This window comes from Pagrus major, chromosome 21 (assembly GCF_040436345.1).
Source record: "Pagrus major chromosome 21, Pma_NU_1.0".
Lineage (NCBI taxonomy): Eukaryota > Metazoa > Chordata > Actinopteri > Spariformes > Sparidae > Pagrus > Pagrus major.
In genome coordinates this window covers 10417102-10536719 of record NC_133235.1, presented here as the reverse complement: position 1 = coordinate 10536719, position 119618 = coordinate 10417102, and the positions used below count along the sequence as shown (strand labels likewise).

The 119618-nt window shown below is 41.0% G+C and overlaps 5 protein-coding genes across 7 annotated transcripts; all 5 read right to left on the bottom strand.

Annotated features, from left to right (window-relative positions):
• Positions 1-801: 801 nt before the first annotated feature.
• Positions 802-6270, bottom strand: LOC141016213 (3-keto-steroid reductase/17-beta-hydroxysteroid dehydrogenase 7-like). The gene is made up of 9 exons (XM_073490455.1): positions 6163-6270; positions 4671-4874; positions 4444-4536; positions 4182-4296; positions 3394-3588; positions 3035-3139; positions 2891-2947; positions 2684-2782; positions 802-2532 (listed from the first exon to the last, which is right to left on the bottom strand). The coding sequence occupies exons 1-9, from the start codon at positions 6195-6197 to the stop codon at positions 2416-2418; spliced, it is 1020 nt and encodes a 339-aa protein (XP_073346556.1). The 5' UTR covers positions 6198-6270; the 3' UTR covers positions 802-2415.
• A 2025-nt stretch (positions 6271-8295) lies between these two features.
• On the bottom strand, positions 8296-19872 carry ddr2b (discoidin domain receptor tyrosine kinase 2b). The gene is made up of 16 exons (XM_073491624.1): positions 19837-19872; positions 18565-18675; positions 16955-17181; positions 15806-15953; positions 15487-15589; positions 15131-15314; positions 13582-13822; positions 13428-13493; positions 12759-12895; positions 10649-10862; positions 10334-10557; positions 9925-10046; positions 9605-9823; positions 9257-9491; positions 8688-8837; positions 8296-8589 (listed from the first exon to the last, which is right to left on the bottom strand). The coding sequence occupies exons 2-16, from the start codon at positions 18671-18673 to the stop codon at positions 8455-8457; spliced, it is 2514 nt and encodes an 837-aa protein (XP_073347725.1). The 5' UTR covers positions 18674-18675; positions 19837-19872; the 3' UTR covers positions 8296-8454.
• A 7107-nt stretch (positions 19873-26979) lies between these two features.
• On the bottom strand, positions 26980-43335 carry LOC141017310 (carboxyl-terminal PDZ ligand of neuronal nitric oxide synthase protein-like). Its single transcript, XM_073491978.1, has 10 exons — positions 43137-43335; positions 41959-42030; positions 39669-39761; positions 39518-39576; positions 39314-39422; positions 35351-35480; positions 34673-34800; positions 30319-30480; positions 27952-28120; positions 26980-27482 (listed from the first exon to the last, which is right to left on the bottom strand). Exons 1-10 carry the CDS (start codon positions 43239-43241, stop codon positions 26980-26982), a joined length of 1530 nt encoding a protein of 509 aa, XP_073348079.1. The 5' UTR covers positions 43242-43335.
• A 13469-nt stretch (positions 43336-56804) lies between these two features.
• rgs5b (regulator of G protein signaling 5b) lies at positions 56805-58362 on the bottom strand. The gene is made up of 5 exons (XM_073491479.1): positions 58257-58362; positions 58055-58144; positions 57886-57950; positions 57618-57781; positions 56805-57499 (listed from the first exon to the last, which is right to left on the bottom strand). The coding sequence occupies exons 1-5, from the start codon at positions 58298-58300 to the stop codon at positions 57323-57325; spliced, it is 540 nt and encodes a 179-aa protein (XP_073347580.1). The 5' UTR covers positions 58301-58362; the 3' UTR covers positions 56805-57322.
• Positions 58363-97561: 39199 nt separating this feature from the next.
• LOC141016859 (BMP/retinoic acid-inducible neural-specific protein 3-like) lies at positions 97562-118012 on the bottom strand. Of its 3 annotated transcripts, XM_073491423.1 has the most exons (8): positions 117643-118012; positions 117228-117522; positions 111888-112090; positions 108682-108899; positions 104453-104558; positions 102336-102572; positions 100041-100263; positions 97562-98884 (listed from the first exon to the last, which is right to left on the bottom strand). In XM_073491423.1, exons 2-8 carry the CDS (start codon positions 117488-117490, stop codon positions 97753-97755), a joined length of 2382 nt encoding a protein of 793 aa, XP_073347524.1. In that variant the 5' UTR covers positions 117491-117522; positions 117643-118012; the 3' UTR covers positions 97562-97752. The 3 variants fall into 3 exon arrangements, with proteins under 3 accessions (XP_073347524.1, XP_073347526.1, XP_073347525.1); XM_073491425.1 differs by lacking the exons at positions 117228-117522; positions 117643-118012 and adding an exon at positions 116716-116924; XM_073491424.1 differs by lacking the exons at positions 117228-117522; positions 117643-118012 and adding an exon at positions 116763-116924.
• Positions 118013-119618: the final 1606 nt, after the last annotated feature.

The window sequence follows — 119618 nt, the reverse complement described above, 5'->3', positions numbered from 1 at the left end:
ACAGGACCTGTCAGCTCCTTTTATGTGACTCATGAATCAAACCAGTTGCCAGGATGAATGGTTGGCATTTCACGGCTTACACTCGAACTTGTACATGTTACACATATCACATCAACATTTCTACTATACATGATGTATCACTTTTACATTACACTTACATGAAAGAAGAAATATTGACTAACAAATGAGAATGAGTGCTTCAGTTGAATCTGGCTGCTGCTGATTCTGGTGCGATATTATGACAAAACTTTAACCAAGGACCTGATCTGAACAGTAACCTATAATAAGGCTGAGAAACAGCCTTCAGCCTGTGCAGGAAAACAGTTATTGTTCATTGGATCATAGATGTGGTCATCATACTGTATACTACAACATCCACATACATAACATTACATATCCACACCGTAATTATCTACTCTGACCACGTACGATCTCCCCATTATATTGCCTTGAATGTCATATGTTGAAGAAAGTTTTTTCATCTGAGTTTTTCAACACAAAGTGACGCCCTCGGCTGTGGCAGCGTCAAGGTGGGACACTTCTCTGTCGCCTCACATTCTCAGCTAATCCTGTCAATCTGCACTGTAAGCGAAAGTACACAGATTGAGGTGGCTCTCAGTGATTCATTGGGAGGTGAATAGATTTGTCAGCTGATATATTTTGTGAATGTGTCTATTTTATTTTTTTGTATTTGATGCTGGGAGCCACATTTACTGTAGCCTCCTCTTTGGATTATTATGAATATGTTGTAGGTCTTTATGACACTGACAGACTTGATTTCAGAAAGAAAGACAGAAAAGGTTTCAGGCAAGGCAAGTTTATTTGTATAGCACAATTCAGACACAAGGCAACTCAAAGTGCTTTACAGGGGCATAAAAATGACATTATAAGAAATTAAAAATTGCATTTAAAATACATTAAAAACAAGTAGGAAGACATCAAGAAACAAAACATTAAAACAAGTCAAGAAATAGGAAAGTAGGCTAAAACAGAAGAGGTTTAAAAGAGACAAGACTAGAAAATTAAAGTCACAATGCAGTTCAAAGCCTTGAAATTGCTTCAGTGAAAAGCAGCAGCAAACAGAAAGGTCTTCAGCCTTGATTTAAGAGGTGAGAGTTGGAGCGAACCTGAAGTTTTCAGGGAGTTTGTTACAGATATGTGGTGCATAATAACTGAATGCTGCTTCTCCATGTTTTGACTCTAGGGACTGAAAGCAGACCTGCACCTGACGACCTCAGAGGTCTGGATGGTTCATAACGTAGCAGCAGATCAGAAATGTATTTTGGAAACCATTCAGTGCTTTATAAACCAACAGGGTAGTTACTAAACTAACAAAGACACTTCTAACAAAAGCGTATGTCCTTCATATTTAGCTACAGAAGAGACGCTACAGTTCAGAAGTTTGGAATCAGCTGCCACAAAACCTTGAGTTGGTACAGTTGGTTGAGAGGACTGCTTTGTATTTTTGAGTGGCCTTTCATGCTTTTGGGTTGTAGAAAGTCCTCTTAACAAACGGATGTTATTTTGTACGAAGGCTTTGAAAATAAGTAATCTAATGTTCAACAAAAACCTGTGCAATGGTTCAAACAAGAGTGATAACCGAAAGGGAACAAAGATGACTTCCCACCGCGGCTGTCCAGGCTGCATAATAGGATATATAGTTAAAATAATACATTTTACCTAGAGTCAGTCCATGACGTCAAAGACCGGTAAAACAAGATGACTTCAGAATAAAGGCAGATTGTACCTGAAGCTCAGCCTGCACCCATCAGTTTGTGTAACAATAAATAATCAATTATTTATTTGTATAATATTTTGTACAAATATTTTTCCTCATCTAACATTATGCAGAGGAAAAAGGCAAACAGCTTACAGATCAGTGTGGCTACAGTGCACGCTTTTGTTGCCTTGAAGGAGTTCAAATTTGAATTTCAGGAGGATATCAATAAAACAAAGGCCGTGCAGAAGAGACTGTCAGAGGAGGAAGTTGTTTGACACAATGCTGCTTCTTAAGTCACCTGTCTGCATCGATGAAATAGTTTGGCATAGTGCCTATTGGCAAGAGAGGCAACGGATGGTAGTGTTGGTGTTCAGTCGATGGCCTCAGGAAAGTTTGTAAGGCAAGAAGCAACATGATACAGCTATCAGAGGAAGACACACAGGCAGGCAATGGTTTACATTACAACAAGAAGGCAGCGACACATGAGACTCCCGCTGGTCATTGATCTCACATGACTTTGTTGATGCAGCATTACGGTTTCAAAAAGGATTTGAAAAAATAACAGGTGGTTATTCAATATTGAAATATGAAAAAGACATCAAGTCATGATATTTTTAACTGATTCTGAAGTCTCAATTTATTACTGATGTCAAAGACCTTGCATTAAAAAAGACTCTATACTCTTCTACTCCATCTCACTGTCCATTATCCTCCTTGTCAGCAGTCCTCTCACTCGGTTTCCTTCTGACTTCTTTCTCAAGTTCAACAAGTTTTGTGTAGAGGACTTCAGACATTTCTTCATCGATGTCCATCTGAAATGAAAACAACAAACACGCAGAAAATCTGAATTAATTTGATTTAATTGAGTATAAATCATCTTCAGAAGCAGATCAATGATCCCAGTCTCTCTGATCAATCTTTTAATTTCTACTATTCAGAAATAGTGGTCCTCTGGTTGCTCACCTGTCTAGGCTGAGTGTAGTTTCTTCCAAGTCCTGATGTTAAACTGTGATACTTTGCTCTCGGATCCAGAGACTCTGGCTCTTGAAGAAACAGCCAGTGCTATGAAAAACCAGAGCAGGACTTCATGATTAGACTGCATTCAATGTAGAGACGCTAATCCTTGAGGTATTTTCATAAGAACTGCAACAGAAGAGGTGGAAAACATACCAGTGCCTCTGCTCCGTTGTACGGTGTAAGTGTGAACGTGTTGGTGAAGATCCTGATCTGAAAACATATCACAATAACATGATACAGTTCATACACAACTCCAGTAATATTTAAGACAGAGGAGTTAAAACAATGTTCACTCACCAGCCACATGAAGGGCATGATGAGAGTCCAGAAGAAGGAGGGGAGGATACCGTAGGTCAGATTAGTCATCACCAGTCCTGGACATATTACAGAGGAGAACAACCCCTGTCACAAAGAGAGGAGAACACTTATTTAACGCAACAGATGAATGTCTTCTTAAAGGATACGTGTGGAAAGTGTGGTTTTCTATCAATCAAGATTATGAGCAAGATTATACTTTTTTTGTTTTTCAACATTTTAACTGACAAAATGTAATGAAAAGGAACATGTAGACCACATTTATGTGAGGGGACATCGACACAAGCAAGCAATAGTCACAGTGCTGTCCTGGTGATCTGCAGACTGTGTGACGGACAAACCTGGCTGTTCTTGTGTCTGTTGAGTGCCAGGCTGAGCATGTCTGATGCGTACTTGGAGGAACTGTAGGGCTCCGTCCCATTTTTGTGCTGCATGTCTTCCATGCTGAAGGCAGAGCGTTGGGCGTTACTCGAGGAGGTCCACACTACCCTGGACGTGTGACCTGCCTCACACAGCAGAGGCTCCAGCTCCCTTATCTGGACCACAGAGATAAAGAGAGGACTGTCAAAGGAAAAACACGTACATCACTGAAACAAATGGACATGACATCTTTTAAAACAAAAAAAGAAATATATTCATGTGTAACGTTTGCAGAGTTAACAAGAAAGCCCACATAGTTATGGATATTTTGTAGAAAGCGTTGATAAAAAAGTTACTGTTTACTGTATTTGTAAAATTTGACATGTTTACCATCAATAATATGTTGTGTTCTTTCATTAATTTAGTGTAAATGGTGAAACAGTTGAAACAGTGTGATCAAAAGGCTGCCATGTGTTAGGAGGAAAGATGCAAAGACAGGCCGGAACAGCAATGCCTCGACAAATAGACATTCTTTTACAAGGAACAAATTGTATTAAATATAATGCTGAATTTACAAGTAGGCACAAATGATTTAGAATTTGCCATTACCATTTTGTGAACTTTGCTAAGTTTCTCCTCACGCAATAACTCTTAAAATCTTGCAATTTGTAAGGGAGTCTGGTGATATTGTGGTTACTACTTTGAAGGTTAGTTTGAAGCAGATGTTTGGGAACACACTGTCTGTGTGTTTCCTGTATGTGTGTTGTACCAGGAGAAAATGGCCAAAGAGGTTGGTGGCAAAAACTTCCTGTAGACCGTCTGAGTTGACGAGGTCCTGCTGAGTTAAGAGGCCCTCTGCTGTGGCAAACATGTTGATGACATTGCTGCAGTGAGAGGGTACGCTATTACACAACAGCATGGACAACAGACAAGCTGCTCTTGTACACAGCCATCTAGCTTTGAGCCAATGTTAAAATACAAATCAAAAGAAACAAAGAATAAAAAGTCAAGAGGTGGCGTTGGATTTTTACCTGGAGAACAAACCCTTAAAAAAGGCTTTGACATTCACTTGTGGATTGGGCATAATTCCTGCATTTAGATACAGAAAGTCAATTCTGTTGTACCTGTGGCAAAACAAACATGCATTTAAGATTAATCAACCTCAATTCCATATTTACAGTTAATATTTAAGAGAAAAAGAAGCTGTAAAGCAGCGTGTCCACAGTGTCAGGACGTCACAGTATGGCAGTATCAGTACCTGGCCTTGACCTCCTGAGCAGCAGTGAGCACCGACTCCACAGAGCCCACATCCAGGTGCAGCAAGTCGACATGGGCGTCGGTGTGAGAGGCCAGGAGAGCGGAGCGGGCGGCCTCGGCCCGCTGCATGTTTCTGCAGGCCAGACACAGCCGGAGCTGGCAGTCCTCCGTCAGCAGCCTTTCACACAGGGCCAGGCCAATGCCGCTGTATTAAGTGACAGATGGCAGACAAACACAAGCATGTAAATAAACTTCCCTCAGGAACTGTGTGATGATCTCACAGAGTAAATCAGACATCAGTAAACACAGAGAAGAAATGATGCCGGCAGATTGGTAACATAATCCTTATACTACCATACTATTTAGTGTGCCAGAAAAACGTATCTCCCACTTGGCGAAGTTGCAGTTTTATATTAATTCAAACAAATCCAGCAGGAGTTTGCAAGCAAAAGACATGTTTGTGTTAGTATCTGGTTGAGGTAAATATTTTGAAATATATACCTACAAAAAGGGGAGCACTCCAGAAAAAGTTTGGGAGCAACTGGCATAAAGAATAGAAGCACGGAGAAACAGTGAGCCCTGCTATCTCAAACCTATGAAAAAAACCCAAACAGACAGCTCTAAAATTCACCAATTGACATGTTTGTTTAAAGCAACATTATGTAGAAATTGGCATTTTGTGTAATTTGGCGCCCCCCACAGTTTCTGAGTGCAACACCACTTTTGTAAATACAAATCCCAGCTCTGTGACAATTTGTCAGACGTAATGTATGTAACTACAGACAAAACTCATTGCGTCTTCACAATGTTATGTGTTGAAAACTTGTATGTTGAAGTGAACATGTATGTAATGCTGTGATCCCACCCTCTCACTGAAGGTACATAGTGCAGAAACAAAGGATAAACACCATTCACACTATTACAAGACACTGAACCATCACAATGATTCTGAAGCGGTTATTTCAAGGTAAAAAAGTTACATCATGTTACTTTAATCTGCACACAAATTGAAATGTGAAAATGACAAGTTGTAGTTTTAGGAAGAGGTCTGTGCTGTTGCTAGATCTTCAGTTCTGTCTGGTGGACAAACATGTAATGACATCTACATGGCACTTAACAAAGTAACTAAAATCTTTTACTTAGGCTATAAACCTATAAATTAAAACACACTGTTGTCTTAGCCAAAAGCTAATAATATCACTCAGGCATTACCATTCAAATGTTGTTGTTTTTTCAGTATAAATATGTTGATTGTGACTTTTTAATGTTATTTTCTGATTGTGAAATGTCTGACACAACCAAGACCATAATGCATGAAAGTAAATCTGACTGGTTAACATTATTACAGGTTGGAGACATTACAGTCAGTAGCTACAGAAGTTAACACACTCACTCACATGTTCAGTGTTTTAGCAGCTAAGTTAGCAAGAAGTGTCACTTTGTATCACCGTGACAAACACTGTGTATTCAGTTTCTTTACAGTTTGGACCAACCTGTTGGCGCCGGTCACTATCACGACTCTCTCCATGTCCGAGCGGAGCTAGCAGCGGCTCTGTGTCAAAACAGGACCGGGAGAAAAGTTACACACCACCGCTGGATTTTATATTGACCGGGGACGTTCAACCCATCGTCCGACTGAGGCTGGGGGACAGCAGCCTATATGAAAGAGCGGATACGTGGTGTGATTGGATGTCAACAAACAGCAAGCCAATCAGCTCAGCCCACTACGGGGAGCGAAGAGGAACAAAACGGTAGAAGAGCGCAACGATTGAAACTACGTCTGTACAAGACTGCAGTGTCTGTACAGTTCACACATTTGTATTTATATCTTTAAACTGAAAAATATACTTTATCTCTAATTGTTATTGTATCCATTTGTATACATACGCACATTTCTAAGAACAACCACTCTTCTTCTGTTTGTGTATGACATTGTGGTTTTTATTTCACACTTATTTTGGCAATGTACCTTTTTTTTTTGTCATTTAGAATAGATAGAATAGAATAGATATACTTTATTGATCCCAAGCTGGGAAATTAAGGTGTAGCAGCAGCATTACACACAGAGATGAATGACAGCACAGTGAAATAAAGAGAAACAACCTAGACATATTAACATAGCAGTATAAAAAATGTAAAATAAAAAGAACAACCTAGACATATTAACATAACAATATAAAATGTAATATAAAAAATGTATATATACAGAAAATATGTATAAAAATGTATAAATGAGCAGTGTTGGTGTATACACAGCAGTATTAATGGTAGTGCAACATAAAGTATAAGGTGCAGTGAACAGATGAGGTGCAGAACAGTGTAAAAACATATAAAGTGCGTAGAGACTGTATGTTATGACCAGAGTTTTAGCTGTTATTGTACAGTGTGATGGCATGTGGCAGGAAAGATTTCCTGTATCTGTCCCTTCGACAGTGGAGCTGAAGCAGCCTGTGAGAGAAGGTACTCCGCTGTCTGTCTACTGTGTGATGGAGAGGGTGCTGATCATTGTCCATGATGGATAAAAGTTTCTTCAGCGTTCTCCTCTCCACCACTGTCTCAAAAGAGTCCAACCTGAGACCGAGTACGGAGCCAGCCTTCTTGATGATTTTATCAAGTCTGTTTGTGTCGCTGGCTCTGATGCTGCTGCCCCAACACACAGCAGCAAAGAAAATTGCTCCGGCAACAACAGACTGGTAGAAGATCTCCAACATCTTGCTGCACGAGTTGAAGGATCTCAGCTTCCTCAGGAAATAGAGTCTGCTCATCCCCTTCTTGTACACAGCCTCGGTATTAGATTTCCAGTCCAGTCTGTCGTCAATCACCACTCCCAGGTACTTGTAGTCATCCACCTCTTCCACCACCTCCCCCCTGATCCTTAGTGGCTGTGAAGGCATCTTCTTCCTCCTGAAGTCAATCACCATCTCTCTGGTCTTGTTGACATTCAGCCTCAGGTGATTCTGTTCGGACCACTCAACAAAGTAAACCACTCAACAAAGTAAAAGCAAATTTTCTTTTTCACTTGTTTTGGAAATGTCCATTTTTAATTTTTTCTTTGATGCTGTTGTTGTTTCTCACTTCTTTCGGCAATGTAAACATTGTGACAACAAATCGTCGCTGATGAAATTTTGACTGTGTGTGTGTGATGTTTGGGTCTGCGAAGAACGACAAGGAAAGTATGACAATAAGTAGGCCAAGCGAACATTAACGTTTCTTTATTTACAGGGATCTTTGGTTTGACAGCTATTAAAAAGGCAACTATTCAACAATATACAGTTAATTCATTTCTGCGAAAGGACATTAACATGATTGTAAAACATGTCAGTGAACTACTGCAGAGTAATAAAAACAATCTGATCCAACCAACAATCATCATGATGTTGGCAGGCAAACGTATAAACATTCATAAAACACAACTGTATTGACATTCTCTCATAAATGTGCACTATAATTCAATGTTTGCATAGAAAAGAAATGAAAGAAATATTCACAATTGTGTTTCAAAAGCTGGGATAACCATGGAGCACTCTATAAATAAACATAGAAAAGAAAAAAAGACATTAATAAATACACAGAGGTGTCAATAGTGCTAATTTGCATGATATCTACAATATAAGGCTCTGTTCAAGTGCATACCTTCTCCTCGTCTCTTATTATTTACAGCACCATTGTGGCATGCAAGCAAAAAAAACCAAAACAAAATAAGATGAATAAAAAAAATCAAAATGAATCCAGACGGAAGGGAGCAAATGTGACAGTGCATGGCAGAGAGAAATTTGTTCCATCTGCTACGCCAGGCTCTCCATCAGCTGGGTGTGTATGTCATGAAAGCTCGGCCTCTGCTTGGCGTTTCTCCTCCAGCAGCTCAGCATGAGATCATTGTAGACTCTATCAGGACAACAGGGAGGCTTCGGCAAATACACCTGGGAGCACAAGACAGAGTATCGGATTTTCAGATGAAAACATGAAAGCGCTGTGAGATAAAGATGCAGAGAAATGTCCAAACGTGTGTGACGCCTACCTGCTTGGCCTGGTCCCTGAAGAACTCGCCTGTGTTTTCAATGACCTGCTCGTCAGACAGCTGGGAGTAGGGCTGCTTCTTACACAGAGTCAGAATCTCCCACAGAGTCACGCCGAAGGCCCACACGTCACTAGCCATGGTGAACTTTCCCTGAGAGAACAGACAACTTAATTCATATGCAATCTAGCTTGGACTTAATATGGATGATGGCTTGTACACTTTTGTTTATATCATAGCTGCAATATTATTAGCAATATCATCACGCGGACCTTTTGTTCTTTTCATATTTCTGAATCCTTTGAGTGAAATGTGATTAAAATTAAGATCTACTTTAATTTCTCCCTCAGTAGGAATGCACTGTAAGGATTTTTTTCAGCCGATACCGATAACCGGTAATTACCTGCCTCTCCTGGCATTTTTGTGTTAAAACTCTCAGAACTCTTGAAGAACATGTATTGCAAATTAAAATCATGTAGCCTGAAACTTTAAAACATTTTTTTTAAGATGTAAAACCACAGCTGGGCTAACAGGATAAATCCCATATGTCTGCAGCTCTGCACGGCACTCACCAGCAGGATGCTCTCCCAGGACATCCAGCGGATGGGCAGGACGGCCCGGCCCTGGATCCTGTAGTAGTCTCCTCTGTACAGGTTCCGACTCATGCCGAAATCAGCGATCTTTATGGTGTGGTTCTTACCCACCAGGCAGTTGCGGGTTGCCAGATCCCGATGGACAAAGTTGAGAGAGGACAGGTACTTCATACCAGATGCAATCTGCACTGCCATGCCAATGAGTTTACTGTAGCTGCAGAGCAGAGAAGACCATGAAGACAGAGAATAAATACATTACAGTGCACTAGACAACAACTGTGTGTAGTTGGCTTTTTTGTCATTGCGTAGGTGAAGATATGAGCCTACCTGACCATGCTCTTCCCCTCTTTTTCCTCCTCTTCTGCCTTGTCTTCATCAGCAGCCTCTTTCAGTCTGAGATTGCAGAGGAACTGGTTCAGGTCTCCATTTTCCATGTACTCAGTGATCATACACAGAGGGTCTGTGTCCACACACACCGCCAGCAGACGGACAATGTTGGGGTCCCTCAGACGAGACATGATCCGGATCTCCTTCAGGAAGTCGTTCCTGCAGCACAGCGGGGACAAACGGTTGAAATCTACCGCCTGACTGAGTGACTAAATGAATAACAACAGGCAGCTGGAGGATGATGTACCAACTGCTTTTACCTTGCATTCTTGTTGGCATCTTCCCGCAGTGTTTTCACAGCAACGAGCAGAGGTGACTCATTGTTTCCCTCTATGGACTCATCCAAAAAGTCCTGCATGCCCTCGGCCTCACACAAGTGCACCTATTTGTAAAAAAAAAGTACTTTTTCAGTCCTTTTCAGTCCTCTACTTGGCACCACTTGAAACCATCTGTTTGGCTGTTTAATACCACTAAGTGTTGCCTATTTGTCAGCATGTGTGGTATAGTCGCCACATTTCACCACACAGCAATATCTATCATTCAATTTTCAAAATGAGAGCTATAACGATGCATCAACATCACTCAGCGAGAGAGAGAACAGCCCAATCAATCTAATATATTTTGAAAGATCACTGCCAAAAAACATAAGAGCTACTAAACTGAGTATACCTCTCCAAACTGGCCCTCTCCCAGTTTCTCCTTGAAAGTGAGCTTGTGTCTGGGGAACTCTCTCATGGAAGAGTCGGTGCCAGCGAACAGATTCATGCTGACAGCTGTGATGGAGTAGGTGCTGCTGTCCGAGGACTCCTGGAGGCTGATGATGTCTGCCTCAGCATAGTGGGGGGCCCCGTCTGAACCACTGGTCGCAAGGGCTCGACAGGAGGTGCTTGGTCCTGATGTGGAAACACACAAATACACACACTACAGCAGCTGCCTCTGTAACCAACCTCCCACAAGCATTCATGACATCCTGGTTTATCTCACCAAGGTGTTCGGTAGACTGAGCAAACTCAGGTAGTTTCCTGATAAGGCGTGAAGGCTCCTGGTAGTCGGCACAGAGGGGGAAGATTCTCTCGTAGGTGGAGTTAGAGGTGGAGCCACCCTCCTCGCTGGACAGAGAGGAGTGGTGAGAGGAGAAGGCCCGGGTCTGGACCGCGAGGCGGGCTGTGAGTTCATCGTCCAGTATCCGACGGGACGCCTGAGAGGGTGAGCAGGGTTGTTATAGGTCAACAGTGTTGGATGTCAGATTTGTCGACCAGAAAGATAGCATATATGGAAAATGATTAGAGCCACTGAAATTTTTTTGGGGGGGTTCTGACTTCTTTTTTTTCACAATTCTGACTTCTTTCTCTGATTTCTCAGAGAAAAAAAAAACAGAATTAAATTGTAAATAAAAAGTAAATTGTTTTTTTTCTACAGTGGCTCTAATCCTCCTCTGTAGACACTAGCAGTGATTGTGATTGAGGAAAAGGAGACGTCCTCACATTGAAATTTGCAACCTCCCAAAAATGTTTTATTCACGCAGCTTATTAAATTTCAAGGCAGCTCCCTGGTGAGCATAGAGAAGGCTATAAATAGGCTATAGATGAGACAATGAAAGCTGCACCTACAATTAGGAAATCACATGATACAAAATAACACAGATTATCCACAAACAATTCACATAGAAAATGCATAATGTTCAACAGGGTTTTATGACAAATCCCTCATAAAGGTGAGTGATGCATAAATCATTTATAAATGTTTCATGTTTCTCTTTCCAGATCACCAACCCTAAGAGACATTTTAAAATACTAATACACCATTGGCAGCTGATGGCATTGCCCACCTACTTGAAATGGACCACCCTGGGAACACAGTCTGTTTCTGGGTTCACAGTTCAATGGTCAATATGTAATAATGCAAGCTGTACTTCCTTTATGCTACACACAAAACAAAAACCGGGGAAGTGTGTGAATTGAAGGATGAATGGAAAAGTCTCACAGCCTGAAAAAAAGAGCTGCTCCGCAGTCTGATGGTCCGGCAGCAGATACTTCTGTATCTTTTGTCAGATGGCAGCAGGGTGAACCGCTTGAGGCTGGGGGTGGGTGTCGCTGATGCTCTGTAAGTGGGGACTAGTGATGGGCGTTTTTTTGTCACCCGGGCCGTTCACAAACCATGCCAGTTTGTAATGTTTACATATTTCAGCTCATAAAGCCCATCTTATAAATTCAATAAGCTCATAGTCATTTCATTTACCCCCTCTTTGAGGATGTGTCTCCCCTGGTGCCATAACACCACCCAGACACTGATTTGTTTAATCTCAAGGACAATCTCTACACTACAAAGCATATTGCCAAATAATAACGAAAGCTTGCATCACATGTGACTTGCATGGGCTGCAGTCCTTTCTTTAGTTACTTCCGCAACGGAGGTTATGTTTTTATCTCTGTGTGTTTGTTGGTTGGTTGGTTTATCAGCAGGATTGCACAAAAACTACTTATCAGATTTCCACGGATGGAGGATGGGTCCCAGCCCAGAATCGACTTTACTTCATGTGCTGATAAAGGGATCCGGGAATGTTTTTCTCTCTTTCTTTAGCTTTACAAGATAGGGCATTTTTCAACACGTTTGTGAATTTCTCAGGGAATAATGCATGGATCTTGATGAAAAAAATGAGGTGTATCTATGAGTGAGTACAATTTGATCTGGATCCTAGATCTGGTGAGCTTAAAATATAGTTATGCAGTGATGAGTGGTTTCAAATTTAAAGGATAAAGGGCTAGATGTAAGGTTTGGTTGAATTAATGGGACTGTTGGGCCCTGACGGAGTGCCTGGTTTATTTCTTCATTTTTTAAAATTGTTGTGGTGCTTGTAAAAATCAGTATGCAGACAACCTCTACTCCTCCTCTGTATGCAGTGTTTTGTCCTGCACCTTTACCCAACTTGGCCTGGATTTGCACACTATCCACCTTCTATGAGAATAATTGAGAGTGAACCACTGATGACAAGAATAGCAAGAATATTGTATGGTGTTTTAAATTGTTATAAACAATTATTACCAAAAAGTACACAAGATCAATACAAACAAATTGAGGGAAACACTCTTCTCACCTTCTCCAGCATCTTTTGCCAGACCTGCCTCCACAGGATGATGACTATGATCGCCAATAGGATGGCGATGATGGCCACCAAGCAGCCAATCAGGATCCTGGTATTGCTGTCATCCACTTTGTGAGTGGGATCATCACCTAACCAACCAGATGAGAGTTGAGAGTCGAGGCGGATTCAATTTGATCCATCACACTTCAATTTCTTATCACAGTATGCCTTAATGACAGTCCCCCTCCATGTTTCATTACAACTACAGTGGGAGCCTGACAGTTATTTTAATGGTCAGTCATTTCTGCTGCTGTCAGCAGGGGGCACTGTTGAACCAGAAAACATTTCAGTTAAACCACCTTTTAAACAAGCAATTACCTTCAGTTTTAGATTGAGATAAGTCTTCATACATTACAGTAAGCTGCAAGACAACAATTAAAGCTGGAGAAAAATAATAAATGAAGGAACCTCTGAATTTATGATAGTTTTTTGATTGGTTGACTAAGGATTATACTCAGCCTGCGTGTTGTTTACCACCACAACACTTCCCAGCAGCCATATATCAAATCAGCCTCCACTCCCTCTTGCCAGCATGTTTCTCCTCTGCCAGGCTGTTTTACTAAAATTAAAAACCACTGCTAAAAGAAAAAAAAAAAATGAATAAGAGGTTTAACTACTGACCAGGCAGTGTGTTAGTGGGGTGTCCATGTTTGCGAGGAGTCAGAGATGTATTGTACACTGCTGAGCCTGTGAGAGAAAGACAAGGGAAGACAAAGCTGAAGGACATCAGACAACATTTACACTGTGAAAGTTTCTTATCTGATCCCATCTCTACCTGACTGGAAGGCCACCTCACTGAACAGCATCCAAACGTCGCTGAAGTGGAAACGGCATTTGATGGCGCTGGCTGTGCGGTCCCCAAGGGGCACAGTGATGAAGCGGGCGCCTTGGTTCTGGCGGTCGACGGTGGGCCTGAAGATCACAGGGTCAGCCTCCCAGTCTGATCCTGACCGGAAGTAACAGCTGGCCTGTCTGAACATCCTCGCCCCTCGGCTGAACATGTTGTTACAGTGAACCTGTGGAGGTGGAGGCGGCAGACGTGTGAGTCACGTCATTCATCAAGTCTTTAACAAGATCCAAGACATTTTTACACGAGCCGAGTCTGTAGTTAAAGGATAAGTTCATACAAAAATGAAAAAGTCAAATGAAGTTTCGTAATCCACAAAACATTTCTGGAGCTTCACAACAAAATAGCATTGCAGCGTTATCCTTAGCAACTGAAGTAGATGGGGACTTTTAACATTTTAATACGTTAAAAAACAGCTGAAAAGAAAACATAAAATGGTATCCACAAAACTAGTCTGGCACGATCCAAATCTCCAGAGGCTCTGAGATCCCAAATTGATTTGAAAAGACGTTATTTACACAGTTTTAAAGCTGAAATCTTGACTGTTGCTGCGAAGCTAAAAGCTTAAGCGTGCACCCTGTCTGAAGTGGGTGCACAAGCTCAACCATGCATTGAGGGTGTAAAAAACGTCAAATCTGTAGACCTGGATTACACTAGATGAGCTGTATGGAGCCATTTTATGTTTTGTTTGCCGCTTGTTTTTTGCGTTTCAAAACAAGTCCCCATCTATTTCAGTTGTTTAGGAGAATGCTGCAAAGCTGTTTGGTTGTGAAGCTCCAGAAATGTTTTGTGGACTTCAAAACATCATCAGACTTTCCATCAGCCTGGGCGTTAGTAGATAATGACTGAATTTAATTTGGGTGAACTTGTCCTTTAAGGCAAGTCAGGTCCCCCCACCAGGATACTGCAGTCTTACCTGCAGGATCTGGTCTTTATAAATAGAAAATACCTTTATAAATGATTATTTATTTCTTAATTAGCTCTCCATCACTTTAAACTGTGAAATACAACTCTGAGAAGTGGGATATGTAACTAAAGGCAAGTATGATCTTACGAATAGTCAGTTATCTTGCTAATGTCTACATGGAATATGCATTCCTGTGACCAAAGTGCTCCAATCAGTCACAATCAAAGGGGCAGATGAAGAAGGTGCAGTTATGACTAATCTGTCCTGCTTTGTTGTGGCTGAAAAACATCCCCTATCATCTCTGATCCCTGGCCACAGCACTTACCCATGACAAATCGGCTAATTATACAGAAAATATAATTTTCACACTGTAAGGCTATTTTGCATCATTACATAAAATTTATGTCCCAATAAAATTTGCAGCAGCTATTGAAAATGGGAGCTTGCCCGGCATGGCGCAGCACAGCTCACTTACACAACACAAGAGTAAGTGTTGGCTCAGCAGTTTTTTAAATATTCCACTTTTTCATTATTAAGCTGTTAGGCGAACTTCCCCCATAGACTGCTTACCTTCATGGAGGTGAAGTTTCGAACGTGGTCAAACTCAAAGATCATCTCCACGTAACCTTTGGGGAAGCTCTTGTTGCTCCAGCCCACGTAGTCGTAGCCTGGCCACATGCTGTATGTGTGGCTGTGGAGGAAGTCATCCAGACCCCAGGTGCCATCTGTCAGCTGGCCGAGGCCCTTTGTCAGTCTAGCGGAGGGAAGAATGATGACAGGAAACACAAGCGGTTAAACTTTAATTCATTGAGGAGTGCAGAGAAAATGACTACCCTCGTGGGAGGCAAATAAAATAACTATGATTAAAATAAGCCCTAATTGTGGCCTCCATCTTTCTGTTCGAGAAGTAGCAGTAAAATCCAGACCTTTCAGCTGATGCTCCATCATACACAGAGTCATTAAAGTAGACATCCAGGCCTCTGTAGATCATTTGGTGCCCATCTGGAATGCTGTAAGACACCAGGCCATCTGCAGGGGGCAGGTCAAAGGTCAAAGAATAGGACCGATTTACTCACTGCATGCTTACAGGATATTAAAACCTTCTCAGCATGCCAGAAAAAGTCTTCATAAAAGTGGACCCAAAAAGAAATAAATGCAAAAAAAAAAAAAAAAAGATAAACCAGATGACGCTAGTGCAACTACATAATCACACCACACTGTGCCTAATGGAAAATAATGACTAACCCAGCCATTCACAGCCGTAGAGCTCCACTCTCATACACACGATCATGGAGTGGTCCGTCACAGGCATGAAGCGGACAAAACGAGCAATGATGGGAGGCTCCAGATCCTTCAGCACCACATCATACGCATTCCTGTTCCCCTCGATGACCTGGCGGAGGACACACAGATGACACAAACGAGAGTGACTGAGTGAAACGTGTCAGGAAAAAGCAAACCACGTAAAAAAACTGTAGTGGGTACTGCTGCTAGTTTCTTATTTGACCACATTGCTAATGAACTCTGCTGCCATCTGCAACATAAAGATGTTACCTTTTGGTAAAAGTGTTCGAATCAGATCCTATTTTTAGCAGTAGTAGCATTACTGTAACCTAAAAATACTCTTACAAGAAAAGCTGCTGCATTTAAAAGGTTATAAGTCGCCTATTAATGGCAAAATAGATTTAAAGTCTTACAAGTGAAAGTACTCATATGTCAGAACATTACCCTGTGAGTGGGCAACTGGGGCTAGTTATAACTATTTTATGTCCTATTGGGCAGTTTAATCCACAACTTTGTATCAAATTTCATGAGCACATCATGTGTCTTACATATCATTTTAAAAAGTACAGCTGGGGAGGGTATCCAGATTGGATCTGGCTGAGAACCCGAGGACACGTTGTGGTATGGACTTATCGATCACAAGGTAGCCACGCCCTAAAGCGTACCCTGCTTTCTCATCTATTTTACTCTGAAAATACCAGAACTTACTTACATGCTGCATTGAAGAAGACTTTACATGAGTGACTGAGACCATACACTCATTAGGAAACAGTTTATTGAAGTGATGAATCAGGTGAGTAATAGGGTAATTTTTTCATAAGCTTACATGCAATCTGACTTCTTTTTGAAACCAGTCGAAAGAATGCAGGTTTAAGGGACTTCTGCAGTGGCTTCAATCTTCAGACCTGGAAGCTTTGTCCATGGTTAAGATGTTAGATGAGCCTATGAGCAGTTGACCTGACTGTAGTATTCAATAATGTCTAAACAAAGTGAACCTAGTTTCTAAGGCCCACCTGTCATTGCTCCCCGTCCAATTAAGATGCATGATAATGTGAATCATATGTCTGGAATGAGACACAGTGACACATTGTATTATCTCAACATGCTCACCTGCCTTCCCTTCCTATCATGCCAGCCCACCCAGTTGCTGCCGTCACGGCTGTACTTGATCCTGTATCGCTGGGCAAACTCATTGCCCATGCCGTCTGCATGGCGACCTTGGGTGCCCACCAGTGTGATGAAGTGCAGCGAGCGCAGGTCCACCTGGAGGTACTCTTTGAGGCCGTCCGGCTCTGACATGATGTCAGGACACCAGGCCCCGTCACCGTCTCCGTTGTCTAAGTCAAGTCTGAAGACGAGAATGAAATAAAAGAGGAGACAGGAGGCGAAGATTTCAGAGGAGGCGAGTGGCATGAAAATGAAGAGGAAAAAGGCAAAGAAATATGAGATATGAATAAAGAAAATTGAAAGGTGGTTAATGTATCTACTATGTGTTATCTTCTCTGTGCTAACAAATTCATTTTTGCCAGAGAATGTCTTTGACTACTCTATATTAATGTTGGACATAATGTAAAATGGCACTATCATCATTCATGCGACCAGTTCATGAAACTTTCACATAGGCTGAGCTTTAAACCTCTTCAGCAGGGGCTCAGTTATCATGAAACCTGAACAGCTACAGTTTCATGATAACTTGGCAAACTGATAAAAAAATCCAGAACAGCTGCCAAATAAGGGAATTAAAACAATTTCAAATATTCAGAAGTGATATGTATTGACAACATTAAATATTAGTTTGGAATATAAAGAAGAATTTGGCATGAATAGGAATGGCCACCAGGGTCGGAAAAAGAGATGCACTTAAAAGAAAACTTTACAGATTATCAGTAAAGGAGCTAACTAGAGCTGGGCAATATATCTGTATTACATCGTTATTGTGATATGAGACTATATATTATCTTGGCATAAGTGTTGTCTTGTCCTTTTCCTGGTTTTCAAAGGTGGCATTACAATTAAAGGTGCAATATGTCAGATTTGGCCAGCTGTTGAAGTCATACTCAAAACAAATAAGGGGTAGCATATCACCATAGTAACAGCTAACTGCTACTAAGTGCAGCTGCCATTAGCTAGTTAGCGAGGTTAGCGTTGCATCTAGTGGTCTGCCTGGTTAGCTAGTTAGCATGCTATCTTCTGTCGATATCTCTTCAACACAATAGTCTACATAGATGTCATGATGTAAAAACTGTTATTTCTTCACATTGTGTTGATCATTTTCGTTCATTTTTAACTAAAATTCTTACATATTGTAATTTTCTATTTTTTCCTTTACACACTTCCCCATTATCTCCACATTACTATGATTATTTATCAAAGATCTAATGTACCAAAAGTCATCCCTACAATACTGTCACAATATTGATATCAAAGTATTTGGTGAAAATATTGACATATCTGATTTTCTCACCCAGTCCCTTTTATTTATGAAGTGCTTTTGAGGAGATTTCAAAATATCAAGATATATATTGTGTATCATGATAGGCTAAATTGCTAAATGCTAAATTATTTGTAAGGCCATATTGCCCAGCCCTAAAGGAGACAATAACATATCGGAACTTAAGTTAAGTATACACTCTACATGCTGTCTAATAATTGACTGTACTGATGACATGTTTTAAATAAAGAAAGCAAAAGAAATGAAGCTGAGATATAAGAAAATAAACCAACATGCCTGCCAAATCTTGCAGCAGTTGACTCAGACCACTGACTGGAGGCAGAGATGTCCTCGTCCTGAATCTGCCCACCGGTCATACCGAGAGGATATCGACACATCTCTACAAACACATGAAGCATCACTGATACACATGCCGTCCCCAATATAAATATGTTTTCATGTACGTGGATATGAGTGAGAGACCTTTATGCTTTCACGCGCCATGTGAGATTTTGTCCTTTCTGTGTATTTGCAGGATGTGAGGAGGAGTGGAGTGTGAAGTGGTCAAGCCTCGTCCCATCCCCCCCAAGTTCCCTTCCTGCAGCCCTGCAAGGCCTCCAAAGCCAAACAGAGGCATCACTGTGTAGGTGCCAGTCTAAGCAAAATGAGACAGGAGTGGCCTCGGAGGTGCCTGCTCGTCATTTTTTCATCCATTTTTAATAAGTTGCACACGTGAGAGACATTTTTTGAGCTTTAAAACATCTGCTGGGGATTAAATGTTATGTTGTACGGCCACAAATATAAGTCAGACAACAGCAGATGCTACATTATAGTGTTAAAATGATACACCAACCATACTGTACATCTGTTCACAGCATCTAGCAGAGTGTCTTTGTTTATTCTGAAGATCTCTACCTGGTAATTAAGAGACATCCGTGTTTTATTCACCTTCCCACACCGAACGCAGTGACATGTGCTTTTAGAGAGCTGCAGAACAAATAACCCTTTTACTGTGAAAATATTCAAATTGGGGAAAAGTCAAATGGGTGCATGTGTGTGTGTGACAGAGAAGGTGTGTGTTACCTATAACTGCGCCTACAAATTTTCTTACTTTTTTTTTTTTTTTCCACGAATGCCCCCTGCTTGTGAAAGGTCTACCTGTTCTGAGGATATTTGCTGTCTGACCATCGGGTAAACCACATACACACACCCTCACACACAAACGCACACACCCGCTCACACACATTACATTCTTGCGTTGTAAGCCCACCCACCTTAAATTGCTTTCCTTCTCCATCTTGTCAACATGCCCGTCCCTCAGGAATATGAAGAAGTTATTTTAAGCTTACATACATTATATGTACATCTACTGGCTCATACTTCACACACTATAAACTAAACGTACATACAATTAAACTCGTTATATCAATGATTCTCTGACTGGCACGTGCATTGAGCCAATGACCAATGTGTCAAGAGTCTTTGAACCAGATATTCAACCCCCACTTGCTTTGAGAATGAAGGACGTGGTTGTAAAGGATAAATATCTATAGTTTTATACCTGGGTTGACTTGAGATCTGACAGTGGCAGCCAGCAGGATAAAGAAGACATGGTGTGAGATCTGTCGAGCCTTCATCTCTTCTTTGCACACCTAAAAGTTCAGGGAGGTTGTAGATCAGTGGATGAGATTAATAGTACAATACAGTAAATGTACATTTTTGATGATTAGAAGGTTTTTAAAGTCACATACACAAACAGTCTGTGTATTGAAAAGCAGGGTGAATAAGAAGAGAAGGAGAGGAAATCATCTTAAATCAAGAGTAAAATGGATTTAGAAAAAAGAAATATAAAAAAAGTAAAGTAAAAAAATGTAAGCATGAGTATGTGATATATGTAATGAACAAACAAACAAAGCCTAAACAAACTGAATAAACAAACTGACCTTAAAGGACAACACAGTTTCATACTGTTTCACTTTGTTTATATGTGGCGGACCCTGCCACCTTTCTAGCTTCAAACAGTGTTCTGGGACCTTATTTTCCTTTGAGAACAGCTTGTTTATTCAGTTATGGAAAAAAATAAATATTAATGAGTTTGTATTATTACCTCATTAATATTGTAAATATTAAAAATCTGAGTTTGATCTACTCCAAAAAAAAACTACATAGTGCCCCTTAAATAAACGTTAAATACAATACAATGGTTTATAAACCATTTATTAAGCCATTTACAAAGTATTATAAACATCATTTGCAACTTTACAATAAACAATTGCTTCATGAATGGTTTATAAAGTATTTCATTGTTTGTTAACAGCGAAATAATTATTAACTAAAGTTTAACTAACTATATTTTTACCATGTATTGTTGATGGTTACTGTTACCTACAGTTACATGTCGGGATGTTTCAAACTGTCCTATAGAGCTAAACATCCATTAGGCACTGGTCAGATCCACTGTGGTGAACGCACACACAGTCCTCCTTGTAACCCCTCACAGTCCCTGCATTTTATTTACCTTGTAAAAGCCCTGTGAAGCTCTCAGTGACTTATAGCTCTGGCACACTGTGGTACACAAGAACTCAGACCACTGTACAGAAGCTTCACGTGGTGGGTTCACCAGAGATGTGAGGAGACAATGTTGTTCTGTGTCAGTGCGATGTGTATGAAATGAAGTCTTTTTTTGCATTTCAACGTTTTATGCTTTTCATATATGGAATGAAATGAAAGAAAATGAACACTGCACACTGGATCTATAGGACTCATGCCTGTAATGCATCTCCTAGTATCTCTGGAGAGCTAACGTGATGATCACTGACTACCTTCCAAGTAGAACAACTTTTTTCTTTTTTCTGTACGAGTTACTGATTAAAATAATGCAAATAAAATGCAAATAAAGCTTTAATCCCTTACCGTTCTTCACCTTAATATCAGCAGATTGATCTAAGATTATTTCCTGTCTGAGGTCAAACTCTATACTGAGCAGAGCTGACACACACTTCCTTCAAAGTCAACGTGGACACTGGGGTTAATAGCCACATGTAAGAAAAATATGGATTTGACTTACTTTTACAAGTTCCTCTCTCCTTATTATGAACCCATCTGTTTCAGGGAATATTCCACATCTACTGTGAGTTGATGCATTCAGCACTGCGAGTCGCTGACCTCCTCCTCGCAAGGACTTTTTGGGAATGGAAAAGAGAGAGAGAGAGGGGGAGAGAGAGAGGGAGAGGAAAGAGAGAGGAAAGAGAGAGGAAACGAAGGCTGATGTAACAGTCTCTCCGGCTGGAGGAAAGAAACAGAGAAAATAACACGCTTTGGGATTTTTTTGAGGGGAGGCCAAAATCCCAGAATTCCACCTGATCCACAAATGGTTTCAATTATGGCCCACAGAGGCAGCTGTGAGCAGCAGTAGCTGGCAGCTTCCGCCAAGCGAGAGCTACTGACAAAAACAGACTGGAGAACCTGCTAATTACTGAAGGAGACACAAAGTTTCAGAAAGAAAAAAAAACTATCGCTGCATACAAACAAGATGAGTCACAGCTGGGGTTACAAGTAAAATGGACCCAGCAACTACTGCAGAAAAGAAGCCGAAGATTGTTTTGATTACCATATATGAATATGTGAATCACAGTGGTTTGGTAGCTTGGAAAAGAAGCATGTGTGTGGTCAATTATGCACCAATGTGTCCCCTTCTCTTTTTCATTTAAGATTTACAACTCTCCTCTAGACACTTAGAGATCATGGTAATGTTGTCAATACCATGCCTTCACACTGTTCACACTCCTTGGTGCCTCCATGTTCAAATAAATGCCGCAAAAGTGCCATCTTGGATGTCCCTATGTAGATGAAAGATGAACAAGTGCCCTCTAAAGTGCCCTTCCAGCGTGCTGGTTGCCCACTGCTTACAGCTGGTGCCCTTTTTTATTTTTTCTGGCCCCTGCCCCTCAATTATCCTGATTCTGCCACTGTGCCTTGTTTTACTTTTAAGTACCCACCCAAAACTGTCTGAACAACTGACTAAACACTGAAAAAGTTTTATTTTCTTGTCACAGTCATTTAAGAAATGCTGCTGCAGCAACACAAGTAGCCACGAGAGGCTTCCTCCAGGATGTTATGTGTGAAAACAAGGCTGATGTAAATGTAATGGCACCAGGAAAGAAACAGAACAGTATATATATACAGTATATATATGTCCAATGCCACACATGTCTTTTCTAACATACTGGCATCTATTGTTCTTGAAATCACAATACTTTGAGGGGGTTTTCAGTACATCTGACCCCTGACTGCTAGCTGTTAAAAATAACCACTCATGTTTTCATGATGTAACTATTTTCACATCTTGTAAAACTGCTAAAGATCATTTAAAGCACTAGCTTGCCGTTTTGGGATATATGCTTATTTGGTTTCTTGCAGAGAGTTAGACGAGAACATCAATATCTTGTCTGTATGCAAAGATGGAGCTAGCGTTAGTCAGTTAGCGGCTAGCTTAGTGTAGCACAAAGACTGGAAACAGCCAGGAAGCTGTTTCCTCTGTGACTGCTACTTACAGTAGTCTTTATGCTTCATGCAGCATAAAAACTGTTAACTCACTTAGTCTCGGTGCAAAGCTGAGCTAACCTTCTGCTGGACGTAGCTTCATATTTGGTGTGTATGAATGGTAGCAAGCTAAGCTAACTACTGTAATTGCTGTCTACAACTAAACTGTGTTTATACCCCAAAAATAAGAGTGGCATCGATCTTCTAATCTAACTCTCTGCCATCATGACATATAACTGTCACTATTCAAGTTGGCCATGATGGAGTAGCAGAGTTATTCTTCAGGAAATGAGTGAGAGAGTGACTAAAAGATTCATGAGCTCACATGAATACTGCCGTTGACCTCAAGTTCTCAGACATACAAGACACATAGAGACAGAAACTGGTGGTTTCCAGACTTACTCACATCTGTAGGAGAGCATGAATACCATCCAGACAGGCTGTTAGCTTAAGTTTGATGACTACCATACAGTATAATGATGCTTTAAGACAGGAAGTGGATATATGTGTTAGCAAGTGTCATTGTTTTTGCAGGTATTTGGTCATGGACAGGAATACTGGAGTGTAAGGAAAAGTCATAGGGTTCAGACGGACTCTCAACACAACTGGTCCAATCAGATGGTCACCCACCATTGAGTCTGGGTCTGCTCCGAGGTTTATGCCTGTTAAAATGCAGTTTTTCATCGCAACTGTTGCCAATTGCTTGCTAATGGGGGAACGTTGGGTCTAAATTATTCTAAGAGTGTGGTCTACCTGACCTGCTCCAAGTGTCATGAGATCATTTTTGTGTTCATTCTGTCTTGTCTGGGAACTGCGAATAACTACACAAGAACTTGTACCGCTTAATTCCTTAATTTTTGATATTTTACTAAATAAGTGAAAATATTGACCAGCTGGTGAAGCGACGAGACAAGCCAGGGGATTACCAAAGTCATTAGGATTTATCACCATGAAATTTCATTCTTCATTCCAATAGTTGTTCAAATGTTTCAGTTGGGACTGAAGAGGTGGTCCGACTGACACTGCCATCCCCAGAGCCACAGTGCTAGTCTGGCTAAAAAGACCAAACCAAGGAATAAACTTTACACTGAATACGCAATATGGTAAACCATTTTACCTGCAGAATATAAGGGGGAGTGAGCAGTGTGACACATCTTTCATTATAATAAAACAAATAAAAGCAGAGGCCACGTCCTGGAGGCCACCCACTATCTGTGTCAGCAGCAGCTGCACTAGCAGAGCTGCAGGGTGTCGTGGCTGGACGTGGGTGGGTAATGGCTGATATTCTTTATATTCTCCAGCTTATATGCAGCGTTACATCAAGCTGCCGCTGTCTGTGCACAGAGCCAGCTTAATGGAAGATGACCCTGTTTAATGACCACAGCTGGTGTCTCTCAGACAATAAGAGAGAGCCATCACCCTCACAAAAGACCTTCCGCATGCCCACATCCCATTTTCTCATCCAATTATAATTACTAACGAGGAAAACATTTTGAAAAGGTCAGCCCGGGAACTGGGGCTGCTTATCATTATGTCAGAGACATTCAGTTTTAAATCACCCATGGATTCATTGAGGCAATTAGTAACTCACACTGAACATATCATGATGTCAGAAGGCATTTGAGAAAGGGTATGTCATTCCACAAGGAATAAAACTGGTTTAAGTGCACTTTAATTTTTAGTACACTTCATGAGAACAGATGTTACCTTGGAGACAAATGGCAGAGAACGACAGAGAAATATGGCCACATGCATACAGCAGACAGATTATGAGTGCAAGAGACTGGGAAAGAGGTGGAGGAAGGTGAGTGAGGAAGAGGAAGGATGAGAGAGGAAAGCCAGGACGAGATTCATTGATTTTGGAAAGAGCTCAAAGACACATCCCCCAATTCAGTGATTCAAAGAGCTGGCTCACAGTCAACGAGGTGGAGCTGGTGCGACAGCTGGCCACAAGAATATGAAGTGAGTCCAGAAGTCTCCTCCATCTTTCTCTGAATTGGTACTTCAGGACCTTCCAAACAATTCATCTGAAGGTTGGAGCAACAGTGACGCAGCAGTTTATGGCTGCCGCAGTACGGCACGAACAAATAATACTTGGAGGACAAGGTGGTGGCCACATTTTTAAACAGACGAGATTGTAGCAGCACCTGCACACAGTGAGATGTTTCCACAGCATCCACCACCTTATAAGAAAAGTGCTGACCATGCTGTGTATTTTATGCAGTGCATATAAGTGAATTAAACTATATACAATGTATTGGAAAGAGAAAATCACTATGAGAGACACATGCTCATTTTCAAACCCATGTGTAATTACAGATGAAGTGTCATAACAAGCACAGTAAGGGTTCAATTTTCACACTCCCAAAAAATGTGTTAGCATATCCAGACAGACTTGTAAAGGGGTTTCCTTTGTTCACAGATCTTCATTAGAAAAAAGCAAAGAATGACCATGACCATGCCAGATGTGTCACAAATCCATAAACACAGACACAGCCACAGTGTAACAAGCCCAGCGAGTGACGACGGCACCAAAGTCAGGGAACCAAACATGTGTAAGGTATAACAATCATCAAAGTGACACGCACACAGTATGTAACACACAGACAGAGCCTGAAACACCACAGTGTTGATACTATCTGACAGTCCAATGTTTGAATAGAGCTGCCCTGTCACCACTTCAGATTTAGAAGAAGTTATTGAAAGAGTTTTTTTTGGCTTTGGAGCTGAGAAACGAAGAAATACCAAAGATATACTTTAGTTTTCTGAACGGCAGTAAATAATATCAAGTGTATGTCTATCAAGGTGTCCTTGCCTTGATGTGTTAATGATGATTATGTTAATTTTGTCTGATGTTTTATTTTTTACGACCAACAACCTGCAAAACTGACAACATTCGCCTCAGCCTCCGTAGAACTGCACGTGTTTAGTGCTAATTAGCAGATATTAGCATGTTAACACACTACACTACTATAACATGGTGCTCATGGTAAACATCATATTCATGTTAGCATGCTGACGTTAGCACTGAGCGCAGTCTCACAGAGCCGCTGGCATGACTGATTTAATAATAACACATAAGTTAATAATATTGTATTATTTGGTGAGTATTTATCATTGAACATTCATACAATAGTAGATATGTGATAAATGATACTGACTGATTGAATTTTCATCCAATCAAGTTTGTTTCAATGAAATCAGTCTCTGTATCAGTCTCTGTCTCTGCAAAAACTGTATGCAAGGGACGAGATTTTGGTATCGTGAGTGTTCTGGTTTCTGTTTGTAGTCCATTTGTAGTCCGAGTAGTATGGATCAATCATGTCTGAGCAAGCTTTGGCTACATGCAGGTAAACAGTCCGTGTGATGAGCAAAACAGGCGGCCAAAATGCTAACTCGGAACCCACAGGCTATCGTTTGTTTATGATATCTTTCAGATATCTGTTTAAAGCGATTATGCAAAATAATGTCTGGCGTCCATTCTTGCGTTTAAAGCTGCTGGTTGGACCGTAAGCAATGACAGGCGCACGGCAGAGGAAGTCCTGGCATTCGGCTGCATGGTAGCCAGCCAAACTTTGGCTGTTGCCTACAGAAGCTAAATCATCTCAGCTGGTAGCTAAAAGGTTCCGAGACTGTGAAATGATTAATGTCATACGACAGTTAACCTAAACATCAGGATCAAACTTATTAATTCAGTGATACCTTCTGCATGGCTGTGACATATGCATACAAGTGGGACATTATTTCAGTGCACAGCAGAGTTATTATAGTTCGGAATTTCTCATGAGTTTTAATTTTTATTTCGTTTTTCAATTTTGTTTAGTTTCCGTTAGTTTCCAGCGTGGGTTTGTTTGTTTCAGTTTTTATTGTTTAAGTGTCAGTTTAATTTCTGCTGCCAACTGTAGCTGGAGGTGGACAATTCTTACATATCGCACCTTTAACTATAAAGACTTTAGTGCACAGAAAGTAGCAAATCAAAACTTGAAGAGAACATTTAAAACTTTACTCAGAACCGTGGTGAATGAGCGCTCTGTCCAGTACCAGACACATAAAATTGCAGTTTACTGATACCACAATACATGATTTCTGTTTAATAAAGTCCTTCAGATTCTAAACTTTATTCATAAGTGCAATGTTGCCTTGTACAGCTTTAAGAGCCCCACTACACAGCCATCTCGTCCCCTAAGCAGTCCGGCAGATTCTCAGCATTCAGCACGTTGAAGAGCCGAGCGGCGCTGTCGGCCCCCGCTCCCTCCCCCTGACCCCAGCTGTCCCGGTCATCGCTCTCATCTGTGTTTGATTCGTACTCCGATCCGATCCCCGACTCCCTAAACCGGAGCAGCTCCAGGGCTCCCAGGACCGAGCTTTCATCTGGGGCTCCTTCGCTGGGAGTCTCCCCTGTGTCCTGGCTGTCTGGCCCCCGGGAGAAGCGGAAGCACTCGAGACGAACTCCACTGCCGCCGAGCCCCAGAGTGCCGCCGTCGGTGCCCATGGTGCCTGGAGAGCAGGGTCCGGGGAGGGTGGAGACCCAGGCGCCATCACTGATCTGCTGCAGGGACTGAGATGCTAATGCGCCCGTAGATGAGGAGGAGGTGAGGGTGTCACCGGGCGTGCTGGGGGGCTTGGCTCGGAAAGTGATCTCTAGAAGACTGTCCTGGGAGCCCACTGAAGACGGACACAGAATATCAAAAGTCGGTGTGACATAAAACAAATTTGTAGCTATCACATGTAAACAGAGATATAAGACATGAGAAGAGAGGTTTGAGCAGAACAGATGAGATTATATGGAGTTGGGTGATGTCTGCGCTGACAGGATTTGATAATTCATGACTATACGGCAGCATAATGCCACTGGCTAAAAGCAGGGAGGGGAGAGCAGAGAGCAGAGCTGAATCCTCTGAGAGGGCTGCCACGGGATAATTAATTGCGTGCCAGAATTGGATGAGAAAAGAAGGCATTACGACAGGAAGGAGGCATGGAAAGAAAGAGATGAAAGGGAACGAGATGAGAGAGAAAAGGGTCTTATGACAGAAATTAGATGAGGAGAAAACACGGAAACAGAGGAAGATCCGAGGCAGCCAAACCAAATTAAACACATACTGTAAATTATAAAGAAAGAAAGATAATTACTCACTAGATGTTAACTGGCCAGCAGCTTTGAGCTCAAGCTCCTGGATCTGTTTGACCAGCAGAGAAATGTGTTGCAGCAGGTCGGTGTTCTGCTGCAGCAGCCTCTGCACTCGGGCCTGAGCGTCGGCCCGCGCACACACCTCCACCGACAGCTGCTCCTGGAGCACATGGACCTGAATACACCAACACACGTACTTCATGAAGAACACACAGACCAGTCGCATACATGAGATGAAAAAAAAAGAAAGAAAAAAAAAAGCTTCCCTTGGGTGGGAATCCTTTTTAAAATGCTGCTTTATTCATTCTCATTAGACAGTCATTTATTAAAACCCACTCTGCCATTAAGAGGAAATCTGTTAATTAAATTCATCATGACTCTTAGGGTTGGAGTTGGTTCTAAGTCCAAATTGTCAGTCTTTAGCCAGTAATGACACATCATTACGAATCAACGTCTGTCAATGAGAGTGGCCAAAATAAACTAGAAGCTCTAAAACTCAAAGAGGGTTCGCTTCAGATCTTCAAAGGCCTTGAAACCACGGCCCAGGCATATTTAATTTAATGTGAAACTTTTCTAAACTTCGTGTAGAAGTTGAGAGGAATGAAAGAGGTGGAAATTTAATAACCTCAAATATCTCACCACATCCTATTTTATACACCACTGACTGAAAATGGAAACAGCGCATCATTCTAATCATCGTTCTCCAGGAGAAACCAAACTGTGATTCATGGAGCTTCGACTCATTTGCCGGATTTTTGTTACATGGTGTTCATAAAGTTTTGTGCCAAACAACATTAACTTTTCCATCATTTATTGTGCATTTCCTTTGGCTGTCAAACAAACATGATAACTTTTTATTTAATCTTGTTTAGGAGTATTATGTTTTCATGACAATGTCGGATGGTTGGTCGTTTGTTGTTGCACCTCTTAGGTCCAGATTGAAATACCTCAGCGACTAAAGGATGGATTACAATGTGATTTTGTACAGAGATTCATTGTTTCTAGTGGATAAATTTCATTACTATGGTGATTACCTGACTGTTTCTCTTGTTCCACCAGCAGGATAACATTTGTGGTATTTAGTGTGTCAACAACTACATTATTAGATGGACTGCCATTAAATTTGGTACAAAATCATGTCAGAACTAAAGACGATCCTGTCGGGCCTCAGCTCGTCTTTGCTAATAAGCAAATATTAGCACACTTACATGCTCAATTAAAGATGCAATATATAAGAACAGGCATCCTGTCCTGAATTCATACTCAAAACAAACTGTGGGCAGCATACAACCAGAATAACCACTAACTGTAGCTACCATTAGCTAGTTAGCTTGGTTAGCAGTGCATCTAGCAGTCCAGACTGGGAGGTTGGATTACAAGGGGGTGTGTTGGTGTTTTCACTGCTAGCACAGATGTTTTGACCGGTGTGGACTGTTGCTAGCTGGTTAGCATACTAACAATAGATATCGCTGCTACACAAAACACAGGCATCATAATGTCAACATTTGTCATTTCTTCACATTCTGTTGATCATTTTAGTTCATTTTTTATGTTTTTCATTAGAACTCTTTCATTTAAGATGGTTAAGCATTATACCTGCTTTACATACGCTTGTTCACATTGTCATTGTGTGCTTTTTGGCATGCTGAAGTTGGCATTTAGATCAAACCACCACTGTCTAAATACTGTGGGTGTCTTAAACACAGCTGCACAGAGCCAGCAACAAGCCTTAAGGTGCTTTCAGACAGCCTCCATTGTCTTTAAGGTAAATAAAGTGACAGCTCTCGTGAATGTGCTGCTGCTGTCAGAGTTTATGATGGTTAAACTTTTTCAACTTGCCACGGCGGCTCGCTGTGTGACCATGGCAACCACAAAAACTAGAGCGAGGGAAACAATAGGAGCTGATTTTACTGGAATCTGAGTACTTCTTCTCTTCATCAGCAGAGAACGGATGGATCAATAAAGAGAAACAGTCCGCGAGCAACATCAGCTTCAAAGTCGGATTATCTGGTCTGGGAGCATTTTGTCTATTTTAAGCTGTGATGAGATTGTACTAGGTGGACAGCAGCAGCCTGTGACATGCAGACTGGTAGCACCTTTAGTAATGTTGGTATATATGTTCTTTATTTGTGGTCTATTTCGGATGTGTTTTTTGTGTTGTAGTCTTTCATAAAAGGCTTCACACTTGAATTCAGCAGACTGAGTAGACCAATGCTGCCATTAGATCTTACACCAACAAGGAAGGAAGGAAGGACGGAAGGAAGGAAGGAAGGAAGAAAGAAAGAAAGAAAGAAAGAAAGAAAGAAAGAAAGAAAGAAAGAAAGAAAGAAAGAAGTCATAGAAGTGGTTCCAAAAAGCAGTTGCCATCAGTACCTGTGCTGAAGCTGCGAGGGCCTGTTGTTCCTGCTGCTGCAGTTGTTTCTGGAGGAGCTGGACCTGGTGCTCCTCAGAGCAGAGAGCCTCTGCTGCTGACCCACCTAACACCGAAGCTCCAAGGATTGGGGAGCTCAGCAGGAGAGACGGGTCATCGGACACCTACAGCAGAGATGACAGTAAACTGGGCTCCACTTTGTTTGGAATAGTTATTGATCGTAGTCACCATGAACGCACAGAACTCGATTTCTATGTGAAAGGTGCATTGGAAGAGCACCTTTGCAGCAAAGATATGTTTGTGGATGGACAGTACTAGATTTAAAGCAAGGGTAGGATAACAAACAATTCTAAGATATCACAGATCTCCAGTACCAGTACTGAGCTATAATGCTACTTTAGTTTGATTCCTTACATTCTCCATAAATAACTTTCAACCTCACAAAAACTGGGTTTCTTTGAGTTGTATGTAGTGCAGGTGAGCTGTAGTAAGCGTAAGGTAGAGAGAGGAAGAAAGATCAAGGCTACATCTACCATGTCAAGCTGTGTAAATGACAAAAAAGAAAGAGTGAGTTGTATTTCACACCAAAGGAAGATCAATAAAGAAGCTGTGGGTGATCTATTGAGGCTGAGGTTGACGTGTTGCTTCCTGCCTCTGTGATAGATTTCTACTTGAATTACAGGTGAGCGGTGAGATGAGTGTAGAAAGAAGAGCGTGGTGTTTGATTTTAAGTTGCTGACACCAAAGCATGACATTTACTGTCGTAGACCTTTAAATCATTTACATGCTGCCGCTGTGAGACGAGAACTGTACACTCACAACACGGCTTCATGGGCAGTGGCACATTTTAAGTTGATATGGCTAAAGTGTTTGCAAACCATTGCCTTATTTAGCAACATTAGCGTTTATTTAGAGGCATGTTTCAGATGGTCTGGTACTTGTAAGACCAATATTCACTTTCTGTTTGAGCTTGTGTTTGTCTCTGTCTGGTCCTGATAAAATCTGATGTTTGGTGCTAGGCAGGTAGTGCAATTAAAATTTTGTTGTGCTAAAAACAGCTGCCTGCCGTAAGAGTAAACCAAAACAGTAAAACTTTGGTCCGTAAAACCAAAACATCAGCTAAAAGACGCTAACACGCTAATAGAAAGGGTAAAGACTTTCAGTCCCTGGTATGGTCCAAAATCTAAAAAATACTGGATCCTGCAACAGCTGTCTGCCAAAACCTATGCTATAGCAACGGTGAGAGTAGACCAAAGAAGTAAAACCGTGGACTGTAAAAACAAAATAATGAGCTAAACGATGCTAAAATGCTAACAGGAACGGCAAAGGATCTGTCATTATGAGTGACTTTGCCATACATGTAGTCATTTGGTTCACTTTTAATTGAAGTTATTGTTTATAGCAGGTTTAAAGGTCGAATGCGTTGGATTTAGCGGCATTTGGCGGTGAGGTTGCAGATTAACCAACTGAACACACCTCGTCTCACCCTTTCCGATGGTTGCAACAACAGCTAAAGTCCTTCTAGTGTTTGTTTTGTCAGTTCTGGGTAACTGTAGAAACATGATGGTGCAACATGGCATTAAATAGATTAACTAATTCATTCATTAATTAAATAGAATTTTTGAATATTAAGCTTAAATTTTGTTATCTTAAAAGGTGGACACTTGTAATCAGGATCCACTGTACAAGCATGATAAGTAAATCTGGCTAATACAATTTACATTTAATCTAATTCTGTAGATGGTGTTTTAATGGGGACTCAGTCAGTGGAATCTGTAACGAGATCTACAGATTGACTGGTCGGGCTGCTGCTAGATGGTTCGACCATACAGGAATTATGACTCACACAATTATGTTAGAGTGCTGCTGAGGGACGAGCAGCCATGAAGGACACGACTTATCTGTCATATCTGAGATGGCAGATCAATATGGTGGACTCTCTCAACATTAATACTGGACTGTGAAGGACAGTTGACCTTCAAATCACACACAGGGGAGGGAGGAGCTGCAGGTGTGTTCTGGACATGTGGAATGCAGCTGTTTCATTGTGGCAGAATTACATTAAATGTAGTTTTGTAGTAGAAATTCAAACTCAGAATTTACAATATTAATGAGCTAATAACACAAACTCTATTTATTTTTTCTATAACTGAACAAACAAGCTGGTCTCAGTGGGCAATAAGTTCCCCACAACACTGTTTGATGCTAGAAAGGTGGCAGGGTCTGCCACATATGAAATGAAACTATGTTGTCCTTTAAGGTCAGTTTGTTTATTCAGTTTATTCAGTCATGAAGATGAAGAGTTTGTTTGTTTAGGCATACAAAAATCAATCAATGAAGATCTTTCTCCTCTGATTAAAATTTCTTCCCCAGAACTACATAGTGCACCTTTAAATATTGACATAATAATGCAGATTTTTCTTGTTTTCAGGTAACCGTATCATCAGTGTAATACACATTCTATTTAAATCAATTAACTGCTCACTAGTACAACACAAGTTTTCCCTCTTGGGTCCTCCAGCCGACATCTCTACAGAGAAGATGACAAATATCAGAGAGCAAATAGCAGCTCCTTCGACATCTCTAGATAAACAGAGCAGCGCTAGAAATCCTCGCTATGTTTTCATTAATAAACCATATCATCACATCAATATTGAATAGCTTCATGGAGCATGTCTTCACAAACAAGCCTTGAAGATGTGCCCGCTCGCCATACAACCCTCAGTGGCATTTTCTGATTTTCATGCGGCCTCACATGAGGCAAAACTTTCATCATGACTCTATGAGCCTCTCAGAATTATTTATCAAGAGGAGATTCATGACTTCTTAGATCAGTTTTCTCTAACATATTGGAAAATAAACATGCGCTACCAAAATACATCATCATGTTTTTTCTTGTTTATTCATTAATCTAGTAACTACTAGGTTTGTGAGTGGAAGAGTGAACTTAAATCAGGCAGTTCAGTAGCAGGACTCGTGGGTATTAAAAGTTTTTTTACGGTGCTGAATTTAGTAGAGCTGAACTATTTAGGTGATTAATCAATTAGTCAATAGACAGAAATTTGATTGAGTGATTGTTTAAAGGGCGACTCCGGTGTTATATTACTGCACTTTCAATATCCACACTCTGATGATAGGTAAACTGAACCTGATATGTAAAATAGGTGTAGTGTCTCTTTAACTCATTTTTAAGGCAAAAGCTTGTTCCTGCTTAAATGTGAATATTTCCCTGTTTTTTAGTCTTCTAAGGGAGAGTCACACTAGGTAATCCGTACCGTGCCCACGAACGTTTGACCCCCAAAAGTCCATTTTGTTTGACTAGTGTGAGCGCTCCGTACCGTGCTCAAGCACTGTACACTTTCTTTGCCCTGGCACAGTTGGTAGAGGTGTGCTTCAGCACAATATGGTTGCTCATGCACGAGCACAAGCACGGGTGAGCAACGTGGACATGAAGTATAATCGTGAGTTTTAAGCCGCCTTGCATAATCAAGAAATCCAGGAATGTGAGAGGGCCGCTTATGACCAAAACGACACAAAATAAGCCACAAAAAGGTTAGTAAAGTTAGTTATGTTGTCTGTGTTGTTCTCCATTGTGCCACAACTGCGCTACGACATGATGGCGTATGTGCAAGAGGTAACCATGCTCAGGCCTGGTTGGGGCTGGAGCAATGTGAGTGCAGGCCAGGGGAGGACTGGGGAGGAGGGACAATCGTGCTTAATGTTTATGACCTGACTGTCACATCGGGAGGCAGAGGAAATGGTATTGGACTGTAGAGGCCAGAGGCTACCAAGCCAATGACCGCAGACTCACTGAATATTTTGGACCCCGGGACATGTCCAGCTGTGTTTGTAGCAAAAACAATTGTATTGTAGGCCAAAACATGACCTTTTCCTGACGCCGAACCAGACCATAGGAAAATAAAACCTACAGAAACCTAAAGTTGCAACATAAAGAAATAAAAAGTCTCAACATATCTTGGTTTGCAGAAACGTACATTGCCAACACTTGTTCTAGTGATTGGGTTGCTATGAAAGTAAATCTAAAGTTTTTGGCTTTTTGGTCACTTGTTTTGAGTGTTGGGAAATTGAATAGCGACTCTATCTGGACCAATCAACTCATTGATTAATTGAGAAAATAAATGGCGGATTGAATGATGAGAATTCATAATGAAAATGTGTTGCAGGCCCATATTTTAGTTGCTTTGTCATAAAGAGCAGTGTCATACGCTTCCATAAATGACTCTTTATAGACTTGGCTTCATCCCTGCAGCGTTTACAAAACCTCCTGTGTTTCTAATGGAGTTTGGCTGTGTATGAGCCGCAGTAATATGTCCATGGATGACTTCTATACTCTACCTTTCCATTGTTATCCTGAGCCTCTTCCTTTTTGCTCTTCTCCAGGTCTGATGAAGAGACACACTCAATGCTCTCCTCTGTTGTGGCTTCAAGGTCGGTCTCCTCTGACAATGCAAACCTCTTCTTTGCTGCAGAAAGACCAAGAAAATATAAGAGGGAATTTTCAGAGCATTTTTACTTTTAACTTTAGAGTATGCAACGTACAGTATACAGAGGCAGTGACAGCGACAGCAGCAGCAGCAGTAGCCGGCAAAGAGCTGGCAGAAGCCCTCACAAGGTCTTTTGATCAATGGCTCGCACGACTCACCAAAACATATCTGCAGCTGCGGCATGGGAAGCTGCTGAAAAACCATCAGCGGTGGATAATAACATCTTTTCTCACAGAGGTGTGCTCAGTTGCCACTGTTTGTTTCTGCAGGCGCTCAGAATTTTTGTTTGTGTGATAGAGAACGCAAGAGGAAGAGAGGAAGAGAAGGCTTAGGGTGTGTGTGTGTGTGTGTGTGTGTGTGTGTGTGAGGAGAAGAAAGGAGTATGAGTTGTGTGTGTGTGGCAGAAGGAGAACGGGAAGGAGAGAGACAGACGGGGAGAGAGAGAGAGAGGACTAGATTTGTGGATGTAATTTTGTGTGTGTGTGTGTGTGTATGTGTGTGTGTGTGTGTGTGTGTAGTTGTGGGTCACCTGGCACTGTCTCCGATTCCTCCGCCTTCCCCTCCTCATCCTCCTGGTCGTCGCTTTTCTGCTGCAGGTTCAGCTGGTGACACACATCGAACGCCTGACCCACCGTCCGCACGATCCTCATGGCCTGAGACTGTGACGGAGGACACAGAGGGAAAGTGTGTGTGTGTGTGTGTATGTGTGTGTGTGTGTGTGTGTGTGTGTGTGTGCGTATGTCAGGGTTGTGAGAGCAGGGGCGGTGGGAGGCAGCAGCAGGAGCACAGTAAGGGAGGATGCAAAAATGAACAGACAACAGCAGGGGAGAAAATGAGGTGGCGAAGGAGTTGCAGAGGAAGAAAAGTGGATAGATAAATGAGTGTGTGCACAGGTAAAGAAGAAGAAGATGAAAAATAGACACAATAGTTGCGGGAAGAAAATGGTGAATGTTGGGGCAAAATGGGAGGTGAGAAATGAAGACAGAGGGGAGACAGGAGGGGAGCAAATTAAAGTCAGAAGATATCACGAGCGTAGAGCTCCAGCTGCTCGTCCTTGTCTGTCTGCTTTGCATACATACTGCTGTCATAGTGATGGATGGCTCTATTTCAGAGGCAAGTAACTCTGATGGCCGAGGGAGTGGAGATAAAGGTTGTTGTTATTGCAGGAGGCCCAGTAGGTGTGTCAGCCCCATCAGGTCATCAATCAGGGGCAGTTTAATATGCAATAACTAAAAAATTTGTAAATTCAGGATGTTCTTTCAGGATATCTCATGTGTTTTTCTGCAAAGATTTAATTTCATCTTCTTTGAACACAACGATTTAAGATACAACATCTACTATGACAACATGCAGATGCAGCAGCCTGTAGCTCCTTCAAATTTAGCTTTTTAACTGTTATTTTATTACGTGAAACACATAAAGCGCAGGTTTTGGATTAAAAGCAGTGGACTTTGAGGCAATCACCATCCAACGTGACCAGCCAGACCGCCCTGAGAGGAAGAGTCAGGAAAAGAGCCACACCTTTCAAGAGACCTGTCTCCACCACAACATCCCAGACCAAGATGTTGCAATTGACGATGCAATGGACTGTGTTCCGAGTCAACAGAGTGCCGACTACAGCGGAGCTAGGAGAGGTGGACTCCATGTTTACATCAATGATGCTTAACTGTTATTTTTTTCCGGCTTTATTGCTTCATCGACTTTGCGGCGATCACTGCCCACAGCATCTTTCAACCATCCAACATGGCCAGCCAGACTGCCAAGAGAGGAAGAGTCGGCGAAAAGGAGCAATGCTTATCCAGCTTGGATTTAAGACTGCTCCTGGCTAATGTGTGGTTGAAGGAAAATGAAATGGACAAGTTGGACTGGAAAATTAGACACTGTTGTGCCCAAATCTTTACAGGGACCTGTCCCCACAAAAGCATCCCAAAACAAGCTGTTGCACTCGACGGGTGGACCGTGTTCTGAGTCACGACTACAGCGGAAAGAAGAGAGGTGGACTCTGTGTTTACATAATTGATGCTTGGTGCTCAAACACAGTGAGAGTTGATGGACACTGTTTACCTGATGTTGAACTTTTTTTCCGAGCAAAACAAAAACTTTAGTGATATCAAAAGAATGGTTTGATGTTTATTCTTTTCTTCATTAAAGATTGAGACCAAGTAACTTTTTTCCAAGTTGTGATTTTATGTGGGTAAGACGTGTTTTTTTTTTTTCAAACTTCGATCTGTTCTGCACCCAATCTTTAAGCCAAGTTTATGCTAAGCTGAGCGTCTCCTTGCTGTAGCTTCAGATCGAATGCCAAGATATGAGAGTGGTATTGATTTTCTCCTCTACCTCTCCACAAGAAATGGGAACATTTGTATACGTCAAAGTGTTCCTTTAAATTACATAACAGCAAAAAAAAGGAAAAACCTAAAGCTTAAATATCAAAAATCAACTAATTATTCCCAATTATGAGTATTTGCAGCAGATTAATCAGTAATAAAAGTAATTGGAGCAGGGCTAATGTGTTTTAACAGTTCAATTGTCAAGACACTTCTCAGTGTGCATCAGCTTCACTGTTGCACAGGTTAAATACAACTCTCTGTTCTGGCTCAAATGTGGTGTCAGTATTTCTAAAGCTGAACAGGCCAGCATGAAAAGTCAGTGTGGCCTTTGAGACAGTAGCACGTCTCTGATCGATTTCAAGGCTTCTTTTCTTCATAAAGCCCTAATACACAGTCCTTTGGCAGCATCTTAAATCCATTGGAATTAAACTTTATCCACCATGTCCTTCCTAAATCTCACTAAAGGTGAGTTTTTGTGTTCTCCATATTGAATTGTGGCAGAAGCATCTGACTCTGGAGGATCATCCTGCCTCAAGGCATTCAGTCAATATGTCAAGGTGCAACTTAAGCTTGAAAGCAGTTCAATCAAGTGAAATAGCAAAAGAAAATAATGTAGGAATAAAGTCATGGAATTGATTATTTTTCTCCATCAACAAAAAAATGTAATTTTGTTTTAGAAATTAAACCAGCCATCCCAAGGCCGAACACAAAAGGCTCTGCTGATGTACCGTGCTGACATCTAAGCTCTGCTGGGGCGCAACATGCCATGATGAAAATAAATCAAATCTCCTCTAATCAGCTGGTCCATCTCCTCCTACTCAGCACACATGCTTGGTCTGCAATGCTCCGATAAGGCTCGGCAGCCCCAGGGAGGTAGCGAGGCACCACTGGCCCTGTCCCTGACAGTGTGGTGGGTGTTCGTTCAGCAGTGGCTAAAATGTCTTTAGGTGCTGAGTGAAAAAGCCCCTCTTCTTTTCTCTTCCCACCAGGATGATTAGTATTCAGCTTCACTAAGTCACTGTCTGTCTGGTATCCATGGTGAAGGGATGGGAGTCAACCTCACTGATGCTCCGTCTTTGTCACGGAGGGAAAAGAAATGTCTCTGTTTGATATGCAGATATGTGGCGATTGGAGAAGAAGATGCCTTTAATTTTCATAAGCAATTTGCCTCAGCACACATGAGGCCTCGGACTCTCACTTTAATTGGCCATGTGTGAGGTCCAACAGGAAGATGCAACACTGAGGCTGTGGGCAAAACACCATCAATAGAAGATACGTACAGAGCATGGACAAGAAGAATTGCTTGGCTTCAGTGTTGTTTGCAGTCCACTTAAAGGATAAAGCCAACGATATTCAGAACTTTTGTTAACGTCAACAAAATCCAAGATAATACAAAAACCAACAATGTCTTTGCCTCATAATACTCTTCCCCCGTCTGTCCTGCTGTCAACCCCAAGCACATTCATACATTTTTGAAAGAATGGTTCAACATTTTGGGAAACATTGTCATGATTTCTGTGTTAGATGAGATAATTGATATCAAAATTAAAAGTGTCTTCCAGCAGATGGTTAGCTTTCCTTAGCACAAAGAATTGAAACAGAGCAAAACAGCCAGCCTGTCCGAAAGGTGCCAAAACGCTCCAATGAGAACATGAAAAGCTCAGTAATTAATGCATCATATTACTGTTTCCTTTTTTTATCTTGTGTAATCCATAGAAACGTGTAACCTGAGAGGTTTTTGGACAATGAAAATCCGATTTGTGCAGTGGAAATGAGGCATAAGGTTGCTGGGAGGCAGATTTTGCCTTCAGACGCAGCCAGGCTAGCTGTTTCCCCCTGCTTACTGTCTTGCTGAACAAAACCTGAAAGTATCATAAGCTTTTTTTGCCACAGAGTTTATTTACTTCACTAATCCAGAATCAAATTTAAAAAATCTTATAAGCTTTTTGTTGAGGGAACTAGAGCGATGCTAACCTCCGGGTTAGCCTAAAAAAAACAATATTCTTGCAGCACTCAATGGTTTCCTAATTACCTTCTCAAGCTAACAGCATCAATTCAAGGTTGTTTTTGGCCTTTGTTATTGAATTTTTCATCAGTAAAACAGACATAATATTGCTGGACTTATCTTTTAAACATTCTCAGTTTTAAGGAATCGAACCTACTTTCCTCTTTGACTTGAACACGTTGCAGCGGAAAATGTTGCTCTGTCCATCTCGCGCTATGTAACTGAAGATCTTCAAGTCTTGGGCGTCATGTGAGACGTAGAAGATCCTGTTAAAAGGAAGACAATACACGAAATGTTGTCGAGTTGGTTACAAGCTCTCTATTTATTTGGCTTTTTATTTAACACCATCAAGAGGGCCTACCTGTAGATGGGATCCTGCGTCACCAAGATGGTATTCTCATCCCATGACCACCCTTTTCTCTGTAAGAACACACAACACGTGGGTGGGCCTTGACAAAGGTGTTCTTGAAGAGAGAAATTATTCAAATAAAGTCACACTTTACAGGACTGACCTTCCTCTTTTTGCGCAAAATCACTTTGATGGAATCAGTGGACACGACGATGTTGACCTTCTTTTTCTTGATATTCTTCAGCTTGAATTCATACTGTGAAGGAGTGAGAAGTGATAGTCAGGTTAACATTCAAGGTTGGCACGAAAAATTAATTCCAAACCAAATAGATTATAATGTTACTCTGTGTGACTCGCATTAAAAATCACACGGCCCCGCTGAGCTGCAGCTCTTTACACAGGATAAATGATAAATTGGAAAAGAGAGAAGGGATCATGCACGCAGGGAGATATTTTTGACTACCTTCTTGGGGGAAATAGTTGAGTAAACATTGGGAATCTGTCAGTTTCTGTTCCTGGGAGCTGTTTAAGCTTTCAAAGGCCGACTTCCCAAAGGGAGGCAGACATGTGTGGGACACTTTCATCCCTCTCCATGATTAATGCCGGAGCCTGTAGCCTCTGCTTTCCACTGCAGGCTCACACTCCAAATATCAGGCATCTAAGAACAACCAGGATTCATGTGAAGTAACAGGCCTCGCTCTGACAACACCCAGTCTAACATCAGATGATTAATTGATCAAATGAAGTTCTGTGAAATCGCCAGTTTTCTTCAGCGAACGAAGCGTTGCTTGCTTTTTGGGTGACAGACTTGTATATTCTCTGTCATCTTTTCTTCTTTGTGCAAAAATAACAACCCTGCCCTGTCTTTTATTTGCAGCAGAATTGAAGCTGTCATCTCAATCTAACATTGACTTTTCTGAACAAAAGAAATCTGACTGGAAAGAGGAAATGGGATAATTGCTACCAGCATGTCATTTCTGCTGGTTTGAGCCCTAACGAATCTGCAGCAGTTCATCTATAAGCCTCACTGGAAGATTCACTGGACCCTCATTCCTTGTCATACGCTCTCATCTATTTCATCCCTCTTACTGTTGTGTGGGAGTTCTCCTCCGCATGCAGTACAAGCTCAGGTGAAGGACACAACTCCCCTAATGTAGCCCCACGTGAACCGAGACAAGAGGACCATCCATCTCCACACACGCTGCTGTCAGAGAGCGACGAAGTGCAGCACAGGAAGCGTTCATGGCACTTCATTTTCATGCACATCAGCCTGCGACTAACGCCGGCCCCAAGCCCCGGTAGAGCTCTACAGGTTGGGTCAACTCACCTCCAGTCTTATCTCTAAGCCACTCTGAGTGCTCGGAGGACAAGTCGGCTTCTGAATATTCAGAGCGAGTCTCTCCCCAGAAGCACAAAATCCTCATCGCTGTGCACAAAGACACGCTTTTATGCTATCAGTCGTAATCTCGCCCACGTTTAACATCATGTTTATTGTATTTTTATTTAAATGCTGCTTCGTCTCTTAATGCACTTTCTCCTCCTGCATTTTTATCATCACCTTCACTTTTATTGCTTTTGCTTTGAAGCCGCGCAGAAAAAGCATTTTTGCAAACTTTGCTTTTAGGTAAGAGCCACACAACGGAGGAATATAATTAAAATGTGTTTGTTTGAGGATAAATCAAAAGGACCTGGCCAGCCAGGTTTTCACCAGCCTCTGGATTACATTGTGCATTGTGTGGGCATATTATCTCCATTCTCAACCTGAGGGCGAGCACTTGAATAATGCATTGTCAGAAAAAGTGTAGAAATATGAAAGGGATCATTGAGACCCACTAAATCTTTACCAGCACAATCAAATGACCATTACACTACACTGCACACGAGGGATCAGGATTAAGTCCTTTCCTGGGTGTCACTGGGGATGTGTCTGACCTCCGAGTGACACAATAACTTGGTTGTTAGATTAGATCTAACAGCTGACAAGCAGCTAAATCCTCTCCTCCCTGTGCCTCTCTGGCACACTGCAGTGATGTGTAACGACAGGGCATCACAGTGTTTTCAGTCGCCTCGTCTGGTCTGGAGTGGAAGGTTGTGGAGCTTGTTGGTTTTTTCTAATGGTATCACATATAAACCTGCACGTTGTATCTCTCCTCAGCCATAAAATCTGCCGGCCCGAATCCCTCGGTGATTTAAACCCCTCCTGACAGCCCACTGAATCTGCCTGAGTGTGTAGTTTTACGCAGACTAGTGATGAAGAGGATGTCGAGGAGGGGTAAGGATCCGGCGAGCACAAGGTGAGACATAAAACACCGGAGAGGAGAGGGAGGATTAATGTGCAGGCACCACCATCAGTCGCTGGGTCAATGTTAATGTGTTTGGACTGCTTGGCCACAAGGGTCAAGTTCAGTGGTCTGGGTGTGGGCTCATGGAAGTCACATATTTAAGTGTCTTACTCTGATTCTCCTCATTGCAGCGACGATCTCCATTCGGCTGCCGGGGCGACCCACCTCCAAACTGCCGATGTACTGCAGGATGTAAAGGAAAGGTTTAAAGGTGCACCGTGTGGTTTTGGGTTCATCAGAGGAGAAAGATCTTCATCGACTGATTTTATTAAGGCCTAAACAAACTAAATTAACAAACTCAATTTGTTTTCAGAATATAAACGGAATAAATAAACTGACCTTAAAGGACAACACAGTTTCATACTGTTTTACTTTGTTTATATGTGGCGGACCCTGCCACCTTTCTAGCTTCAAACAGAGTTCTGGGACCTTATTGTCCTCTGAGAACAGCTTGTTTATTCAGTAATGGAAAAATGTACATTTCCGAGTTTGTATTATTACCTCATTAGTATTGTATATTAAAATTCTGAGTTTGAATTTCTTATCCAAAACTACATAGTGCTTCTTTAATGATTGGCAGTTTGAGGTGGTGAATTCCTCTGATTTCCACTGTAATTTTAACATCTTTATCCACGGAAATATCTGCCTGGATTAATTGATTTAGTCTATTTTCTGTCAAAAATAGCAAATATTTGATGCTTCTTGCTTCAAACATTTGATAATTTGATGCCGTTTATTGTCTTTCACAACAGTGAATTAAATATCTTGGGACAGTTGATCAGAAAACACATAAATTGTGATGGGCATTTATTTATTGATTGATTTTTTTTTTTTTTACAGTTATCTAATGTTTTAGATACCAAACAAATGTTCAGGCAGAGGCATCAAGGATGAAAATAATCGCAGCCTGCAGTCTCCCGTTACTCTGATTTTGCTGGCAGCCAGATGGCAAAGACAAAAAATGTAAAAACTGTCACAGGATCGCTCTGCACTTATCACAGATTTATCAAGAAACCTTATATAACGGAAAATAAATGATGTCAGCATTCATCAAGTTATCAGTTAAAGCAACACTTCTTCTCCGTGCAAGGTTAAATCACAAAAGATTTCAAAGTCACGCAAAGTAAAGTATTACGAAAACTATCCGCATCACATGAGGATGGGTACATGGAGTGGTTGTGGTAACAGACAGTGGCATTTCAGTGACTGACACATAATGTCCCGCTGCTCTTCAAGCCTCAAATTATTCCTGCCCTACCCAGAAAGTATCTGTTGCGGAGGCTCCTTACCTTTGCCTCGAAGCAGACCCCATGTTTGAACACCTCGTCGTTGTGCATGGGGATCCTCAGATCGTGCGCGTCATCTACTAAATTGTACTTGGTTACCCCTGGCATCGCTCTAATGATCGCTCACTCGCTCCGCTCTCTCGTTTTTACGACAGCGCTAGAGGAGGCTACCTGCAGATATGCGCATCTCCTCCGGCGCTGCTCCCTCCGCTGGTGCACTCTCACCGGAGAGACGCGTCACTCCGGAGGTCATCCGGGTTGAGGCGCTCCGGTCTGGTAGGTGGATTCAATTAGCGCGCTGATCGGTGATCGGTGTGTGCACTTGCTGACCCCCTCATCCGGTCTGAGGCACGATGGAGGAGCAGTACGCACCACCGCCAACACCACCACCACCACCACCACCGCCGGGGTCCCGATGACGCACGGACCTCAGCACATGATTGTCCTTTCCTCGAAGCACCGCGGCACCAGTGTGGGCACTAACTGATCAGAGCGAGCGATCAATACTCAGAAGCAGTGGGCGCGTTTACTGGCCATTCAGCTGGGTGTTAAATCTAACAGATGAACACGGACTCTGCTTGAATAGACTATCAGCAGCTACAGCTGGTGTTTGGTTGTGTGACATCTAGTGGCTTCACAGGGAATAAACAAATCCCCAAATCACTGCCTCCCCCAGGGGGTTTCCAGGAGCCCCCAGGGGTCCTTGTGGGGCTCTGGGTTCCCTCCTGCACTATGAGTATTAATATAAACGTTTATTTTCAGAGACGCTGACACACCTGCAGAAGAGGCAGGCATCAGAATGAATGTTTCTCTGACAAAACGGTGACTGAGAGGCCCCAGTGGACCTACATCTAGCTGTAACATTTGCTTTAGACCAGGTGAAAGGCATAATCTGGGGTGTTAGTGGATTCTCCTGTAAGTGCCGACACACTGACGGGTTTGACCTTTATTCTCCTGGTTGCTGCACGCTCCTGTGTGCCCCTGTAGACTCATTATAAAGGCTGGAGCTATCAAGAAGCAGAGTTGGAACAATACAGCAAGTTCTTTCAGGTCAAATGACATAAAACAGGCATGAGGTTAGATGCTTGCGCTGCAGATTTAGAAGAAGATACAGGTTTTAGTGAAGCATAATGTGGCTTTCGTCACAAGATAAGGCAGCACTTTCTCTTCTGGATCTCTTTGTCTGCGTGTCTTTGAAGACATTTTGATTAAAAAATTAGACTGACATCAGGTCGGATTAACATTTGCCCTCCATAATTTAATTGAAACTTTTTGGGTCATGGGGCAGAGGAAACAAGCTCGAAACACTGATGTATAGTCACATTTTAAAGGTGCACTGTGTAGTTCTGAGGAAGAAATTTTAATCAGAAGAGAAAGATCTTCATTGACTGATGTTTTATGCCTAAATAAATTAAATAAACAAACTGACCTTAAAAGACAACATAATTTCATACTGTTTTACTTTATTTATATTTGGCGGACCCTGCCACCTTTCTAGCTTCAAACAGGGCCTTATTTTCCTCTGAGAACTGTTTGTTTATTCACTTATGGAAAAAATAATATAACTTGTATACTTAAAATAACAACTTCCCAATCATTGTGATGGTACATGATGGTTTTCAACACATAACATTGTTATGTTGTAATGAGACACCTGGGCTATGTATTTATGACAGTGGTGTTGCACACAAAATGCCAATTTCTCTGCATAATGTTTGTTTCATAAAAAAATGTATCAAATGACAGGGTGACAATGTGAAAGAGGTTGCTCAGAGTTAAATTACACAGAATTATCACCTGAATCTGCAGCTCCCTTCAGCGTCAAAGAGCTGTATGCAGGCAGCTATTTTCAGAGAAATAGCTCTGACAGACCTACTGTATAACACCTGCTCAACACCAAACACCAGGCAGACACAGTCTGTGACGATATGGTGAACAGAGCGGAGTGGATATTTCCCTCAAGAGTTGGTAGAGACCAAAAACAGAGCTAAAAGAGATTGAATATTTGACTGTAATTCATCAGGTGAAGAGAAACAATGTTTCTGCTGCCCCCAAGAGGCCAAAAAACAGTTGTCTGTTTACACTAGAGTGCGACTCGGGCAACATTTTTAAGTCCGAAGCAGTCCACTTAAAGTCCGAGTCCTAGAGAGGACTAACCAAGCCCAACCTGAACTCGACAGCTCTGATATGTTCATTAATGTACACTGAGTTTGTGCTACCCCTGTTCTAACTATGGTTACAGCTTGCTTATCTACCTTTAATACAGACATGCACAGTGTAGACTGCTGTGAAAAGGCATTGTTTTATGCACATATTTAAAATAAAAATAACATATACACATATTTTATATCTGTGATGCGACCGAAACTGGACATCATTTATATAATTTTTGTTCGAATCTGACCCATCCTGAAAGGTTCGAATAGGGTATCCATGCTCTGATTTACACATTCAGCAATAATTGAACAACATTGGCATTCATTTGAAGTCTTGTTTGTTTCCACATGATCATTATTCATTATCCTTTAAGCTCTGTTTGTCTCTCTGCTGAATCCTGATGACAAATATTTAGCTGTTAAGCTGCTGAAGGCTGTGCTACGTTCACCACGGTGCTAAGGAACTCTATTCACCTTTTTTTCTAGTCCCCATGATACCTTGAGCAAATTATGGGTGTTACTTCTGGCACATCCAGTTTCTTAATCGTTGTCCATGGTAACAGGATGCCGATCCTCATTCCTAGAGTCATCGGTACTGTGAATAATTCATTTATTAAGATCTAGGTTTGCAACTTGGCCAACTTGACTAATACTTCTAAAGCCCCAGGAAACTTGTGGATAGATGAGGGTTGGGATGATGAACAATGCCATCGTCCATTGTTAAGAACTAAGCCATCTACCATGGAAACATCCTGACTTGAATGGTCACTGCACTTCTCGATGCCTTGTTGTTAATGTTCTTATTAAACAAGCTCAGTTAACATTAGGCGCTCAGTTACATTGTGTTTCTTGTCTGCGGTCCGCTTTCCTTCAACTTTGCTGTTGAATTTGCGTTTTCTTAGCTCAGCTAACTTTGTTTCAAGCTTCTGAGGCTGGACACAAATATGTTAGGAACGTGTGGTGCAGAGACAAAGGCACTTTTAAACCTGGAACAAGGACGGCAGGGATGAGACAGTTGCTCTCTTCACTGGTGATGGGAGCCAGAGTGTTCTCAGTTGGCTGGGACATTTCGAGTGTGCGACAGAGGGAAGCTTTGGAGAATTCAGTTGTGAGCTGGTAAGCAACTGCTGCCTTACTGCAACCCTGAGGTGACACGCTACCACATATATCAGAAACATATAGTAAACCCAGCCCCCACCCCCCAAAATGACACCATCCATCGATATGTTTTGTTCTGTGGACATCGTCTGTGGGTTTGTCACTATAAGCAACACCTTTCACATGGCACATATCACTTTGATCCATTTGTGATATATAGCAACTTTGGCACACAGGATGTCACCCACGCAATGTGAATGTGAAACCAACCCCTTTGTTTCGCTCTCACCTGCCAGTCCAACACATTGGTTCTGTTTGCTCATCTAACTTCAGTCATGCTGTCTCCCCAGCAGGTGGCAACAGAGCTCTTTGCATTTCACAGACAAGGAGACGAGACAACTTTATATATTCACTGTGCTCTTTTTTATTCTGCATGTACGCCTTCATCTTTGTGCAAAGCTTGTCTTTTGTCAACCTGTGTGAGGAACCACTCAGTGTGACTGTTGTCCTCTCTGTCACACTGTAAAGCACAGATAGACTTCGTCGAGGTCCAAATGAACAGAGTGTACTGTCAATTTATAAAATCACCCCTTCACTTTCATTTTTTGGGATACAATCATCCAGACACTGTTACCTGGGGACAAAGTGTACTCTGAAATTTGAACAGAACAGAAATACTGTATCAATAAGTCTTCTTCTGTAAATCATCTCCTTTCAAGTAGTTGACGTCTTACTCAGGGCATCCAGTTCCAGCAGCCTGAATTACTGCCTTTCACACGTGCCATCTTATCCAAGCCGCCACCACGGCTGGTGACATGGCTATCACGTGTTGACACTTTATGGGGTTCAGCTGTGATGCTGCACTTCTACATACAAGAGTCTTGCCCAGTATTATGAGTAGGAAGGGATGCATGCGCGTCAGATGCTGCACTTATTTTAACACTCAGCATCAGGTAAATCACTCATCTGCTTTTTAACTGGCTGTGAGGGCGCAATTAGCGTCAAGTGCGTCTTCAGTGGGTCGAGCTTGCGTGAGGAAAGAGCTGTGTGGAACTTTGTTGCTATATGTTTGTAGTTACAGCAGACACACACAGTGGGTTGGCACTCATACTGTGACTCACAGTTTTTATTTTTCTTTCTTTTACTCCATGTTTTGATTTGTTTACGAAGTGAACAACTCCCAATTCTGGCTGACAGAAGAGTTTGTTTGCAAAATCAATACACAGAATTCTTAAAATGAATAAAACAGCATCAGTTTGATTGATATTCCCTTGAGAATCACAATAAAAAAAGCATAACTCCAGAAAAGAATAATAATAATAATAATATAAAAGAGATAACTCATCATAACAATCCAAAACCTTCAGAATCAGCTCAGGTTAAATTCACAGTTTTTTTTATATCAGAAAGACTTCAGGTGACAAAACACCACACAGCCATTTATGATACTTCTTCAATTCTGGAGTAGTTATGGCAACAGATATTCTGTATTAGTTGCAATGTTCACAAAGTAAACAAAAACATGGCGACCTTGTTAAACAGTAATCTGCCAAGAATCTGTGCTTACGTGTATTTTTGATTCGGCAACACAACCAGGGGTGTAACACAAAATCCTGCACCCTGCACATTCTCTCAGGGGCCCCTATGTCTTCATGGGCCCTCTCACATTAGGACATTGTATACTTCCCATTTTGGTCTGTGTTGGTCTGAACACGTCTTTGGCACGACGGAAATGCTACCATCAGAATGCTAACATGCTTAACCTGTTCAGTTTATTATGTTAGCATGCTAACACTTGCTAATTATCACTACACAGTACAGCTGAGGCTTAAAGGTCATATTGATAACATTTTCAGTGGTATTGAGATATTTCTGTCTCGACCGAAGTGGTGGACTGAGCAAAGACCAACCAAGCGACATTGTCTGTCATAGTGTGTGTAGCTAAAATAAACAACAGAGTGAAAAGAATAAAAGAATAAATGCTTTAGACAGGCTGCATCAGTGTCACTCTGATGATTGTTATTGCCATGCTTTCCCCCCTTTGCACTGTATCATAATACCATGCAGGAGTACTGTTTGCACAATCTGTCAGATTAGCAAATAGGAATGTGGTGTTGTGTTTATATCCACACACTGGCACGTGACTGACATGAGATCAGCTGCTTTTAGACATTCATTGCTCTTCATAGGTCAATAAACACGCAGCCTGTGGTGATTGTCATAGTGGCTGAGTACAAAGCTGACCTTCCTACAAATCCAATTACCTTGTCACTATGGAAGCCACATAGTTATTGCCACACACAGTCTCCATTATTTCTCACTTATTATCATGTGGCATTGGCAAAACCTGCGCACGTCACTATTTCCTGTGGCTTTCTTGAGCTCCACACCGAAAAAAACGGACTTGAATCATTGCTATGTGCATCACTTAATAACATCATAACTGCCAGCTGAGCTTATGAAGATAATGTGTTATGGGAATAAACACACTGCTGGTGGAGGCAGGGTTCATACAAACTGCTTATTCAACTTTACAAACATCTTCTTTGGCTCATCGCTGCTCTTCCCAGAATATTTCACGGTGAACTCTGACCTCAAGGACCCCCTGAATGTAATGATGCTACGGCCAGACTCCAAACTGTGTGGAGTCATACGGGTGGTTGTGGGGGGGCTCTTAATGAAGGGGGAGGCTAGAAATACACAGGCAAGTTTTTGGATGGCCTTGCCTGAAGCACATATTTTCATTTTATTCCATTTTGCTCTTTTAATTATCTTTTATTTTATCTATCTTATTCTCTGTTATCCTCTTCATATTTTTCTTACAGTCGTCCTGTGCTGTTAAATTTCTATTCTTGGACAAAGCAACCGTAACATGACTCTATTTCCCCTCAGAGATCAATAAAGTGGCTTTTCATTAAAGTAGCCATGTATTTGTCTGATTCTAATGTCATAGTAAGCTTGTGAAAGGAAACATTTTTAATTTAATATAAATAAAATCGCACTCCCACGCTTCTTTGTCCCTTTTTGTTTTTGTCTTTGTTTTTTTCCCCACAGCTGATGAAATTGCACAACACAGGCAATCAATGCAAATCATAAAGGTTGCATTGGGCAACATTGCAAGTTCCAGGTGAGCAAAAAACTTGGCAGACTGTAACAAAATGATGCCTCTTTGGCAAGTGTACACACAATTGAACCCTCAGTAGTGCTGCCTCCTTGCAAAAACAAATAAAATAGAGTAGGAAAAAACAGTACATGAGGTAACAGACGGCATTATAGGTCTACATTATATTTTGTGGCACTTTTGTACTTGGAAACATATCATCTTACCCCCTCCATATGTAACTTGGGTCAGTTGGTACGCTCTCTTGTTAAAGGTGTGAACGCTTTACAGGACTACATTTTACACCACCGCAACTCTTGCGGACTTTCCTGAGAGACAGACAGCTTGACGTGTTGCTAAAGTAATCGCTAACTGCTGCTAAATACTGCTAGCCGCACACTGCCTGGACTGGACTGGGAGCACCAGGAGATTGTTGGTGTTGACACTCCTAACAGAGGAACTTTGGACAGACAGCAAGAGGAGGTTTATTTGCTCGGGCAGTAGGGGACCCCAGCAAAGACTGCTGTCAAGGAGTGAACACAGGAATGGGCACCAGAGATGGGCAATGGAACTGGGCTCAGCAGCCTTTACAGACTTCATGACAGAGGCAAAGAGACCGAATGACCAAGCTAGAGGCTGGAAAGAGGAAATCTTGGAGCAGGTTTTAGTTGTTGGAAAGTGTTGTGAGAAAAAAGGCTGCGAGACAGACGTCCAACTGGCCTTCTTGCTGTTGGACTGGTACGTAATATTAGCTGGCTGGCTATGACTTTGTAGCAAGGTTGTCATAGCCTTAGTTTCTAATCAGAAGTGAGTGAATTACATTTATTCTTGCATAATGTTACATTAATTGTGTAGTGAGCTATGGAGGCGCTGAGAGGTGGATTGTGTTACCTTTAGACAGAGCCAGGCTAGCTATTTCCCTTTGTTTCTTGTCTTTATGCTAAACTAAGCTAACTGTCTCCTGGCTGTAGCATCATAACAACGGTATACACCCTTGCTAACCCTCAGCACGAGGAGGCGTATTTCCAAAAATGTCTCTGTTCCCTTCAGTGAGCATGCTGGCCTCAGTTTGACTGTTTGTACACATTGACTTTGTGGCCGTTCCCAACTCATCAGAACATTAAGTTCCCACTTAAATAGTCTGCCGAGGTGAACTTGGTGAACCTTGGACCTCATGCTATGAGACTTATCGCTCAGTTAGCGCTTGATGTCTGGACTTGAACTAAAGCATTTAAGAGGTTCATAATTTTCACTATATTGTCTCAAGTCAAATCCCAACAGATGGATGCATCCTACTAATGCAGAATAAATAAAGAAATAGTCAACAAAACAGACAAACACATGGTGGGGGGTGCATTTTTTTTTGCATTACACTGACAACATTTACCCACCTTATTTATTGCGTGTCAAATAATGTGGGAAAGGGATTGTCCAAATGTTTGTAGTCTTGTGTTTTGAAATTTAGTCTTGGTATAGAGGCAGATAATTGGCTCATTTGTCCCAGAAGGTGGAGCTTTAATGTTGTGAGTGAGCTTCCTCAAATCTCCAGCGGAAGAATATTCTCAAGTAACTCAGAGTGATAAACACCACAGAGGGTCTCTTGTGGGACACATTCTTAGAAAGAGACACTTAATCCCACAGTAAAAAAAAATGACAAAGTAAATACTAAAGGTGGCCTGCTTTTTCTTAGCAGTCTTTCTGTCTACCTATTCCAGCCTACAGTAGGCGGGCGAGAAGGAAACACCCTGGAAGAATACAGCGTCATCATGCAGTACCTCCTACGTTCATACCTTTGGGCAATTTAGAGTCTCCAGTCCATCTGATTTGCATGTCTTTAAAGTGTGGGAGGAAAGCAGGAGGCCCAGGGGAGAAAACACAAACTACGTCTCCTCAGGCTTTACGTCACTCTTCCTGGAAAATCAAACTAACAGCAAACATATGTGGCTTTACCTCGCTGAGGTGAGTCATCATTATTTGCTGGGCTATACGGCTCGACTCCCTGCTGCCTTCATATGCCATCGTATAATGAAATAATGCAGACCACATGTTGACATAAGAGGATCAGTTCCCATATCCCCCACCAGCATGTTGATATCACCTATTATCAGATCGTTAAGAGTTTACGATGCCTGACCAAAGGCTATTATCATCAAGTGGACACGTAGGAGTTTATTTGTGGCAGCAGCCTATTTTTTTTATTGTTTTTATTTTGCAGGCCAAATGAAATGAAGATTAGTTTAAGCTCCTGTAGAATAACTGAGTGTTTTCAAGAAGACATTAGGATGGGACCACTCAGCTGTGCAGGGTTTGTTCCGCCGGTAACCATGACTGCAGCTCTTTGTCTTTACACCCCTCTCCCAAGTTCGAGCACTTATTAATCACCACTGGCACAGGGAATATGTTTTTAAATGAGCGTGCTGACTCATTTCTACCAGTGGAGTGGGCGCCCGGATGAGCCAGATCCACCGTTTAACAGAGCTCCACCTCTGTTGCGCCCCATTGTGTCTCCACCTCTCTGACATTTAAAGCAGTCCACATTAAACTGATCCACGCTTTACAAAACACTCGGGCCGGGCTCAGCCTCTCCCATGTCGACTAATCCAGGTGTGGGACGTGTCTGTGTTTACAGTGTGGATTGTAAAACTTTATGATCCTGAATTGAGATAAACCTTAATCTTCTTGTTTTTCCTTTTGTGTAAACACATTATGGATTTTCCGAGCTATTTAGCAGAGGATGACGATTATAAAACTGTCTTCAAACAAATAGAAAAACACATTAAATAAACAATCAGTCTGTCAGAGAAAGTGTATGGGCAATGGCTGCTGCAATTACTGTATTTTGTACAATGTGTTGGATGGAGGCTTTATATATAGTGAGAATCCACACGTCAGCATCGTATCTGTATATGTATCTCTTTGTATTTTTAGCCAGGCATTTGGACTTTTGTTCTGACAGTGAACAGTGGAAAGATGACAGAGCATGGAAGGAGAGAGAAGAGAAGATAAATAATATAAAGGCAGTGAAAGTCCCTCGTGAGACTCGATTCGGGGATTCATGATCATAGAAGAGGAAGGGAAGATTCACACTTTCAGTTTTGGAAAATGGAGCTTTAATGCAGCATCGTGGAGTTTACATAGTAATATTTACAAAAACATGTACGTTTCTTATGTTACTGATACATTTGAATCATTATCAGTTATCATCACATCACTAAGTTTCTGCAGAGAGGCTGTGTCCTGGAGGATTTTCTCTGTGTTACTTTAAGCGCTTGTCAAAAGCCTTTGGCAGCTTATCGGTTTTATAGCTTGCTTTGGCAGCTGCTTTCTTCTTCTGGCTGGAGGAAAATCCCGTGGTTAAAAATAGGCTCATAAAGTTGAGCTCCAATCATGTAGATTTCCAGGATGTTAATTTACCTTAGATGATATTTTTCTTTACTGTAAGTCGAAAGTGGAAAACACTGGAGACAACAAGAGTCATCAGAGTCTGTTTGCTTAATGGAGAACAGATGTGGACACATTCAGTTATACAACACAGTACCTGAAATTGGTTTCTATTCATTTTATCAGTGGAGCATGATACATATCGTACATATATTTGCCAAATATGATGTTTTTCCTTCTGTTTGTCCCTCCCTCATGTCTGTAACTGTTTGGCCTCATCCAAAGCCATTAAGATAACATCATCTGAACTGCATGATATTAAATGTTATGTTATTTTCCATTATAACAACATTAAGCCACCTCCAAAACATCATTACCTCTGTTTATTCTTCACTTGATGCCCTGAAATTAAGACTTAGAACTTTATTAATCATTCTTCATGTATAGACATCAAGTATATATCGAGGAAATCTTTCAGTAACGGCAGTCACACTGAACTGTATGTATTGGTGGATTGTAACTGACTCAAGTGCTGTACTTAGTAAGTAAGCAATACTGATGCTTTCATGGTATAGGTTTGGAGGTCGGGTTGGCTACCATCCGAAAGCGTTTTTAACCCTGATAGTATAGAGCTGCTGGTGTCAGGTGGTATCTGTGTTTCTCAGCATCAACAGGCTTGGTAGTTGCCAGTTTGTGGAAAAAATCCCCTAAGAAATGGCTGATTTCTTCAGGATGCGTCTAGCATACTGTACTGCCCCAACGTTAGCCAGCACACTCGCTAGAGACGTTAGCGTTAGCAACATCAGCACTAGCAACTGCTATACATTTTGAAGACATATATTATGTGATTCTTACACGTTAATGCATCACTTTTTCTAATCCAGTAATATAATATATATTACAGACCATTCTGCATAATAAGCACTTCCACTTCTTAGTTCTGTAAATATAATTTGATGCCAATAATTTTACTTAAACTAGCAATAGACAAGTGTTCTGCTTCTGTGAATCATTATGAAGTAATGTTGATTGCACAGTGTAATGGCTATAGGATAATAGAATCATCAATGTTTACATTGTTTCCCTATAAACCTCGCTATCACTATAAAAATATTGTCTATTTATTGCTAAATATTGTCCCTAACTGGCGATCCATTTCTATTAAAGACTTAATGATGAAATAAAGTCACGTTTTATACTGTGTTGTTGTCATTTGTGGAAAAGTTGTCTGTTTCCACTTTTATTAAAGGTGCACTATGTAGTTTTGGGGAAGAAATCTTAATCAGAAGAGAAAGATCTTCAATGGCTATTTTTTATGCCTAAACAAACAAAATAAACAAACTCTCTTCATTTTCATGACTGAATAAGCTGAATAAACAAACTGACCTTAAAGGACAACACAGTGTCATACTGTTTTACTTTGTTTATATGTGGCGGACCCTGCCACCTTTCTAGCTTCAAACAGTGTTCTGGGACCTTATTTTCCTCTGAGAACAGCTTGTTTATTCACTTATGTTTGTATTATTACCTTATTAATCTTGCAAATATAAAACATTTTGAGAGTTTCAATTTCTTCTCCAAAACTACATAGTGCCCCTAGGACTTTTACCTGTAACAGAGTATTTCCACACTGTTGTATTGCTACTATTACTGAAGTAAAAGATCAGAGTACTTCCTCCACCACTGACTGTGTATGTCATGGAATTTCTTCAAGTCTAAAAATTTAAATTTTTGAGGCATGAAGATGTCGAACATCAAATATTTAGATGGTGCCTGTTTCAAATATTAATAAGCAGCTAAAAAAAGGAGGAGATATCTTGTAGTGTGTGATTGTTGCTGAAATCAGATGGAAAGAGAGCAGGAAATGAGCTCAGCGTCCAGGTAGTCACACGCTCTGACTGGCATTAAATCCAGTATGATTCAGCTGCAATTTACTTATTTCAAATATTTTTCGTCCGGCCAGCTGTATACACACATCACACAAAAATGCACAGCTGGGAATCACAATAGACTCATTCGCCGCTCTGTATTTGATTAGAGCAGGAACTACTTTAATCTGTAACAGTTTTTTGCAAGTTGTTGTTACCGCAAAAAACCTTTTGTCCTCCGGGCATCAAGATAAAACATGTATCACAGTCCCGGTAGCTTTTCTCTCTCTTTGTTTCTCTTGTGTATGCATCTGTCTGAAAAGTTCAAAATTTCCAGACTGCTCACACCCTCCAGATAACACATAAGTCATTATAAGTTACATCAAGACAAAAAGGTGCAACAAGTTCTGTCCACCCACACGCAGCCGCGCCTGATCAGGTCTCTACATGCTCCTGTCTTTTTCCTTCTTTCTTTTCCCAACATCTGATAGCTTGAATTAGATGTGAATCATGAACATCTGCCCAAACAGAACAGTGTAGGTGGGCAAAGTGAAAGTAATACTTGGATAAATATGTGTAACATCAGCTGCTACAGCAAAGGATGAGTGTCAATTAAAAGTCGAGTCCATCTGTTAGAGTTTCAGTTTGCTGAGCTGACAAACAAATCAGTGTTTCTTCACTTAATCTCAATTACTGTGTCCACGTTCAGAAGAGGCCTCATTACCCATCACTTCTAGGAGAAACTGAGGGATGGAGCGAAGAGATATAGCCTCTGTCATTTTCCATGAGTGTGTGAGAGCGGCGTTAATGACTCGGCCCTCGCCTCTTTAGCTGCCGAGTGTTTGAACAGGAGTAGGCCGTTGCTGTAGGAGGGCGTGGGAGGGGGAGGGCGGCGAGGAGTTGGCGGTGATGGACGGCGGGAGAATGGAAGAAAGGAGTTGATTTACAAAGAGGAGGAGCGGCTGCTCTTCGGTAATAAACAAACCTGCCTATGGAGACTCTCAGTAGGCGGCTGCTGTTGCCGTGGCGACCGTCCATCACACTCAGATGCTTCCCGGCAAAATGATCTTGTTTTTTTGACCTCCTTACTGTGAGTTATATTAGAGGATCAATACCAATCTCATGTCTGTATGCTAAATGTAGCTTCAATCAGCATTTGGTTGGCTTAGCTTAGCACAAAGACTGGAAACGGGGTAACAGCTAGCCTGGCTCTGTCCGAACATAAAAAAAAATCCTGCACCTCCAAATTGAATTGCTGCTGGTCAGAGCTAGGCTAGCTGCTTTCCCTGTTTACAGTCTTTGTGCTAAGATAAGCCAAGCTAAACTAAGCTAAGCTAACCAGCTAACAGCTGTAGCTTCATTGTTTAATGTATTAACACAAGAGTGGTATCATTCTTCTCGTCTAACTCTTGGCAAGAAGATGACAAGGAAGTGTGTTTCCCCAAATGCAGAAGTATTGAGGGTGTGAAATGCTGTTTATGTGTGTGTGTGTGACAGACATGCCAATCTTTTCTTTGTATTTATAGATGTACTGTATACCATTTTTAATGAAGTTGCTAGGCAGGTTCCTGTGCTATACCTAGTTTGTGCATTAGTTCTGTAGTGATGCACATCTTTTATATTTTTGTGACCTATCTGACCTGTCCCCTGTTTGTTACTGGTTAGGGGTGACCAAAGTAGTTTACCCACTGGTGATTATTAAAAGTCTAAATCTAAATTGAGGGCCTACTCCAATCCTGTAAAAATGATCACCATTTATTCTCTCTCCGTGACTCAAAGACAGATTCCTGTGTTAAAAAAAGCACAAGAACGTAGACACAGTCACATTCCCCGTAACGCCAGAGAAAAGGAGTCATCCAGTCACCTACTTGTGAAGTGGAACCACTGAGGCCGTCGGTTTGTTAGCAACTACAGTATAAACAGCGCTCATGAGCGAGTCTTCTTCCTTCCTTCTACATTTTCCCCGACCCAAAAAACCACATCCACATTCTCTACATGTGAGGTTTCCATGGAACAAAACAGTAACCGTCTCTCTCTGGAAATTGGTAATCTTTCATTTAATGCACTTCTTTTTTACATACAGTACTTCAGATTAAAAAGAAACATTCAATACAAATCAGGTTCACCAACCGGTTGCACAGCAAAACAAACACATAATAAAAATTTAAATAAAATAACTTTAAATAAATAATGAATAAATAAACACTAGTGCTACAGAGGTTTCTCCCAGTGGTAGTTTTGTTGTGTGAAAGCAACTCATTTATATCTCTGTGTTTTATAAGTGATGCCACTGTGGCTGCCGTTAGTGCAGCCCTGTATGTACAGTACAGGTGTCTCTTCAGAGGCAGACGTCGCCAGCAGCTCGGTCTGTTTCAACACAGCTTCACGTGTCCTTCAGCTTCCATCCCGGACCCCAAGCCGTACGCAACCTCCGGTCTCCAGAATATATCTACAGCCTGACACCAAACTTCTTGGTCTGAGGTATTTGTTCCGTGCGAACCTTTCCAATCAGTCTGTGTGTCAGTAAGCTTATGTCCCTTTTTGAGGCGTGATCAGATCATCTCTGACAGTTTTTAATGAAGCTTTTTAGCTGGTCTTGGCCTTCCTGCTGGCCTCCTGGTATATGGAGGACTTGAGGAAGCGAGGGTAGCAGTCTTTCTCCATCAGGGTGAAGATTTTCTCTTGGGCCACCTCAAAACAGGACTGCCTTGGATGATCCATGTTCTCCTTGGTGATGGATTTGGTCAGATGGTCAAGATTTACCTTTAGGTGAACAGAAGAGGTAGAGAGGTTATTATTAGCACTTCACAGGTAGCCTACAGTAGATAAGAGAAGCCAGCAGAGCATCTTGAATTGTTTATGTAGGTTTTTTGATATTTACCTCTCGTGGTGCATCACAGCCGATGAACTCGTCATAAATTTTCTTGGCTTTGGTGGACAGTTTTGAAGGTTTCGTTGCCTTGTAGTCATCACAAGCCAAGTAGAAAGCGATGTTCTCCTCGCTGAACTCTGAGACCAGGAAAGCTCTGAACAGGCACAGTCCATCTGGGGAAAAGGAAAGAGAGTCAGGAGAGAGTTAACATCTGGCAGTCATTTAAACATGTGGAACGATCAGAACATTTGCATCAGGTGTGATCTGGAGGACTCACTTTGACTGGACAACAGCTTCTCAAACGACTCCTTCCATTTCAAAGGCTCGTCTTCATTTAACCTGCTGAAAAACAGAAAAGGCAACATGAAGAAAAGTTCCAAAAATCACCATCGTCCACTTTAATCTTACAGATGTGCTTGAATAGAGAATTCGAATGTGTGTCTTACCTCTGTTTCTCATTCTTCTTTGACTGGCTGTTGATGCTGTGATCCGACTTTTGTAATAAGCTTCCAAACAAAGCTTTCAGCTCCTTTGCCCTGCGAAGATAAAGACAGACGAAATGTTACAACTAGAATTTAAAGTCCAGCTGTCTTCTAGAAAAACAAGAATATTTACTGTTATTAGTCAGAAAACTCTCATGGATCTCACCTCTCCAGGCAGGTAATAGGCAGTGAGTCGAGTGCTCTGCACATGATGAGATGTTTCCCCGCTCGCTGGTGGATATTTCCAAAGGTTTTGACAGTTGCTTGTGAAGTATGTCGCGTCTCAGAGCTGTCTTCCTCTCTGTGAGTGAGTCTTAGCTTGTCTGCTCGTCTGTGTGGGAGGGTGGCTTTTTATAGGGTAGCCCACTCTGTGACATCACACCTCTCAGCCAATGAAACAAGACGTGTGCGTGGATGAGGAGACTCCTCGACACTAATTTTCCTCCTGGCAACTTCCTCCCTGCTGAACAACGTGTGTGTCGGTTACAGTGACTGAATTACTCCACAACTGTTAAATGTCTTTGTGCTCAGCCAGGGTGTGTGTCTGTGTGTGTGTCTTTGTGTGTGTGTGGTCTTGAGGAGTGTTTGTGTGTGTTTGTCAGTACTTGCGAAGAGAACCAGACGTTTTCACAAGGACAGAAAATCCCCTGAAGAGAGGACTTTTCGACAGTACTTTCCTTTAATAGAAGCTAAGTTTGGTCTCAGGACTCGGGGTCAGCGAGCGCTCATATCTCAGTGACTAAACAGGTTGTTTGGTAAATTCCAAAATGAGCAATTAGATGCTTTACATCAGTAAAAAAAACAATAACACAACGTAAAAATACACTGTTGTATTGTCTTCAGTTTTCTAACAATGCATTTTTCACCAGGAGAATTTTCTTAACCTGAAAAGTTGAACTTAATTCTTAATGAAAATGCACCAAATTTGGATAAAGTTGCTTTTGTTGAACTATGAGTAAAAGTACAGAAGTGTTCAAAGCAGTATTCTTACAGTATAGAAATACAGAGTCTTATATGCATGTATTATTTTATTGCAGTTGATGAGTTTTAATGTTGTAACTTATATAGTGGAGCTATTTTTGTTACTTTCTATTCTTCTGGTAGGTTGTTTATTTAAGATTATTACATCATAGTTTATTGACTGATCATATGTTTAAATATGGTAAAAGTGAAAGTCAACCTTAGTACTTACTCGACCTTGAGTAAGGTCTTAAAGTAACTGCTATTAAATGTACTTGAGTATCAAAAGTAGGCCTACAAGTTACATGAATGTGTATACTGTATACTGTGGGTCACCAATTATTGGATCTGATATTCAGCATGTCTTTGATTATTGGAATCAGTTTTTTAAAATCCAATTGCAGAAAAATAATTTAAAGGGTAACTTCACTAATTGTTCACATAATAGTGTGTTTACAGGTCTTGGGGAGCCCTACAAGATATGTGAAAAAGTAGTATAAAGCCTTTGGTGGCTCCAGAGGAAGCTGCATGTAATCTCATAAAATCCCTCCTGTGATGTCACTCTGCCTAAGTTGCATTGTGGGTAATGTAGCCGCCAGGCTTTGAAAAGGAAGAAGAATGCATTGAATAAAAAAGGGGTTAATGGTTCAGGTTCAGCGCCAAAGACCTGATTTGGTATTTGATTTTTAATGGTATTTGACAACCCAGCAATGGATATGTGGTTACAGATGATGGGTGGAAAGAGACTCAACAATCAACTGCGGAGAGTTAAAAAGTGTTGCTTTAACTAACCAGTAGGAATGCTAGAATGTAGGTGAACCCAAGCCGGTGTGACAGGAAATAAAACAGGTCAGAGGGATGTTAATCAAGCTCAGCCTGCTCATGAGAAAGTCTAATTAATACAAGATGAGTGAAGACGCCTGTGTGGGTGTGTCATGGGAGTGACTAGTCACCATGCTGCCAAGTTAACCTTCCAGCACTGCACACAGGGAACTGAACCTATTTGGTCAAGGTTGTAGAAATACTGTTTTCGGATGGAGACAGACAGAAAGCAACCACACATCAGAATCAGAAACAGGTTTATTGCCAATTAGGATTTCACAAACAAAGACTTTGCCTTTGTGTTGTAATGAAAAAAGGTCAAAATATAGAAAGATAAAAAAAAGATATAGAAAATAATAAATGACAATTCATAATAAAAATGTCAAATATGTTCATTGTGAAACGAGATAGAATGTTCACAATGTGACTAAATAATGTGCAAAACTTCAGTGTATAAAGAAAATGCCCAAAAATAATGTTTAACACAACACAATAAATTAGATTCGGAGAGATTATTAAATAACAAGATATAATAAAAACTTAATGTAAATGTAACTTGTGATGTCCATGTGCAGGGATGAGAGTCAGTATCAGTGGGCGTCCGGGACCTTGTTGATGAGGCCGCCTGTGGTCAGGCAAAAACTGTCTTTGAGGCATGATGAGGCTTCGGTGTTGATGGACCGAAGCCTCTTTGCTGGGGGGCAGTGTTTGTGCCCTGGGTGGAAGGGGTTGGCCATAATCTTTCCCGCTATAGCCTCAGGAGCCTAGAGGCTGTGAAGGGTCGCTTATAATCTTTCCCACTCGCTGCAGGATCTTGGAGGCATCCCGGAAGGACGGATGATTGCAGAGCGGACGATAAGCTTCGGTCGGCCCTTGCCCTTGGCAGTGGCAGGAGGGTACCGCTTGATTCTTAGTTGCTAGCCTTTGGGTGTTAAAACCTTAATGAATAACAAGGTGTTTTTTCTGAACTTTAACTTAATTAACTTTAATTGTTGCTTATTTAGTTATGATTACTTACTGTTAAAAATAAATACTTCGGATTTAAAAGGTTTCCAGAGTCTTTGCTTGAGTTTACAAAGCAAATTAAAAGTAAATAAAAAGAGACACAAAGGCAGAAAATCAGAACACCATGAAAAAATATAATTAGCATAAAACAAACAGAAGCACTGCATTAAAAATGAAGATAAAGCACAACAGGAAATGATTATAACAATATAAAATACAAAAAACCCATTAACTACTCATAAGTTTAAAGCTAACACAATATAATTGTTTGATTGCAAAACATTCATTCTGTGTCACAGAGGGCCTGTATTTACTTCTTTATTTATCTTGTTATCTTTATTTTCCTCACTGGGGTGAATGGAGGAATCATTTATGGTTATTTAATGAAGGTCCAAACAGGTAAAGTAACAGAAAAAAGTGTTTATATTAGATGTGTCATGAGAGAAGAGTTTGCATAATCCCTGTCTGGACATTCCTTCTTGTCCGGCATGACCAAGCAAAGATAACTGTGCTGCCTATATATAGCCTTGGGGTCGGGAAAACCATTGTTAATTAAAATAAAACTATCTATACTTAGACCAGACAAAGACCTGTGCTAACAGTAAACTCTGCCAATGGGTTATTTCTCGGTGAGTCTGCAGGAAAGGGAAAATTAGGCAGCCGGATGAAAATGCAGCAAGCTCATTGAAAGTGTCTGAGTTAGCTTCCTTTGCCAGCAGCCCTGAACAATACTTTCCCTCTAACTGGCTGCTTTGTTCGACACGCAGCTCTGAGTGTCAACGCCAGGTCACCTCCGCCTGAAATAATGAGCCGCTCCCCTGCTTCTTCTATTGAAACAGTCTTAAAGGCCTTTTAGGGAGAGAAGAACTTCCTACGAGCAAATTGCTCGGATATGGGGCATGCAGCAGTGTAGGCTAAGCAGATTCTGTGAGGAAGAAAAGCCCGTTATCCATCGTTTTTGGTATTGTAGGCATTAAATTGGCTTCAAGTGTAGAGGTGAAAACGAGTTCACAATTTCAGAGTTCTCCTGACACTATGGAGTGTGTTGATTCAAGACAATATAAAGGAGATAATACAATCTAACACTGCCATTAAAGCAACTACATTTACACTAACGTATAAGACCACAATTAAAAAAATGTATGTTTCTATCAAATTATGTGCTGCAACACGTTACACAGTTAGTTTAAGGGGCTCTATGTAACAATTTGTAGCCATTTACATGTTTTAATCACTTATTATGGACGTTCTCAGTGCTTAGTTTAGAAATAACATAAACTAACGATGTTCCAGAGCGTGGGTATGTGGATATTTTAGCAAGTGGTGGGTTTTCCTGGGACAACTATCGCTCACAGTCCGCTGCATCAGCTCCACCGCTTGCTGTTAAACAACTGCGAGAAAAACACAAGCACAACCCTTTAACACCAGACAGCCACTGAACATAAAGTTAGGAAATAGCATGCTTTGTGTGCTGATACTGCAGCGCTAGCTAAACTAGCATTAGCTATGTTGTTTTACGAAGCCTGTTTTGTTCCCAGTTCCTCGCTGGTATGTGTGTGTGTGTTGCTACATAAACATGCCAATAGCATACAAAGACTGTTACTAAACTACAACGTTAGTGGCCTGCTGGACAGTGAGGCCAAGGCTAATACAGATCATATTCCTCTAATGTTTGCATTGGTGAAGTTTTTGGTTTAGAAGCTGTTCTCATTTATATTCAAGCGCACCAATCTGGAAGCTCAAAGCACCAGCAGCTGTCGATTTCCCAAATCTAAGGTCTCAGACTTGTGTGAGCTAACCAATCGGAGCAGATTGACCTTTTTGGGAGGGGGACGCAAGAAGGAACTGGGCTAAATCTGACCATTTCAGAGGGTAAATTATTATTATTATTATTATATTTATTATTATTATTATTATTGTTGTCATTATCATTAGTATTATTATACTGGTTCACAGTCTATCAACATCGCATTGTATCTGGAGTAAAAAAGGTATTTTATGTAACATATAAAGAAGAAGAAAAAAGAAGCATTCATTTTCATTTTTCACAAACCCAAATGCAAGCTGAAGATCTGACCTTGTGCTGTAGCAAAAAGCAACAAATTGGAAGTGAATGACAACCTACAGCCACTTTGCTTTGTCAGATGCACAATATCATTCAGAGCCATGAGTAGGGTGAAGTTCAGAGCCTGAAGAGCAGACGGTCTATTTTCTCTCCTGGGTAAGTGTTTTTCAGGACATTGTGGCCCAAATGTGTTCCAGTCCTGTTCCAGTGAAGCCTTCCTTGTTGAAGATCCTTGATATGATGTAAACATGTTTTCATTAGCAGTCGCTCATCACTTGTTTCATAACTGGACAAAAAGCATGTTATTCTCATTCATATCACTGTCATGCTTTTTCCATTTCCAGATGCGGTGTTTGATCATTGCATATATTAGACAGCATTGTGAAAATCCAACACTTACCCTCCTTATTAATATAAATGTACTTTTCATAATGCAATGTGAGGAAATTTGCATTTAAATTACAGAACTGCTGGATCTAAAGTAAATGTCTTGTTGACTTTGCTCATAATTGCTGCTTGGATGTTCACATCTCATTCAACTATGCAAATGTTCGCTGTTGACACACTTTCCTTTAAAAGCTTACCTACTAACCCCAAAGATAATGACACTATTAGCTAATGAACACCCCATTATTATTACCTGTATGATTCTCGCCCAGTGACTCAAGTAAAGATGTGAGGATGTTATATCAGCAGAACTTCTGTATTATCTAACAACACAATTGGATCCTTATGTGTACTCATTGTGTCACTTATTGTGTCCATTGACACAGAGACACCCACAGCCTCATCAACAGCTTCTCACTGTGTGGGTATTATATGTGTCATTATAATCATTACTGACTTTTCAGGGTTAGTCAACAAAGGCAAGGGAGGCACACACACACACACACACACACACACACACACACACACACACACACACACACACACACACAATGAAAACTTTCTTTGGCTTATAGAGGATAGTCAGCCCACACTGTGATAACACCGCTCACATTATGAATTTAGGTCATAAACTGTTGTCCATAAACTGGGTCAGTGGAACAACATGAAGCTGACATTTCATTTTCTGCCTCTATTTATCTCTTAGAGTCAGCAGAATTGGCCCAGAAATGCAGCACCTCGAATTAGTGTCTCTGTTTAGAAGCAGAGTACAATAACAGGCTGCATCAGGGTGTTTGATGTTTCCAAATTGTATTAAAAAATGTAATATCATTTTCAACTCATTGTCACTGGAATCCATTTTTTAAGAAGCTAAATAGACTGCAACTCTGGAGCCCTCAGATGTGGTAGCAGAGAAGAGGATGCTACATGAACCGTTGCAGCAGCTGAAATCAATATTATTATATATGAATACATTATTATATATATTATTGTATTCACAATGTTGAGTCAATGAGACAGTTAAACTATTAGTTCTGTAAAAGGAGGAAACTTGAAAATAGAAGGTGTAGAGTTTTATTTTCTGTTTAATAATAATAATAATAATAATAATAATAATAATAATAACAACAATAACAATAAAAAAGGTTTTAGAATAATTCCTGTTCTTATCAGGGATGATACGCTATACTATCAGATTATGACTTCTTGTGATATTACAAGACAGGAAGGACTGGGGCTCAGTGTTAGCGTGCTAACACAGCGTGTCTTCACATTCTATTGAGAATTTCAGGTTTAGATTAAATTCTTAGGTACATATTGCATCACTGAGAATAAATTACATGAACTATTACTCGCTATTTTTAGAGAAAAAATTCTTAAAAGACAACCTTTTGCAACTTGCCCAGCAACAACTGCACAGAGTAGCAACGTAAGCAAATAGCTAGTGAATACTAGGGATGCAACGGTACAGTTTTCCCACGGTTCGGTATGCATCACGGTTTTTGGGCCACGGTAACGGTACGGTTTCGATATGTTAATATAAAACTACTCACACTAGCAAAGGCAATATTGCATGTAAAAATAATTAAAAGCAGATATAGTCAAACCACAAACCTTATTATAAAAATTTAACACTTATCTTAATTGCCTTCCATAAAAAACATATGCAGTATCCAATCAAGTTAAACAGCAAACATTACTGTAGTATTGTATTGTACTGTATTGTATTGTATTGTTTGCCTTTGTGTATTGAACCTAACAGGGCGTATTGAACGGTTCGATAAAATATTGAATATTGTTGCATCCCTAGTGAATACAGTGGAACATTGCAGCTAAGGAGACAGATTTTCACTGTGTTGGTGAAGACGAAAGCAGAAACATACTGGATTTTAATTCTTAGGTTGGAAATTAATGCTAATGTTGCTCCCTGTACATTTGATCTGTAAATAAGCAGGTGTTGACGAATATGCTAGCCATATCAACATTACGAGGTGATAGGCTAATGAGATAGCATTGTGTTTACCTACTGGTGAAACATATTTATTATATGTCTGCCAAGGAGGTTATGTGTTCACCTGTGTCCATTTGTTGGTTGGTTTGTCAGCAGTTCAGTGGAACTTGAATGAATGATGGGTCTCAGCCCAGAATAGATCCCATTAACTGTTGGTGTGGATCCGGATAAAGAAATCCAAGAATTCTTTCTCACTTTCTTTAACATTGTGAGATAGGGCATTTTTTGACATTTCTGTCAATTTCTCTGGGGAATTATGACTGGACCTTGATGGATCAGGTGTATTTAGGTGGCTGGTATGTATGAGTAAATACAATGTGATGCAAATAAAAATGAAAATAAATACCAGATATAGCGGTTATAAATATATTGGGCTTCATTGAACTAAAGATTTTTTTATTGCAGGGCACAAAGAAGAAAGATCTATACGCTGTTTGGCTCCAAATAAATAATAAATTCTTGACAAGTGTTCAACCAGTCTGTTGATACACACTAAACCTAAAAAACAAAAGGTACAATCCATATATAAATATCAAAAGTAGGCCCATCATTAAAAGTGAAAACACCAGATTAGAGCCTTGTGCTGTTGTTAATACAACAGAAAAACTGATCAACAATATTGTAAACTGGTATTATATTTAGAAGTTGTAACTGCAGAAACATTGTACATTACAAGCGTCTCAAAATGTGCATTATTGAACAACACTTGTCGGTGATGATTATTCAGTTTTTTGTTCAACCCTACTTTCTTTACCATGGCAGTATTTTTATCATTTCTCCTGAACCTTGACACACTTTCAGCCCTGCAGACTCACAGGCTGCCCAGAAACAGAATAAAGCAAGCTGTTTGTGCAGTTTGAAGCTTCAGCACAGCGAGGTCTCTGTTTACTGAACTTTCACGGAAAAACATTAGCTGAGAGTTTTCAGAGAGGGTGAATTAAGAAGTCTTTCATACACATCTACTTGATCTTCTGTCAGTTAAAGAATTAAAAATCCTCATATGAAGGCTGTGTTGATTATCTTTGCTTGAAGGACTAACTGTAAACTCATCTCACTGGAAATTGATTAATGCTCAATGATTCTTGTTGTGTGTAAAAATGATGATATTTACGCACTGGGGTCTGACACCGCTTCCTGCCCCACTCTGCATGTGATGATTTCCATCCGGCTAGAGTCTGGTTTCTGGAACGGTCTTTCATATGCGGGAAGTACACAGCATGGAATTCCCAGTTAGACTTTCCATTTCCCAGCCAGACTGACCCCAGCCTTTATCTGGAAGTCTTCCAAAAACAACTGTTTCCTCCGTCTCCCTCACTTCTCCTCCTCCAACTAAAGCTCACATGGGTATTTGACATTTTGAGCTTGCGGCCAGCAGAATTTCAAGTCATAATGGAGAAAAGTGTAAACACAGGACATTTACTGGACCACCTCCAGTGTCTTTTTAGCGATGTGCTGTGTTCAGGCTGCGGCAACAGTTCAAGTGGCACCATCTGGCAGTGGACAGAGAAGCCATGATCTGCATATTCACTCAGCTAGCTATCTGACGGAGCAGGTGGAGGCTTATCTAATGCATCCCAACTAAGAAGCCTTGCCAATGGCCACCAGTGGTGCACATGATCCTATCTGTGTATTATCAAATGTCAGCTGGCCATCAAACATCTGGAGATGCAGCAACAAAGATGGTAAATCAATGTTAACAAGCCTCTGCTTCGGTGGAATATCAATGACTCCAGTGCATCCAGAGCTGCTGGATACACCCATCTGTCTCAGAAGCTTTCTGTACCTGTCAGCTACTAAAACTGAATGTATTTTTAATTCTGACACACAGGCTTTTATAAATACATGCATGCGTTGTTTTTCACCCATCTGGTATCAAGCTGCACGAGTTTGCTCTTGTTATATGAAGACAAAATCACGTGGACAGATTCAAACTTGATCAACTCCTGTAGCTTAGTGATTAATTATAAACGCATCTTCCTTCATGATTACACAGTTTTCTTTTTTTTTATTTTCACACACTGTGACGTGTTTGGTAAGACATTAAGAGCTTCTTAGAATAATTATAGAGGGCAGTCAGAAAAGTGGTTTTATTTTTCCAAAGAAAACTCTGCAGGAGGCTAATAAGTTTGCCCTCGCTAACACCAAAACAAATATGCCCCACAGCAAGGCTAGTGATGCGCCAGCAGGACGTTGGGAGGCACATGGCTAATTGGGTACATTGCCAGAAATCCAGCAGCAGGCAAGGGAGAGTCTGTTTTATGGGAAATATCAGGGACAATATGCACCACTAACATGTCTTCTCTTATTCTGTAATATGGCTGCTTTGTGAGACAATAGGGTGTGTGGGAACAGAAGGTTAATGAGGTGCCAGTACACAAGACAGAAATGTTACATCAGTGTGATGAGGGCGCCGGTGTCTTCTCCATATATCATTATTAAATTCAGCTGCACAGCTTTGACATCATGTCACCATGTTCTTTTCAAACAATAAAGGCAAGTTACAAATAAGACAAAAGGTCAAACATGAAAAAAAATGTAGCAAATCAAAGAATATAAATGTTAATAATTAAGTAGTTACTCATAGGGAATGCAATGTTGTTACTAAGCAACAATTCCTTAATAATGCAATAAGATGCCTTACTTCAAAAGGAAGAGAGCACGCATGAGTGTGATTGAAGTGGATCACTGCAATAACACACATCAGTAATGTCATTATGTCGGTTTCAACCAGCAACGTGTTTTATTTTTTCTCTCTTTTTCCATTACAACAGTCTAAGTAAATGTTTGTATGCTTTTAAGCACTGAGGCTTTTCAGAGGGCGCCTGAAGAATATTGTGGGACGAACCTGTTGGAAGTAACCGTGCAAACACATCTGCTGAGAGACCCGACTGCTGGGCAACACTTGAGGGGGGGAAATCTTCGCCGGACTCTTCTCAGAAACACACTGTGAATGTGGATTGTTAGAACGAGACACTTCAATAAGCCGGGTCTATTAATGATGAACAATATTAATGCACAGACAGATTCACAAATGTTTTTCATCCTTTTTATGTAAATGACATGTAGACTCAACTGTGTTATTTAATGTGATCAAACAGTCTGTTATCATGAATTAGAACTGGAGGAGAGGACGAGAACAGCTGCCCAGTCAGCTTAAACAGGACATCTAGCTGCATCTATAGCTGCTCTCCACAGGTTAATGGTAATCCTTCTTGTACATAAGTAAATATGTTTGAATTATTTACACTTGCAATCTTGTCAATAACCTATTAGCATCATATAGCTAACTTGCTAACTAACAGTAGTGTTAAATGCCACATCGCGACTTTAGCAATCATGCTAACATGCTCAAAATTACAAAGCCAACATGTTAATGTTCAGCAGGTATAATCATCTAAAGAAAAGTCTCGGGATTTGCAAAAGTCCTGTTGTGAACATAAATGTCAGGACCAAATTTCATGTTCAACCACCGAATTGTTTTTGAGACATTTCATGGAAATCTTACAAAAAAACAAATACTAACTTCGTGGTGGTGCAAGTGGAAAAGTCAAGGAATCGTCGAGTCATTAGGATTCATCATGTGGGGACCATTGACCATATCCACACAGCGGCCATTTCCCCCTGAAATCGCACTAATAGTGGAAAACTCAACAGTGGTACTGCTGTGTTTCAAATTGCAAGTCACATATACGAAGGGAATCTAACCAGTCGTTATCATTTCACCACTTCCAGATTGATTAGCAACTGAAAAGATGATAGATCGGAAAATCTGGAGGGACTATGGGCCATTTTTGAGCTTCTGGTAGACAACACTGATGTTTGCATTCGGCCACTTCCTTGCTTACATTACTGCTTGATAGTGTTACACGATACAATATGACTACATTAGTCCGACATTTCAACACATAACTTGGACATGTTTCTTTAAGCCTGGAAGTGAAACACACTGGATGTAATCAAATGGTAACGTTAGCTAGGAAGTGGATGAATGCCAACGTTAACTAATGTGCTATCAACTGTGTAGATTTCCCTCCAGATTTTCATTGTCCAATACATTTTCAGTCAACTTTCAACTGTGGCTGAACAAGACATTTTCTGGTAAATCTGAATTCATAGTCTCTTTAGATTGAAAGTAACACTATGTAGAAAGAGGAAATTCCCCACTGAAGGTTTCAGTATTGAAAAATAATGAATAATAAACATCACGTTTGTGGTAGGCATTAATTTATTTTTAATTCTGTGTAATCCCTGCCCATAATCCTGATGGGATCCATAATTTGGAATATCTTCTCCACACAAGTGGGCCCTACATGCATTGCATAGGAAACAGCTCACCTCTCATGGAAAATGAACAAAAGTGGGTTTTTCCATTCGGCATGCTTGTCCTTGTCTGAGCTTCTCAGTCAGACTGCATCCACAACAGCTTGCTTCAGGCCTGCTGGGAGTCCAGGAGAAGTTCAGAGAGAATTAATGTGCAGTGTGATCGTTTCTTCTGCCCCTTCACAGAACTGAGCTGTGAGCGCCGCTGATAGCTGAGACAGAAGCTCAAAGGGTGCAAAGAGTGTGTTGGATCCTTTTCATTGCTATGCAGCACAGAGTTGGACAACAATGAGATGGTATCTGATTAGCATTATCGCTAACCTGAAGTAAGAAAAGGGACTGAAATGTTGTGAAATATGTAAATGGACTAAGGAAAGATAGGGAAGGGTGGCTTCCAGATCTTCTTCCCCATAGGTAGCATGAATTTAAAGGTCTTTTTGCATTGATAAAGCTTATGTTGTGTTATATGTGACTACCTCCATATGACGCTTTGTCAAAAACAAGGAAAGTAAATAAAGATAAGACACCTTTGACTGTGTAGGATTAGAGCTTATCAGTATTTGACTGCAGAATATCCAAAGAATTCAAGCTGAAGAGACAGCAAAGGTAATAAAATCTGAACTTCATGCACTGGCTGCAGATTAAAGTTGAAGTCACAACTGTACTGTCTGCCTGCCTGAGCTTTGGGTTCCTAAGGGACTCCAGTGGATCTGTTGACTGTAATCAGTTGTTGCAGGGCGCACATCCGTACCCCAAAGTGCAGTTTGTTTGACTACTGTGAGCGCTCCCTACCTTGCTCAAGCACGACACACTTTCTTGGCTCTGGCATGGTTGGAAGAGGTGTGCTTCAGCACGGTATGGTTGCTCATGCAGAAGCACAAGCACGGGTGAGCAACGTGGACATGGCGTATAATCATGCATATTATACCGCCTTGCATAATCAAGAACTCCAGGAATGTGAGAGGGCCGTCTCAGACCAAAGCGACACAAAATAAGCCACAAAAAAGTCAGTAAAGTTAGTCATGTTCTCTCTGTTGTTCTCCATTGTGCTGCCACAGCGCTCTGCAATGGTGTCGTATGTATAAGAGGTAACTGTACTCAGGCCCGGACTGGGGAGGGGGGACAATCGTGCTCCGGTACTGTACGGAGCAACTGGGCCAAGTGTGCATCTTAGGTCAGAGGGAGAGATCGACAGGCCTGACTGACAGATGTCAAGTGGCAGGTTAAGTTTGCTATTTTTACATTTCAAGGTCCGACCCTTTAGGTGCGCAATTTAGAAAATGGAGAAACTGGGAAGAGGAAAAGAAATCCCGATATAGAGGTATGTCGTCTTTTATATCATTAAAAACAATACCGTGTTGTATAAAGACGTTTCATTTGTACTAGCTAGCTTAATCTAAAATAAGAAAACTAGCTAATAATGCTAGATAATGAAGCTATGTTACCTGCTAAGAACGTTTATGAATCCAAATCCTAATCTCGCCTAGGGCACCAAAATGGCTAGAGCCGGCCCTGCGTATTGTGTGTAATGTGTCATCAACCATGCAGGCAGGCGGTTGACAACATCTACTGCTGTGCTGAATACTGCTAAATGAAGGTTTAGTGCTGCTGGAGGATGTTTGTGGTGCCAAAGGCAAAACAGGTCTGATGTCCATAAAAATTTAGGCTGGATGTGACAAAATCCTGGGACCCACAAAGAATGTCAGCTATCTCTCACCAGCTCTTTGGATTTCAGGAGGAATTTTTTCATCGTAAAGAAAAATAAAGTTGGTGTTGACATATATTTTTCAAAATGAAATGCATTATGAACAATAGAGAAGAAAACCCACTACTGTCAACAGGGAGCTGAGAGCCTAATTGGCCTTCAAGTGCTCAGCATTATATACCGTATGTGTATAGATGCTTTGTTTTCAGCCTCTGTAGCTTCTCCTTCAGAGCCGATGTGAATAGGATTCCATTATATGTTATATGGCCGATCGAGGTTATGCAGTCAGGAGACGGTAACCTTTTGAATTCAGGTTAAGGATGGACAACCATCCACAGTAACATGGAGAGCGGCTATTTAAAGATTTAACCAGTTGATTTCACTGTAGCAACAAGAAAGCAGCTATCCATCTTATTTCAAGTCTTGTCCTAGTTTCTTAACCAGACCCGGTGCTCTCCATGGTAACACGACACTAACTCTTGGTCTTCCAGTGATTGGTACCCACTGGTACCCTAACCTAGATGATGTATTTTTTTATGCCATCCCGGAAGTTAGCATCGCCCTGGTTCCCTCAAATTTATGATTTATGATGAAGTTTATGATACTTACATGTTTTGTGCAGCAAGTAAAAAGCTAATATGAAGGTATAGACAGACTACATTGCGGTTGCATGACTTAAACGTCCCCACCACTAAGTATCTCACTTCACAATTACTGTACACATTTTCTATAAACTGATCAATGTACAGGTTGTTAAGTTAAAGTTAGAATAGTTTGCAACGGAAGTCGGCAAAGACAGACTTGTGAGTAGATGAGTCTCCGTGTTCTGCGTGATGATGTTTAATGTCCCCATATGTCATTTAATGACATATTTTATGGGTAAATATCTTAAACCTGTGGTAACCACACACCTTGTTTCAGGCATTTAACAGAAAACCATAAAACTCATTGACTCTGAGACGAGAGAACAGGAAGTGCAAAAATGCTAACTGACTCCAGGTTGGAGGACTCATTATTACAGCACTCTAGAGCTTGGCCCACTTAGCTAACACTTCTAAAGCCTTGAAAGTGTTGCTGTTGCATCAGTTCAGTCAAGAACACTCTCGTCACAGGTTTAACCATTTATTGCAACAAATGGAATACAGTTATGCTTGGTGCTGACGGCTCTGTTCTTAAGATGCTCCCTGAATTTGACCAGGCAGCATGCTAAACTAAAACAGGGCGCATCATGAAGAAAATCCCCCAGGGTAGACAAGACTGAGCCATGAGGAAGACAATACTTACATACTGTTGGCAGGCTGTCAGCTGATTACATCTGGGGCGTATGACTTCCATGTCCTGCATGAACTAACGCTAAGCTTCATTCAGTATCATACTTTGTTACTCACACTAGTTCCGCCAAGCACAGGAGGTGTCACCCATAATCGTCTCCCCAAGAAACTTGTGGCTAGTCTAAACAATAGAGTAATGTGACCTCCAATACAACTAGCTACAAGAACTGTAAGTAGGCGGTAACGCAGTAATAAAAGTTGAGGGATAAAACAAGCCAGTATATAAAGCAGTTCAGTATTGCTTAAATTCAGGATGATGAGTGAATAACAGCACTTCCAGATCAATGTTTAGTCATGCTAGCAGCAGCTGGGTATGGCACTGTTGGAATCAGGTCAAAGGTAATTAATACATAATAAAACACTTTAAACTTCTCAAAATCTCAAAAACCACAGATTTACTTTTTGTAACATAATAAACTAAGATGGTAAAATTGTCATGCATGGTGATGTTAGCATTTAGCTCAGGTCAGCCTACCGGCCACAATAAAGTGTTAGCAGTTAACATTCCTGCAAACGACTGATATGCTCACATTTGTATGTGTCATAGCCAAACATCATACAAAACCTGACACCCGACATGTATTCTGCTGATTGGGTCACTCAAGTCCAACTTCACAGAGCTGCTAGCATGGTGGTAGATTCATTTTTCCATCATTGTGTAGTCTTCTGTGGTAAGTCAAGAATAAACTCTGCCTTACATCTTTTCTTTAATATGATGGTTTATTTGAAACTAGAGAAATGTTATGACAGAATGTAATGAATAAGCAGCTTCGAGTGATGCAAGTTTTTCATCATTGCAAAAAAGGGCATAATATAGCAGCTCAAAGTACTGTACGTGTATCTGCAGTTGTTAACACATTGTTGTTTGATGCCAACAATGACTCAGTGATGACTTTCCCAGCATCTGACGTCAAAACTCGCTGTCTGTCAACCTGAATTTCAAGACAGTTAGGACAAAGCAGAACTTATATAACAGTGTAACTTTTCCACTGTCCACCTGACCTTTCTATTATGTCTCTACTCATTTTAATGTAGGCCACAAGAGCAGAGGGCACTGTGCCAGTAGGATGAGACAATTACGATAAAGGTCGTGGGTGATTTAATGGTCCTTTAATTATCATTGATTCTCAATTTGCATTGTCTTATGAATGCAATTAAAATGACAAATCAACCTGATTATCTTCCTTTTTGGGTCGTCTCTGAAATCCTCCCACTTGTGTTGGCGGCTCTAACCTAAAGTAATCCTTTCAAGACAAAATGTTTCACATTAAGAGTGGAGGTGGTGGAAAAAGGTAGCTTGCTGCGTGTGCATAATGACAGTTTCACAGTACGCCATCTTTGATTGGAGGTATTAGAAGGCCACGGCACGTACTGCTCAACATTCAGATTAAATGCTTTAAAACACCTCAAGGCTGCTGAATGCCAGCGTGAAACATCCACCCACGTAGCAACCGGCGCTCTGCTCGGTTTTAGAGACTCAGTCAGACACACTGGCTGTCTAAAACTGCAGTGACTCACAGGTAAACTTTTTTTTTTCTCTTCAGATTTCAGATGACAAGAAATGACTTAACACAGATAAAAGATTGCAAGTAAGCAGTTAATGTGTGAAAGATGTCATGTTAGTGACACAGTAACCCGACTGATCAGGATGAGTTAACCACTAATGTTGAGGATTCTCTCTGGCATCTTGCACTTTTCATAAATAATCCAGTTTTTTTAATGTACTTCAGTTTTAAAGGGCCTAAACAGGAACACCATTATGCAGCCTAATTAGACACTCACCAATAGTCTGATGACCTTGTAATGATTTTTTAAAAATCCTACTCAACCAATTAGTACAGATGTCTATTAATAGTACATGTATTACAGTTAATCTTTTAACAAAAAGTTATATATTGCTATAGAAAGAAACTGTTTTTGATTCTATTCTATGTTAGTCTGAATGTGTCTGAGATTTTAAGATGTTTTCAGTCATTAATCAGATCAATTCAGGGTTTTACTGCTGACAAGACTTAAAGTTACTTTTGATGATTAAGTGAATATCAGTTACTTGAAGACTTTTACTCGAGTACCTTGTGTCCATAATTGCAGATTATATTAAATGTTATTTCTACATGACCTTAGTTTTGGATTTGATCATTTTATGCTACATGTAAAACGTAAAGAGGCTCATTCACAAACTGTGTGAAAATGGTGATTGTTTTTGGTCTTCAGTACTTAAAGGAAGTTATAAAAAGAGACCATTAAAGGGTTAATGTAGTTCTGAAAATGACCCTAAATTTCTCAAAACACCCACAATGGGATATTTATACTTTTTTATTCAATGTGGCTTTTAGAGTTGCTATAAATTTCACATTATATGTATTAAAGCTTTTAGAGGCTGACAGTATTGCTGTTTGGGTGTCTTTCGTCATTTAACTACGAGCGAATGTGACGGCGATGATCAACAAACTTCCCGTGTTGCCACATTCCAGGCTCTGGGTTCCACTGCAAGCCGCATAGTCATGTGGGAATGTTGCGTCCCCACGGAGCGATACCATGCCTCACTTGATGAGAAAGCATTTGTCACATGAGTGCTAATATCTTCAATCTTTCTACAAGATAAAACATTGCGGAAATCACATCCGGCTTTTATCAGTGGTGGCTTCCCCTCTGAGGCAACAGCATTCTTGGCAAGCCGACTGAAACCCCTCTGGGTTTATTTTCTACAACCAAAATAAATTTCATAAGAAGCTTTGAGCAAATAAGATACTGGGAATGAACTAGAACTGAAAGATGCACCTGACATACAACAAAAGACGCCTGTCCTTTTACTTAGTGAGATAAGGCAGGTTTGCCCAATTTCCCCAAATGCCATCCTGGCACAAACAAACCTTTGACACATCAAACCATAGAAGCAAATCAAAAACTGCATGTCCTTTTGCTATCTTTTGCTCAAAAGCATCAAAGACTGGTTCGGCAGACAACCACAACACCATGTTGTGCCTCTCCTGGTCTCACCTCACTTATTTCGTTATATCATGCCAATGTTTTACCCAAGAGAAAAATCTAATGCAGTCTGTCATTAAGTAAAAGGGGAGCATCAGTTGCCACAGACTGTGCTGCAATTTTCACGCCAGTCATGGTCCCTGGCTGATAGAGAGACTCTTGCAGTGCAGTGAACGGCCAAGTGATGGAAACTCTGTGGTCTCGCTGCTCACTCTTGTGTTCACCCTGGAGACCGCTGACAAACCAACATATGACCTAAAGTGCTCACATAGGAGGGATGTTGCTTCATGTTGGAGTTATTCATATCTATCCATCCATCCATCCATCCATCCATCCATCCATCTATTCATTCCATTAGGCTGGTATCCATTTTCTAAGAATTACACAAATAAATACTCTAAACTACAGACTTAAATTGGCAATAAACAACTTTTTGTCATTCTGGAGTAAATACTGATTCCACAGTGCCATGGCTGCAGAAAAATGACACCATCTGCATTTAGATTGGTTCCCTATAAACATTGCTGTCACTTTGCTATTCTGTCTGACACCAGGCCTGATTTTTGAAGGTTTTAAAATGAAGGTTGCACTCAGGAAGAGGCATTGTTTTCCCCGGTCACTATCCCCAGGTAATGGTGGGTCAACTTGCCTAACCGTGGAAACTCTACACTGCAAAAGAAAAAGAGCAGCACTAAGGAAGAGAATAGTGAAGAGGGAGAGTGAGTGAGAGTGATCCATTGAGTGAATCGATGGGCATTCACTCAATGGAGAGCGCCAGGCGCTCCACTGTTTGATTGTTATAACAAAACCTGCCTACTTATTAGTAAAACCGAGTGTTTATTCTGACTTTTTCATAGAACTGAGAGCTTCTAGGTGAAATTGTGATTGTTATTGTTGTTTTTGCTTTGGTCAGTAGCCGGGCCGTTAGCGGTGGCCATGTTGCTAAAACTGTCTTTGCGACAGCGGTGGCTACCATAATACCACAGTGAAACACTAGGAGAGGGGAAACTTGAAAAGTTGTCTATTTGTGATTTAAGTTAAAATGCTAATTCACTAAAACTGAAGAAGAAGACACATTTATCCACTTACTCTTACTCTGAAGTGTAAAATACCCTTTAGTGAATGAATAATCACATGAATGACCCTACCAGATGGAGCCAAACCGAGAGAGAAGGATTTGTCCTACATCTAGGCATATATATCGGTTTTAGTTTTAAAAAAAAAAAAAAAAGTATTTCTGCAACATCCTTATCGCCTCATAATTATATAAATAGGAGTTCAATAATGGTAAATTGGCTCAAAAGGAAACAAAAAGAAAACCAAACTGGAGAACTTCATCAGTGAAAGCTTTGTTCTTGTAGTTTGAATCCCTGATTACGGAAGCCCTAAAGGGCCATGCATTCATACATTTTATTTCCTCTGTTTTCCTGTGATAACGAGTTAATTTCATATGTGTTTTGAGATCTCGAGTTATTATCTCGAAATAACAACTGCCGTTTTCTGAGATAACGGGATAATTTTCTCGAGATCTTGAGAAAACAAAACGATAGTGTAATATATTAAATCATTGCAAGAAAAATCCTTCAGTGTAGCAATGTCAGAGGAGCAGGAGCATATCGATCACCACGTCACATATCTTTTCAATCAAGGCCTGACACAGGCTGAAATAGCATTATGCCTTGCTATTAGAGATAATATACACATTAGTGTGCATAATCTAAAAAGACAGTTAGCAAGGCTTCAGCTATATCGGCGGCGCAATCTAAGTGAGCCTAATGTCGTCATTAACTACATAGCTGACCAGCTATGTAGTTAATGACGAGATCTCGAATTAATTATATCGTTATCTCGGGAAAACAAAGTTTCGTTATCTTGAGATCTCGAGAAAATTATCCCGTTATCGCGGGAAAACGGCAGTTGTTATTTCGAGATAATAACTCGAGATCTCGAGACACATATGAAATTAACTCGTTATCACGGGAAAACGGAGGAAATAAAATATATGAATGCATGGCCCTTTAGGGCTTCCGTACCTGATAGATCAAAGATAGACGACAGTAACATCAAGTATTTAATTCAAGTGCAAATAAAAGTCTGACAAATCCCTTTCTGAATTATAGATTAAGGCTGGATTAAGTGGATAGACTGCACGAGGCAGAATATTTTTTGTATTCTTTGGTGTCCCCTTTGTTTAGGTCCCCCAGTGGCAAGGCCCCAGGAAACCTAGAATCCCTCTGCTTAGATCCAGCCCAGGCCTTAGTGAACATCATGATACCTTGTACAGTCACGCCGAATCATATCTAAGAAAATGTGTGCTCGTCCCTGTTTCCATACTGCAGTCATCTAGGAATGTGGTTCCAACCCTGAGGCCTGAAACCCTCAGAAGTAGGTCACCTTCCTGAAGGGATCACTTGGTGATCCGTGAGAATCATAAACACATTTCTTTTACTGAAACTTATGCTTTTTTCAGCATTTTCTCTCCAATTTTATCGTGAAATCTGAGATACTTTTAGCTTTGCAAATCCTCTAAAGATCAAATTGCACAATTTGAGAAAGAAAATCCACTAAATGACATCATAGCACATGAAACTGACACGCAAACTGGGCTTTGTTTCATGGGGACAGAAGCCATAATGGCTGGGAATCACTGATCGAGGATCTGTTCTTCAGCTGACCTGCTTTAAGACTGCTATAGATCTGTATTTAATATAAAAGTTTTAAGTTTTAATAATTAGGTGTAAGTGGTCACTTTTAGCAGTTTGATAAATATGGGCCTCTGTGTTTCAGTGCTTGTCCAGCAGATGGCAGCAGGGTCACGTCTCCGGCGCTGTCGCCAGTAATCACTGTCACATCCTCCCAATCCTGCAGCAGCTCCCATTAGAGCACCACTCCTCACCTCCATTTACATAACAGCAATCTGTCCGCTCCGTTCAGTCTTTCAAGGCCGAGAGAGGAATGAAATCGGACTGCAGAAGAAAAGAAACAAGGCTCTAATTTTCTGTGGAGCGCGCCGTTTGTCATTGATATATGAAGACTTAAAAGGCAAATTGCACTCAATCCTAACAGAGGATTGCTTTGAACTACACATAGTGAAGATACATTCACCACAAACGAGCTATTAAATTCAGGCCTTAGACGTGCTTAGACGCACGCTTTGTGTCAGGCATAATAGGATTGTGCGAGTATGTGTGCCAGCAAGCTACTGAATATGTCTTTAACACTGCGAATGGAAGTTGTGCATTATTTCAGTACACAAACAATTTTGTGCAGATATGAGAGATGAATAGAAACAGGCGAGACAATGCTGTTTTTGTTCTCCTGATCAATTTCCTTACCCCGCAGAAACCCCTGGATACTTTAGATTGTGTTTTGTCTTGCATTTCCCCCCAAAGGGCCACATTATCTTGCATATTTCCATAGCAGACAACAGAAAGAAGAAACATGTAAAGTGCTTTCATGTCTTATCCACTGGGTGCAGATGAGCATGTGAAAGCATATTTTATCATGTATGCCAGTGTTTAGCTTGAAATAAATCCGTTCATTTCAACTGTGCCTCTGCTGTTTCTCCTCTCTCTCAGTCCACTTGAACAAAAAGCCAAGGTGGATACAAGAGTACACAAACATGAGCCATTTCTCATTGTATGAATGCATTTGAGTGAGGAACTTTTAATATGTCTGTACTATAAGGTAGCCTCCCTCCAGACCTATTTTGTCTAGCGGGATCAGTGGGTGTGATTGAAGCCTAATGGGAATGGATGATGGCTATAAGAGCACCTGTCTGAAGATGATAGCTTAAATCAGTATTCTCTCTTGCAATGAGAAGTGGAAATAGGGGCTGCAGTTAAGGCAAATAGTGATGTCTATCCCCTGGTCTGTGAAATGGCTCAATCTCCGCGGCCGCTCCACTGTTTGATTGTTATAAATCTTTTGGAATCACATTATCTTGGGCCTCTCATTACTGATGATTGTGATTCTGAGGCAGTGAGAGCGGGCGGTATTCTCTAAACTTCTGAGGTGATCCTTTACATTCACAGCTTACACTGTAAAAAAGGTCACTTTTTGTTCGTCCTCTATAAAATATTATATATTTCGCCTGGTGTTTTATGCACACAGTTTAGAGTGAGGGTTACGTTTACAAGATTAAAGGTGCAATGTGTAGAATATGGCCAGAATTCAACGATAACTCCAAAAACATAGGAGGCAGAGTCACTGACAACTGATCCTTTACTAGCTATCCTTGACTTGTAGCTAGCTGCAGTTAGCTAACTAGTTCATGGCTCAGTTAGCTCTGGAGCCAATGGCCCTAGAGTTTGGCTGGACCAGGACCTCAGAACACAGGAGGAGTCACCACGGGTGACAGCTCAACTGGATATAGACACCAAACCGGGACAGAACACAGCCTCTAAGACTGAGGTCAGTTTGACAACTGGGGATACAGTACAGAGGTGATTTACAGTGGCTCAGACTGAGACTGTGAGCAGCAGAGAAACGGTAGAGACTAAATCAGAGGAGATTGGGGAACTGTTGTGAGGACTGTTTTGGTGAGTTTTATTTAGTTTGTGTCAAGCTCTAATAAAGTGTGTTTTATGATGAGTTAGCTAAGCTCATTTTAGTTCGACAAAAGAGAGAAACTTGAATTCAGAAGCTGTTTTTTTTCCCGTTTAATAAGAAAACAGAAGTCTATGATGGACCGTGGCTAGCTGGTGATATCTCTGCAACACAATACATAGATGTCGTTGACAAAACTTCTACACTGTTTTACTTTGTTTATATCTGGCGGACCGTGCCACCTTTCTAGCTTCAAACAAAACCTTAATTTGTTTAAGAGTTTGTGTTATTAACTTATTACTATTGTAAATATAAAAATTTTGAGTTTGAATTACTTTTCCAAAACAACACAGTGCCCCTTTCGTGTTAGTTCATTTTTTAACGTTTTAAACTATAATTCTGGCCTTATTTTACAACTTGCTCCTTTAAGAGACTACAGCCGTTCGAGCAGCTCTGTGAGGCTGACCAGCAGTGCTTTGAGCTAAATGCTTATGTCAGCATGCTAACATACACCCAATGCTCACATGCTGATGTTAGGCAGCTATAATATTTTACATTGTGGACTTGATACACCTCGCAGAAAAAATCTTTGGATTACAGCCCACATCGCAGGTACGCAACATAATTACCCTGAGGTTGTACCAGCACACACGATCTTATATCGCTGTGCTGGTGTTGTTCCTGGAACATCATAATTGATGATGTTCCAGGATCATAATTGCAACTGACCAGTCATGTTTTTGCGACATAATAGCTTTGTAACTTGGGGAAAAAGATCAGCAAATACACACATGGGAGAAGTTATCCTTTCAAATATGTGTTTGGTCTATTTCAGTAATATGTTTGCTGCCTAAACCCAACCAAACAGTGGCAGAAAACTGAAAAACAACAGAAAAGTGAACTTAGTGTAAAAAATAGCGGACAGCATGATAATATGTTCCCACTCTCCTGGGTGAGAGTCCTGTAGTCAACCCATTCAGCCACAAGGGCTTGCTCAGAATCCACACTTTGTCCCTTTCTCATAAGCAGTAAGTAAATGTAACACAATGCAAACTAATGGTACTTTAGATGACAGCCAGTTTACCCTAAAGTTACCCTGTAACACCAGTTGAGATTTACCACTGCCCAACATGCCTACAGCAGAGAACATGAGAAGTGCTTGTTTCGATTTCACCAGCCTCAAAACATGAAAGAGCAAACTAAATGAATGGCGCAGTTTGCAGTCAGGTCCATTTATGTGTTATGATTCATACCGTGTCTGCGTCATAGATACTGAGGTGCTGTGATGCTGTCGACCTCTAACATTTTAGTGACTTTAAAATTTTCAATATGTGGTTACAGCGAAACTCAAGTGAGTGGCATCCAGGGTGGGTGAGTTCTGTCTGCTGATGGCAGGCGGTGTAATAAAGTTTACTGTTGTTGTGAAGGAAAGCTGAGATGGCCTTCGGAGGCTGGCAGTATCCATGACAATACACTGTGCTCTGGACCTTGGTACCCCATAGTTATTTGAAGTACTTGGAAATTTTAAAGGAACAATGTAGTGTGCCTGTTCGTTGGTGATAAGGTAATTTTTGAAATAGAGGCACATTAAATTTATTAAATAATAACCATGAATTCTCTAAATTTCCTAGTACCAACTGTACTGATACACCATTAGTCGTTAAGATTATACCATAACTCCAGAGTAAATACACTGTACGTTGAATTTATGGTATATTCTGTATATATCTGTATATGGTATATCTGAATCATAAATGTCCTTCATGCCGCAATCAATGAGGAAATCTTAAAACTGAGCAATTTACTGATAAAACAGCAACATTCGATACAAAGAAGGCACATTGTGTTTCACAAAAAAATACTTTGTTTCAAGTAACAGCGTAATCATACTCCACTAGTATTAAAGGTGCAATATGTAAGAATTGTAGTTATTATAAAATAACTACAATTATCAACAGGATGTGAAGACATAGCAGTTTTGACATTATGATGTCGATGTATTGTGTTGTGTGGAGATATCTACTGAAGTTAGCATGCTAACAAGCTAGCCCCAGCCCATCCTGGTCCCATACTGTTGCGCTAACGTTGGAAACACGAACACTCCCCCCGGTACTCCAAACACTCAACTCTAGCTGCACATCCAACTGAGCATTTCAGTCTGGACATCATCGCTAATAAACATACAGGCTGACAGAAAAATATGTAAAATGTAAAAATATCCATGTAAGTATCATTTTTGAGGATGTCCGATTCTGTAATAATGATTTTGATTGATGAAAACAAAAAACCTTTCCCTAAGCTTTTATATCAATTTGAGGCCCGTGTGTCTAATGTCAGCTCTTTTAAACTACCAAGGCAGAAATCCAAGTTTTTTTTGGTAAATATTAAAGTGTAATTACAGTTACATCAGGGCAAAAGTACAGAAAGAAAAGGGGAAAAATACGTGCTTAGTGCATTCACATTTTAGCAAATTCATCAGTGCACTTAAGCTAAAAGGGTAATTTCATAAATGGAGATGAAGGCTACTGGAGTGATTTGTCTATCTTCCAAAGAGACGTTGATAGTCTTTTCAGTAAAAGGGAGCTATTTGGAGCTCTGTGCTCTTGTAGGACCATTAGCTATAACAGAGAAGTCTTTTTCAGCAAGCTTCACTAAGAATATCACTAATCTTATCATATTTACGTCACAAGAATGATGCAAGCATTTGTGCCTAAAGTGCAGCACTTAACAAAACAAATAATTATAGATGACAATGTTTTCTTGAAAGATCTGTCAGCTTGTTGTGAAGTCGAACGTGATGAAAAAGGAATGTTTCATTGCTCACGTAAAAGTAATGCGAGGCAGAGACAGCAGTTGGGAAGCAGGTGTAATATTCACAGCCATGCCACTGTTTTGGGAGCGTTGTATGTTTTCAGCATACATAATGAACCGTTTTAATTAGAAACATTGAATATTTTAAGGAACATGCAAACTGCTTTCAATATTAAAAGATTCCTACTGTCTCAGGCTGTCACTCAGGCTGGCTAATAGGAATTTTAGGCCACAGTAAAACACGAGGGCCCCTGTAGACTGCACGATTTTGTCTTTATGATGCTTTTCTAATGTTTCTGAGCTCTATACAGACAGAGGGCTGTTAAATTATTCGTCTCCCTCCACCCATTTTGCAGCACCCCTGCCTGGAGTTCTAAGAGTTGGATCATTATAAAATATTTTATCATTGTTGAGGGTCATTAAGCATCTGCCATAGCAGTAATAAAACTTACATATAGTTCATCCCCTTAAGTAATTCACCAAGCCTTCACTTGCCAAATTAGCATATGGTAACGGTCCTCTTGGATGCCCAACCCAAATGTGAGCCAGTTTAATTGCAACACAGCTTAAAACGTCAGTTTCTGAGGCGGGAGTGAGATGAAAACTCCGGAGAGTTTTTAACAACCACATCGGTGATATAAAAGTGTGTTCCTTCAAATCGCTGGGGCGTCTCAGCCTGCTAAGGACGGACTGCTGAGGACGAACAAGGGCAGCAGGAACGAAGCAGAGCTTAAAGCTAATCGTAATCCCCCCACACTGCATGTTAGCTCTCACTTTACCCAGGAGAGCTCTTATGGCTTATCAAGACAGAAATGAAGACTTAGCCTGTGATAATCATGTTTAATTAAGAATCACCAGTGAAAGCTTTCTATGGGTGTAACGTCACGCTAATAGAAGATAACATGTCGCAAGAGACCGGAGTCATATTGGAAACACCTCCAGTGACCATGATACAAAGATAAGAGCCATTCGCTGATATGGTGTGTAAAGGTGAAATGCAGGGCAACCATATAAGCCAGGCGTTCATTTCCTTCAATTAAAATAATACGCATTAGTGAACATTAATTTCAGTTTCTTTCAGTAAGAGGGAGTTCAGGTAGTTCCTGTTTGAAGGATGTGCAACTCCATAAGGACTTAACTGGAACAGCGAGAGTAGGTGGTCATTTTTGGACATTTCTATTTATAGAATTACATGATACAGAAACGCAATTAAGAAGTGGCATTTAAGCAACGCAAAGTTTCAACATATCAGTGATTTGCAGAACCATACATGCCAACAGTTGTACGTGAGGTTATTTAGGTCTATTTTCAGCTCCCACTGAACATAGGGTCTAAAATAAATGTAATGCAGTACAATCTGTTAAAAGAATTGAAGGGGATGCGAAGTATGTATGTTCCTCACACTGGTTATCTCATTGTTCAGATCTCAGTCATGGTTCAGAGGGAGTAACTCAGGCCTACAGGGAGGACTTTATATAACTGCCTGGGAATGTCTCAGAGCTCTACTGGAGGTCTTCGGTGTGAAGGGAATCAGGTGTGGTGGAGATTTAAGAAGTCTGCTCAGACAACAACTGACAAATTCTTTCCTTTTGTTGATGTCTTTTAGAAAGAAGTGATTGCTGATAGAACACGTTTCTTTCTTTGTTTTGTTCTTTGTATTTTACACCTTGTTGTGTCCCAAAAAAGAAACATTTCTCCACTTGAGCTGTTTTGTAAGCCCGCATTTCCAAAATGAAATGAAAAGGTAATCAGTGTGATGAGCAGACTATCGAGTAGTCGCCGGGAAGGCTGTGAGTTGTTGAGGAACAGGTTTCATAATACAGTATTACACTGCATAAATGTGAATTAGAGTGTTTCTTAAAATCAGTGGACACCCTTCAAACAAAGAAAAAATGCAGAAAACATATCAACCAATGAGAGGTGTGATTATTTCAGACACATTTTGCAGCCTTTCCATACAGTTCTGCAAATGTCTGGGCTGTTTCACAGTATCTTCTGTCTGATTCATCCTCGATATCCAGGCCATCCATCACCTCTCAAATCATTATTTCCTTGACTTTCATTCATCTCATTCGATGCCTCAAGTGGGACACACATTCCACAGAATTTAGGATGTCGTCCCTAAATCACTCAATCGTCTTCTGGAGGATTTATGAGGACGGTGTCTCTGGTCAGACCTGCCGTTGTCACCCTGCACGCCTTTGATGCTTTATGATCCGTGAAATAGACCCTGCATATGTCGGCATTTTGAGCGCTGGCACTCTCTTCTCTTTCTCTTTTCTTTTTGTCTCTTCCTGCTAACACACGGGTGGGCTACATGAGGAGGATGGCCGGTGACAGATAGAGGAGTGACGAGGTTATCAACTCTGTCAGACAGTCAGTCTGGGTGACTAACAGTGTAACAACGTCAGGTTAGGCCATCAGGTAGAATCTCACTCCTGAGCCTTGTTCCCTGTAATTTGTTTTCCGCTATCTGACACACTGTCACAACGGCAACAACATGCGCTACAGACAGAGTGAATACTTCATACTTCATACTTCCGCTCTTTTATTTCCAAAAGCTTTACCATCCATTGTGCTGTTTCACCATCCTTTCGCCATCAATACATTGTGACAACATGAAGTCTGTTAAGTCACAAGTCATCCGTGACGCGCAAGTGTATATCCAACACAATTACGGTGTATGGGCTGCGAAGCAGGCATTCAACTCCTTTTGACGGCTGTTAGAAGTCAGATTTATTCAGTATAGCCCTTCATCACAAAAGCCTGTCTGAGAGAAAACTTCAGAGACGAGCCAACCTAGATCTGAGGAGGAGTCAGTCAGAAAATATCATGATAGAATTCTGCAAAAAAAAAAACAAACAAAGAAAACACAAAGAAACAAAACAAAGTACAAAGAAAAATATCACGACGTGCAGCCTGACCTGTCTAACTCTGCCCAATTTGCCCAGCATGACCATCTCTAGAACATCAGTGAAGGCGAGAAAGAAAACACGCACACGCAAAAGAAATATTTAAAAAACCATACTGAAGGTGTGAAATAAACCACAGTGTAAGCATTCAAATGGGTTTGACCTTCAGTATATTCAAGTGTGTGAGTGTGAAAATGAGTTTTGCAAAGCATCCATTTGTCTGTTAAGTCCCTGAATGCTGAGAATGAGATTTGCTGCAAGGGAATCAGTTAGTGCAGGTCGGCGCCGTACAACAACCGCTGTGAAATTTAACCGATTTGTCTCAATCTCCCCATCAAAGTCCTTTGAGCATCATTGTGATCCTATTAGTGGACGTCTCTGGGTGAAGATGACTCCATTGAGCCGTGGAGGCTGGGATCTGACAGCTGAGCGGGGGGGTTTTGAATATCGATGTGTGAGGACAGCAAGGTGGAAGGGAGGTATATAACACAGGAGAGGAGTGTGTAAAAGACACCTGAATTGAGAGTAATGAATCCAGAGAGGAACACAGACATCTCTTTCATCTTCAAGCAGACTTGAAGCGCTCTTTCATCATCATCATCTGAAAAATGTGCATGCTCATAGCGCAGACACGTTTACCTGCAGGGAGGAAGGACACATTTCACTTTCAAAGAAGACACTCTCCCCGCTTTCCCCTCTTGTTATTGCTTTTCAGGTCCTGCAGTGTTTGGCGGCAGAGTGAGGAGTCATTAAAGACACAATGCACACCCACTGCGAGGAACACGGGCAGGTGACAATTATTTACCCTGAAATTAGTCTTGTTATTGTGTCTGATGAATGAATGTGGAAATTAAGAGTGAAAACTTGGAGGCAGGCTCACAATGCAGCATAACAAGGGCAGAGGGAGTGTTTGAAGACGCGCTCATCAGGGTGACAGGAAGCAATGTGAGGAGCCGCAGCTTCTTGCATGATTTCTGGTGATTCTGTTTGGTCTGACTGCTTCTGGAGTTCAAGTTACATCAGGTCAGTTGAACTTGTGTTATTGCTTTGGTTCCAGAGATAGAAATGTCGGTCTGACTGTATAGATCCATGACTTTGGTCCATATCACAGTATCTATTTTGATGGATTGTCATGAAATAAAAAACAAAACAAAAACAAACTTGTCCCTCGAGTATGAATCGAATAAACAGGCTTGTCATCGCTTCCCTCTGACTTTGGTTTCCTCTCGAGCACATAGAGTACATCGATGTGCAGGCCCTGGATCGATACAAGTGTACTATGAATCGGTCGATGTCCAGATTTTAAAGTTAATAATCGGTCGACTGAAGCTTAGCCTAACTGCTAATTTTGCACAGTGTCTCCAAATCTCGTTTATGGTTAAAATTCAAAGCGAGACTCTCACGAAAGCTATGTTAGCGCAACGCCTCCTTTGCTTTTAAAACCCTTGTTTGCTCGGGATGAACAAAAACATGTCCGACAAAGCCGACATGGTTCACAGTGCACCATTAAGTCTAAAGTTTGGAAGATAACATTTAGATTTTCAAAGAAAGAAGGAAAACTGGACCCAAGTCCGGTTGTTTATGAGGTCTGTAGAACACCGATTTGGTTCACCGGTAGCACGATGTTAACACTCACCTGGAGAGACGGTACGATGACACGTTAAGTTTTGCGATCCATGAGGAGTAACATGTGGATGCTAGTCCAGCTTGCAAGAGGAAGAAAACAGCAGACAAAGACACAGTTATCAGACGGTTTCTTCTGCTAGAGCTCTACGAGGTCTGAAGTCATCATTTCATATTCTTACTCCTGCCTGCCAGAGTGAGGCACCTGGGCCTGGCTGTGTGAGACGGTTTATTATCATAATGTCGAAATGTTTGTTCATGCAGCAAGTCGTTGTTTGTCTGTGTCTACTGCAAATGTCATAATCACAATCATGATTAGCAACAACCAGCGAGCAGAAGACAATCTAATGTGAACATTATTGACAGTGCTACCGATCATTCCTCTCACTGCTGCGGCCCTCAGTCTGCTTTCCAAACGACATTTGTCTTCCATTTTTTTCCCCATGCCATAAAGTAACAAAAATACTTTCCCCTGGTCTTTTATGAAGTATAACAGATATAAAGGTATACTTCATCCTGCCACTTTTATAGAAATTGCTTCTACTAATTTAGAATGGGAAATGATTGACTACATGAAACAAATGTGAAGAACTGTAGGCTATTAGATTGCATCATATCGCATCGAATCACTATAAATTTTCCTGTATTAAAATTGTTGTATTGTCCCCGAATCATATTGTAGCCCCTGTATCCAGATGTGTAACAGATCGTCTCGTAAGGGAGAGATGCGCACCCATAAATATAATACAGTTTACTACAGACATTCATGTCCTCTCAGGCTGACCTGTAATAACTCTGCTGATCCCCTGACTTGTCATCCTGCGCCATCATCAGGCACAATTCTCTATCTGTTCAGTACTTCGATTTACCTTACTGTACTTTAAGGCTGATTAGCAAATGTTAGCATGCTAACTAAAAGTGCAATCAGGCAGGAAGCGCAGCACATTTTCACCCTGCTTAATTCGTGTCAATTTGACTGCTGGACAATTTGTATATATGCACCCACAACAGCAACACATTAGCTGTATGCTAGCTAGCAGCGTATGCACCGACCACATGTGCATCATTGTGTATCTTTCCAACACTTCCTCATACCTGAACAACTAAACAATTCAAATGCCAATGACTCCAAAAACGAATTTCCACAATGACACCAAAACTACAACAGCCAACCTCATCCTGCTCCTTGAGCGGACTTTGTCGCTCTTATGCCACGTCACCTGATGTCCTCCTTTGCATACCTCATAATTAATATGGCCACTAGAGGTCGCCATTCACATAACATAAATACGGGTCGTGCTAAGATACTTGCAAAGACAACCTAGACTGCCATTTTTCTGGTGAGGACGGTCGGCCTTTCAGTGCGCGTTTGTGTTTGAGCTAATCTCCAAATTCACCAGAACCTTCAGTTCTCTCTGTTGATTCCCTTTGGTCTCTTTCCTTCCTCTCATCTCGTCTCTTCACATTTATGAAAAGGATTCATGAAGTCCCGAGACAAATGCAATTTTTCACTCAAGCTAAAACATGTTCTGCTTGTGTAAATAAGCCTTTGCCTTGGTTTGTGATGCCTTGGGGCAAATTTACGTCTCTTCATGCCAACTCACGTCTTCGGATTGATTTTCTTTATGATCGCAGCATCAGAAATTCAAATCGCGTTCTTTAAGAGCGTGAACATGGTAAATAAACACAACTGATGTTAGCTTTTAGCTCAAAGCAAGTAGCACAGCCTAACGGACCCACTAGCATAGCTGTAGACGGCTGTAGACTTGTTTTTGTGTCTTCTAATTGATCGAAAAAGGCGGGATGTCGAAAAAGAATAAAAAGCCTGCCCTCTCTTTTCATGTCTTATCTGCCCTTCCGAAGGTGATTTGAACCTGTTTGGTCACTGTGTGTGTGTGTGTGTGTGTGTGTGCGCGTGTGTGCGTGTGTGTGTGCATCTGTGTGTGTGTGCTTGTATGTGTGAGTCAGTGTGTGCTGCTGAACTAAAGCTCAGTGGCCTTACTCAGTCCACAAGCAGAAGACATAATGTGCCCGGACCATCTGACTGGATTTACTGTGACCCAGTTAAGCTGAGTCCTCGGCTGCTGCTGCTGCTGCACTGAGACAACCTGGCTTTGCTTTACTAAATTCCTTCTTAATTGAAGAGACAGCTTAGCGAAGGAAGACACAACAACTTTCAAAGGGCATTTAGGCAGGTAGTTTATTTTCACTTGAGGTGAGCTTAGTCACTAGCTTAGTCATCAGTAACGTGACTTCAGCCTGTCCCCTCTGCTCTAAGAGCACCGAGCCTCACACTGGAATTACCACAGCAGTCATTACTACAATGGCAGACATATAAATCTAATCTAAGCAATTGACAGTCTACGTCTTGATCTGCTTATTTATTCTGCTGGTGAATGGTGTTCGGAGAGATATATGGCTTGTAATTTTGAGACATAATTACCACATCCAGTGGGTTTCGCTGCTTTCCTCGGAAATGCCAGTATCCTCTCAATAATTGGCCGCAGGATTCCCGGCTGTGAGATTGCCGTTTGTCCAGTTATGGCAGCTTCTGCTTTCCCGGGCGGTCCCCAAAGGCCGAAAGTGCTGATTCAACATGCTTTTATAAGAGAACTTACTCTCTCTTAATCGCAAAACGGTCTCCGGATGCCTTTTTTTTTGTGCGAGTCAGCCCTGGCTTGATTAATGTGATCGGGGAGTGCCGAAAGTGCTGCCAGGCTCAGAGGTGTCACCCAACACTGCTGAATAAATGAACAGAACTAATTGTTTGTTTATGATTTGAAATATTAATAACACTAAATATATGAGGCTGTCAGTTGAAATCACCATTTGGGACAAATATGCGCTGTGGCTGGTGTAGCTTCATATAACCGTTAAGAGCTGGCTGCCCGGGCATTAGGGCACAACTCATTTCATAAATGTTGAGGCCATATTAGTTGGGCTTTGGTATAATTATATTATTCCCTCAAGAAAGAGAAACTGTGCCTATTTATAATTAAAGTAGCTTATATAATGTTTTTGGGAAGTTTTGGGGGGTAAACATTTGAGGGGGAAACCGCGAGAGATGGCGGGGAAGATAGTGGCTTCTGTTAATGAGCTGATGAAATACTCTCCAATAGTTTGCTGCACATTGCACATGTGCTTCACTTCACTGTATGTCATGTCAGAGAAAAACAAAGAGAAATACTATCACAGTTAGTTAGGCTGCCACAGGGACCTTGGATACATGTGAAAGTGGCCTTGACAATCATCGGTAAGTGTGATTGCACATCAAGGATCCTCAAGTTCCGAGCCGACGAGTATTCCCGAGCCACTGATTAATGGACCATTATACAGTATGGTTTGCTCTAGAGCCACTTACAGAAAGCAGTACAAGGTTTTCCACAGGCAGCAGGATAATGAGTGCTGTACTGTACAGGGCCTGTGTACGAGTCCTGGAAATCCAGACCGAGAGGTTTTGTTCAGATGTTGCTGTGCGGTGCTCTGGTGGGCTTCATCAGGAGTTCTGCTGTCTGCTTCTCTAACGCTGCGAGTTTAAAGAGGATGACGCTGAATCTGGAGACTAAATCCCATCTCCCTGGTGGTGTAAACCCCAGGCAGAGTTTTGTTTACGCTGTGCTTTATCAGTGATCTGGGAAGCATTGTAAATCCTTTGCATCTCCTCTTTCATCTCCATGCAGCACCTTGATCCTCGCTGCGTCATTAGCGCTGCGGCAATAATGAGAGAGTGGGGTGAAGAATTGCAACCTTCTGGTTGCATTGCTTTTGTGTTTTGAGTGTGTGTGTGTGTGTGTGTGTGTGTGTGTGGAGGGGGGAGGGTGCACCGGCACTAGTCATTACAGAAAGACTTTATGTAAATCCAAAAGCCTCTGTTGTTGTTAATCTTGGTGAGGAAGCGATCCTCAACATTTTATTGTGCAGTGCACAGCTCTCAAGATGAAATACGATGATGATGTTGATTATGGCTGATAGTGGGGAGCAAATAGCCAGGTCTGAATTATTCTGAAGCATCTAATCAGTAACTTCATGTTGTTTTATCGCACAGTGGACATTCTTCTAGAGTATATTGGTTTGCAGATTTATACGGCGAACAGGCCCCATTTTCAGACACTTTATAGCAGTCATTGTCGTCTTCTTTTACTTGAGAGTTTCCTCTCTAGCCTCATTATCTAAAACCTAAAATGATAATGACAGTTGTATTTTTTGTGACTTATTCTTTATTTAAAGGTGCACTATGTAGTTTTGGGGAAGGAATTTTAATCAGAGGAGAAAGACCTTCATTTTTTGACTAAGTAAACAAACTGTCTTTGTTTTTCATGAGTGAATAAACAAACTGACCTTAAAGGACAACACAGTTTCATACTGTGTGACTTTGTTTATATGTGGTGGACCCTGCCACCTTCCTCGCTTCAAACAGTGTTCTGGGGACCTTATTTTCCTCTGAGAACAGCTTGTTTATTCAGTTATGGGAAAAACAAATATTTTTTAGTTTGTATTATTATCTCATTAATATTGTAAATATTATAATTCTTAGTTTGAATATCTTCTCCAAAACTACGTAGTGCCCCTTTAAATGTATCTCAGAGTTTCCTCTAACATCATTTGTCGGGGTTCCTGACAGAATTTCATCATTCCATCAGTCTTGGTTATTTAACGCTACTTTTAGTGTTACAAGATGGCCCACAGCTCATGCTGATTGAGAGGATTTTCCGCCCTGTCAGAAGTAAAATCCTGGGAGAAACACTTGATATTTGATCCTTTTGACATGAAAATTCCCACATTTTATTGATGCATTACTGACAATGCGACTTCACTGTAGGAATGTCGGAATTGCATTGAAAAACCATCAGTCAAACTCCACAGAAAAGCTAATCTTGGGCGATCCGTGTTGAATATCATCACGAGCCTCGACCACATTGAAACAATGGTGTGTCAGATCTCATTTGGTTTGCAAGTGTCATATTACATTGTTGGATTGGCGTCAAATTATTTGATGTCTTATCATTATTCTGGTGTACATTATACCCCTTATTACTGCTGGCAGAACATTGCCCCACTCTTAATTTTCTAAATTAACATGCCCTTATGCTAATTGAATGGGGTTTTAATAGCTCTCGGTAGACAGCATTTAGAGAGAAAGAGAAAATAGCTATATGAAAGCACTCAGTGCCCACCCACATCTCTTGTAGACAAAGGGATGTCTTATTAAATAGTGATGGCACCTGTGGACGTCTAATTAGAACACAAAGTAAACAAACAGTCACTGAGCAGCCAAAATATTTGCTAATGTAAAGCCAGAAAAAGTGATTTGTTTAATACAAATGTCAAAAGAATAACCCTAAATTGAAACGCAGTGATAAATTACCTGTTTCCTGCCTCTTTTTGTGCTCTCTTTATTGTAAAAAGGCCTAAAAAGAAGCGACGCTCCACAGTTATTTTCCATGGAAGGTCTCCCTCATGGCTTTTAAAGCAAGCTGTCTGGGCTGTTCTGACGTATCGTCAGCTATTATTCCTGATGCCTCCCATGGGGTCGTCCTCTCCATAAACTCTTCCCCTTCACTGAGCCCCTGCCTCCCTTCACCAGCATGCTTGTTAAACAGACACACACATTAGTCTAACTCATGTTTCCTCCGAGGCCCACAAGCCTGCCAACCCAAAGCTACTGCTTATCACTCAGCCTCTGCCCCGTGTGTGTGTGTATGTACTGTATGTATATATATATATATATATATATATCTATATATATATATCTATATATATATATATATATATATATATATATATATATATATATATATATATATATATATATATACACATATATATATATATATATGTATATATATACATATATATATGTGTGTGTGTGTGTGTGTGTGTGTGTGTGTGTGTGTGTGTGTGTGTGTGTGCATAGCTGATTGCACACATTTATACTCCTGCTCTGCCCTAAGATAAAAAAAAAAAACCTCTTGACCCTTTCTTTATTCCAGCAGCCTCTTATTAACTTAGTGGATTTGGATTGTTTGCTTTGAACTGCTGAAGATTCGACCCAGAATCTGTTAGCAGAGGAGCACATATGCAAATGTTCTACTTGAGTAAAAATATCCTGATGAAGAAGGAATCTTGTAAAAAATAAATAAATGAATAAAATAATAATAATAATCTGATTTGCTGTTTATCGTATTATGGAAACGCGCCAAGAGGAATGCCGTCTTTGATGCATGAATCTCTGGAGGTCAAGTGGAGTTTGCAGTCAATAGCATCGATGTATCAGCATGCATATAAGTTCCTCAAAAGCACTGAGGTCAAGCACATCAGAACTATTTTAAAGTATCAAATAGAGAATCTTACCCCTAGGGTAAGCTAAGCAACTCGAGGCAGAACCAAATCAAAACATCAGTGCGATGAACTGAAGAGGCAGGGCGAACAGACAGGATGCATTAACGGGATCCGGGCCTGTGCGAGTCAGTGCGGTGGAGCTTCCTGCTTCCTAGGACCATAAAAAAAAATCAAGATAGCGCTCGCCTGAGCATAAACAGCATGCTACCGGTAAACACCAGATGCAGGCCATGACACAGCGATTATTAAGACAATGAACAGAGCAAATCCTGTGTTGTTTCAATCAAATTCAGATTCAACCTAAGGATTTCATCATTATCTTCAGTTGGAACAGCAAAGCCACGTTATTTATCGTTCTATAAAAATAAACCCTTGTAAGTTTGTTGGCTGGTCACTGCTCTTTTCAGGAACAGTCCCCTGGGTCTACTTATTTGTGTTTTCCTGACATAAAAAAGAAGATTTTCAAATTTTCATGCAGTGAGAAGAACATTTGTCACATTTGCTTTCAAGAAATCAATCGATTACACCAGATGGACTGTATTTTTTGGGCCCCCTTACATGCATATTTTAATAAAATAGAAATAAATAAAGTAACAAAAAGACTTAACTGCCACTTTATTGTAGCTCATCTGTTTATATTTTGGTATCCGTACAGGTATAGCACTATACTGTATATTCAATTTATGCACTTTGCATTTCATTTAATGTGTATTTAGATTGTTAAATGGAAAAGTTAGATTTACAGATGATTTAACGATTTTTAAAATATTTTTAAAGTATTATAAAAGGTATGTTAAACATTTAATGTTGTTAATGCAGTTGATGTTCTTTTCCTCTTTGTCTCAGCCCCCCTAGTGGCAAAGAGGTCCCACAGGCATCCAGCCCAGCATATAATGTTTAAAAAGTCATTCAGGTTGCCTAAACCAAAAAATGAAACTCAAATGAATAATCTACAACAAAAGGAGAAAGAAATTAAAGTCTAGCAGGCCTCAGTGGTCTTTTGGACCAAAATAAAGAAGGGAAGCTTACAAACAAGCACAATAAAAAGTCATTAAAGCCCCCTCCACTAAAAAATATGTTGCTGAATGTTTGAGCTTTACTGTGCAGAATGATGTATGTGCTGAGTTTAACACTAGAAGGCTGTTTTCACATTCATTGCTGAAAGTGTGCATTTTCTCAGCGCTCGTTAAAAATCTGATATGAAGAGGCGGGGCTACGAGCATTATTTGTGACATCACCCACCGAGAATGGACCTTACAATGAAGTAGGAAACATCTTGCGACCAGCAGGTAAAGTTGTGAAATGAAAAATATTTGTATATTCATATAATCTGTACTTTTTAATGAGGGAGAAGGAGCCGCTTTAAGGGTTTTAATGTAGTAATTATACTTTTTCCCTTCCGAAAACCATGCCGGAAACACATTAGAGACTTGTGTCGTTGTTTAATACATGTGTTTAGGGGAACTTTAAATGAGGCTATTTCCATTTTTAGCTAATCATCCAACATATGATGTAAGCTACATCAATTTCCAACTATGAATGTGACTTTGTGACGGAATGTGACAAAAAATGACCAATATAAGCTTTTGAGCGTTAGATAAGGAAATGAATACCACTAAATTTGAAGCTACTGCTAGCAGCTAGTTAGCTTAGTTTATCATAAAGCCTCGTAGCAGCTGGGTAAAAACCAAATCGGGCTCAGTCCAAATTGAACACGTTTCTCCCTTCCAGCACAAACCTAAAGCTCACTATTTAACACAATAAATTAAATGTGTTTACCTGCTTAGCTAGCTTAGTTAGCTTGTTCTTATGTGCTACACCAAGCTGTGGTTTCATATTAAGTGTACAGATATGAGACCGGTGAATGTTCTCTCCTAACTCCTCTCAAGAAAAATGCATTTTCCAAACTGTGGAGCTGTTGTTTTAATGGTGATAAAGTTTATTCTGTATCCTCAGTAGTGACACTCTTTCTTTGTACATATAATCCTTGAGATTTAGTGAAGCTCTCAAAAGATTTTTTCGGATTCTTTTGGCCTGTGTTTCCTTTGAGCACTCAGAATCTTTTGCTATGTAATTGCTTTCTGCTGGAATATGCAAATGTCTCATCCATTTTTATTCAAATCAATGAAAAATAAAGACTTTTTCAGTCCATCAACCTCTGAGAGAGACTCAGTCACGGACGGTGCTTTCTTTATCGAATGAACCAAAAACTTTCTCGAACTGATCTTGAGGAGAAGGTGTGTCCTCACACCAAAACCTGCTTTCCACATCAACACTATTCACAACAACAAACTCTTTCTGTCTTTTCTCTGTCAGACTCACCCGAGAGGTAAGCTGGACGGCTGCCAATAAACACTGCACCACATTTTCACACCCAGATGCAGAATATTTGCTTGTTAAAATGATTTTTAAAAACACACCAGATGCTCACTTTTCAACCACAGGCATTAACCCTTTACTGGGACTTAATCCAATTCAGTATCTCTCTCACACAACCTTCTCCCCTGCAGTCAGTGAAACACATGGTGCAGGTTGGTAGATTTTAAATATTACTACTGCAACAACTTCCAGTGCATAAACTGCTAAAAAGTAACATTTTTTTGGAACAAGAGCATGAGGAAAAAGGAGATGACATTGTAAAAAGGGAATTTTAATGGCTGATTTTAAGCTGATATGATAGAGCTAGCCAATAGAGTGTTGTGATGTCTGATAGCTCAGTAAAAAGCCTTGTGTTACAGCCTTGAGACGCAACTGGGTCTTAAAATCGGTCAATAACATTGTAAAATCAATGTTTAAAGTAAAGGCGGCCTATGGAAGATGCTAAACGCTGTGACAAAGTCGATGCTTCCAGCACAGTTTCAAGCTTTGCCAATCTTTGTTGTGCCACATAAACTGATTAAACAGATTTTTTTACTCCCGTCACATTCATTGTGAACGATAGCATCAGGGCAGATTGTGTCTGGCTTTAATCTCAGGAGAAACATGTCTGGTGAATCTCGATGAAGCTACGTCTTTCCTACAAGCTCTTTAGATGCTAGTCTAATAAAAGCTGCACCATGCTCCTAGCCTGCGGCTCCACTGTCGACAGCCCATGGCGGATTAGAGCTGATTTCCCTTTTGGTCAGAGTCACTCTTGCGCGGGTCCAACTCGATCCAGCACTGGGTGAGAGTACTATCCTCGTCACTGATACCTAGCTTACTGTTGTTTGATGCTGGGCATGTCTCCGCGGCCTCCCAGCTCATCTATCACAGTAACTGTGAATGGCGGACGGGGACGGCGGAGGAACAGAGGAAGGCTGCTCTGACCCTCCCTTCTCCCACTATATACTTAGTAATCTGTGCCAAGGCTGTTCCCTCAACGGAGAATGGAGACCTTGTGTTCTGTGGCTCCAGATGGGCTAAAACAACACAGCACACACCACGATGACTCTCCAGTGAGATAACTGGGAAGGCTGTGAGGACATTTTGATGCAGGCTAGTGTTTTGTGCAAAAATGATTAAAATGTAACGTGGCAGAAATGTTAAAAGACCCAGACAAATTCTTAGCCGGCTTCTTGTGAGCGATAGGCTCAAAAGTAAACATTTTTCTGCCAAGGTTGGAAGAGTTTGGGAGATTTTTTCCTATTAGAGTGAAGTACTTGAAATCAAGTTTTCAGGGGCTTTAATCCATAAAACTTCAATGAAATGATAAAAACATCAAATTTAATTGCACATAGTGTATGTACAACAAAGCCTTGAACAACATACCACACACTTGACACAAATGGATCCAGCTGACAAAGGAAACAGGCCTGTCTGTGGCAAGTAAATAGTACAAAACATCAAACGGTGGCCATTAGCTGCACAGTTTATTTGCCTCGTACTCGACGTAGTTTGGTTGTCTGGCACTGAAAGCTTGCAGGGCAGTGAGTATCCTGGTCACGTCCGCGCTGGACAGTTTGAGTCTGTGGCGGAGCAGACAGGCGAACAGATCCACGTGCGGGGCCCCTGGAGGCGAGAGACGGTTAACCCTGTAGCGCAGCTCCACCAGCTGCAGCAGGGCAGAGTCCTGTGATCCCTGAGTGTACGGGTAGTCTATCTGCAGGATCAGGTCCTGGATCGCCTCGGGGTCAAAGTGCACGCTGTATCCGAACAGCTGCATGCTGTTCACTTTCATGTAGCCGATGTTGTTAGTCGGCTCTGTAGCCTCCGGTGGCTCGTAGTACATGGTCATGTTCTTGTTTCCACCGGTCACTGGCGAGTCCCTGATACGACTCCTCAGGTAGAAATGAACCGTCTCAAAAAAGCTCTTCCATCTGTTTCCGAGAGACAACGTCCAGTTATAGCAGTCCAAGGGGATATCGAGCTTGGTCCGCTCCCAGTCAGGGTATCCATGCTGACCTATAGGCATGGTCCAGCTCTCTGAGTGGCTGCCCCCGAACGGATTCACAAACAGAGACAACGCCGGCTCCAGAGTGCTGTTTCTGGTGAGGCAAAACTGGAGGGAGAGGCCAAGGAGCATATGGACACGGTTGGACTTCACCCGGTTGCTCTTGAGGGTGAGAAGCATCCTTTTCCTCCAGGACGGGTCAAACCAAGTGTTGACACGCACGTCATTGCTCACGAACACACCATGCAGGGCGATGCGTGGGTCGCGCCGCTGCAGCAGGAAGCGCAGCTCCAGATCCTGCAGGTCTCGGTCACTCTCCAAGCCCAGGTAAGGGTCTGTGGGGTCGGGCACAGCGGGACGGCAGGCTCCCTGGGTTAGGGTGAAGCCAGGGTTGCAGCTGGAGCATCGCGTCCGGTTCTCTGTGGAGCAGGAAGCGCAGCGAGGACCGTCGCCCACGGAGCAGGGAATGAGGCCCTGGCAAGGCGGATGGTTGTAGGGGCAGGAGCAGCTGCGGCTCTCGTCGCTGTAGACGCCAACCTGGTTGTTCTCGCTGCAGTATAAAATGGAGAGGGCGTAGCTCAACCAGAAGCTCAGAGGCCTGAGGAAGAAATGAGAGCTGAGTTCAGGTTTAGAGATAGTACACTCGGAAATCTAATTCATATTTGTCATGTTGAGTCTTTTCTCATGTTTTTCGTGATTATGCAATGAAGGAAATGTTTTGCTCGAGAAGATTTATCCTGCCCTTCACAAAAAATATGTGTTATTTTGATGTGTGGCGAAAAACAATTTCAGCCAAACTCAGACTCAGCTGGAGTAACAGAAGCAAAATCAGATCAAAATGAATACTTTAATCTATTGAATTCCCTCTCCGTGGTGCAGATTGGTGGCGATGATGCACGCATACAAACAGATGCACATACATACTCTAGATACAGCACGACAGCAATGTTTTTAAAATACAATTATGACATGAAAAGCAAATAAATAATAAAAAATACACACATTTTCAGTTTCACAGATAGATAGTGGGGAAAAAACAGATCCTTAACCACTATTGAATTCTTTTTTTACAAGCAGGAGGAGTGTGATAAAGAAGTGTAATTGGATTGCGGACTGAGGAGGCAGTGCCTGCATTTGACTAGTGAGCTGATGGATTGTGTCATTTAGTTAATTTCCCTGCCAGAAATAGCTATCAACATAGAGTGTTCATGAGAGAGGCATAAATCTGAGTGAAGTTATGGCCGTGTCTCTGATAGGCTGCTGAAATAAAGTATCCAGGTGGGAGTGCTGCTGAAACAGCAGCTGTAACAGTAAAAAAAAAATAAAAAAAAATACAGGAACAGACAGAAGCAAAGTCGTCATGTCTTACTGCCCACAGCAGCTTATCCTCCTGTGTGTGAGTCAGTTAAAATAAATGGATTATTATATGAGGGATTTTTAAGATGCTGTATTGATTGTGATGCAGTTTAAACCCGCAGACAAGTGTGAAGTGTGTCCGTCGGGCCGAACGTGATCCAGTTTGTCTTTCCCCTCGCTGTAACCGAGAAGCAGCTCTGCTCCTGTCAGCACTTCTCGCCTCACTCCACCCCTACCTTTCCTCAAGTGCCTTCTAATAAGTACCGTCTCGCTCCGATGCTCTCACCCAGCGCCTGCCGCATAAATCATTTTCATAATTATAAGTTTTGGGGAGCACCTTGGGTTAAAAAGGCAGCGGCATAAATATTGCTCCCTCTTGTTCCCGTCTTGCCTCTTACCTCGGCCTCTGCAGGACTATTTTAGGCTGTTTCCGGCACCTCTTGCTGAGGCTGAAGAGCTTGTTAGCGGTGCGGCGAGCTTTGGTGAAAAGCTGGTTGCTGTTGGCCTCCAGCTGCCTGTAGCGCGGGGGCAGGCTGCCATCGGTCCTCCACAAGTGTTCCACGACAGATGTGTTTACAGCATAATGGGTTGGCAGTTTCCCCACAAAGCTTTGGAACTCCTCTGGTAGGGAAAAAAAAAACGAACATGAATAAGTAAACTCTGCGGTTATGAGCCGTGGGGTAACAATATCCAGAAAAGCTCTCCATTGTTTGTCCCAGAAAAGCAAACAGCTCAAGAGGAGAAACATCAGCTACGACAAGCCAAGAAAGCATGTTTTGTTTTTGTTTTGTTTTTTCTATTTTCTTCGGAGGGGCGACTCCTGATCATGTCAGAGAACACTTTCATGTATTTCGCTTCTGCGAAATGATGTGTGTTAATCAGCACCTGTTGCCAGCAATAAAGTACAATACGACTTCAAAGCAACTAGTCTCTAATTAGACATGAGTGACACTGAAAGCAAAATCCTCCTTCCTGCCTCGAACAATGTGAATGTCAGCCGGAGGTTGCCACGGTAACTGTAATCAATCACGTCAGAGATGACAGAAAAGGGCGTGTTTTAAAAAAGTTCCTTGGCATTTTTTGAGGCAGCTGGAAACTTTTTTTCAACTGTGACACATTTGCATGTCACATCTCAGAAGTACATTACATCAGCACATAGGTGCACACATGACAGCAGTGCAGCTCTCACTCTGTTCTAGTCTTAATCAATTCGCTGTATTCATGCCTCCAGCATCAGTACATCCGACAGTGCTGCTGTAACAATATAGCAGTGTAAACTTGGCTTTGTTTTCCCCTACAGCAGGATCTTCCTCGTGATTTATACCAAAAAACACTCCTATCAGATTTGCTGCAAATATCTGCACAAATTGCTGTGTAAATGCCAGTCCGGTCTACTAATCTTCTCCACAATGGTATGGTGTTTTTATGGTAATTATAGCACTTTCTCAAAATTGATGTAATAATGCATTCCTGGGTACTTGGACACAAGCCAGGCTTTGTGTGATTGCTGGCTCATTTATTTGCGTAGATGCCTTTTTTTCCAAGTGCATAGAGCTGAGGGAAATCACTATAGGAACCTCGAATGTAGCAGGGTGCTCTCATACACCAGGCCTGTCTGTCACTGTCGAGCCAACAATGTTAGAGCTCCTTAATGGCACAGTTATATTCACCAGCCAGTCATTATGAGGTCAGTGTGCACTAATTGCAGTCAATACACTAAAAACAATAGTTCTACATTGCGTCATTATGTTTTCATGTCCTTATGTTGTTCCTCTTCATCGTCTTTTTAAATTTTATTTGTTTTGGTTTATATCTTTATTTGGATTAAATCTATGCAGATGAAGCATTTTGCATTATATATCATGAATTGGGTTTTTAAGTTTAGTCAACTCCTGTTTTAGTTAGTTAATGTTTGAATGTTAAAATTATTTCTCTGTAACCACAACATTATGAGAGCTTCAAACTGTTGGCATTACTTTAATTACTGACACCAGTAGTCTGACATTTTGGGAAAGTATTTGTTTTTCTTGCTAAGAGTCAGATGAGACCACACGCATACCTGCACAGACAGATAAAGCTAGCAGCAGGTTAGCTTAGCTTAGCATAAAGAGCGGAAACAGGGGCATATAGCTAGCCCAGCTTTGTCCAAATGTAACAAAATCCATTATTAAAGCTCACCAAAAAAAGAAAAAAAAAAGGTTATATTTAATTTCCTGTGTTAAAACAAAATGCTGTGGGCTTGTGTAGAACACACAAAGATTGTGATCTTGGTAAGAAGGTGAATACGTGTATTATCTAAAATGTCAAACTATGCCTTTAATTAGAAATTTGTATGTGACTCCTCAGAAAGGTCCGTGTATTTTCACACACTGCAGCCACAGCACCTAGAGAGCATCAGAAGCATCATTTGATTTGACACAATGACTGACAGCTCTCTTGATTCAGTGTCTGCAAGCTGGCGGTGTTTGATGGACAAGAATACATTGTGAACAAGCTTTTTTATTTTTTATGTTCAATCTGATGTCCAAGTGTATTTTTTTTCTTTATTGTAAAAAAAACACAATCTCTTGTCTGAACTCCAAAACTCGGGGAGAGATTCTAAAAAGCCAATGTTCCACTTGTGGATATTTGAAAGCACCTTTCATGCTGACATTTTCAAAGCCCTTCACAGTGAATTAAAATTCTTGACTCACCGGACTCCTCAAACTCCTGGTTGGTGAGCCTCCAGGCGTCTCTGATGCGCAGTAGGTTGTTTTCCAGAGTGTCCAGGTCAGAGTGAGGACAGTTACACTGGGGGAAGTCGGCGCTGCACTCGCACCAGCAGTCGCTGTTCTGGCACACAAACTGGCCTTCAGATTTACAGCCGATGTAGTTGAGAGCCGCCTGGATGAACAGGCTCTGCAGGTAGCCTGGTAGGATGACCTGCAGCCCTGTGGAGAAAAAGAGACTACTAAAGACGGGCTGGAGTCACGTGAAAAGTTATTACACCTGTGTTACAAATATATTAAAGGAGACATATTATGCTCATTTTCAGGTTCAGAATTTTATTTTGAGTTACTACTAGAATAGGTTTACATGCTTAAGTGCTCAAAAACACATCCGTTTTCTCGTACAGTCGAGTGCTGCAGCTCTGTATTCCCCCTCTGTCTGAAGCGCTCCGTTTTACCTCCTGTCTCTTTAAGGCCCCCCTCCCAGTACCCAGTCTGCTCTGATTGGTCAGCTCACTGATATTCTATATTGTTCTTATTATCACCAAATGCTCGTGAAAAGACCAAAGCCGACAATAAATTCAAGATTCAATTCATTAATCCTTAACACAGGATTGTATAGGGAAATGAGAATGATTATGCGACTCACAAAAACAAAAGAGTACGAATGGATGATTAAATAAGTCATATTAATACAAATATTGATTGATCTCACTAACAAGTATTGTCAGCGTAGCGCAAGCCTGCTATACCTCTTCTCTCTGCCACAGAGCTACACAAAATGATTTAAAACAAATAAATATGCGTCATTGTTGCACTGGGTTGCACGTCAGTACCCTAAGCACACAATGACATTTATCTTGAGTCCATCCTGCTGCTGTTAATATTCACAAATGCACCAAATATGTATTAAATAAATATGGCTGAAAATAGTCCCCAAGAAATGCTCCATTTGCTGCTGTTCAATTAATGTTTGCCAAAGATTTCCACTAGTAAAGAATGGGCTTCAAAGTGCCTCTGGCTCTGCCCAAAGGTAAGAAAATCAACATACCACCAACTCTAATGCCAATGAATTAACGCGTTATATTTCTCATAACCCCAATTTACTTCCTCCTGTTTTCACTCTTTATGCTAATCGAAGCTAGAGCTGCTGGCTGTAACCTGGAATTTACAATCATGGTCATCTAACTGTATGCAAGAAAGTGACTATTTTCCAAAATATCAAACTATTCCCACAAATCTTTGTCAGCCTTCTCAAAAGCACTCAGTGTTTATTAAGAATGAGCTTGTTATGATAAATGCGGCAGAAATTACAACCATAATAACGCCGATGTGACTATTTTGATTTCAACAGGCGTTTTCAAACTCTGACAGTGGGCCTCCCTTTAGACAAAGCTTGGTTTATTTGCTTAATTTCCAAATTCCTGGATGCCTTCGGGATCGTGATTATGTTACTTGATGCCGTTCATGTAGACACACTCAACAATTGAGCCAAGATAGCCTCAAGCTGCACTTTGAAACAACTCCAGACTACAACAAATACATGAAAGAAAGTTTGTCTTGAGGCGTTTATTAGCTTCAGGCTCAGGTTAAATGAGAAAAACAGTAACATTTATCAAACTAATGTACTATACTGTCCTGCTCTGTACTGAACTATCTCATTAACCTATTCTATGTGATATCCTTTTAATAACTAATGCAAAAACTAATATAATATTTCACTGAAAGTTTGGCCAGCCTCCCACTTTTTCATCTCCGATTGTATTTTGTAGGTTTCACCCTCATGTGTCATGCTTTGTTTTCCGTCCTTGTCTTTTCCCCCCTTTGTGATTGCCTTCATTTGTGTCACCTGTTCCTGATTATCTCTGTATTATGTAGTCTGTGTGCTTCCCTCTGTGTCCCTGACCGTCATCCCACTGCTCCATTGGTTTGTATTTGGTTTAGTTTTTGTATTTTTGTACTTCTTTAGTTTTCGGGTTTGCCTCTGCCTGCTTCTTCTGTTTTTCCAGCTTGCCAGTTATGTTCTCCAGATATATTAAACCTTCCCTTTGGTGTTATCAACCTGTCCTGGCGTCTTCTTTTTTGCTACACCTTACATTTACCTTGTAGCTGCACCTTGTTTTCTGGACTGTGAACCAGCACCGAGCTGACTGTGTCCAGATTGTCATAGTTGCTGCATCCGAGGGGCCCAGTTCTGGTTTCCGTCACCTGCAAGGAAATCACGAGCGTGTGAATGTTTTGGGTCATGATTGTTTTTTGTTTTCATTATTCATGTTTAACTGAGCGTTAGCTCGGTTGAGATGATGGGTCTTGAGTTTAGATGCTGCACCAACTCTCAGAATATAATCTTAGTTTGGTCAGGCAGTCATCAGTCGTATCACTTTGACATGGCCCATACGTGTTGACTTATTCTACTTGTGTATTTGCACAAAAAGAAGGTTGAAAGAACATAAAAAAGCCTCATCAGAGACATTTTTCGCCTCAAATGAATTTTGGATGCAATGAGTCACCGTGAAGCAATATTGAAAAGGTCTTCAATTCTGCTCAGACGGAATAATTTTTCTCTGATCAGAGAGCAGAAACCATCTTCTCTCTGATGGAAAAACTTGAAAACGACTCACTTCTTGTTTACATGATTCCTGACAGTAATTAATCGTGACGTTTAAGTTAGAAATTAGGTCTCACTGAAACACAAAAACATATAACTCAATGTGTGTTAAAGTAAGTTGATGCTCAGAAGCCTTTGCTTTGAGCCATTGCTCCCTGGATCCTCAATACCATATGTGATTTGAATAAATGGCCATGTATGGAAAGTGCTGCTTTACATCCCTCACAAAATGTAGTATTCATCTTGCTCTCTCTCTCTCTCTCTCTCTCTCTCTCTCGCTTGCTCGCCCGCTCTGATCTTCAATCTGCTCGAACTCCGCACACACTGCAAAGTGGCAAATAAATGGAAGTCAGCCTGGCTGGAAATTAATGAAATGATATATCTAATCCATCAAGCTGATGCATAACCATAGAAACACGTTCTCAGTTTGGGGGGGCACTTGTCTTCATCAGTGGCTACTCACTTTAGCATCTACGTTTGCCCCTCGGGCTGATTAATGCATACACTCTAATAGCCACTTCAGATGATAAAATGGATGATTGGTGTTTTATAGTACAGGATGCATGACTGCTGCTCTGTTCTGCTCCTTCACGTTCCTCTTTAAAGCTCCCCGGCGGGAAGGCGATGACTAAGAAAGCTTGTATCTTGTAATATTGTCTTCAGCTGCTTCAACAGACGGTAAATTGGTCTGTAGCGGGTGGTTAGGAAAGACGAGTTTGACCATCTTATTATAAAAGTCTGACACAGATCAAATCCCTCCACTTTCTTCTGCACATATAAGTTTTCTTTGGCAATAAACTTCCCACTGAAGAGAGGAAAACAGGAGAGAGCGAGATATTTGACAGTCTCGCTGCAGCCCCGCAGCTACGACAGGTGAATCCACGAGTGTCAGGCCAATTCTGTAAATAAGCATTTGTTCCTAATTCCACCTGATTAAATAAGTTATGGAAACAAATTCCCTGAGCTGGATTTAAAGGATTTGTGAGTGCACGTTATCTTCAAGATGAGCTACCAAAGTGTCATGAATTTAAACTTGCATGTCGTGACGGAATCTCAGCCAGTGGTAGACTTACTCAGGTACTGAACTTAAGTGCAATTCAGAAAGTCATGATACATTTATAGTGAACTATAGGGGTACCATAGGGGGCACTTCACCACGTGTTATCCACTTGAAGGGCACCCTAGAAGTCATGTTTTATCTATTATTTAGATTCTACCATATGATAATATAACATAATAAGTACTGTTTTAAAGAGTAACTTAACAACACACAGAAAACTTCCCATAACACTCAGCGGGGATGTCGAAGTGTACTGATACACCCTGGTGTCAGGGCTGGGCTATTTATCTATGTTATATCATTATCGTGGTGTGAGACTTTATATCATCTTAGATTTTGGATATTGTTTTATATCCAAAAAACCTTTTTGGTTTTAAAGGCTGTATTACAGTAAAGTGATGCAATTTTCTGTTCTACTTGTTCTATTTCTTGTCTTTACCCACTTCATTAGTCATTATATCCACATTACTGATGATTATTTATCAGAAATCTCATTGTGTTAATATGTTGTGAACGTCCCTAAAGTCATCCCTGTCATGGTTTTCGGTATTTAGTTCTGTTTTATTTTGTAGGTCTCATCTTCATGTCGTGTTCTGTTTTGCACTTCCTGTCTTCCTCCCTACTGTATTTAAGTCCTCTTTGTCAGTTTGTGTCTTTTAGTCGTCATGTCACTTCTGTGTTTTCACATTGGTTCCCTATGCCTGCTTTTTCCCTCTGTGTGCTCATCACGTGTCTTCGTTGTTCCTGGTTCTGCTGCCCGTTCCTTTATGGTTTGTTCTGAGTGTAGTTTTTATATTTCTGTTTAGTTTTTTGGGATTTACCCCAGTCTGCTTTTTTGTTGCTTTCCTTTGATTTTTGGACCTCAGTTTTACATCTTTAAAGGTGCCCTGTGTAGTTTTTTTATGCCTAAACAAACTAAATAAACAAACTCTCTTTGTTTTCCAGACTGAATAAACAAACTGACCTTAAAGGACAACACAATTTCATACTGTTTTACTTTGTTATATATTTACTTTGTTTCTGGAAAAAAAAAAAAAATTCTGAGTTTGTTTTATTACCTCATTGATATTGTAAATATTAATATTCTGAGTTTGAATTTCTTTTCTTCTTCCTTTTGTTTTTGAATTGGTCTGTCTTGGTGTCTTGCGTTTGGGTCCTCAACAATATAGTTGCAATATCGATATCAAGGAATTTGGCAAAAAAATCCTGGTATTTGATTGCGTCACCCAGTCCTCGCATTAATGAACTGCGTTTGAGAAGATCTCAAAATATCGAAATGAAAATTGTGTATCACCTTATAGCCCAAAAATATTGCCATGTTATATTTTAATGTCATATCCTCTTGAAGGAATTTTTCTTCTCTAAGGTAAAATGTTCCAGTCTCTTTCAGAGCTAGTTCACCTCTGCTTCTCCCAAGGATGACTGGTCAGGCCAGTGGTTCCTGATAATGCAGCCTTTGTCTCCAGGGCAACCAAGGCCAGTAGATATAATGTGCTCGGCCTCAGACTCTATCTTACAGACAGACTGTCTCCTTTTAGAGTGATCACACAGGGTGACACAGGATAAAGCAGGTAAACATCGTGTCATGTTTAGATTTTTATACCCAAACAAACCTTACATATGTATAGCTGAGTGAAGAGTAACCTTATTTGAACACCTAATAAGTCTTATGGGTCTGGCAAGGGTTAAATACTTCCCGTTCAGGAAGTGGCTTTCAGAATTGGTCCGTCACGACGCAGTGTTCTAATTTTTATGACTATTGTCCTCGATCAAGCTTCAATAAGTGTTTCAGTATGATTCTTCTCAGTCTCCTTAACTGGCTTCAGTCATGAGTTGACCAGTTCTCAAGACTTCCTTCACGCTGCCCTACTCTACACTAACCCTCCATCACTCCAGCAAACATGTTGTTGCGACAACTTTTACCTATTGGTCGTAACAGCTGGAATGCAAGACTTTAACTTGTAATGCCCCCGATTTTAAAAGTTGACTTTACTCTAAAAAAGTCAGGAAACCGATACCTCAGAATTGTCAAGTAAAGTAGACGAATAATTTTAGGTCTTTAAAACATTTTCCTTTGTAGAATTTAATTTTATTGGTCTACTTTACTTGGTAGTTTTCAGGTAATTGGTTCCCTCGATTTTTTAAGGTAAAGTCAATGTTTACAATTTACAGTGCAAAGTAGACTGTTAAATTTAAGTTGTACGAGCTAAAAAGTTATAACAACTTAAAATTATCAGTGTAATTTTGATGTGATCGATGGTTTCTTCGATAGTTTTTTGAGGAAGATCACTTTGTCATATATATCTTTATATGTAAGCATGTTGGCTGTTTTGATCCAGTAACCAAACAGATATATAAAATGAAAATTAAATAAACACAGGACCAGTTCATTGGTACTGGGTAAAGTTAACCAAGCATTTAGATAATGCTTTATTAAATCACACTGCGTCAATTCTAACTACAGATGTGTAAATGTATTTACTTATTTATTGACTAAAACTGAAATCATATCACTCCCTCTGGAAGTTACTGAACAAGTCATTCATACATATTTAGTAACTTTGACTGAAGCCAACACCAAGCCGTGGGCACCACATCTGTATGCAGTGTTTATCTGCCAATACTCTGCTGTTGTATTTACTGTTTTCCAGACTTCCACATACCCGTATGGCGGTGGATGCGATCTGGAGGTGGTGCAGCCTGCGCAGGGTGCTCTCCCTGTCGGTGAAGTAGGAAGCAGCCAGTTGATGGAGGGCCTCCAGGGTCACCGTCCCCGTGGTGTTCGAGTTCCTGTTGCTGCTCCGGCTGCCCTCGGCCCCCGAGGGCGAAGACTCCTGGCTGAGTTTCCTCTTGTCCACAAATATCGTCAAAGACTCCTCCCCTGGTGACAGTCAGGAAGAAGGAACGAGAGCTTCATTAGCTGTGACTGAGCAGCACTAATCACCTTTCATTAGTATCCTCTCAGATCGGATAGAAAAGGGCAGCAGTGATTAAGGGCTGGGGGTGAACTGATGGTTTGGATGATTGGAGGAAAAGGCACAGACAAGGTCTCTGCATCTATTAAAATCCTCAGAGACAGAAAGCTTATTCAAGATCATCAGTTAAGTTTCCCTAATTATTTTAATTATCTTAATTATATTAGCCAGAAATTACATTTCAAACAAAACAGATCTCAGGTGCTGCTTCTCAATTATTACTCCAACAATTACAATTATCACACGACTAATAAAACATGCAGACATTTTTCTCAAACTACATCATCTCCAGTGCTTCTCTTACAATATGGGACTTTTGCCACATTTCTCAGTATAACTTTAAATGTATGCCCCAGAGAAATTGTGTGGAATTGCTATATTCAGCTGCAGGTTATTACATTTGCAGGGAAAAGCAATAGCATCTTGTCCACACTGTGACCTACATAACTACCAGGTCATTCATAAGCGTAAATGATTTCGAATAAAGGCTGAGTTACCAGAGAAATACAGCCAGAGTCTCAGATTTCAGTGGACAGAGGGGAGGGAACGTGCTCACAGGAGGTGCTCTTTAGCAAACATTAACAGCATTAAATCCTCCCTTAACTTTAGCAGCATGTCAAGGCCATTTTGTCAATACGTGTCTCATAGGCCCGTTTCCCAAACTGGTCCCTCACCACTAACACTTTGGGAGCTTCACTCCATGTGAGGTTACATTTAGCTGTGACTGAGCCCCTGTGCTGTACTGAGAAGGATATACAGTATATACACAGGTAACACTTAATAATAAGAATCATTAATGAATGTTAAAGTAATATTTAATTAACATCTTTTAACTTCTTCTTAACATTAAAGGGTAACAACAAAAAATGTTTTCGTTTTTGCCATGTCATCAAAAGATATATCATATATCATTTTAATATAGATTTGTATCAACGTTTTAAATCCTGCTAATGGGAAGACCTTGATAAGCCAATCAGCCAAAGATGTCTGTTTTTTCATGTCTCCCTTAAAATGTGATTTAGTTAAATAAGAAAGCCTCCTGCCTGGGGAAGTGCCATATTGATCGCACTCATCCAAAGCTTCCATTTCCACCAGAAGAATAAATATTTAAGCCTTCGAGCAACTTTTATTTCTGCTTATTCCTATTTGCAAACTGGCACTAGGCAGATGGTATGCCGTTATGACAGGCACACTAGTCCTCCATTCGAAATGATCATATTGCCTTCCAAAATGACACATGGGTGCTTTCTGATCTATCGCCTCTATTGGCAGGAGGACATCACTTGTCAGTGCCTTTACAAACCATTAAACGTGACAGTACAGATTTGACTCATGTGAATGTTTTCTGACCTGCAGCTGCTACATGCAGCTGATGTTTTGCTTGGGTTTAGGCAACAAACCTGCGAGGCAAAGGTTAGGGGAAAATCATGTCCATCATTACAGGTTGACTTTGAGTCAAAGCGTAGTTTGTTTCCCGGGGACAGATCAGTAATCAGTGGCATGAAAATCTCTCTGAACTAATAGACGATTTGACACTGATTGACTGAGTCATAGGAGTGCCATGAAAAAAAGAACAAATCTGTAAAAGAATTAGAAAATTCAAATAATAAAAATAAATAAAGACAAATAACTAAATTAAAAAGGCTCACTTTAAGCAGTTTCATTTATTTCCACATTTATTTCTGTAGAAATGTATTTATTTAAATTTTTTTTAATCTTTTTAATTATATTACTTTTATCTAACAACTTTGACTGTCTCCCATGCACAACTTAAAGGAGCACTATGTAGTTTCGAAGAAGAAATTCAAACCCAGAATTATTATTTACAATATTAATGAGGTAATAATACAACTATATTATATATTATATAACTATAAATATTTATTTTTTCCATAACTGAATAAACAAGCTGTTCTCAGAGGAAAATAAGGTCCCAGAACACTGTTTGACGCTAAAAAGGTGGCAGGGTCGGCCACATATGAACAAAGTAAAACAGTATGAAATTGTGTCGTCCTTTAAGGTCAGTTTGTTTATTCAGTCATAAAAACAAAGAGAGTTTGTTTATTTAGTTTGTAGTTTGTTTCTTTCCCCAAACTACATCGTGCACCTTTAAAAGTGTTGTTGTGCAACTTCTCATTGTCAAGCTTTACCATCGACAGCATGAGCTGATCAGTCAAATTCTGAACAACTCTTAATAGTAATAGACTAAGAGTTGTCCCAGGTGTTGTCCCTCTTATTAAAAATGTCTGTGTTCTGCTGCTTCCACTGACGGGAGGCGATTGTATCTTTGTCGTGATGGATTTCTGCTCGACAGATTTTTGAACACTGGTATGAAATAATGAAACTATAAAGAAGTGCTTTGTCTTCACTTCTGTGATAATTACAGCCAAACCGTATGTTTACCATCAGTTTTGGGCCAGTTGCTGTATTTGTGGGAACAAGACAAAAGTGCACCCAAACATCAAATTAATCCTGGATCACAAGGTACATTGGCAGTAGCTGTTATCAACAACATTTGCATTTGGGAAGTTCCTTCCTGCTGGTGTTTTCAAACCCACAGCTTCACTAAGTATACTTTGTGATAATGATTTATTAAAGATAGAAAAGATAAAATAAGCCATTTGCATAAAAGGTGATAGTGTTAGGGAGCCAGGCTTTATTAAATCTTTCACTGCTGTCCCCACAGTTTTTTTTTCTTTTAGTACACGCGATCTGAAGCGATTTGATTTCATTTGTGAGCCAAAAAACACTGATCCAGAAAAATTATTATATGCTTTGTTGTTTAAAAGGCAACAGACAGTAAAATCGGTGCCCCATGTGCTAGGAAAAAAAAAAATCACATTAGAAACTGTGTGAATCAGGCTCGCTTTGAAGCTCTGCGTACTCCACTGTACCTCCGAGAGTGGCGGAGAGAAGGAGGTGGGTGCCATATTTCTTGATTAGACTGTCAGTAATCGTCTGGAGGGTTGGTCGCCTCCCCAGCTGGCGGATGGTGTGCATGAAGTCGGGGTCGAGGGGCAGAGCCAGGCCTCCGCTGCCACCAAGACCATCCCGCTTCTCCACCGCCAGGCTGTTGACCTTCCATCGACCGAACTCCCTGGAAACACGGCAACACGGCAACACACACACACACACACACACACACACACACACACACACACACACACACACACACACACACACACACACACACACACACACACACACTCACTTGAGGTAGAGTGTAATGCCCCGGGCGGCTGTTTAACAAGCTGCATTGAAAGCAAAGGCTTGGGTGAATGTGTTTCACATACAATGAGGCAGTGACCACGCACACACACACACATCGTTAACACATGATGAAACTGTGATGTAGACCCAGAGCAGCTCCAACATTATGCTTTAACTACCTGGTTGTATCTTTCACTAGATTTGATGTCAAACTGGATTTTATTTAACACTTTTCATGACAGGATGTAAAAATGTTGTTACAATAATACGTTCATCCTGCAGTTGTCGATAATCAGGCTGGATGTCTTTTTCTTCAGCGAGTCTGGTTCCATTTTTAGTGCTTGAAGCAGAAGTTCAACATTATAATAAGCACTGATCCTTATCCATGTCTAAATCTTTGTTTCCTTGGTAACTAGTTTTGATGCTCTCTTAATTGTAGCCCGGACTGTAGATACTGTTAAGGTCATGTCCCCGTTAGTCTCTGTCTGTAAATTTGTCTTTTCTCAAGCAACCTATTTGTTTTTATTTTTCTTCCTGGCAGCGAAGAGAGGCTCTGAAATTGCTTTTAGACCTTCAGGTTCCGAAATAAAATCTAACTTGTAGAATCATTTTGAGTTTCCTGGAAAGAAAAATATGGGGCTTAGAAACAAAGTTCTGTGATATTTATTTAAAGATCCAGGGTGCAGGATTTAGTTGCACTTGGTGGTGATGGGAGGATATAAGATTTGAATGCAAATTGTGATAAAAAAAAGCTCAGGATAAGTTGATTGTGGTGAATTTTACAATATCAGGATTATATCATGAAGAGGGATAATTGTAAATATCCTCACACGGGTGACTTGAAAAGCTGTCTGGCTCAATTACGTCATCCTACATTGATTTCCTGATTTATCTTGTATTGCCACAAGACAAGAGCGTATCTTTCCAGTCATTCCTGAGCCTGTCAACATGCCTGAAGACTTGACTTGCCTGGTGTATCCCCCGTAAAAAAAATAAAATTGGAGGTGTTAAAAGATGATGAAGTGCAAACAAAAGAATGTTAATTAAATAAACAAACTGACCTTAAAGGACAACACAGTTTCATACTGCTTTACTTTGTTTATATGTGGCGGACCCTGCCATCTTTCTAGCTTCAAACAGTGTTCTGGGGACCTTATTTTCCTCCGAGAACAGCTTGTTTATTAAAAAAATAATACATATTTGTGAGTTTGTATTATTACTTCATTAATATTGTCAATATTAAAATTCTGAGTTTTAATTTCTTCTTCACAACTACATAGTGCCCCTTTAAGTGCAATTTTAAGAGTTTGAAGCATCATTTAATGATTATCAGAATAATGGTGACATGAAATTTTATTATCTTCCCTTCCCCACAACCAACTGAACTCCCCTCGTCTTCCCCTCCCCCACAGCAGCAGCTTTAACGTGAAAATTGCTACAGGCTACTGTAGAAACATGGCTGTGCAACATGGCGGACTCTGTGGAAGAGGATCTGCTCCGTCTATAGATACAAAACACTAGTTTTAAGAAACCAAAAACAACAATTTTTAGTTTAAAGTGAAAAAAATAAGATGTATATTTTATTCCACTGCTGCAAATAGATCCAAATAAATCCTACAGACTGGACCTTTAAGTAAGCTATAAGCAGCTGTTTTTCCTAAAATGTCAACTGCATTTTTAAAGGAACTTCTCCATGTAAATAAGACTGGTCGTGTTCAGGTGTTAAAACCTTCTCAGTTTTGTTGTAAACAAGTCCTGTGCAGTTAGCTGAAGGGTTTTTGGTATCTGGGACAGTTAATATACTAAAAATCAGCCTCACATCAATTTTTAGTCGTACATTCATGTGTTTATTTTCCTCCTCAGGACAGATACGTGAGTATAAATGATAATTTCTTGCTTTTTTACATTAGCTGAGCTACTCAACAACACTTCCACGTACCCCCCGGTTGGAAATCTCTTCTGTTATCAGGCCTACTGTTGTGAACAAGCCCGTCGCAGCTTTAAATAACTCCTGCATGGGTGAAACAGAACTTATTGCGGTGCAATGCTGTAACTCCCACAGCAACAGAAAGACGTAGAACCCAAAATAAAGCCGCACATCATCAGCTGCCATCATTTGTTATCTCGTGCCCTTTGGACACAAATCTCGCTGAACTCTAGCTATTCACAAACCAGCTGGGAGATACGGCTGCTACTCTCTCTCTCTGTTCCTCCCCCCCTCCCTTCCTCCCCCCTCCACAGCACCAGTTAATGTCTACCTCTCCCACAGTGCTGCCTGCTGCTCTGTGTACCTCCCTCTCCTTCTTGCAGGCAATCAAATCACTGCCACGAGAAAAAATGATCGGCAGTGAAATAATTGGGGAACCGGGACAGTGTGGAGTGTGTCATTACAGCCAATCATCATAACGAGGGGACAGGCAGAGGATCCGTCTCTGGTGGACAGATGGGCGTTGTGGTTCCTGCCCAGGGTTTAGCCTACAGCTACTCCATCAACATGCACATATTGCAAACAGAGGGGTTTTTTGCTGCGGGAACGTACTTGAATATGTTACACGAAGACGTACTGTATGTACTGTAAACAATCAATAGTGATGAAATGACTGCTCAGAGGGCAAAACTACAAAAGGAGCAGATGTGGGGAGCTGCTTAATCTCATTCTGCTGCATGACTGACAGCCACATGATGCTCATGATGGTGCTTCAGCTATTACAGAGGTCAGAAGAGTAGAATAGCAGCTTAAGCCTGCAGGCTATTTAAGAACACTTAGACAAATATGGAGCATATGTAACTCTATGGGGACTGTGTGAAATACACTTATATTTATTATGTCTGACACAACTTTTTCTTTTCCCCGATATATTCTCATAAAAGGCAATTAAATAATAAGCTAAAACAGGAACATGGACTGAAATCTGGTTCGAATGGACTCTCCAGCTTTTTATTTGTTTGTGTGTCTTTTTTTTTTTAACCTCAGTTGGGTCTCATTTTGGAGTCATCCTTAAAATCCTTAAATCCCTAATCCCTAAAACCGCCTCCGGATGAGAAATGTGAGCAGGCAGCTTACAGGTTGCAGGATCGACTGCTTCAGGGTAAAAGACCCTCGAGTGGCGAGACGTCAGCCAGCCAATACAGATGGTGGCCGCCTTTCGACAGTCCAAGCTGCCTGCACCCTTTGTCACTTTCAATGATTTTCACTGATTGTGGAGGGAGCTTTGGAAAAGAAGAGGCTTCACGTCAGGGGGGCCATTGGGACATTTATGCAGCAGGTCCATTGAAAAAAACATTCAGGTGTCACAAAGAGATAAACACCACAGTCTAAAAGATCCCCGAGAGGAGATAATGGACCTATTGATTCATACACCTACAGATGCACACCATAAAATATCTTTCCACTTTGCAAAACTCTGGGCAATGTCGACCAGAAAAGAAACATGGTCTTGGGCCTGAAGCATTGATAGGTCACCCAAATGCTCAATATAATGAAAACTGATTTGGAGATCTCAAGCTTAATAAATACACTCTTACAACCGTGGTTACGGCAGCAAAACATCATCAGACACTGACTTCTGACAGCACCATAATATTAGTGAGCCCATATCTAACTCAGACCCATCTTGCATGCAACACAAATACTGGCTGACTGGAATGAATCAATATTGAACACAGTTGCAACAAAGCAGGAATATCAGTGTATTGCATGAATATGGTAATACTTAATTTTACAGGTCCGGATATTTTATGGTGGTAAATACCAAGTATGTTTCTTGGAAACCCCCAGGTACCACAATAATTACCTCAAAATGTAATGAAAAAAATGACCCAAATATTAATGATATTCTGCTATTTTCCAATAAGCAGTGAGTAAATAAAACTTCCAGCGGGTCTCTGCTGAACGTCTGCTCATCATGCCATTTTTAATTTCCAGCTAGTTTCTGTCCAACTTCCCCTCAGCAGGCCACTAAACTGAGGTGAGTTTTTGCAGCTTCATTTCTAACTCATTTCTCTTCGGTCAGTTCAACTTTGGAACAATTTTCCTCAACTTCCCCGACTTGATTCTTGATTACGAAGTTTTCTTTGTCGGGTATTAATAATTGATGGTGGCTAACTGTTTAATAAAAATAAAAGACATTTAGGAAATGGTTCCAAAGTTGGACTCACCTGCTGAAATTACAGAAATGGTCAAAATGTAAATGGTTAAATAAAAAAAAAAATTCAATTTAGTGGCCTGCAGAAGTTGGTCAGACATTAGTTGGAAATAATGCTGCGCTCACTCACGTCAGTGTAGTGGCCTGCTGAGGGGAAGTTGGACAGAAACTAGTTGGAAATTAAAATAGCATGACCTGAATTACATACATTAAAGAAATGACCAGCTACTTATCAACTGTTTATTAACAAATAGCAGAATATCATCTTTAAATCATGTTGGGGTCATTTTCAGTATACTTTAAGGTAACTGGAGAGTCATTTCAAAGAAACTTCAGTTATGTTACTTGGTGATTACCGCCCACTTACCATTATTACATTAGCGACCAGAAAAATGAAGTGTGACCATGACTGACCAGAGTCGACAGAGGCAGCAGCAGCAAAGTGCAGCTCAGCAGGGACACTGAGAGGAGGCAACTGTTAGGGTCTGAACTCCTGCTGCAGGGGTCACTGCTAATACAGAATGCACCAAATGTCAAACCCCGAAAACAAAAAGCAAAGAGAGGAATAAATGTTTGATGCTCCTCAGCCTCTGCCAGCACAGGGCGCACTGTGCATCGCCACAGTAGTTCTTCAGATTTGCTCATCAGCTCGCAACTAATTCAGTGCAGGTGTGATACCTGTGAGGACAATCCTGAGAGTGCGCACGGTTTTCAATCCAAACACTGCAGCAGCTGCTTTCTCTGATTAGGTCCTCTCCTGCTCAAGTGCTCATCAGTGAAATCATCCTAGGTGAAATGAAGAAAAAACCTGCAACACACGCACAACTCCAACCTGAAACTCCTGAAAGACACGCAGAGATAAATACACGCCTGCCTCACCTGTAGATCTTGTATCTGGTGTTGTAGCCCTGCTGGTACCTCTCCGCAGCCTCCGTGAACTCCAGGGACTGGTGGAAGGGCCCTTTATCGGACAGCAGCCAGCCCAGGGAGCCGGGGGCGCCGTCGCCTTGTCCGGCGGCGGCCGCGTCGGCTCCACCGGCGGCCCTGGAGGTCCAGGAGCAGCAGCAGCAGAGCCAAATGCTGAGAGCCGCCCCCTCCCATAGCAGAGACAGCCGCTTATGACTGATCCTCCTGTAACTCATGCTTCACCCAGCGACACCTCATTCTCTCCGGACTGGAAGGAGGACAGACCAGGTCAGGGTGACAGGTTCACACATTTTTAGAGATGAAGAAGTAGTGCGTCGCGCAGCTTTTAGAGTTAAATAGTGCGTTATTACGCTGAAAAGACACTCACCTGATTCTACAATGGGGACCTAATGGTGCGCTCTCAACAATAAGTGAACTCTTCCGAACGAAACCTTTCCAGTTCAGTGTCCATGGCCAGGTTCATTAAATCGTGATGAGTCCTCTTTTTTTTGTCTCAACTTGATTTCTGCTCTCGCTCAACTTTTTTAAATTTTTATTTCGGGAGCCGATCCTCCCTCACCCGTGCCTCCATCCGCTCCTCGGTGGGAACTTGCAGCAGCGGAGGCACGAACGCAGGCGAGGAGTTCATTGTGAGGGTGACCGCGGAGATATTTCCAGAGGCTGGGCGCAAAATGTAGAGTCCTCCATCCCGTCAGCGCGCAGCGCGATCCGTAAAAGTTTCCGCTTATCCTCCTGAATGCTTGATCAAAATGTTGTGTGTCGTGTGAGCGGTTATTTCCCCCCTTCCTCCTCCTCCTCCTCCTCCTCTTCCTCTCTGCAGCGAGAGCGGCTGGATGAATGAGCGCCTGCTCCAACACAGAGAGCTTTTCTTCCTCAGTCTCTCTCTCTCTTTTTTTTCTGTGAGTGAGAAAGCAAGAGGGCGAGCAAGTGCATCATGATGAGGTTACAGTCTGAGCGCGTTCAAGTTTTGAGGACAGCAGGGTGAGGATGAGGAGGAGGGGGGATGATGGTGGTGCATCTATCTGTCACCATCACCTTCTCATTATTCATCCTCTTTATTTGCCATGGCAGCGTGTTCCTCTCACAGTAAAAGTGTTAAAAGGAGCTTGATAATAGACTAATTATCTCCCAGTGTTTCCCCCCCCTCTTTCTTTTATTTTCCTGAGCTTTCAGAGCCAGCAAGACGTAATGGTGCACATCTACCTCTCCTATGATGACATGAACATGGCTGGATTAGGCCATTATCAGGAGACAGCTCCCAAGCAGGAGAGAGAGAGAATAAAAAAAAACACAGGTTTCTCTGCGTAAAAGGATGCTGGAATTCATTACAATGCAAAAGAAATGATTGACCTGTAGCTGGTAAATAATTGCTCCAACACTCACAACATTTCAGTGTGAGTTCACTACAAACAGTATCCCTCAGACAGGTGTAGGAACATATGCTGATGTACATCCAACTCCTCCCACCTGCCTCGCTTGCAGCCACATCACCACTACTTGACACGACGCTGACAAATCTTTCAGACGTGTAAGAAAAAAGTTAGCTTCAAATTGTAGTGGAGGAGATAGCAGGGACGTAGCCGTCTCTCTCTCTCTCTCTGTGTGTGTGTGTGTGTGTGTGTGTGTGTTGGGGGGTTGACAGGTACAGCAGATGAATGTCTAATTAGACTCCTGTGTCTGCTCTCCGAGGACTACAACGATGAAAGAAGCTATATTCCTCGAGCCAGTAGTTGTTTGATGTTGGCTCAATTATACTTTTACGTTTGGCCGCAGAGTCCTTTGTCACGCTCTTTCAAGCCATCTTGTCATTATGCTTGTCATTCAACACCGAAACCCTGATTGACAAAGGCCTCCCCGTGTTAAATGGGCTGTGAGGAGCCAGTCTGTTATCCATGATGGGGTCCAATCAATAGCCTTCTTCCATCGATTCCCTTTAGCTTTTAATGTTATTTGGCCGGTGCCCCTCAGGATGCCTGGGGGTGTTTTTTCTCTTTCTCTAGCTCAAATTAAGACAGTTGATTCAATATCAAGGGGTCACATCTTGAAAGCCTAAATAGCAGTAGGCTAAATCACCGTCCGTCTGGACCGCCTCAATCAACTGAAATAACCAATGGGCAGTTTTTCTTTCAAATCTTCTACCCGGTGTCACAGCAGTTCATCAAATAGTGAGAGTTAAATCTAAAGGATTCATGTAGATGTGGATGAATTGTTCATTTATTTGTGACCCTCTAACCTGATGTGCCAGATGGTTTGTTGCAGAGAACCATCTGGAAAGGTGCCTTGAAACTGGAAAAGGGGAGGCACTTCCAAAAAATCCTTTGCAGATGATTCGACGAACCATCC

Coding starts and splice junctions, on each gene's coding strand:
- LOC141016213 (XM_073490455.1), bottom strand. CDS start 6,197: ATGGAGAGAGTCGTGATAGTGACCGGCGCCAACAG. Junction 4,297..4,443: donor TTTAAGGGTTTGTTCTCCAG/GTAAAAATCCAA, acceptor CTCTCACTGCAG/CAATGTCATCAACATGTTTG. Junction 2,783..2,890: donor ACAACGGAGCAGAGGCACTG/GTATGTTTTCCA, acceptor GGTTTTTCATAG/CACTGGCTGTTTCTTCAAGA.
- rgs5b (XM_073491479.1), bottom strand. CDS start 58,300: ATGTGCAGAGCACTCGACTCACTGCCTATTACCTGCCTGGAGAG. Junction 58,145..58,256: donor CCTATTACCTGCCTGGAGAG/GTGAGATCCATG, acceptor TTATCTTCGCAG/GGCAAAGGAGCTGAAAGCTT. Junction 57,500..57,617: donor GCTGTGATGCACCACGAGAG/GTAAATATCAAA, acceptor GTTCACCTAAAG/GTAAATCTTGACCATCTGAC.
- LOC141016859 (XM_073491423.1), bottom strand. CDS start 117,490: ATGAGTTACAGGAGGATCAGTCATAAGCGGCTGTCTCTGCTATGGGAG. Junction 100,264..102,335: donor CCAGGAGTTTGAGGAGTCCG/GTGAGTCAAGAA, acceptor TTTCCCTACCAG/AGGAGTTCCAAAGCTTTGTG. Junction 98,885..100,040: donor ATAGTCCTGCAGAGGCCGAG/GTAAGAGGCAAG, acceptor TTTCTTCCTCAG/GCCTCTGAGCTTCTGGTTGA.
- ddr2b (XM_073491624.1), bottom strand. CDS start 18,673: ATGTGTCGATATCCTCTCGGTATGACCGGTGGGCAGATTCAGGACGAG. Junction 13,823..15,130: donor GAAACTTCACCTCCATGAAG/GTAAGCAGTCTA, acceptor CCACCTCCACAG/GTTCACTGTAACAACATGTT. Junction 12,896..13,427: donor CCCCACTAACACACTGCCTG/GTCAGTAGTTAA, acceptor CTGGTTGGTTAG/GTGATGATCCCACTCACAAA.
- LOC141017310 (XM_073491978.1), bottom strand. CDS start 43,241: ATGCCAGGGGTAACCAAGTACAATTTAGTAGATGACGCGCACGATCTG. Junction 39,762..41,958: donor CTGCAATGAGGAGAATCAGA/GTAAGACACTTA, acceptor ACTCCTTCACAG/TATGAATTCAAGCTGAAGAA. Junction 39,423..39,517: donor ACGCAGGATCCCATCTACAG/GTAGGCCCTCTT, acceptor TCCTTTTAACAG/GATCTTCTACGTCTCACATG.